This window comes from Humulus lupulus, chromosome 2 (genome assembly GCF_963169125.1).
Source record: "Humulus lupulus chromosome 2, drHumLupu1.1, whole genome shotgun sequence".
NCBI classification, from domain to species: Eukaryota; Viridiplantae; Streptophyta; class Magnoliopsida; order Rosales; family Cannabaceae; genus Humulus; species Humulus lupulus.
In genome coordinates, this window is record NC_084794.1 from 68,151,083 (window position 1) to 68,295,261 (window position 144,179).

Below are 144,179 nucleotides of genomic sequence, written 5' to 3' on the forward strand. Positions count from 1 at the left end.
TATAAAAACGAAATTTCCAGTAATGTTTTGAATTATTTTATTTGGAATTGGTTTTGATATTTTTTAATGTCTTTCATATGTAATAGATGAACAGTTGGTGTACTTAAAGTTTTTAATGTTTTTTTTTTATAATTTAATTTTCTTAAAAAGTATTTGTAATTATTTTAAAACTAATAAAATAACTTTTTTTTATTTTCCACATCATCAATCCTTTAAAATTTCAGACAAATGTGAGAGAAGGACTGATATGTTTTTAACGGTTACCATAGATTGGAGCCAATCAAACTAATTTGGGAGGCAAAAGTTTATAAGTGTCATAGTTCAAAGGAAAAACTATAAGTTGCTCTATGAGTTTATGAGCTAATAATAGTTGCTTCATCAGTTTTATATGGCTAAAATCTCTTGAAAGCAAAGCTAGTAGCATTAGCGTAATGGATCGTGAAAATTTAGATTATATATAAAAGACGTGTGAATCAGTCTCAGTCAAATATATTCCTCTTTTTTTTGTAACAAAGGCCAAAAGGATGGGCATGATCCGATCCTTTTGGCCTTTGGTTACAAAAGATGCTAGGATCTTGTATTAATCAGTCAAAGTGGTTTTAAATAGCTTTAAGTGTGCTTAAAACGTGCAAAAACGTGGTTTAGTACATAAGTGTAAGTCGATATATCACAGCTATAGGGGCGATATATAGCATATGCTGATATGGAAAAACACGTCGATTTTGCATGATCGGAACCAAGGACCCTCAGGAAAATAGGGCATGCAATATATCGCCTATAGTGAGCGATATATTAGCTGTGTGTGCCTTGTTTGAATCTCTGTGAAATCCAAAACTAGAATCAATCCTCAACAACTTGGACTCGTTCTTAAACGATTTTGAGCGAGTTCTAGGCATTTGTTGAGCAGAAAGTGCCATTTTTATTCATTTTAATGGGAGTTAGTTTCACTCCTTGAATCCTATAAATAGGACCCTTGACTCAGTCATTTGCATCATTTTTCAAACCCTTCTCAGAGCCTCCAAGCTGCCATTTTTGTTCTAGAGAGAAACACTAGGATTTTGGGGTTAAAACTTTCAAATCTAAGCTTTTCTAAACACTTGGGAAGTAAGTTATAGTGTGATTTTAGTGATTGTGGTATAAATCGAAGCTCTAGCTATCTAAGGTACTCTTAATCCTCAGATTTAGTTTATTTGTATTCCTCTCCTTTAATCTAAATCCTAACTCATCATAGTGATTTTTGGTTAGGTACTCGATTTCCTTGAAACTTAAGATTTTCGATAAGTCTTTAGTCCGATGGTTTAGATATTATCTTCATCTTCTTTTCTCTAGGAAACTTATGATTTTTAATGTTTGGTTTTAGAAGTTTCCAAAACCCCACACTTGTCTCTAATATCTCGATTTTTGGTAAGGAAAATAAGTTAGATTTTATGTGTTATGTGTTTGTATGTTGTTTTTTATGTCTTTAGTCACTCGTGAAATATGGTTGCTTAGATAGCAAATCCTAAGATTTTTATTGTTATCGTAGACTATAGTTGTGTCTAAACCTACCTCTAAAATAATAGTTAAAATAAGAGGACTGTAGCGATTTTTATCACATACTACGATAATGAGTTAATGGTCATTAATATTGAAGTTTATTTTATGTTTTATTTTTAGTAGTTTTTCCCTACTAGGCATTAGACTCATTCTTTTTTATTTAGATTGTGCAGGAAAATGAATATGAAAGGCGGGACGAATCCGATGCGGCTTTGGCTTGTGTATCGAGCGATGAACTAAAGAAATGAACTGATGGGAACGATCGAGGATGACATTGTTATTTTTAGTTTTTTGAATTATGTCTTTAAAGTTTCCGCACTTAGTACTTTGAAATATTTGAATTTTAAATTAAATAACTTTTTTTCTTTATTATTTTATGTATCAACAATAGGATCCTGTGTTTTCGGATAATCTAATAAGGTTTTATTATTTTATATATATATATGTATACATCCAAAAGATAGTAGTTATGTCTGTTATAAAAATATATGTTGTATCAATGGAAATTGTAAGAATAGTTACAACTCTAGACAAAATAATACAAATAAACAATGATTGATTAAATAAATTACAACTCAATACTCAAAATACAAATAGATATAAAAAAAATAGATGAAGAGAATGATAAAGACTACAACTCTAAAACAAACGATACAAATAAATATGTAAAGATAAAACAGAAGAATAGAAGATAAAAACAATGGTAGAAGAAATAACAAGAACAAAAAGTAAAACACTCTCACTCGCACAACCAAAGTGAAGAGCATTGGAGATCACCAACTTGAACAAGGTTTAAAACATTTGTCGAAAATCTTATTTCCCCTATCTCAAGCACTAAGAGATTCTCTCAATATTGGAAATAGCTCTCTGGAATAATCAAGCATTTTGGTGTATTTCTAGCCAAGTGCTCTAGTGGATAGAAATAGAGTTCTCTTACAAGTGAGTATTATGCTCCTATTTATAGAGTTTAGAGACACCCTTTGAATTTCAAATTCCGCCAACCCCTATGGTTGTAACCAATGATTAATTGGATGTTTATGGAATTAAAAATGAGATTTAGGAGTTTTTTGTGTTTTTGGAGACGTTCAAAAGAGTTGGAAAAAACTGAAAATTTGGTCAGTCAGCATCTGTGGCCGCGGCCAGGAGTATCAGTGGCCACGGCCACTGGCCTCTGTTCCCCAGGCCGCGGCCACCAACATCCCTGGCCGCAGCCACTGACCAATTTTAGCACACATAAATGTGCTATTTTTCCAAACGGTTCCAATCCACTACCAATTGATTTTGTAACCCCCAAAACACATTATTGGGGTTAAAATCATATCTCTAACAACCATTTCACATATGGCTTTAAGAAATTCATCTCAATATTGTGTAACAACAAATCTACACAATAATGGGCAATATTTGAAAGTTACAAACTTGTAATTGAATTTGTAACACCAAATATGTTACATATTTGGATATTCACGTATATTTAAATATTGCAACCCTCTATTATATGTTACAATATGTGACACTCTTTGTTACATTTATTTAATCTAAACATTATATTATAAAATAATATAACATTGCCCCACTAGATTAAATAGTTATCTATTGTAAGAGTTATTTAATCAATCAAACATTATATTAAAATATAATATTCCCCACTTGATTAAATATTCACTCTCTATAGAAATCTTTGCATTGGTGCATAAAGTAAAATATCTTTCGACTTGAATTTTACCTTAGTGTAATTATCACAAAGATTGTTGAAATTTTGGTTTCCGAAGCATTGAACCATTATCCCTTGATAACAAATCGGTGATAACACACACACATTTGCTACGTTCACTTGAGACCTCAATGTCTCGCTTTTGCACCGTTAATGCCCGTATGCACATTCCATTCATAGACTTTTATTGAGAATGACTCACAATTCTCATGAAGGCCGGCACCACCCCTAAGTCTATATAGGTAGAACTCTTACAGTATTTTGTTACCCTAAAATACTTGTCTTTTCAAGACCAAGTTCTATTAAAAATCATTTTGGTTTTAACCCTCATTTTGGTAGCACACTATTACTCATATCTCAGATGAGACAAAATTTGAGTATTACTACTATTCACTTGATTGACTTGTTATTACCTATTGAACCTAATACTAGTTTGGTTATTAGTATTAAGATATGTTACCATCAACCGTGAATCTCTTGAGGGAGTCTAAGTCCCACCCCTTGAGATGTAGAAATGATTCCACTTGAGTCATTTCTTTTCTCACACATGCATACTTAAACACTCTCATTATTTTATTCAAACTTATTTGCTAGCCATAGTTTGATTAAAATAGTTACCCCTTTAAAATAGTGAGTTTTACCATAGTCAACACCCCCACTATTTTATAGTCCAATATCCAAGATAAACATTTGAATATTAATTCTAGAAACCTATTTTTTTTCTAAAATTCTCCTTTATGTTTTAAATTGATTCCTTCTTGAATCAAAATATTACAAAACAATAACTTTAGACACCAAGTATGTCTAGATTTGTCCATTCTATACACATATTGCCAATGTGATTTAGAATGTGGAATTCCAAATCATCTATTTGATAGGATGACCAAATTAATCAATTATTACCAACAAAATAAATTCATTAACTTTGGAGCATCACCCCCACATTTCTCACATAGTAATAATAAAATATCACTTTAAAATATAAATCTCTTCATTTCTATTAAGTCATTTATCCTCCAAAATAAATCTAGACTTATATTTTTCAAAGTCCATCATGAGTCCTCTAAGCCACATGATAAACTCTCAATATATCAAGATAGAAACCTCAAATGTTTATCTTGATTTATTTACTTGCTAAAGCAAGACACACTTTTTTCAAAGCAACTTTCACTTAGTTTATTTCTTTTATGTATTTCACAAAATAAAAATGTGAACACAAATATAATGTGAGAATTTCTCAAACAAATAATCACATAATGGAATAATAGGTCTACACTCCTACCTATTATTTTAACAAGTTCATTTTGAAACTTTGTTAATATCTCACACAAATTTCTCATAGCAAAATAAAGAATTATCATAGAATAATACTTTAATTTTATTGATAGATTTCAAGAGTACAACCTTTATTACATGAAAACAACCAGTTCCCAACAAGGCACATAAACGTGGTAATCATGCTAGGATATCTTCTTCTTTTTCTATAGCATTTACCTCATTCTCATGTGGGTCCTTTCGATACTTAAATACTCTAGCACAGTGCCCGGATTTTCCACAAACAAAGCAATGACCTCTCACTTCTTTGAATTGCCTATGATCTTTCTTTGGACCTAAAGGGTTGCCACTACCCTTTTTGTTGTTGTTGCCCTTGGGATGCTTGTGTGAAATTGCATTGGCCTTGGAAGTCTCATCTTTAGACTCATTCACACCCTTGTCTCTTATTCTCGATTCCTCTTCAATTCTAATGTGTTTTTGGATCTCTTCCAAAGTTTAATCCTCATTCTTATGGAGGATTCTTTTCCTATAACTCCTCCAAGTTGGTGGTAATTTTGTCACTATTGCACCAACTTGAAAGGCCTCGAGAAACTCAATCTTGAGAACTTTAAACTTGTTCACAATCACTTGTAACTCATGAATTTGAGGTAAAAGAGTTTTCCCATCAATGAAAGAAAATTCAAAATATTGAGAAATTAAGAACTTTCGTGTACCTTCTTCCTTGGCCTTGTACTTACTCTCTAAGGCATCACAAATCTCCTTCACGAATTTGATATTGGTATAGAGGTCATATAGCCTATCGGATAGGGCATTAAGGATATGACCCCTACAAAGAAGGTTGTCCTCTTCTCTCTTACTTCTTTTCTTTACCACCTCGGGAGTGTCTTTGTCGAATGGCTCAGCTAGAGGTGCCAAGGATGACTCAAGGATGTAGGCTATCTTGAGTGTTGTCAAAAGGAATTTCACCTTGTCTTGCCACCTAGTGAAATTGGATTCATCAAACCTATCCAACCTCACTAGGTCTTGGTTCATGATCTTGATGGTCTCACCTTCCATTGAAACAAAAAGGGATAAGCTTTTGAACGTTATAAAAATATATGTTGTATCAATGTAAATGGTAAGAATAGTTACAACTCTAGACAAAATAATACAAATAAATAATGATTAATTAAATAAATTACAACTCAATACTCAAAATACAAATAGATATAGAAGAGAACTAGATGAAGAGAATGATAAGGACTACAACTCTAAAATAAAAGATACAAATAAATATGCAAAGATAAAACAAAAGAATAAAAGATAAAAGCAATGGCAGAAGAAATAACAAGAACAAAAAGTACAACACTCTCACTCACACAACCAAAGTGAAGAGCATTGGAGATCACCAACTTGAAGAAGGTGTAAAACTTTTTCCAAAAAGCGTATTTCCCCTATCTCAAGTACTAAGGGATTATCTCAATATTGGAAATAGCTCTCTGGAATAATCAAGCCTTTTGGTGTATTTCTAGCCAAGTGCTCTAGTGGATAAAAATAGAGTTCTCTTACAAGTGAGCATTAGACTCCTATTTATAGAGTTTAGAGACACCCTTTGAATTTCAAATTACACCAACCGCATGGCTGTTACTAATGATTAATTAGATGTTTATGGAATTAAAAATGAGATTTGAGAGTTATTTGTGTTTTTGGAGCCGTTTAAAAGAGTTGGAAAAAACTGAAAATTTGGTCAGTCAGCATCTGTGGTCACGACCAGGAGTATCAGTGGTCGTGGCCACTGGTCTCTGTTCCCTAGGCCGCGACCACCAACATCCATGGTTGTGACCACTGACCAATTTCAGCACACAAAAATGTGCTGTTTTTCCAAACAATTCCAATCCACTCCCAATTGATTTTGTAACCCCCAAAACACATTATTAGGGTTAAAATCATTTCTCTAACAGTCATTTCACATATGGCTTTAAGAAATTCATCTCAATATTGTGTAACAACAAATCTACACAATAATGGGCAATATTTGGAAGTTATAAATTTGTAACTGAATTTGTAACACCAAATATGTTACATATTTGGATATTCACATATATCTAAATATTGTAACTCTCCATTATATGTTATAATATGTGACACTCTTTGTCACATTTATTTAATCTAAACATTATATTATAAAATAATATAACCTCACATTACATTATAAAATAATATAACAATGTCATAGTAGTTTTAAAGGTCCGAGGTCTTTAAACTAGTCGGGTGTTTACATTTGATCCCCATTTTCTTTTCTTCAATTGATTTATTTTGGATATGAACGTTTTTTTTTTTTTTTTTTGGGTAGGAATCATGCTTGAGATTCTCCTACTAAGTTTTGTATAATTCTCTTTATTATTTTTAGTATATTAAAAGAAGAAATGTTAATGGAGGAAAAGATGGGGCAATAAGAAGATATTTATTTTGTTGTGCTCTTATTCGTGAATTCACAAGGAATTGTACTTAGGAGGTTTTTCCGTTTAAAGAATTAAACCTAGTTGAAATGTAAGGACTCAAATTGCATTTGGAATTGCTAAAGGACTATTTTATTTGCACAAGCAATACAATACTCAAAGTATGCACACTGATATAAAGTCTATTTTAGTTTTATTCCAAAAGAATAAAATATGAAAACAACTAGTGACTCATTGTTATTATCATCATGATTACTGTATTGCTCTATATAAAATTGAAACCTTAACACTCTTTTGCTAAAATGATTTAATGTTGTTTATAGAATGGTTTTGTTTTGATGTGAAATGTTTAGTTGAAGTTTTAAGTATTTATGTGAATCGTGTTGTGGGGAAGATTTTGTTAGAAACCAAGAAAATTTTATTTGTTGTTTTTTCTTATTTTTGTTTGTGCTAGTAACATAATATGGGTTTGAAAGAGATGTTTAAATTATTTTTTTTATCTGGTTAGGCTTTCTTCAATATAGTTGATTGATGCTAGGTTGTTGAATAATTTTTCATTTTTATTCTTTCTTCGAAAGAGTTTGTGTTGTACAGTTTGAAAGGAGATAATAATAATTGAAAGGCAATTTTTATTAAATTAATGTTGAATATTGAATATTCTTTTTTTGTTTGTTTGTTTTATTTTTTGGTTTTTGTCCTTAATAATTGACTATATCCATGATGTAAGGGTTGTTTTTGTTTTTCAATTGATGGAAGGAGAGAACAATGTTTTGTTGATTTACCAAGTTATGCATCATATATACGATTAGGGCGTTATTTTGTTTAATTTTACATAATTAGAATGTCTTCAAAGAATGGTAAAGTGCCAACCAAAGTGGACTATGTGCACAAGGACATTTAATGTGTGTTTAGTTAAAACGATTATGATTATTGTCTTCTTTTCTTTGAAATGTTTTTTAGATTGAGAAGCGGGCGTGGATAGTTAAGTGGTTCAACAATGGCCAAGATGATCATATTTATATTAGAAAGAGTAGTAACCTTTTGACTAAAATCTTTATAAAAAAATGAAAAAAAAGCTTTAACAAATATACACAGTAATGATATAGCAGAATAACATCTATAATCAACTAGATCGGGTTCTTATGCACCCGTAATGCAAATAACTCCAATATCGTTAATCATGAATGCATAAAAACCATCACTCGAAAACTCAAAAGTAATGTAAAGCAACGAGATAGGATTGAATGAGGCAAAATGTCGAACACTTAGAAGACACAAACAAAACTAGTTCTGTCAAACTCAGTAAAGCCAAAGTCCACTTCAAGCATTAAAATATGAACAACACAAATGCAAATAAGAGAATAGATAACCAATTCACAATCAATGGTCTCAGTCTTATTCACTCTTTTCAGTGTAGAGGATGAATACATGAAAATGAGTGGATTTAAGGGAGCGAACCTGCATCGACTGATGATAATAGAAACAAAATAATAATAATATAAAAAAAGATAATATTGCTACTTGGTTTATCCAAATACAATGGTTTTCAATTTTCAGGTTATGATCTATAAACTAAAACTTCCACGACTACAGACAGAGTAAGCTTCATGCACCTCATTTCACGTAAATTCCATAAGAAACACTCAATCCTTTCTCCAAGATGCAGTTACAATCCAATTGGCCCCTTCTCAAATAACTAATTCACCTATATTTGAATAATTCCCTACATTATGAGCTTATATCACGTTAGAATAGTTAATAATATATATAACCTACTATAGTTTATTGGTCACCCATTGGCGACTAGAAATTACGACTTACCTTACATTTCCCCCGAAGCACCCATTAGCTCTGCTTTTGCTCTTCCTTCTCTGAGTGTAAAAGTAGGAAGTTCTTCTAAGATATTACTTCGTTCTTCACAAGGTAGTTTTACCAGAGACATTTCAAACGGTGCTCCGGGTCATGGTGTCCATCCTCTACATCTGGTATTTTTTATTTACTGCAGGAGTCCAAGTTTTGGTCACCGACAACCAAAACAAAAGACTATCTACCAAATGAGAATAATCAAAATGAATTAAGAGAATACCCATCGTATTTCAAATCCTTGAATAAGAATCTCAAGCAAAGAAGGCTAATGGAGAGAAAGTACACCAGGCAATTATCCCTAAAGAAAACCCACAGCGTAACATTTCTATACCAATGACATGTACAATGTATTCCATTTAGTGTAGACCGTTCATTACAAGATCAATGGTTAGAAAATCTACTGCACCCGTGCAATCGTTCCGCACGACTGGACAATAGAAATACCCTATGCCTATATTCTTTATTATGCATTGTGTGTATTTCATACAAATTATCGACACAACTCTCGTGTTTAAAAAATAAAGCAAAGTTAAAGATCACAAAGGAAAGAGGCAAACACTAAAGATAGCTCTTGCCAAAATACTATGCATTGAAAGTAGAAATAAATAAAACTATTAGCAACCAAAACATAAATTCACAATGAACAATTCTCAATTTCTTCCCTGAAAAGATAATATAATACGACAAATAGTTACATTTTCATATTTACTAGAAATATATAGTACATGTGTATAAGTACTAATTATAGTAACAACAACCCCATTAATATCGTAACCACCACAACAACCATTTTATAATTAAATGTTTGGCAAATTCAAGAGATCTTCAAGTAGCATAAACAAGGTATTATGATTGAAGTTGTCACACTCAAATCTGCTCCCACCAATGACATCAGGGACGCAAAAAATGGAACAACAAGGGTGACTATCACACTTCTCATTACCAAAGTTGTACCAATTATTATACCAAAGAGTCTCTTGTTTAGGAAATGTAAAATGCCTTATTCTACTATCATTTACAAAATACTACTAATTAATTCTTATTTAGAAAAATACCATAATTATTCAAAAGGTCGAGTGGGCCTTATTAAAACATGAATTATGGTCCATTTGTTTAAATCAAAATACAATGTCTTTTATGCAATTTAAAATAGAAAATAGAAAAGTCTCATCAAAATGTAAATAAACATAATAAAACCCATAAAAATGCCTATTGGCATTTCTAAATCGTTTTTCGTTCATTACACCACACGACATACACACTTTGACTATGGAACTCCCCATATCACCATGCGTGCCAAGCAAAAAACCTATCGTCTACCTGAAAGGGTGAAGTAAGGGGGGTGAGCTAAAAACTCAGTAAGGAAGTACAAACAAGAACGATAATTCAAATAAAAGCAATACAAAGTTATTCTCAACGTACATAACTTAAAATGGCATACCATACACAATTCATAATAACATACACTTTATCTGAATATCATCGTAAACAAATAAAGTAACATTTCTATGAGGTAAACTGTAGAGTCCAAGAACTTTACTTAGCTAATTGTTTAGTAGTATTATAGTATGTTTAGTGTTATCATTGTTACTTTGGATTTTTGGTTCAGACCGGGAGTTATTTGGACACTCATAGTAGTACTTATAGATTTTCTAAGTTTAACCTATAGTTTAAGAATATTAAGTATAACCTAAGGTTTGATTAATGTGTCTGATATTAAGGAATATATTATTATATTATAAGGTTTAGACATCAACCAATAGGATTTTAAGCACATGTTTTGAATGGTAATTAAGGATTTAGTATTTTTGAGGATTAAATTAAATAAGGGTAAAAGTTTGAATGTATAGGGTCAGTCAGCAGCTTTGAGCACGTTGAGGGCTTAGTCAAGGCTGTTTAGTCCATTCAAACTTAGCTAAAAATGTGTAAACTCGTGTTTAAATATTCTGCGTATGCCGATATATCGCAGCTATAGGGGGCGATATGTCGCAGCACGTAGATACGGAAAACACGAATCGATGCACGGTCGCCTCGGGAACAAAGGTCCAGGCGATATATCGCCTATAGGGGGCGATATATCGCCTCCACCAGCATGAATTCAAATACATTTGAATTCTTTTCCCTTCAGCCATTCAAACTCCTTCAACAGTCCAGCATCTTCTGAACGAGTCTTCAGCCTCTGCTGAACGATTATTCAAATGATTTTCACCTAAAAAGCCATTATTTTTATTCAAGTAAAATCAAGATATTTTCATTCCCAAACTCTATAAATAGGACCTAGTACCCAGCCATTATTCACCATTTGCTCTAAGTTCAGAGGCTGCTAGTGTTAAGTGAGTGAGAGAGTGTAAACACTTGGTTTGGGGAAAAACTATAAGCTTAAACATCATAAGCTTATCAAACACTTGGGAAGTAAGTGAGTGCTATAGTATTTCGGTGGATGTTAGATTGATCTTGCAATCTTTGAGGTAAACCCAAAACTCTAGTCCTTTCTGTATTCTATGTTATTTCTTTTCTCAAAACCTTCTACTCAGTCCCCTAACCTTATTCTTATTTTTGGTTAGGGAATCCAAGTTCTTAAGCACTTAAGTGGTGGTAAGCATATTTTCGTTTAATGGTTTAGTCTTCCTATTCTCTTTCATTTCATCTCCTTTCTTTAGACTCACCCTTGTTCATTGTGGTTTTAGGAGTGTTCCAAAAGTCCTAACTCAGTCCATTTTATCCCGGTAACTTTGGTAAGGAAAATAGGCTAGAATTAATATGTTATGTGCTTATGTTATCTATATGTTTATGTTATTAAAAGTGTTATGATATGTGTATGTGTATGTAGGCTTGGGCATATGACCCATATGACTAACAAGACCCCAAATGGGTTATGGGCATATGACCTACTTAGCTAGTAGGACCCCATTAACCCCATGGGCATATGCTTGTTTAGTCTATGGGACCCCAAGTAATAATGGCCATTATAATAAGTGTATGTTATATGTATTATGTTAAGTCTTTTGTTTTCTTATGAAATTGTGTATATGACTATGTGTTAGGTTTTTTTTCCTTGCTGGGCATTAGGCTCACTCCTTTCTGTTTATGTGCAGGAAAATAAGCTTAGAGGCGGTAAGATTCGTGATGCTTGGGAGGATGTGTATCGATGATGAATGGAGTCAAGGGGCCGAGCGTTATCGATTCGAGGATGTAGTCTCCTTTTATGTTTTTTTATGGTTTTACATGTATTTTCCGCATTATTATGTAATGTCTTTTATTTTAAATCTTATTTTGTTTTAAAGACAATGGGATCCCAAAATCCTTCTTAGTATTCTGTTTCTTTGTAAATAACTCTTATTTTCAAGTTACTCAATAAATTATGGTATTTTCGTAAAATGTAAGTTTTTATGTATAGTTTCGATAATGGTCCAATTAGTCTAGATTAGTGGGTCATTACAGTTGGTATCAGAGCAAACGGTTCCTTCGCATGAAGTTCTCCTCGATACACATGCTCAAAGCTCCGAATCGGACCGCCAAGTAAGTGTTTAAGTTACAAGTCACAAGTTACTTTGTCTATGTGTATAGCTAACAACTTTAGTGTTTATGTTTCAGTTAAAAATGAATGGAGCTTTAACCTACCAAGATATCCGAGCCATTAAGGCCTTAAAAAGAATAAGGGAGCCAAGAAACACCGTAGGAGCCTTAGAAAGGATTACACGAAGGTTGCTTTTGTTTCACCAAGCAATAGGTGGCCTTCAAGAGGCTAAACAAATAATGCTAAGATCAACAGAACAATATGTATTAGTGATTAGGTTGTTTAAAGATTTCCATCCTGTAATAGCAGCCTTAGAAGAAATATGGGAAGAAATGAATGATGAGGATGAATCACCATTAGCAATGAGATACTATTTCCTCTTAGTTAGGTTCACCGCAAAATTTGAATTTCAATTCACCAAGGAGCAAAAGAATAGGATTCTCACAAACCTTCCTAGAGGGCATTTTGATGCTCATGATAATGATGACTATGAGGCTATAGATGATGATATGTTAGATGACGGATCAGATGTAGAAGATCCCGATTTTTAGATTAGTAGTTTTTATTTGTTTTATTTACTTTTATGTTATGATTGTAATAAGTGAAATTGTTTTCCAAATGAATAAACATGCTATTTGAATATCATGTGTGAGTTTGAAATTTTTTTCACAATCATAATAAATACTAAATAAAATGAATAATGACTGAGTTCGGTGAGGGTGGATACGAATCAATGAACCTGGTTTCCTTGTTGAGAGTTAGGGGGCCTTAGTAGTGGGAACGATTTTACTGATCCCAGCCCTCCCTCAATATGGTTAACTTTGGAACAAAGATAAGTTTCGAGCCTGAGAATTAAGTCATATAGGATTATTAGAAACACACTTAGAAAATAAAGATGACTTGTTTTTCTAAGTATAGAAACCCACTCTAATAATAAATAAAGACCTATATAATTTTTCATAAAAAGTCATAATAAATAGGTCCGAGATATGTTTGTTTTAGAATAAGTTTTTGCCTTAGAGCCTATTAGGAAAAAGTTCTAACATGTTTCTTTTAACTGTTAGAACTCTGCTACGATGTCTCTCCGAAGATCTGCTCGCACCAACGGGAACGCTTCCAACGATGTTCCAGCGACCAATGCGGTCCCTACCGTTCGCCGAAGGAGAGTACGTGTTACTGCTCGCCGCAACGCACCGGCACAGCCAGCTGACAACACTGCAGAGATTGCCAGACTACGACAGCAAGTCGAGGAACTTCTGCAGCAACAACGCCAACAGGCTCAATCTCAGCCTCAGCCTCCGCCACAGCCGCAGCCGCAGCCACAGCCAATGGCCCCAGCACCCCAACAAGTTGGTCCGTATGGGGGATGGCCTATGACGAACTACGCTCCTTATCCTGTTCAGCACATGGAGCCAGTGTACGAGAGGTTCCGCAAGCAGCACGCTCCGAACTTCGAAGGGACTACGGACCCCTTTGAAGCAGAAGAATGGCTAAGGAATGTGGAGCCGATCCTAGCCCACATGAACCTTAGTAATGCAGACCGCATATCCTGCGTCTCATCTTTGCTCAAGAAAGATGCCAGGATATGGTGGGACTTGGTCCAGCAATCCCACGATGCTGCCACCATGACGTGGACCCGATTTGTGGAGCTCTTCCACAAGAAGTACTACAATTCAGCAGTGCTTGCTACGAGAGTTGAGGAGTTCACCAATCTAAAGCAAGGGAATTTAACAGTGGCGGAATATGCTCGTCAGTTCGATCGCTTAGCGAAGTTCGCAGCAGAGTTGGTTCCAACCGACTATCTAAGGGTGAACAAGTTTGTTAGAGGACTTCGCCCGAAGATCGAGATGGGGGTTAAACTAGCAAACCCGGGAAACACTTCATATGCCGACGTTCTTGAGACGGCAATTGAAGTAGAAAGGTTGCAAGCCAACGTGAGCAAAGAAGAAGCCAGCAAGCCGAAACCTAGGCAGCAGAGCCAACCTCAGGCCAGTCGGAACAACAATCAGTCCAGCAACAGTCAGTCCAACAACAACGGTAACGGACAGAAGAGAAGGCATCCTGACAACAAGCAAGCCGACAACAATAAAAGGGCACGACCAAGTAATGGGGGAAATAGGTCGGGCTACGTGGAATACCCGCCATGTGCCAAATGTCAGAAGAAGCACCCCGGAGAATGTCGTGCCAACACCAAGGAGTGTTTCAACTGTGGTCAAGAAGGGCATCGTAAAAGAGACTGTCCTCAGCAAAAGCCGGAAGGAAAGAAGGACGAAAAGATGGTTCCTGCTCGGGTTTTTGCCTTAACCCAAGGAGAGGCGGATGCTAGCAACAAGGTGGTCACAGGTCAGGTTTCCATCCTCAATAAATTATGTCATGTATTATTTGATTCGGGAGCCACCCATTCGTATATTTCGTTAGGAATGATAGATAAACTAGACAAACCTAGTGAAAGATTTAGAACTAGGTTTGCAACCGAGTTGCCTTCGGGCAAAGTAGTTCTATCATCACGAATTGTACGAGGCGTACCAATCAAGATTGAGGACAAGGAACTAGAAGGAGACCTGATAGAGCTGGTGATCAAAGACTTCGACGTCATACTAGGCATGGATTGGCTAGCACGGCATGGCGCAACGATCGACTGCAGACGCAAGAAGGTGACATTCGATACTCCTGACGGCCAGAAACTGTGCTTCATGGGACAAGCTTCAGGACTACGCACACCGTTAGTATCATCTCTCAAAGCTCAGAGAATGATGGAGAAAGGATGTCAAGCATTCTTAGCCAACATCACGAATGTGGAGAAGGAGACATCACTCAAAGTTGGAGATGTTCGAGTCATACAAGAATTTCCAGAAGTTTTCCCCGATGACTTGCCAGGATTGCCGCCAACTAGAGAAATAGACTTCACGATAGAATTAGTACCGGGCACCGAGCCTATCTCTAAGGCACCATACCGGATGGCACCTACGGAACTCAAGGAGTTAAAGACGCAGCTACAAGAACTCCTAGACTTGGGTTTCATTAGGCCAAGCCATTCACCATGGGGAGCTCCGGTACTATTCGTGAAGAAGAAGGACGGAAGTATGCGCATGTGCATAGACTACCGTGAGCTGAATAAAGTAACAATTAAGAACAAATACCCGCTACCTCGGATTGATGATTTGTTTGATCAACTCCGAGGCGCGACTGTATTCTCTAAGATCGATTTACGGTCCGGGTATCATCAGCTCAAGGTAAAGGGGGAAGATATTCCTAAGACAGCCTTTAGGACTCGTTATGGACATTACGAGTTCTTGGTTATGTCTTTTGGTCTTACTAACGCGCCAGCCGCATTTATGGACTTAATGAATAGGGTCTTCAAGGACTACTTGGATAAATCCGTCGTTGTGTTCATCGACGACATTTTAATTTACTCCAAGGATGAAGTGGAGCATGAGGAACACTTGAGGATAATTTTGACGCGATTGAAGGAGCACCAACTCTACGCGAAGTTCAAGAAATGCGAGTTTTGGCTCTCACAAGTGGCGTTTCTCGGGCACATCATATCGAAAGACGGAGTTGCAGTAGATCCATCGAAGGTAGAGGCCGTGAAAGATTGGCCTAGACCAAAGAACGCGTCGGAAGTAAGAAGCTTCTTAGGGCTAGCAGGTTACTATAGAAAGTTTGTAGAGGGCTTTTCTAAAATAGCCACTCCACTCACCAACCTGACCCGGAAGCAACAAAAGTTTAACTGGAATGATAAGTGTGAGGAAAGCTTCCAGTTGCTTAAGGATAAGCTTTGCTCAACACCAGTACTTAGTGTCCCAACACCCAACGACAAGTTCGTTGTCTACTGTGATGCATCAAAGTTAGGATTGGGATGCGTACTGATGCAAAATGACAAGGTGATAGCCTACGCGTCACGTCAGTTAAAGGAGTATGAACAACGCTATCCAACTCACGATATGGAGTTGGCAGCGGTGGTCTTTGCGTTAAAAATCTGGCGCCATTATCTGTACGGAGAACGGTGCGAGATTTATACGGACCACAAAAGTTTAAAATACTTCTTTACTCAGAAGGAGCTTAACATGAGGCAGCGCCGGTGGTTGGAATTAGTAAAGGATTACGACTGCGAAATCCTATACCACCCGGGGAAGGCAAACGTAGTTGCCGATGCACTTAGCCGAAAAAGTTATGGGAACTTAGCAGCCTTATCCGGAATAGAAAAGCCACTACAGCAGGAGCTTATCAGTGCCGGAATAGAAGTGGTTGTAGGCAAGTTGGCTAACTTGTCTATCCAATCGAATATGCTAGAAGACATACGGAATGGTCAGAGACATGATGATTCACTAGCAACGCACATGGATGCAGTCAGAGAAGGCAAGACTACAGATTTCTCAATATCCAGTCAAGGTTTATTGAGATATAAGGATCGGGTATGCGTGCCAGACGATCAAAGTATTAAGAAGACGATCCTAGAAGAAGCGCACAACACCCCATACTCGGTTCATCCAGGGTCTACCAAGATGACTCATGACATCAAGGCAGTCTATTGGTGGCCAGGGATGAAGAAGGACATAGCGGAATATGTATCTAAGTGTCTGGTATGCCAGCAAGTGAAGGCGGAGCATCAGCGGCCTGCAGGATTATTGCAACCGCTTAGCATACCGGAGTGGAAGTGAGACGATATAGCCATGGACTTCGTGACGGGTCTGCCAAAGACAAATAAGCAGCATGATTCTGCTTGGATAATCATAGATAGACTAACCAAGTCGGCTCATTTTCTGCCTGTTAAGACTTCTTATACGGCAGACCAATATGCAGACATCTACATCCAAGAGATTGTACGATTGCATGGAATCCCCAAGACGATAGTATCAGATAGAGGATCAGTGTTTACGTCAAGATTTTGGAGAAGCTTACAGCAAGCCATGGGTACTAAGTTAAGTCTTAGTACAGCTTTCCATCCTCAGACAGATGGGCAGTCAGAGCGTACGATTCAGATTTTAGAGGATATGCTACGCGCATGTGTACTTGACTTCGGAGGATCGTGGAACAAGTACTTACCGCTGATCGAGTTCTCGTACAACAATAGCTACCAGTCGACGATCGAGATGGCACCTTATGAGTTGCTATATGGAAGAAGGTGCCGATCACCGTTGCACTGGGACGAGGTAGGAGAAAGGCAGCTTCTAGGGCCCGAAGCTGTTAGGCAAGCTCAAGAAGCAGTAACGCTTATTAGACAGCGTATGCTTGCTTCTCAAAGCCGACAGAAAAGCTATGCAGATACCAAGAGACGCGATGTGGAGTTCCAAGTTGGAGATCAAGTCTTCCTGAAGATATCTCCTATGAAGGGTGTCAAGCGGTTCGGGAAGAAAGGCAAGCTCAGTCCCCGATTCTTAGGTCCTTTTGAGATATTGGACAAAGTGGGACCAGTTGCGTATAGACTAGCCCTACCGCCAGCACTAGCCGATAGTCACAACGTCTTCCACATCTCGATGTTACGCAAGTATGTGTCAGACCCATCTCACGTCCTCAAGTACGATACCATAGCACTCCAGAAAGACTTAAGTTACGAGGAACGACCGGTTAGCATCCTAAATAGGGGGATGAAGCAGTTACGGTCCAAGAGCTTTCCTATAGTTAAAGTCCTATGGAGCAATAGTTCTGAACGCGAGGCAACGTGGGAGTTGGAAGAGGACATGCAGAGCCGGTATCCGGAGTTATTTGGTAAGTAAATTTCGAGGACGAAATTCTTTTTAGTAGGGGAGAATTGTAGAGTCCAAGAACTTTACTTAGCTAATTGTTTAGTAGTATTATAGTATGTTTAGTGTTATCATTGTTACTTTGGATTTTTGGTTCAGACCGGGAGTTATTTGGACACTCATAGTAGTACTTATAGATTTTCTAAGTTTAACCTATAGTTTAAGAATATTAAGTATAACCTAAGGTTTGATTAATGTGTCTGATATTAAGGAATATATTATTATATTATAAGGTTTAGACATCAACCAATAGGATTTTAAGCACATGTTTTGAATGGTAATTAAGGATTTAGTATTTTTGAGGATTAAATTAAATAAGGGTAAAAGTTTGAATGTATAGGGTCAGTCAGCAGCTTTGAGCACGTTGAGGGCTTAGTCAAGGCTGTTTAGTCCATTCAAACTTAGCTAAAAATGTGTAAACTCGTGTTTAAATATTCTGCGTATGCCGATATATCGCAGCTATAGGGGGCGATATGTCGCAGCACGTAGATACGGAAAACACGAATCGATGCACGGTCGCCTCGGGAACAAAGGTCCAGGCGATATATCGCCTATAGGGGGCGATATATCGCCTCCACCAGCATGAATTCAAATACATTTGAATTCTTTTCCCTTCAGCCATTCAAACTCCTTCAACAGTCCAGCATCTTCTGAACGAGTCTTCAGCCTCTGCTGAACGATTATTCAAATGATTTTCACCTAAAAAGCCATTATTTTTATTCAAGTAAAATCAAGATATTTTCATTCCCAAACTCTATAAATAGGACCTAGTACCCAGCCATTATTCACCATTTGCTCTAAGTTCAGAGGCTGCTAGTGTTAAGTGAGTGAGAGAGTGTAAACACTTGGTTTGGGGAAAAACTATAAGCTTAAACATCATAAGCTTATCAAACACTTGGGAAGTAAGTGAGTGCTATAGTATTTCGGTGGATGTTAGATTGATCTTGCAATCTTTGAGGTAAACCCAAAACTCTAGTCCTTTCTGTATTCTATGTTATTTCTTTTCTCAAAACCTTCTACTCAGTCCCCTAACCTTATTCTTATTTTTGGTTAGGGAATCCAAGTTCTTAAGCACTTAAGTGGTGGTAAGCATATTTTCGTTTAATGGTTTAGTCTTCCTATTCTCTTTCATTTCATCTCCTTTCTTTAGACTCACCCTTGTTCATTGTGGTTTTAGGAGTGTTCCAAAAGTCCTAACTCAGTCCATTTTATCCCGGTAACTTTGGTAAGGAAAATAGGCTAGAATTAATATGTTATGTGCTTATGTTATCTATATGTTTATGTTATTAAAAGTGTTATGATATGTATATGTGTATGTAGGCTTGGGCATATGACCCATATGACTAACAAGACCCCAAATGGGTTATGGGCATATGACCTACTTAGCTAGTAGGACCCATTAACCCCATGGGCATATGCTTGTTTAGTCTATGGGACCCCAAGTAATAATGGCCATTATAATAAGTGTATGTTATATGTATTATGTTAAGTCTTTATGTTTTCTTATGAAATTGTGTATATGACTATGTGTTAGGTTTTTTTTCCTTGCTGGGCATTAGGCTCACTCCTTTCTGTTTATGTGCAGGAAAATAAGCTTAGAGGCGGTAAGATTCGTGATGCTTGGGAGGATGTGTATCGATGATGAATGGAGTCAAGGGGCCGAGCGTTATCGATTCGAGGATGTAGTCTCCTTTTATGTTTTTTTATGGTTTTACATGTATTTTCCGCATTATTATGTAATGTCTTTTATTTTAAATCTTATTTTGTTTTAAAGACAATGGGATCCCAAAATCCTTCTTAGTATTCTGTTTCTTTGTAAATAACTCTTATTTTCAAGTTACTCAATAAATTATGGTATTTTCGTAAAATGTAAGTTTTTATGTATAGTTTCGATAATGGTCCAATTAGTCTAGATTAGTGGGTCATTACATAAACAGTAAAGCATAACCCGGTAAATCCTCCTCTTGCCCTCGTGGGCCTCTTGGCACGTCCGCCCAATGAGTTACGTCATACCTTAGTAACTCATTTGTTGTGCCAAGTTTCAACACGCTAACAACATTATGCTTTTCATACAATCATACAATACATACATACATAACAACTTATTTCATAACTTGTTTATCATACATTTCAACATGATCGCATAAAAAATCTAACTAACTTCCTTACCTCAAGAACAAGTTATAAAATGCGAGATAGTTTCACAACGAGCCTAAAATAATAAATCAAACACTCGTCTTAATATCAAGTAAAACTAAGCATATCATACAAGCATACTCCTGTGTGCATGGGCCATGCACACGTGACACCTATTTAACACGTGACAACTTAATTCATACAACAAACCACATAAAATCACAAAAGAATAATGTCGTTTTCACCAATTAATTCTCAATGATTTCAAAACATGAACTGCCAATTTAATCAAATAACATATATTTGTATGTAAAAGTAATCTTGCATGTAACATGCGTACGTGAGACTATTCATAAAAACTTGCTCAAAGTTGGTAATATTAACTCTTTTATTTTCTTGTAAATTTCACAAAAATTCAGCCAGCATTTCATATCATAAAATAAATTACCAACTTAGTTACTAAATTTTAGAACAAAAATTTATTTACTCATAAAGATCATAGCTTAATTTGTACAAAATAATAAACTTGTTTATTATTTAACAACTTATCTTGGAAACTCATTTTCAAAATAATATAATTTACTTTATAAAAGCTCATTTTTAATTTGGCAAAATTAGGAAAATACTATTTTTCTTTTAAAAAAAATATTAGGTTATAAAATCACATTATTTATAATTATTTAATTTGGTAAAATGACTCATATTATTTACGTTTTAATAAACCAAATTTAAGCACCTTTAAAAATATATTTTCTTAACTTTTAAATACTAGAATTTCAGCATATGCCATAATTTAAAAATACGAGACACATGTATAAAATTACACTTTTTTCTCATCTTTGTTTTAAAATATGAATTCAAGACATATTTTACTCCCTTTGAAATAATTTACAAATCACCATTTTAGAATTAACAAAATTCAGCAAGCATAATTTCACATAAAATGTTAGCAAATTCTTAAAATCATTTTTACAATATTTCAACAAATCAACCTAACATGTTTCTACACTTTATTTAAAATAAATTAAAATACTACCATGCTTCCTAACTCGCGCATACACCTTAATATAACCATGGCACATAACATTAGAATATAAGTAACACTACACTACAGTATGTCTTTATTATTATTTTAATAAAAATTCTAGCATACTCCTTATTACAATAATATCATACAATGCAATTTAGCCTAGGCCGAAACCTCATAAGCAAGCAAAACAACATTTCATGCTTCAAAAGAGAAACCTTAATAGAACACATCTTAGCATGCCTTATATGCAAACTCACAAACTAAAAATTAGAACATAGATATACCATTTGGCCGAATATACACATAGGATTCAATAGAAAAGTTTACCATCAAAATCTCATCATGCTTCTTTATTCAGTACATGAAGAGAATTAGAGAACATTTTTATACTCCCTAGGATGAAACATACGTTGTACCAATAACAAAATTTATCACAAAAATTATCATGCTTTCTAAGAAAATAATAACATTAAATTTATAACAAGAACATACAACAAGAACATGATTTCTAAGGCATACCCTAGCCGAAACATATATGCTCAAAGCAACAACAAACCTTCCAAGATCCATAAATTTGAATCCTTAGCATGTTTCTATGAATAATAAATAAAATATAATCATGAAGAACAATCAAAACGCATAGAGACAAACTATTCAAACAATCACCAACATATCAAAACCATAAACATGATTAACAATAAACCACAATCATAATAGCAAAAAGAATAAGATTTTTCATTACCTCCTTGGTAGTGGTCAAAGACACACAAGATTTGATCAATCATTTGGCACCGTAAAACCTAGATTCAATCAAAAACCCAAAGAAACAATCTATTGCTTATAACTCATGATGAAGATAGTAGATGAAAAGAAAGAATGAGCATTAGAACACATTACCCTAGGGCTCTCGAAATTCCCTTCTTCTTCTTCTTGGTCTCTTTCTCGATTTTTCTCTTCTTTTTTTCTCTCTTTCACGAGCTCTCTCTCTCTCTCTCTTTCTCTCTTTAAGTGGTCGGCTAGCACTCCAAATGAGCCAAGAGGTTTCCTCTTCTTTCATTTTATCTCCCATAGTCGAACCCTAATAGGGAAATTGCCTGGTGTTGGCCTTGATTTCCTTCCCTTGATTCTCTCTCCCCAAAATCAAGTAATTCACTACAAGAATTGAGGCTATTAGCGGCGGGGTAGTCTGCCGTTAATAAGTGTTCGATCCGCCGCTAATGACCCACCCGAAATTGTTTGTCACTAATAATGAGTATTAGTGGCGGGCTAACACACCCGCCGCTAATACCTGTGTCAGATGCATTATTATTAGCCGCGGGGTCCGCTGCTAATAATGTTTTTATTATATTATTAAAAATAATTTGAAATAAATTAAATTTATTAAATTTAATTATTTTTAAAAATAATTCATAATAAAATTTAACAAAATAACCAATTAATTAATTTAAACATTACTAACATTAAAATTAATGTGAATAGTTTTATTATTTATCAAACTAGCCAATATCGCTATTGTCATTAAAAATAAATACAGTATTAATTTAATAAAAATACATAAACTAATTACTAAATAAAACCATTAAGGTTAATATTGAAATTATCCTCATCTTCAACATTTTGGTGTGGCTGTGAGGGCGACGGCTGTGGCTGTGAGGGCAACGACTGTGGCTGTGGCTGTGGCGGTGAAGGAATATAAGGTTGTTGTGAAGATCGTCCAAGCGTGAGGTCCCCAAACTGATCTCGAGGCTGTGGCTGCGACCCGCCCCCAAACTCACCATATCTCACATATAGCTGTTGCGACGAACCTCCAACCTCCCCATATACCTAACATTAGGTAGCGGATGCTGCATCGATCCTCCTTGAAAATCGGTAAAGCTAAAATATAGTGGAGGAGACTGGGAAGAGCGTCCGAACATATATTGGTTTTGATACTGAGGAGGTTGTTACGATGGCACATGTGGCAGATACGATGGAGAAGGCTGGTAATGCTGCTGTGGCGGTGTATGAAGGTCAGGATGGGTGGTGTTACTCTGAGAAGATGTACCACCTTCAGATTGTGGTGGCAAATACCTCTACAGAAAACTGTCAAACCGTGGGTCATACAGATTACTGGGTTGCTCAGGTACCACCTTCTGAATCGTCTCACGCATTGCCTTCATCATCAGAGCCATAGTAGTCATATCTTCATTAGGCGTAAGAGCAATATTTGCTTGGGACTGACTTTGATCTGTAGAGTTGGAGGTTGTCTTTCTTGCCTTCCCTTTCGCCCTATAACCCACTCCTCTTTGGTAGTCTGATCTTTTCCCGAGTACTTTACTTAGTATCTCGTATTGATCGACCGGAGACGAATCAACGCCAGATACATTAAGAGATCCCTCACTCTGTTGTTGACTCTGCCTCTCAAGCTGTGACCTTTAAACCTCTGCCACCATTTTTTCCTGTATAAAGATAACATTATAAACAAAAATTAGAAATAAGAAAACAATACTATTCACTTACATAATCTTGTTGAGCTGCCTCATTGACAAAAGATTTTGTCGATTTTTTCATATGAGCATCCCTCCAAGTATCAACAACATGCGCATTTGGGTTCTCCTATACAAATGTAAACAAAATGTTTTAGAATGTGTTATTTTATAAAATTAAATTAACATCTTCACTTACATATTCATGACGCTTAGTTGCCAACGACTTTGTGCCTTGTGTTATTACATACTTCATTTGTTTTCCGTTTGCTTGATTTTTAGCGGAACGAGCCAAAAATCTTTCGCTCAAAAACAACTCACAAATATTCTTCCATGTCTCCTTAGTGCAATGGTCAGGTGGCTTAGAGAGGACATTCTCCCAATCTTCTGGTCCAGCATAATGATTTTTGAAGTGTTTATGTCTATTGTTCTTTCTCTCGTGATATCTTTCGCCCATCTCCTTATAGACATTTGCCAGAACAGACTCACGTTGTGGATGACCGTCTATATTATAGTAATACTAGATTAAAAAAATTAGATGACTTTGTAAATAATGGAAATAAATAATGAAAAGTACAAGATTTGTAATTTTTTTACCCTCATACGATCAAGCACTTGATCCTTAAACTATTGAGGTACATCAGCAAAATCCAAGTAATGTCCCGGACACAAAATGGTAACTAGAGTGCCCAACATGCGGATAAAAGCTTGATCCTCCTGCCCAACCACTTTTTTTGCCACAGGATCAAGCTCTAGATCCAATGGTTTCCAGCTTTTTTCCTTCGTTCTTCAAGAACATTATTACTAGCAAGGCCACGACCTTTTCTTCTCGTCGGCAGGGCTTTAAAATTTATTAACAATAACCATTATTAGTATTGTTGTTATATTTCTCTAACAATATAATTTCTAAAAATAATTTTGATATGCATTATTTAACCTGATTCGCAAGATGATGGTACCCTAGAAGGATCTGGCGGGTCTCGACCCCCACCATCTCCGCCGTGATAAGTTTCTATATCAGCTGACATTATACTTCAGTTTAAATTCTATTAGTTAGTAATTAGCATTAAATTAGAAGTATATCAAGTTCAATTCATAATAATAATAATTACAAAAAAAACTTTATTATATTTAAATATATAGTTTTGTTACACAAATAGAAAAACTAAACAGAGTAATCATTATCATTTCCATCAGTAATCGAGACACATTTTCATCTTCACAAAGCTCAACTAACAATTCATCCTCTGCATCTGCGACTTTCTCATGTTCTGACATATCAGCTTCGTCATCACCCTCTTCATCATCCCTAACATATACAGCAGGTTGATCAGATTGCATAATCAACTCTCCGAGGTCCACAGTCAACACAAAATTTGATGAACTTGTTTCATGTACAACATCAATAACATCATTAACCTCATCAGAATTGTCCTTAATGTCCCAAATTTTTCGATGATTCACATCTTCTACAACTTTCCAATCATGACCTCTAAGTAGATCATCGAGATAGAAAACTTGCTTAGCTTGACTAGCAAGTATATACGACTCATCTTTGTACTATTCACCATTGACGTTTATACTGGTGATATTATTTTCAATGATTGTTTTCTTCCTTCTTGGATTTGTATTTAACCATTTGCCCTGAAATAATGCCATTGAATATGCACCAGTGAAAGATAGTGTCACTACTTCTTCAAGCGTACCGTAATAATTAAAACCTTCTGTTCCGGAAACAGACACTCCACTATTCTGTGTAGTGCGCTTTTTATCTCGGTCGTTTGCAATAAATCAAACACCATTGACTATACAACCTTGGTAATAGGTTGCCAAATGATCTAACCCAGATGCTAAAGCTAGCAAATTATCACCATTTTCCAAAGACCCAAGCTTGTGCAAGTCATATATCTAAATACATAAAACGGTATTAGATTCACAAAATATATCATTAATAAAATGAAAGTTCAAAGTTGAAAGCTACATTCTTATGAAACCACGAACGAAATTTTTTCCTATGCAAATGATCATGATTGATCACCATCTGGGTATTTTTGTCTAATCTCTTGTAGGAGTTCACTGTTAATTAGAATAGTGTTACGATTTTTTATAACAAAAAACTTATAATAACCACACATGTTCTAATTTAAAAGGGAATAAACATACTCTAAATAATGCTCAATTTCAGGAGAATTCTCAAGTATGAACCACTTCAACTATTTCACGAGTGTTATGATTGAGAGGCTTCAAAGTTCCCTTTGTGAGTGGACGACATTGAGATTGGAAAACTGTAAGGTTTCGTGGGATATAAGTTGCATCTTCATTTCGATCAAGACGGTTGAATCTTGTTTCAATGTCTTTGAAATACATTGAACAAAAGGTCAAAGCCTCATCTGCAACATAGCCTTCGGCGATCGACCCTTCAGGGCGAGCTTTATTTCCCACGTAATTCTTCAATTTTTTCATGTACCTTTCAAAAGGATACATCCACCTCATAAATACCAGGCCACCCAATATAGCTTCTTTTGACAAATGTAATACCAAATGAATCATTATGTCAAAAAAAGATGGAGGAAAAATCAACTCCATCTTGCACAATATCTTAATAAGATCATTTTATGCTTCTTCCATATCTTTAACATTTAAAGTCCTCGAACATATTTTCCTGAAGAAATTGCACAATTCTATAATAGCAGTCGATATAGATTTGGGAAGAAACTTGCGAACACCGAAAGAAAGTAATCATTGCATTATCACATGACAATCGTGTGACTTCAACCCAAGAATATTTGTATCATTCTCGGACACTTTCTTCTTCAAATTTGAACAAAAGCCATCTGGAAATCTAACTCCTTTTATAAACTGACGAAACTGTTGCCTCTGCGCTGAAGTTAACACATAAGGAGTGTGCGGCTTCATCAACTTCCCGTTCTCATCTTCATAAATCCACAATGATTCTCTCACACCCATCTTTTTCAAATCATGTCTTGCATTAGTGGTGTCCTTAGATTTATCATTGTCTAAGATGGTGCCAAGGAGACTATCACACACATTCTTCTCAACATGCATGACATCTATATTGTGTTTTAATTTGTTTGTACACCAATACTCAAGCTCGTAAATGATACTTTTTTTTCCTCCAATTACCTTCATCTACACCTCTTTTATGTTTCACACCCCCAAACTGGACGTGTTTTCCTGGAACTTGCGCTGCAAGAGCATTAACTTGTTCTATTATATCCTCACAGGTAAACCCTCTCAGAGGACGTCTTGTCTCAAATTCTCCATCGAACTCGGTGTCTCTTCTCATTCGATGAGTACTTGGCAATAATCTTTTGTGACCAACATAAGATGTCTTATCGATCACTCGGATGGAAGCTGTGTCTTCATTACACGTAGGACAAGCTTTGTATCCCTAACCACTCCATCCAGACAAACTACTGCAAGCTTGAAAATTGTTCACTGCCCACAAAAGGGCTGCCCGCATCTTGAACATCCTATTGGTCGTAATATCTCTTGTATCAACTCCGTTAACCCACAGATCCTTCAACTCATCCACCAATGGTCTTAGAAATACATCAATGTCCTTACCTGGTGATTTTGGCCCAGGAATAAGGAGGGTCAACATGAAATAATTGTCTTTCATACACAACAAAGGTGGCAGATTATAGTTTTCCAACACCACAGCCCACATGCTGTATGCAGGGTTCATGTTGCCAAATGGATTAAATCCATCGGAAACTAAGCCCAAACGAACATTTCTGGGATCCCTTGAAAAATCAGGATGCTTGACATCAAAGTCCTTCCATGCAGAGCCGTTCACCGTGTGTCGCATCACCCAATCATCTTTTGATTGCCCGGTGTGATGCCATATCATGTGTTTCGCTGTAATCCTTGAACTTTATAATTTTTTCAACCAATGTGTCAAGGGAAAGTAACGCATCACCTTGTGTGGCACTTTTTTTCCTTTCGTCATTTCGGAAGTAATCCATCTATTCCTTCAGCATACTAGGCATGTCTCTTTAGATGCATGCTCGTTGTAAAATAAGCAACAATCATACTGACACACATGAATGGACTCGTATCCCAACCCTAATTTTTTTCAATCTCTTTTTCGCCTCGTAGTAGGATCCGAGGATTTTGTTTTCCTTAGGAAAGACAAGCTTTAACAACTTCAACAATTCATCGAATATGTTGTTAGACACCTTCCCTCTAACTTTTAGATGCAATAACTTTGCTAAAAAGTTCAGGGATGAAATCTAATCACATCTAGGATACATCTCCGCTGCAATCTCCTCAAATAACTCGTCATAATACTGACTCCCACCGGGATCCCTTTCTACTTCCTCAGTTGTCGGTAAAAGGAAGTCTTCCACAACGTGAATCATCTCATCGTCTTCATTCTCATCAACCACCTCATTAGCAAAAATTTCGTCCACCTCACCATGAAAAATCCACTTATCATAAGCTTGATGAAAACCCCTATCGAATACGTGTGCCCGAACAACATCCAAAGATTCAAATATATTATTATTGCATCTCACACACATGCACCTAATTCTTCCATCAGAATATTTATGTTCCGACGTCATCGTCAAAAAAGCTTGCTGACCATTCCAATATTCTTGACAACCACGATTTCTCAATGTTGTCCAAGTCTTGTCAATCGCCTTGTAAAGTGTTATAAGAGTGTGTGAGTAATAGTAATGTGAATAGGAATGGATAACAAAAGAAATTTGTTATCATTTTTGAAATCTTATGCAATATTATAATATCTTATGCTATTTTATGATATTTTATTAGATAATGTTATTTATAAACAAATTAATATTATTTCCTAAACTAATTTATTATTTCTTCTTAATTTTTTAAACATTTATTAAATATAATTATCAATTTCTATATTCAACTAATTTATAACTATTTAATATTAGATAGTGTTATTCAATAAACAAATTAAATTAAATTATTTAATTAGATAATGTTATATCAAACTTTTATTATTTAATTAATTAAATTAATAAAAAATAATTAAGTAATTAAAAAATAAATTAATATTTATTTAATTCTTTATTCATTATTTTTTAATTTGTAATAATAATAATTTTACAAATTAATTATTATTTAACTTTTAGATTATTTTGTTTAAATAATTAGATAAATTTTATTAATTTTTTTCATTCATTATTTTATTAATAATATTTTAAACTTATCATTCATGTGTCGATATCCTTATAATTGATAGTTGTAGTCAACAACCATCAATCACAAACATACCGAGACAGAGAAAATAAACTAACTACTAATTAATTTTTTTAATAATTTTTAATTAATTATAATAATACTAATTAACTAAATTATATAACTTTCATTACAATTCTCATTATGTTGGCATAACATATAACAAAAAAAAAAACTACATTACTTAATTAATTTTCACAAAAAAATTGATAGCATAACAGTTTAATACAACAATTTCAAAAAATTTAAAATCCTGCATTCAGAAAATCCTACAAAATTTATTATAGGATATATCGTTTTTTTTTTAATTTTGACAACATAACAACTTAAATTATAGAACATATACAAATATATATAACACACATATATATATAATATAGAACATATTTAATATGAATTTAGTAAAATACATATTTAATATGAATTTAGTAAAGTACACATACACAAATAATGTTCAGTAAAGTACATTTCCTATTAAACCAATTCTGAATTTAGAGGTCAGAAAGCTCATCGAAAGAAAACTTTCAAACCAGGGACTTTCGACCACAAAATGTTTTGAGCTAAAAAAAATAATTAAAAAATAAAATAAAAAATGAGTTCATTGAAAATTCCCCTACATATATCCTATGAAAATTCTCATATATCCTAATTGGAAGCTGTATATTTTTTTAATAAAAAAAAATTCCCATCTGTATTCTCTATGTTAATGGTCAATCTGAGCAAAAGTTTCTTATTCTTATTACCAACAAAATGTCTCAAAAATTTTATAGATTTTGCAATCAAACACACATCTACAAACACATATATAAACAATTGATCTAATTGATGCAGAAAAGTGTTCCAGTGATACATTAAGGCAAAAAAAATAAAAATTAGAGAGTGTTACACCCAGATTTTGAGCCATGAGAGTTGTGACCTCGAAAGCTGGATTCATGATGAATGAACTCGTAAAGTCTGGAATATGTCCAAAATCTAAGCATCGAGCCTGCGAAGCAGAGACGACTTCGAAGAGGATAGCCTCGAAATCCTCACAAGCTCGAAAGATAGACCCCGAAGTACATCCGTTCTCGGGATAGCCTCGGATCAGGGCTCCGAGCCTGACGCGCGTATGAGCTCGAAGTCATGCAGCCTCGGGAAGATGCTATAGCTCGAAAGTCAATAAGGAACCTGGGTGAACAGGGCCTTGATGATATAGGAAAATAAATTTGAATATCCTGATGAGTCATCTATAAGAGACGCGGTCTACATTGATTACTATAAATCCCCTATTATCAAGGGATATTATTTGTTCAGTTATACGCCCCCTGATCTTCAGGGGACGTTTCCTTGTATATAGGATTGCTGGCTTTTAATGCCATTTAATTTATTTGCATATATAGAATAACTTCCCGAAATATGTGGGATAGTATTCTGAAATCTTCTCTATAAATAGAGAGGTCATGAACCATTGTAAATGACCGAATTTTTGTGATCTTAAGAGAAAACTCTGGAGAATTCATCATTGAAGAATTTTCAGAGATCATCTTAAGTTTAATAACAAAGACTCGTGGACTAGGCAGATTTAACTGCCCAACCACGTAAAAAACCTTGTTTGTATTTTCATATTTTTATCGGCCATTACTGATTATTGTTTACATGCTCTTCTTTCGCTGTTGACGAAAAACGGCGTCAACAGTTTGGTGCTTTCATTGAGAGCCTTAAGCATTCACCCTGAACAAGTTATGGCCGCTAATAATCAGAACATTCCTAAAGAAGATTATCCAAGACGTCCTGGGAAACAGCCGATGGAAAACCTAGATGTCGAAGAAAGGAGTGGATCCTCCGATTCTCGGGGACCACCTCCTCCACCAAGAGATGAGGATATGTATTACAATCCGGAGCGATATGTTCCCATTGTGGAACTTGAGAACCGGCAGCTGAAACAGCAGTTGGCAGAGGGCAACAAGCGGAATGAGGAGTTAGCTAGGATAGTCGCAGAGGCGCAGGTGGCTCAGCCCCCGCCTCCGCGTGAAAACCAAGCTCCTCCTCCTAGGGATGTGCATGTTCCTCCCCGTAGGCCCCGTGGGCATCCGCGAAAGAATGCTGCCACAAGAAGGCCGGCACAACCTCAGGCACCAGCAGAGCCAACCGCTCCCCCTAGGCCCCAGAGAAGTACTCGAGCTAGGGCCCCGGTTAATCCATCTGTGGAAATACCTGCGGGAACTGAGAACAACCGAGCCCCTGCAGAGGCTCGGACTCAAGTCCCTGAAAGCATACCGAATGCGACCAGTCCAATGGGTTGGTAGTCACCGTCACCCATACGGTTCCCTCCATCACCTATAAGATATCCTTCACCCCCTAGCAGGAATGCTCAACCAGTTCGAGATCAGGATGAAAGGCGTGCGGGGAAGAGGCAGGGAAACAGGGGAGCTTTCCAGGAGTGGAGAGATGCCCTATCAGAGAGAAGTCAAACATCGCGGCCTCGCACAGCAGAAACGGGCGGCACGGAAAAGACCCATCTCGAAATAACCATGCAACGAGTTTACTAGTGACGAATCTGGAGATACCAGATCGGTCAGCATGCATGATCGAGGTCGTAAGAATACTGGAAGCTGCAGAAATCACTCCGACTTGCGAGAACACCTGAATCAAAGTCAGGGTAATGTTGACCCGATAAACCCAGACCTGAGGCGTAAAGATCCCTTACGGAGGCGCGAGCCTGGAATTGTGATCGACGACAACCGATTCCAAATAGTGCCTCTCGCGGACCCAGTCCAAGAAAGAATCGATCAGTTAGAAAAGGCATTTAGGCTTTTGAAAAACAAGCAAGGACACGATCGATATGAAGATTCTGATGAAGAGCTTGAACCGTTTGCTCCCCATATTTCCAACACTCCATTTCCCCAAGGGTTTCAGTTCCCTCACGTCCCAACGTTTGAGGGAAAGACCGACCCATACAGTCATCTGAGTACGTTCAACACCATAATGAGAGCCAGTAACATGGGTTACGAGCTCAGATGCATGTTATTTCCAGCATCATTGACAGGACCAACCAAAAGCTGGTTCGAAAAATATAAGAGACACTCAATAACTTCTTGGGAGCAGCTGTCTAAAGACTTCAAGAAGCAGTTCAAAGCCATGATGGGGGTTCGACCTGAGGCGTCAACCCTAACTAACGTTCGGCAACAACCAGGCGAAACATTAAAAAGTTACCTTACAAGGTTTAATTTGGAAGTTGACCGAGCTCAGAATGTGGATGACAGTGGACACCTAATGGCTGTCCAGGCCGGAAAAATGCCAGGAAGTGCCCTCTGGGACGATATGCAAAGAAAACCGGTGAGGTCCCTAACCGAGTTTAATACACGGGCGCAGAGGTTTGTCAATGTAGAGGAAGCGAGGTCGACACTTAATGTGACTTCCCAGCCCGAAACTACAATGATAAACATCAACTCTGCCTCAACCTCGGCAGACCCAGTAGCTTCAAATCCTGCTGCGGAGAACCCTTCCAAGAGAAAAAAGAACGAAGGGAGTAACCCCGAGGCCGAAGGAGGAAAGAAAAAGAAGGGGGAGAGATATTTCTCCGTGTACAAAGTGTACACCGAGCTCAACAAATCTCGGGAGAACATATACTTGGCTAATGAAAACCAGGTCCCCTTCAGGCGTCCGGACCCAATGAGAAATCAGAAGTCCAAGAGGGACTCCAGCAAGTATTGCCGATTTCACAGAGACACCGGGCACAATACTGATGAATGTCGACAGCTGAAAGACGAGATCGAAGGATTGATCTCGAGAGGTCACTTCAGACAATATGTAAAGAACCAGAGTACTAATCAGGCGACCGCGAACCAGAGAGCAGCCGCGTTGCAGCCCACGCAAAACAATAATTCTCGAGCTCGGGAAGAAGATAGGCCCCCACCGATAGATGGAGAGGATGTAATAACCATCTCGGGAGGGCCTCATCCCACAGGAATGGGCAGAAATGCCCAGAAGAGATACGTTAACGAGCTGAAGACTGGGGACGGGTCTCCCTATGAACCCGAACCTAGAGCTCCAAAAAGTCAGAGGATAGAATCCCAACAATTAACCTTCACTGAGGAAGATGCGTCCCATGTCCAGTTTCCTCACCATGATCCGCTGGTCATCACTCTCCAGCTGGCAAATAAAAGGGTCCACCGAGTTCTCATAGACAATGGGAGCTCAGTTAACATTCTCTATAAAGCAACCCTCGAGAAGATGGGACTCTCCCTTCGCGACCTAAAAGCGTGTGCAACTACTTTATACGGCTTTTCAGGAGAAGGGACCGCCTGCATGGGCTCCATCGAGCTCCCTGTAACCTTGGGAGACTACCCAGTCTCGACAAATAAGTTGATGGAGTTTGTGGTAGTGGATCTACCTTTAGCCTACAATGTGCTGCTCGGGAGACCCGCCCTGGTTGGGCTGGGGGCAGTCTCATCAGTAAGGCATCTGGCCCTTAAGTTCCCGACCCCTAGCGGCGTTGGAACATTAAAGGGAGATCAGTTAGCTGGGAGGGAATGCTACATCATTTCCTTGAGAGGAAAGAAGCAAACGAGCGCACAAGCACTCGTCATTATTCAAAATAAAGACGGGACGATCTTAGAGATTGATGAGGAGATCGATCCAAGGATTGAGGAGAAAGCTGACCTCGAACCCTTAGAAGAGCTCGAAGAAATTCAGCTCGAGGAAACCTATCCCTCGAAAAAGGTGAAGGTTGGAAAACACCTCCAGGAAGAGACAAAATAGCAACTAATTTGCTTTTTAAAGAAAAACCAGGATGTCTTCGCATGGTCACATTCGGACATGGTGGGAATAAGCCCGACTATAGCAAGCCACGCGCTAAATATAGACAAAAGATTCCCTCCGAAGCAACAAAAGCGAAGACAGCTGGACGATGACAGAAATAGGGCATTGAAGGAGGAGGTTCACAGGTTAAAAGCAAACTGATTCATTAGGGATGCCTTTTACCCTGACTGGGTAGCCAATCCAGTGTTGGTCCCGAAGCCTAATGGGACGTGGCGGACCTGTATTGACTATTCAAACCTCAACAAAGCTTGCCCGAAAGACTGTTTCCCATTACCAAGGATTGACCAGCTCGTGGATGCCACGGCAGGGCATGGTCTGATGTCGTTCATGGATGCCTATTCTGGATATAACCAGATTCCCATGCATGCCCCCGACCAAGAACATACGAGCTTCATAACGGATAAGGGGCTATACTGCTATAATGTCATGCCATTCGGGCTCAAGAATGCTGGGGCCACATACCAGCGGCTCGTGAACATGATGTTTTCAGAACAAATAGGGAACAACATGGAAGTTTATGTTGACGACATGCTTGTCAAGTCTCAACTCAACAAGAACCATGTTGATGATCTCGAAGAGTGCTTCAGCGTGCTCCGAAGGTATAACATGAAACTGAATCCTCAGAAGTGCACTTTCGGGGTATCTTCGGGAAAGTTCTTGGGCTTTATCGTGAACGCTCATGGAATAGAAGCCAACCCTGACAAGATCCAGGCCCTGATTGACATGCCCTCACCTCGAAGACACAAGGATGTCCAAAGTTTGACCGGCAGGATGGCGGCCCTAAGTAGGTTCATTTCAAAATCTACGGACCGTTGTCTTCGGTTTTTCAACCTTTTGAGGGGAGGAAAGAAATTTGAATGGACAGAGGAGTGCGAGCTGGCATTCCAGGAGCTTAAAAAGCACCTCGCCGAACCCCCCGTCTTATCAAAACCTGAAATGGGAGAAGTACTGTACCTATACCTTTCCACCACCGAACACGAAATAAGTGCGATGCTCGTTCGAGAAGAAGAAAAGGTACAGAGACCCGTTTATTACATCAGTAAAAGGTTACTGGGGGCAGAATTGAGGTACCCCTTGATGGAGAAGTTGGCCCTCAGCTTAATACATTCATCTCGTAAAATTCGACCCTACTTTCAGGCACATCCCATTCATGTGTTGACTGATCACCCACTTAGGCAAGTCTTGTCTAAACCAGAGGCTTCTGGTCGACTTCTTAAATGGGCAGTTGAACTCGGACAGTTCGAGATCACCTACCACCCGAGGACGACCATTAGGGCTCAGGCTTTGGCTGGCTTTTATAGTGGAATGTACTGGCATGGCCAACGATGAAGTTATAACCCCGGTCCACGAGCTGTGGAAACTTTACGTCGATGGCTCGTCCAATGAAAATGGATCGGGGGCAGGAGTCATTTTGATTACCTCCGCAGGGAGCAGATTTCACTCTGCCTTAAGATTTGGCTTCAAAGCGTCGAATACGAGGCTTTACTGGCGGGACTTCGTATAGCCAAAGAGCTCAAAGCCAAAGCTATACATTTATACAGCGACTCCCAGCTCGTGGTTAATCAAATCTTGGGAGAATACCAGGCTCGTGGCACGAGGATGGCAACTTATTTAGAAAAGGCAAAGTCTGCATTAGAGCATTTCAAATTTTATGCGATCGAGCAGGTTCCCCGAGAGCAGAACTCAAATGCTGACGCCTTAGCTCGGCTCGCCACCTCCACAGAGAACAATGAATTACACGTTGTGCCCATAGAACACCTCTCGGCACCTAGCATTAACAAGCCAGAGGAGGAGGACATGTGTATGATTGAGTCCGAGCCTACATGGATGACCCCGATAGTGGAATATCTCGAGACCGGCGTCCTTCCAAAAGATCAGAACCAGGCTCGAAAATTAATGTATCAACTTCCCTGTTACACCATTCTGGACGGAAAGCTGTACAAAAGGGGGTATTCCATGCCATTACTTCGGTGCGTAACTCCACCCGAAGCTAAGAAGATCATTGAAGAAATTCATGAGGGATTCTGCGGAGACCACACCGGGGGGCATAGCCTATCCAAGAAAATCATACGCCAAGGATATTTCTGGCCTACCATTAAAACAGATTCTTTCGAGTACGTGAAGAAATGTGACAAATGCCAGAGATTCTCCGCGATTCCTCGAGCTCCTCCATCCGAGCTAACCATGTTGACTTCCCCATGGCCATTCGTGGTATGGGGAATCGACCTCATAGGCTATCTCCCAACTGGCAAGGGCGGTGTGAAATATGCTGTCGTCGCTGTGGATTATTTCACAAAGTGGACGGAGGCTTAACCGTTGGCAACAATAACTTTCAAAAAGGTCCTTGACTTCGTGGTAAAAATCATCGTATGCCGATATGGGGTGCCGAGGAAGATTGTATCCGACAACGGAACCCAGTTTGATAACGACTTGTTTACCAACTTTTGTGAAAAGAATGGAATAATAAAGAGTTTTTCGTCAGTAGCTCATCCTCAGGCAAATGGCCAGGTCGAGGCTGTAAACAAAACTCTCAAGAGTTCATTAAAGAAAAAGTTGGAGGAAGCAAAGGGACGCTGGCCCGAAGAATTGCCCCAAGTCCTGTGGGGATATAGGACCACAGCTCAAACATCAACAGGGCATACCCCGTTCTCTCTAGCATACGGATGTGAGGCTATGTTGCCTATCGAGGTCGAAATTCTGACAGTCCGAACTCACATTTACGACCAAAACTCAAACCACACTCAGCTCGAAGAAACCTTAGACTTGATTGAAGAAAAGAGAAACGAGGCTTAGCTGAGGAACGCTGCCTACCAACAACGAGCTACCAGGTATTTCAACAAGAGGGTTCGAGATCGAAAGTTCGGTGTGGGAGATCTGGTGTTGAGACGCGTATTTTTGGCAACACGAGATCCAGCAGCTGGTGTGCTCGGGCCAAATTGGGAAGGACCATACCAGATAGAGTCAATCATCCGGTCCGGTGTTTACAAGCTAGCGAGATTGGATGGGAGCCTGGTACCGCGAGCATGGAATGGCGAACACCTTAGACCTTACTACCAATAGTATAGGAAAAGTGTTGCCTATAACCATGATTTTTTTATCTGTATTAATTTGTCTACTTTTGAATTCCATCAAATAAAGATCTATTTCGTTCAATATGTTATGTCTCTCTTTATTTTTGCAATCTCTCTTAATTTAATAACCTATGGTCAAACTCATAGGATATTAAGGGGGCATCATTGGTATATATACCATCAGCTTAAAAAATAAAATAACATACACGAAATGCACACAAGTGTTTGGATACAACCAGACGCACGAGCTTAGATAGTTCGGATGTAACCGAATTATCAAAAACATACAAGTGTTTGGATATAACCAGACGCGCGAGCTTAGTTATTTTGGACGTAACCAAATTATCAAAAGATAAAAACGTTAGGATATAACCAAATGTGCGAACCAGGATTACAAACCAAACACGAACTTAATAGGTTTGGGGCAAACCAGCTAAAACTAATCGATGATAAGTGGGAACCTAAACCTACTTCGAGATAAGTCGAGATCGAGGCTGAAACATCTTAAAGGAAAATAGTTTCGAACTTATAACCTCGGAGAAATAACCGAGGAAAAGAAAAAGTAACTAAGCAATAAGATGTAATATTCGACCTTATTCGACCTTGATAAATAACGAGATCAGAAGCGGATAATTTGAGCAAACGATGCATTAATGCGTTGAGTCTCGAGCCTAAATCCAAACTATGTTTGTATGAATAAATAAACATAAACAATTCATTAATATAAAATGTGCGAAATATTTCGAACCAAGAAATGTAAAGCATATGTTTTAATATAAAAAGAAATTGTATCAGCCCTATGGACATAGATTAAAACAATTACAAAAATAAGGGGACGCAGCCCCAAGATAAGATTCCTCCGAGATCAGATTCAAGAAGGAGGAGTCTCCTTGGTCTTCTCAGCATCGGCAGTACTGGACCCCTCAGGACGAATAGCATGACTATCCTTCTGAGCACCTCCGGAGGCGGCCTCCCGAGCAGCCTCTTCACCTCAAGCCGAGCATTCCACTTATCCAGAAGTTTCGCCTCATGAGGACCTAAGAAGCTGGTATCCAGGTCTTCGTTGTTGGCCCACATTCTGTACATGGCCAAATCAACCGCCTGGTCCTTCTTCTCCTTGTACTCAGCAAGGAGACGAGCCTTTTCACCCTCAATTATATCAAAGGTGGCGGCCTGATCTTCTTCGAGCTTTTTGTTAGCCTCTTGGAGCCGAGTGTTTTCTTTCTCAAGCTCCGTGAGCCTGGCATTCTCTTTCTCGAGCTCCGCAAGCCTAGCATTCAGCTTCTCAGGCTTGGACGCTTTGGCCTTAAGCTCCTTGGCTCCTGCCTCAAGCTTTTCATTTGCTGCCTTTAGGTCGTCACTCACTCGCCTCTTGAGCATAAGTCTTGCTCGAATGGATCTCGTTGTTCAACCTATAGTTGAGCTGGGCAGTAACGGCAAGAGACTGACAAAAGAAAAAATCGTCATTAAACACCAGGACTGTATAAATATAACTAAGAAGTAGAAGAAAACTTACCGCGGCAGCAAGCTCGATACTCTTCTCATAGAGGGCAGTGCAGTCTCGGGCATTGTTCAAAAATTTCCATTGAGGAGCGTCGAGACTGCTGAAGCTCTGGCTGATTTGGGACATAACATGGGAACCCAGCATAGACCCATGGGGTCCGGCCGCATTGTCAATTACATACTCCTCGACGTGAGTAGAAACTGACAGCTTGTGAGCTCGAGAAGCAGAAGGCTTTCTGGGAGGTGGACCAAGTGATGACTGGACCACTGCAGGAAGTTGGGGCTCGGCCATAATGGAGGTACCGACCTGTGAAGTCAGCGCCACGGTGGGAGCACCGACCTGTGAAGTCAGCGCCACGGTGGAGGCACCGACGGAGCTCGTAACAGGCGGAGCCGGGGGAGGAGGAGTTTTCTCAGACCTCCTGGGGACTTTGGTGGGTCGGTCAACCTTTCGCGACCCCGCCCTGGGACGCTTGCTCCTCTTGGCACCGCCAGTCTCGAGGATGTTGTCAAGGTCGGAATCCATCTTGCCTGCATAATCACGCCACAATGTGAATCATAACAAAAAGAGGGAACAATATATAAAGAGATTCAGCATTGCATAGATATACAAAGTAATGATAGAAGAAACCTAACTGGAACTCTCCCCCGAGATCAAGCTCGGGGACCATGAAATTCCCCCATCTTCAGAAGAGGCGGGGGGAGTACCTTTCCTATAGGTGGATGTCAACCTCGAAAGGTCCCTATAGTCATCAGTCCCATATTGGACAGCTATCCCGTCCCACACCTCGTTCAGGCTGTACATTGTGTCATACTTCCCAAGCCAACGATCAAACTTATGAACTCGGTCGTCTACCCAAGTCCATATATAGAAGTGGTCCCTATCATCTGGGCACAAGACTAACCTATCGGGTTGGTGCTTTAATAAGGTGGGGGACCACATTCTCGAGCTAAGGATGACTTTACCTGATCATCCGAGTCTGGGCTTGAGGCTTCATCGTTAGCCTCGTTCCCCGATGGCGGGCTTCTTCGGCGAGCTGGGGGCGGGGGCCTCGCCTCTCTCCTTGGAGGGAGGATGCCTGTGGGCAAAGGCACATGCTCCTAGCGGTCGTACTTTTTATTGGACCAGTCCGAGGTGGACTGGCCATCTCCCAAAAGCCCGCAAGCTCGGAGCTTATTCTCATGTAAGAGGTATGAGAGAGACCTCTTGCCGTAAGGGAGTTGGAGCAGAGTCTCTCTATGCTCCTTCATTGCGTCGTCGAGAGTAGGACGGTGAAAATTGGCTGGAAAATAAGACACATTGCAACTAAGTACGAACCTACAAATAAAAGCCCGAGCATAGATATAAAGAAGGTTGGAGTACTTACGAATCCGTCTGAATGAGTAGCATCGAGACGGAGACAAGCCATCTGTCCAGAAGAAGGCTTTCTTAAAGTCAGGTGAATGATTAGGAAGGTCCTCAAATACCTTTTTCTCTTTGGGGTAGCTCGAAAGATAGTAAAAGTCGTCTCCTCCCCGAGCTCGGGAGGGATTGCTTTTCAGACAGAAGAGGTATAAAATATCCTGTGGTGAGGGTCCTTCCCACTTCAGCTCGTGGTATAGTGACCTCAGGGCAGATAGAACCCTGTAAGAATTGGTGTTGAGCTGGAATGGAGCCAGCCTAACAAAGTCAGTGAAGTCCTTGAAAAATGATTTCAAAGGCAGTAACGCTCTTGCCTTCATATGCTCTTGGTTCCAGGCCGCATACCTCAGCTTAGGATTTCCATCTCCCGGGGGACGGCAGCTTCGCTCACTGGGGTAGGGGCTCCACACCTTAGGATGCTTGACAGCCTAAGACCATGGGAAGCCAGGATATCAGTTATCTGGCCTAGTGAGGTAACCGAGCTCCAGTAGTGCTCGACCTCAAAGAATTCCCTCCTCGGTTGCGAGGTAGAAGGCTCCCCCATGAGCGAGAATTGGAGCTCTCCCGGACTATACGCAATTGTCACTTTTAATTTAGGGTTCTCCTCTTCCTCTCTATAACCTCGTCAATTTGGCGGTGATAATGAGCTCGAATCTCCTCCTGTTTGCGCGCGAGATCGTACTCGCGAATCAGACGTTGATTCCGAGCAAATAGCGACTCTGGGCTCAGGGTTTTTGGCGAGTAAGGGATTGCCAGCAACGACCCCCACCGTCTTTCCAGATTCTGTGACATCTAGCGAGAAAGAAAAAATGGTGAGGGCCATGCATGCAAGGTTTCAAGAATTACGAGCTTGACAGGATAAGCTCGGAGAATGCTTAAGAATGCAACGAGCTCGAAACTAAGACTCCGATTGAGAGTCAGAACGTGTATTCCACGAGAAAAAGGAGGAGAGTGGACAAATTTTTTTGAAAATCTCGAAATATCAGGGAAAAAGGGTGGCGGTTATTCAGAAATGGTAATCTTGGGTATCGTGCGTTCTTTAAAACCAATATTTTATACCCGATATCTTGGTGTGCAAGATATGTCTTTTTAAATTTTGAAACCCAGAAAAAAGAGACCATGTTCTACACAAAAACTGGATTTAGAACCAGTGAATTAAGCCTAGCGTGAAGACTTAGACGTGAAAGCATATTGGTCAAAAGTCTCCTAGCGTGACAAACTAAGAAGACAAACTAGTGCATTCACAGAAATTGCATTCACATAGATAAAAGAACTACGCAGACAGAAACTGGCATAGAAAAGAAAAAAAAAGGGACAATCGGATACTTACACAATGATGGCGATTGCAGAAAAATTGTCAATTGAAGGAGAGGCTGCAGATATGAGCTCACGGTCTCGAACAAACTGGTGGTCCTCTGTTTCTTCGGTTGAGAAAACATGCACAAGCAAGAAGTTCTCAGGGATAGTTTCTGGTTTTGCTTCTTTTCTTTCTTCTGATGACCGAAAAATAAAAGGAAGATGATGAATGAGGTCTTATATATAGATGGTAAAAGGGGATTAATTTGAGCCATTGAACAAAACCCTTGCAAAATCCAACAGATAGGAATTAATGATATGATGGTACCAGAAAGGTGGCAGACGAACGATCGTGGGCAGATTTCCAAGGTACTCGAGTACCCTGAATGGGCAATACCCAACTGACACGTGTCCATTTTCAAGTATGTGACGGTACGGTTCCCGAAGAAAGTAGTTCAAAAGTTTCCTTCTCATAGGATTCGAACAAATACTTTTGAGGGGGCAAAATGTTACACCCAGATTTCGAGCCATGAGAGTTGTGACCTCGAAAGCTGGATTCATGATGAATGAACTCGTAAAGTCTGGAATATGTCCGAAATCTAAGCATTGAGCCTGCGAAGCAGAGACGACTTCGAAGAGGATAGCCTCGAAATCCTCACAAGCTCGAAAGATAGACCCCGAAGTACATCCGTTCTCGGGATAGCCTCGGATCAGGGCTCCGAGCCTGACGCGCGTATGAGCTCGAAGTCATGCAGCCTCGAGAAGATGCTATAGCTCGAAAGTCAATAAGGAACCTGGGTGAACAGGGCCTTGATGATATAGGAAAATAAATTTGAATATCCTGATGAGTCATCTATAAGAGACGCGGTCTACATTGATTACTATAAATCCCCTATTATCAAGGGATATTATTTGTTCAGTTATACGCCCCCTGATCTTCAGGGGACGTTTCCTTGTATATAGGATTGCTGGCTTTTAATGCCATTTAATTTATTTGCATATATAGAATAACTTCCCGAAATATGTGGGATAGTATTCTGAAATCTTCTCTATAAATAGAGAGGTCATGCACCATTGTAAATGACCGAATTTTTGTGATCTTAAGAGAAAACTCTGGAGAATTCATCCTTGAAGAATTTTCAGAGATCATCTTAAGTTTAATAACAAAGACTCGTGGACTAGGCAGATTTAACTGCTGAACCACGTAAAAAACCTCGTTTGTATTTTCATATTTTTATCGCCCATTACTTATTATTGTTTACGTGCTCTTCTTTCGCTGTTGACAAAAAACGGCGTCAACAGAGAGATTTCTAAAATCATAAAAATCTTTATATAAAAACCAGAATAAACTTGCAACAAAACCCAATCCATGAACTGATTTCTAAAATCAAAGATTTAAAGAAGAGAGAAAGAGCGGACGCTACCTCGCAGTGCTCACACGAACCCAACAGACCAGAACCACGACAAGCACCCACGACCACGAGACGGACAAACCCACGACCACGAGAACAAGGAGGAGGACAGCCAAGACTCACGACGGCAGCTCTGTGTAGAGAGAGATCAGTGAGAGAGTAGGCTATGAGCTGTGAAGAAGTATATAGAATATATTTGGTCACTTTATTATCTACCTTTTGTATAAAATTATTAATTTTAACTATTTATATTACCAAAAAACAAATAAATAGAAAATACAATTTATAACATTTAAAAAAAAATCAAAATACCTGGATAAGCAATAATATATATATATGCTCAGATAGTAAGTTACCTGGTTCGGTGTTTGTTGTGTGCAAATGGAGAAAGAGATGTTTGCCTGGTTCAGTGTTTCTCGGCATTAGAGAGAGCAGATGGAGAAGAGAGAACGAGAGAGGCGAGGAAGAGGGGATGTGATGAAATTTAAAACTGCTCAAGAGCATTAGCGGTGGGTCCTGCCGCTATTATTAGTTCTCGTGGCTAATAATATTATTAGCGGCGGGTAGTCTGCCGCTAGTTGTATTAGCAGCAGATAATCCGCCTCTAATAAAAGTAATTATCCGCCGCTAATAAAACTTAAAAAAAATTCCCGGGCTTTTATTACGTCTATTAGCAGCGGGCCATCCACCGCTAATGGTGGTAAGTCCACCGCTAATAGATATTTTTTTTATTTTAAAAAAATGCTCAAACATTATTAGCGGCGGAAACCCTAGTCCTTCGTTAATAGTCTGTACAATAGAGCCGGACTGAGCCCGCCGCTAATACCCATAATTGTTGTAGTGAACGGCTCAAAGAAAAAAGAAGGTTTTCTCCCTAGTTGAATGACCCCTCCTTATCCTCTCTCTCTTTGTCTATATCTCGGCGACAAAGAGCCAACTCACACCATCAAATCTCATTTCTTACTTACCTAAAAATACCAAGGACAACTAATAAAAATCTATTCCTATTAACACTTACCAATATTTTTATTTTTCTTTTAATTTTCCAATCAAGAAAAGATGTCAAAATTTGAATAAGGAAAGTCTTCATTTCTTTGCTTTCTCGTTCACTCTACACACTACCTTTCTCTTTCTTACATTTGTTTCCAATTCTCACTTGTATGAACATAAGCATTTTAGGGGCTAATTGGTAGTTAATTCAAAATTATAATTTTAAAAAATTATTTTCAAATCAAATGATTTGAAAATATTGAATTTAAAAATAAATTGTAAATTTTTGAGATCTTGAATGGTTGGATGATTTTAAAATTTAAAATTCATAGAATAGAAAGAAAACAATAATTTGTTGTTTTCTCTTTTGCTGAAGGATTTTAACTTAGTTTTCAAAAATGATTTTTTTTATTTTCTAAAACAAGTGTGCCAATCAAATTTTCATTGGAGTTTCCATTTTTTAAATTCTGAAAATGATAAAACTATTTTTGAATCCACTACCAATCACACCCTTAGAATTTCCATTAGATAATTTTCTAAAAATAGGAAAATTATTAGCATTCCCTCTAATTAGTCTACTTTCATGGTACTCTCTTGTATGCTTACTATGCATATGATGTACATGCACACACACACAAGCAACATGCCTATCACTACTAACTATGCACACACATGCACAACAGTTTACAAATTGATTAAATAAATAAATACTACAAATAAAAAAGTTAATATACACAATTAACACTTAAATAAATAAATTAATTAAAATAACTAATCACATAAACATAATTTTTATTATTACGCTACAGAAAACTAGGAAATCTGTTTTTGACAGCATCGATTATAGGTGTCACCATTGGAGCATATATGGCTATTGGATTCACCAATGTTGTGTATATGGCTATCTTTGAGCTGAGTTTCTCAGTTGGAAGATCCAAAGTGATTTGTGATTGTACTCCTGGCCCGAACATTAAGTACCCAACAACAGCTATTGATGCATAGCAAATCGTGCATAAAATAAAACAGATAAGCAAGACCTGGGGAATCATTAGAAAAATAACAACTTTCGTTTAGAATAATCAGTATTGGGTGTAACATGATTTGGAGTCCTCAATTTTGAGTATTTTATAACAGTGTTTAAATTTTCATTGGGTACTTTAGTATGACTATGCTTGGTAGGTGTGGGAAAAAGCCAAGGAAAGAAAAATGTGCAGAAAAGAAAAGAAAAAAACCATTTTTTATTTTAATTTTTATTAAGAAAAGAAAAATGTGTGCAAAAAAAAAAAAGATTTCTTATAAAAATATTTTTTTCATTAATAAAATTAGAAGGAATAAATTTTTAAAATTTTTGGTTGATATCTCTTCTATATAATAAATGTGTAGATAACAGAAATTCTTGGTTTTAACATTTTTTTTTTAATATTAACTTTAACAGAATATTCTTATATTTAATAGAATATTCTTATATTGAAGAATAGTTTATAAACACTTAAACTTAAATAAAATAAAATAAATAATTAAAAAAATAAAATAAGATATTTTTGAGATATTTTATCATGATACTTATTTAAAAATAATAAATAATTAAACAAATTAAAATAGGTTATTTTTGAGATATTTTACAATAATAATTATTTAAAAATAATAAATAATTAAACAAATTAAATATATGATATTTTTGAGTTATTTTACCATTATAATTATTTAAAAATAATAAAATCATACGTTTATAACTTAAATGAAATTTAATTAAACTTAAACTCACTTATTAGAATAATATTATATTAAACATATACTATAATCTACTCTCAATTAACAACAATTTTTTTTTTTTAAATTAGTAAAAAACTTAAATTTAAAATTCACGTATAATATTTAATATTATATTAAACAGTGTTGACGCGGTTCTTCGGCAACAGATAATTAAGAGAAGAAGAGAAAGAGATTAGCACTCAAAGTAGAACCGTCACAGATATGAAATCTTATATAATGAACTAGGTGACTCAAGACACGTTTTTAAGTGGTTCAAAGGTTAAGATCCTTCTACTCCACTAGTCAATATTATTCATCCTCTCTAGGTATTTGGTTTACAAAGTATATAGTTCTTCAAAGACTATTTTTCTCAACCCCTATCAACTCCCAGGGTCTCCATATTTATAGGAGAAGGCACCTGGAAGTTGGTAGGGAGGTCATCCCGTGACCTTACCATTTGTCATATCAACTCTGTGGCATTCATGATTAATTTCTAAACCTGACACATAAGTGTGGTCTAATCAGCATGGAAGGAGATAATGGGCCGCACGGCCCAACCCATCCGTGGGTGTCTGACACGCACGTTCCTACTGCGTGTCCGAGAAGTCAGGGGGATATCAGACACGTGATGTCAGATATATGCACGTTTATCTTGCGTGCGTTGACTTCATAAAGGCTCAGAGCGTCCTGGGCTCCTCGTGACACGAACAGCTCATATTACGAGCTGTTCTCTTGGCGTGGCCTTCTGATGCCCCTCTCGACCTGGGAAGATTCGCCCTGGAAATAGGATCCAAGTCCTGTGGGCACCTCGGACTAAACCTGATTAGTCCGAGGTTCGCCCTGCTAATCAGCCCGTGGGAAAATCAGGGCGTACATCTGCCCCCCAAGCTCCTGCTCGTGGTATATGACGTCATGTATAGGAGACCACAGTAGGGGCTTTTAGACTTCCCCCACAACCATTCGCATTCCATTCTTTTCGCAGGCGTCTGATACGTGGAACGTCGTGGGTGGCGACGGTACACTCTACGAGAACCGCATTAAATGGCCTAGCCTACTGACCAGCCGTCGTTTCACATTTCGAGTGGAGGGTCTTCCAAGAGCCTTTTACACGTGATCATTCCCTTGTATAAAGAGGGGGTGGCCACCCTACGCACGGGCCACCCTATCATTAAAAAATTTCTCAAATTTCCTTCTTCCTTCTCTGACTTTCCGAAGGACGAAACCCTTATCTCTGCTGTTTTCATCTTCTCCGTTCACGAAGCCTAAGCGTACGAGTTTCTTCAAAGCCTTGGAAGCCACTATACCAACGAAGCTCCTACCAGCGCAGCAATCTCGCTCACCATCCAGCCATACACTGTAAGTTTTCTGACCCAGTTTATTTTGAAAGCATGCCACTGTAGCTTAGGTAAAAAATTTCACTGTAGCCACATGCAGGGGTTTTCTGGGTTGTGTGGATATGGAGGATGACGGCCCTTCTTAGATTAGGGCACGCCTGTTGCAGGAAATCGTTTTAGAATATGGGTTTCAAGGTGTTTCTTCAGGGACAATTTCTGGGTAGGACCTTTAGGAATTTTGGGTGCAAAACCGGGTAGCTTAGGGAATACGCCTCAAAAGCGGTTTTGCACGTTTTGCCTATTGAAACTTTCCCCCCAAGGAAAATTTTTACTCTGAGCCCCCTGACACACGAATTCCGAGTAATCTGGGATCTGTTGAGGGCCTAGGTGCGTGTTCATTGAACCGCGTGGTTCCACTCTCCACGGGCTGGGCTTACCCCAGCTCGTGTAATTAACACTTGCTTCATCCTTCTGCTTGGGTCGCCTTTTCTAAAGTGTTTTCTTTTGTTTGATAGGCGACCAGATGGCCCCGAAGAAGAACCTGCCCCAGAAGAACGTGGGAAGGTCGGCCTCCCAACAAGATAAAGGAAAAGCGGTGATGCCCAGCTCGCCGATTCCCCACTTTGGCCCGGCCGTGGAGAAACAGGCCGAAGTGGCCCCTGACGCGTTTTTCGAGGCGGAGAAAATCGTCTCGAAGATAACCGAGCAGGCCAAGATCACCAAACTCTTCATCACCCACAACATTCCCTTGGGGAAAGCCTCAGTGATTGCCTGACCTGCCGCAGAGGGCGAGCGGAGCTGCACGCCGCTCGATGAATCGTTCGCGGCCTGGAGCGGTGAACACTTCAAGGCAGGGGCCTTCCTCCCCCTTGGACCAGTACTTCGCCGACTTCCTGAATTATGTGGGGTTGGCCCCATTTCAGCTCCCTCCCAACTCCTACCGTCTGTTGGCGGGGTTGAGGTATTTATTTCAAAAGCACGAGTGGGAGGTCCCCACTCCTGCTGATATTCTATACTTCTTTTGCCTCAAGGCCAGCCCGGACCAGCGGGGGCGAGGCGACGGGTTCTATTACTTAACCCGTTTCCCTAATACAGCGGCGGTCATCGAGCTGCCGAGCCACCCGAATGACTTCAAGGACCAGTTTTTCATGTCAACTGGGTTCCGCAACTGCGATCATCATTACTTTAATCGCCCTCGTAAGTGACCCTTGACCTTAGCCCGCCTTTTAAGGGTTATCTTATTTTAGCTCCCTCCTTATCCCACTTCTGACTTCAACCAATCTTGCAGCCATCTACGCGAGGACCGAGAAGTCCGTGACCCTCGGGGGTCAATACGACACACTGGCGAGCTTGCCCCCCAGTGAGAAAGACTACCGCGTGCTCGTGACTGACGAGACGATGGTATTCTGCAAGCTGATTTTCCCAAATCAGACTTTGAATTTGAAGAGGCCCCGGGGGCCGCCCCCAGCTCGCGACAACAGACCGATCGTCGCAGAGGAGATCGCAGACGACGAAGGTGAGGAAGAGAGTGACGAAATTCCTCTCGTGAGGAGTAGGAAGAGGACCTTGGAGGTCGCCCAGATGATGGACGAGGAGAGGTCCAATCCGGAGCAACCGCGGGTCCCTCCGGCCAAGGTAATCCTTACTTATTTAAGAATGTAGATAGGGCCACTGCAGACCCCCGGCTGGTTAGGTTCAATCCTAGGCAGCTCGTCCATCGTCACCCGAGGAATCCGGACCTGGATACGCTCTTGCTCCATTGTGTTAACCGGCTCGTGCTGGATCACCAAGAGAGTCGGCCTAGGGGTACCGTATTAGTAGATAACACCCTAGCTTTTAGGTCAATCCTTTTTTAGAAGTATGGGACCAACTTACGCACGTGGCCGGCGCTCCAGAGGGGCATCTATGCTCCGGGGATTAGGCAGTATGTAGAAGAGTCCAGCCCCGAGTCAGAACCGGTCCTAGAACCTGCGCCAGTTCGTGAGATAATCGTCTTAGGCTCTTCCAGCTCGGGGGGTAGGGCTCCCTTAGTATTCGCTTACTCATTGCCTTTAAACCTTTTGCCTCTATTTCTGCATGATTGATACCTTGTAATAACCATGTTTTTTTTTGTTCTTGGCAGAAGAGATGTCTCAGCCCGGAGGTAATCTGCGGGGCGTGGTCTTCGGCGGGAACCCCCCAGCGTGGCCAAGGTTGAAAAGGCTTCGAGAGTCCAAGAGCTCGGCTGGGACCTCCACCAAATCCCCGGCTAAGGAGAAGGAGAAAGCCCCTCCATCCCAGGTCGCGGGGGCGATCCTTCCTGTCGCCAGAACAGGACCCATGCCCCTGCCACCCCAACGATCTCCATTAGCCACGCAGGACGGGGTAATGGAGATCGGGAATCCGGCCGCGGCAGCCCCGGATGTGCGTATCCCGGTCGATCCCCAGGATCTGGAGAAGATGCCAGAAGCATTCCGGGGGACGGTGTATGAGTCGGCGAGCTATGCCGTCAGCCATTTCTACAAGCTCAGGGAGAAGGAGCTCCGGGCCATCGAAACAACGAGCCCGGTCCGAGTTATAGAGTCTTCGATGGACATGACCCTAACGGTAAACTGCCCCATTCTTTTAAAGCTTTAACACTCACACACCGCCTTTTTTCTTCCAATTAATTTATCCTTCCTTTCTTGCAGGGCATTGCTGCTGCATACAGAGGCATCGCTAGGACCAAGGCCCAGCTCGAGGGTATGGAGGCTGAGCGCCAGACCGCCCTTCAGGAGGCTCAGGAGGCGAAAGACGCGCTGGTGGCCTCTAAAGCCGAGCTAGAGAAGATCCGCTCCAAGAACCGAGAGCTTAAAAACTCCCTGGCCGCATCGCGGACAGATCTCGAGGTAGCGAAGACCGAGGCCCAGGCCGCCATGGAAGCCGAGCGGGCCGTCTTGGAGCAGTCCTTGCAAGACCTGTTTTATCACTGCTGGTCCCACAACCCGGATGCGGACTTTTCTTTCATGCCGCCGAACCTCTGGGCGTTTTTGCTGCCGAAGCTCCAAGCCCGCCTAAATAAAGAGGTACCTCCCTCGGAGACTGGAGAGGCCTCTGTCGCGGCGGAGCAGGACGAGACCGCGACCTCCAAAGGGCCAGCTGATGGGGCTTAGGATACTTCTCTTTGGGCATTTTGAACTATTTTATTTTCCATTGTAATTTTTTTTTTATGAGGTGTTTCCACCTTGAGACAATTTTCTCAGCAACTTTAACATATATATATATATATTTTTATGCTTTTGGCTACAATTCATCTCTTTATTTTAATGAACTTAGTTCGGGTTAACCGTTATTTATATCCCGGGATTTTAAAGAAGAGCCGCGATCAAAATTAAAGTTAACCTCTAAGTTTCATGACCTGGTTAAAACCAAGAACTTATCTTGAAAACTTAGTTCGCGTCAACTTTTATCCATATCCCGGGCTCTTTAAAGAAGAACCGCGGTCAATAAATTTTAGTTAACTTCTAAGTTTTATGACCTGGTTAAAACCAGGAACTTATTTTGAAAACTTAGTTCGCGTCAACTTTTATCCATATCCCGGGCTCTTTAAAGAAGAACCGCGGTCAATAAATTTTAGTTAACTTCCAAGTTTTATGACCTGGTTAAAACCAGGAACTTATTTTGAAAACTTAGTTCGCGTCAACTTTTATCCATATCCCAGGCTCTTTAAAGAAGAACCGCAGTCAATAAATTTTAGTTAACTTCTAAGTTTTATGACCTGGTTAAAACCAGCAACTTATTTTGAAAACTTAGTTCGCGTCAACTTTTATCCATATCCCGGGCTCTTTAAAGAAGAACCGCGGTCAATAAATTTTAGTTAACTTCTAAGTTTTATGACCTGGTTAAAACCAGGAACTTATTTTGAAAACTTAGTTCGCGTCAACTTTTATCCATATCCCGGGCTCTTTAAAGAAGAACTGCGGTCAATAAATTTTAGTTAACTTCTAAGTTTTATGACGTGGTTAAAACCAGGAACTTATTTTGAAAACTTAGTTCGCATCAACTTTTATCCATATCCCAGGCTCTTTAAAGAAGAACCGCGGTCAATAAATTTTAGTTAACTTCTAAGTTTTATGACCTGATTAAAACCAGGATAAGATTTAGTTTGTGATAACTCTTATCCATAGATAAAAATTAACACCTAAGTCGTTAAGGAGACCTGGTTATATCCAGGTACCATATGCCCCCCAAGTAACTGGGAAAGGGTCTATCGTGGTTACTTTAAAATCACACTTGCAAATAAAGAGAAACATTTGATTTTTATTTATATATGGAAGGTGACCTCCTAGGCCTTACAAGTGGATCATTGATAGTATTTCTTTAGGTGGATGGCATTCCAAGTCCGCGGGACCGCCCCTCCACCAAGTCGAGCTAACTTATAAGTTCCCTCTTTGATGACTTCGATGACCTGGTATGGTCCTTCCCAGTTTGGTCCCAAAACCCCATCTTTGGGATCTTTCCCGACCAGGAAAACTCTCCTTAGGACCAAATCGCCGACGCTAAAGGCACGTCTTTTGACCTTAGTGTTGAAGTAGCGAGTGATCTTCTGTTGATAATGGGCGAGCTGGAGTTGTGAATCTTCTCGCCTTTCATCCACTAAGTCTAGGGAATGGCATAGGAGCTCGTGGTTCCTGTCTTGGTCGTAGGACTGGACCCTATGTGACAGAACTTTAACCTCCACGGGGAGGACTGCTTCACTCCCAAAGGTTAGGGAGAAAGGCGTGTGACCCGTGGGAGTCTGATGTGAGGTCCGGTATGCCCACAGGACTTGGGGGAGCTGTTCTGGCCAGATCCCCTTTGCCTCATCTAGCCTCTTCTTGAGGCTCGCCTTCAGCGTTTTGTTAACAGCCTCGATCTGGCCGTTCTCCTGAAGATAGGCCACGGACGAGAAGCTTTTCACAATTCCGTGCCTTTCGCAAAATTCGGTGAACAGATCGCTGTCAAATTGAGTGCCGTTATCGAAGACGATCTTATTAGGTAGGCCAAATCGACATATGATGCTTTTAACCACGAAGTCTAGCACCTTTTTCGATGTTATTGTCGCCAACGGCTCTGCTTCGGCCCACTTGGTGAAGTAGTCAATGGCTACTACGACGTAACGGACCCCGCCCTTTCCGGTAGGCAGGGCGCCTACTAGATCTATCCCCCAAACGGCAAATGGCCAGGGAGACGAAATCATTTTTAGCTCGACTGGAGGAGCTTGGGCGACCGCAGCGAATCGCTGACACTTGTCGCACCTTTTTACATATGAGATCGAGTCTTTGGACAAAGTCGGCCAGTAATAACCTTGCCTGAGAACCTTTAAAGCCAGGCTTTGCCCCCCAGTGTGGTCTCCGCAGAATCCTTCATGCACTTCTTGCAGGATGGCCTTCGCTTCACTTGGAAGAACGCACCGAAGGAGAGGTAGGGAATGCCCACGTCGGTACAACACCCCTTCGACTAGCGTATATCTCGGAGCTTGATAAAGGACTCGCCGTGCGTCGTTGCGCCCTTCGGGTAACTTGCCCTCGACGAGATACTCAATGATGGGAGTCATCCAGGTCGGCCTGATGTCAGTCATTTCGATTTCTGCCCGATCCCCGTCTATGCTAGGATTCTCCAAGAACTCAACTGGCACCAACCCCAGGGTTTCTGTCTCTCCCGAGGCGGCGAGCTTGGCGAGAGCATCTGCGTTGGCGTTCTGCTCCCGAGGTATCTGTTCGATTGACCCTCGCCCAAACGCAGACAGTTCGGACTTTACCTTTGCCAAATAGGCGGCCATCTTGGGTCCCCGCGCCTGATATTAGCCTAGAACCTGATTCACCACGAGCTGGGAATTGCTGAAGCATTGGACAGAGCTCGCCTTTAGCTCACTAGCTATCCTAAGTCCAGCCAACAAAGCCTCGTACTCTGCCTCGTTGTTAGACGCCTTGAACCCGAACCTTAGCGCCGAGTGGAATCTATGTCCCTCTGGGGATATCAGAATGATTCCGGCCCCGGAGCCGTTCTCGTTTCTTCTGCAGAAACGTAGTCAGCTCCGCCTTTCTTTTATCGCAGAGGTTCTTTCCGAGCTTAACCGTCCATGATGGGTTTTGTTTATCGATGCTCACCTCCTCGAGCTCCTCAATAGCTTGTAGCTCGGACCTGTCCTCGCCTATACGGGGGTCAATGTCCTCACTTAGGGCGAGCTTTTCGTCTTCGGAAATCTGAGGTTTTTCAATCTCAGGAGCCGCCTTGGGTCCCTGAGATTCCTCTTCATCCTGAATGGCCATCGTCACCTGCCTCGGTTTAGATTTCCCCTTCATGGAAATGCTGTAGCATTCCCTGGCAGCGAGCTGATCGCCCTTGATAGTACAGACCCCTGTTGAAGTAGGGAACTTCATGGCGAGGTGCCGGATGGAAGTGATAGCCTCGAAGGCTATGAGCGTAGGTCGGCCCAAAATGGCATTGTAGGCAGCGGAGCAGTCAATGACCACGAATTCCAGTAGTTTGGACACTGTTCGGGACTCCTCTCCTAGGGTGATCACCAGCTCGATTGTCCCTATCGCTGCTGATCCTTCTCCTGAAAAACCATATAGCATCATCGAGGTTACCTTCAGCTCGGCAACAGTCAGACCCATTTTTTCTAAGGTGGATCGGAACAGGAGGTTCACCGAGCTCCCATTGTCCACCAACACTCTCCTTACTTTCCGGTTGGCGAGCTGGACTGCTACGACCAAGGGATCGTTATGAGGGAATTGGACATGGCCTGCGTCTTCCTCCGTGAAAGTTATCGGTTGTTTCTCTAATCGTTGCTGTTTTGATTGACGCTGTTCCGGGGCGAACTCCGCTCCATTGTGGGTCTTTAATTCATTCACATAGCTCTTCTGGGCGCCCCTACTCGTGCCAGCCATGTGTGGTCCTCCAGAGATAGTGGATATCTCTCCCTCGACCATGGGGGGAAGGATGTCCTGATCTGCCCGACGCCCGGGTTGACTGGCTGGGACCTCCGGAACGGGTCGACTTGCCGGGACCCTATTCCGCGAGTATTGCGCCAATGGACCTGCTCGGATGAGAGTCTCGATTTCATCTTTGAGGTGCCTGCAGTCGTCGGTATTGTGCCCTACGTCGTTATGAAAACGGCAGAATTTGGAAGCGTCTCTCTTTCCCCTGGGGTGCTTCAATGTTTCCGGCCTCTTCCAGGGGACCCGAGTAGCGTTGGCCAGGAAAATATTTTCCCTGGTCTGGGTGAGCTTGGCATAGGTTGTGAACACGGGCTTGAACTTATCCACAGACTTATTCTTCTTCTGGCCGTGCTGGTTGTTTTCACCATGTCCTTTTCTTTTGCTACCACCGGGCTGGTTATTCTGCGCGACGTCGGGAGTCGCCACTACGATCTCCGTCTCCGTCCCAGCGGTCTTCTCGGGGACCTGGCTGGTCCCGGTGGCCGAAGCTTCAGCTTCTTCCAAGTTTATCCACTCTTGGGCTCTGTTAAGGAATTCGCTAACCGAGCCGACTCCCCTCCTTTGAATATCTTTCCACAGGTCTCCGCCGACTAGGATCCCTGTCCTCATGGCCATGAGTTTGGAGCTATCGTCAGCATCCCTTGCTCGAGCAGCGACATTTGCAAATCTGCTCAAGTAGGCTTTCAACGTCTCACCGGGCTGCTGCCTCACGTTAGCTAAAGAATCGACCTGGATTCGGGCGGCCTGAGAAGCGCGGAATGCCCTCTTGAAGTCCGCCGAGAAGGTCTTCCAGGAGCTGATTGACTGCCTTTTACTCTGCTTGAACCACTGCCTGGCAGGTCCACTCAGGGTGGAGGGAAAGATCAAGCAACGCAGCTCCGGGCCGATGTTATGGGCCATTATTAGGGTGTTGAACATCCCTAAGTGGTCAGACGGGTCTCCATCCCCGTTGAACTTTGACAGGTGGGGCATATGAAAACCAGAAGGGTATGCCGTTGCTGCTATATTGGGGGCGAAGAGTTCCATCTCGTCCCCTGAATCATATTCGTCTTTTTCTTTTTCCGATAGGAGCTTCTTCATCAGCTCCTCCATCTGAGTTAGGCGCTCTAGGGTTTTGTCCTGAGATCCTGGGTTATTCCGGGGCTGTTCAACAGCTCCGGTCCCGTTGTACATATTAGGTGGGTTTTTGCCCCTCCTATCTTGAGATAGGTTATTTGGGACATTTCCACCGATACGTACTTCAGATCGGACCCGCACTGAGCGGGCCTGGCTAGCATCCCTAACTCGATCCTCTCTATGAGAATTGAGGCGATTTCGAAGGTCGCCTCCCTGGGTAGTATGGTGACTTTGTGCTGAACTTAGTCGTTGGCGTAGGTCTCCTCCCGAGAGATCACTCCGTCCACTACCGGTCCAGTGACTCCTACTGGACAGGCTCGGGGTGCGTCTTTGGCAGCTACGACCTGATCCTTCCTCCGACACCCTGCCGCGCCAGGAGGGTCCAGCTGGCGGCGGGTCTCTCCTGCTATTTCCGTAGGTCGGGATGTCTCGGACGGGTTGAGGAGACGGATATCTGATGGGAGAAGGAGGATGCCTGACCGGGGAGGCGATCCTAGTGCCGTCCGGACAGACTAAATTTGGTGGGGGCCTCCTGGCCCTGTCAGCTTGCTGGTCCCGCGCTGGGCGAGCTGGACGAGGAACTGGACGTTCTTCGGGGACGGGCTGACGTCTCTGGCCTTCCTCGGCCCTTCTTCGGGAATTTCCTCGATCTCTCTTGGGCGTCCTCGAGGAAGGCTGAGAGCTAGGGGTTGACGTCCTAACCGAACGGCTGTACTGCTGCTGTCCGGTCCGAGGCATTTCCCTGAAGTTTGCCTCCTGATGGTGTGATGAAGGGGTGGAGATGGCTGCAGGAAGTCTATCCGAACGGCTATGCCTGGACCGATTACTCCGGCGAGACTTAGGAGCCTCGCCTTGCCTCTCTCCAACGTTACCGTTGGTTGTGAGAGGGGGTAGTCGGCTCAGAATATCCTGGATTTGCTGACCAGCTGCTGCTAACTGGCTCCTCAGCTGAACATTCTCCATCTCCACCGCAGAATAATAACATGGATTCGGATTAGGCGGCCGGGGCGCTGAACTACCCGTGTCGTCTTGGCCCGCCGGCTGCTTTCCTGGCCTCTGCTGGACCTCAGGAGCTTGCTCATCAGGGATGGCAACCGGGTGGGCCTCCTGCCCATCATGCTGTTCTGTCTCGTTGCCATGCCTGGATCGAGTGGTCACCATAGTTGGATGTCTGCGGTAGTACTAATCGAACTTGCTCTCAATGAAAGCACCAAATTGTTGACGCGGTTCTTCGGCAACAGATAATTAAGAGAAGAAGAGAAAGAGATTAGCACTCAAAGTAGAACCGTCACAGATATGAAATCTTATATAATGAACTAGGTGACTCAAGACACGTTTTTAAGTGGTTCAAAGGTTAAGATCCTTCTACTCCACTAGTCAATATTATTCATCCTCTCTGGGTATTTGGTTTACAAAGTATATAGTTCTTCAAAGACTATTTTTCTCAACCCCTATCAACTCCCAGGGTCTCCATATTTATAGGAGAAGGCACCTGGAAGTTGGTAGGGAGGTCATCCCGTGACCTTACTATTTGTCATATCAACTCTGTGGCATTCATGATTAATTCCTAAACCTGACACATAAGTGTGGTCTAATCAGCATGGAAGGAGATAATGGGCCGCACGGCCCAACCCATCCGTGGGTGTCTGACACGCACGTTCCTACTGCGTGTCCGAGAAGTCAGGGGGATATCAGACACGTGATGTCAGATATATGCACGTTTATCTTGTGTGCGTTGACTTCATAAAGGCTCAGAGCTTCCTGGGCTCCTCGTGACACGAACAGCTCGTATTACGAGCTGTTCTCCTGGCGTGGCCTTCTGATGCCCCTCTCGACCTGGGAAGATCCGCCTTGGAAATAGGATCCAAGTCCTGTGGGCACCTCGGACTAAACCTGATTAGTCCGAGGTTCGCCCTGCTAATCAGCCCGTGGGAAAATCAAGGCGTACAAACAGAAAATATAAAATTTCTTGTTATCACTCTCAAATTCAAAAAGTAGAATAAACATAAACTTAAATAATTTAATTAAAATAAAATATTTATTTAACATTAATATAAATTTAATAAAAATAATTAATGTGCATATTACAGGTTGTTTGTATCTAATATATATATATATGACAATTTTTCTACAAAGGCTTCACTTTAAGTCCTATCGATGTGGTTTTTAGTGTTTTTCAACCGGTGAATAATTTTCGGCGCGATTTTTTTTATGATCGTATTTATTTATTTTTGTTAAAAAATATCTAATATTATAAACACATATATTCTCTCTCTACATAAGTTTTCACTATCAACTCTTACATTTTTCTCCACTTTCACTTTCTCTCTAAACAACTAATGTCTACACCAACTTCTTTTTACTTTCTCTCTAACATCTATATTTTAATACATGTACATGTAGCTTTTATATATATATATATATATATATATATATAGTATTATAACAAATGCATAAAAATGTGTCGAATGCACTAAAAGATATGTTAAATAGGCAAAGTTATGGACTTGATAAAAAAATTGTGAATTTAAATCTCAAGTCCATAACTTTGACCATTTAACTATATTTTATGCATTTAGTACATCTTTTTAATGCATTTGATAATATTGACTACGTCACGTAATCAACTACACTTTATCATTGACCTACATATATTTACATACATACAACATTATAAAATAAATTTTATTTGGTATATATACTATAACCAATGAATTAAATGTGAATATTAAAATTGTTGAGAGAGACCATAGAGAGAGCTTTAATTCTTATTTTTCATAAACTTATTTATTCTCATAAAATAAAATAAAATAAAAATCACTTTTGCTTACCATTTTGCCATCTATAAATTTCCCCCTCACCAACACTTTTTGTTGTAACTCTAAACACAAGAAAAACAAATCCTTACACTTTTTTCTTTTTCCCTACTAAAATACAAGCTCCAAAGATAGCATAAATGTTATTCTCAAATATCATTTTTGATCATTTCATCAAAATCCAATTATTGTTAAACCATTAAAAGTTAAAGGTGGGATTAGGAAATAAGTAGTACCCTACCAAAAATGTGGAAGATATTTTTTACGTCTAAACCGAGTTCTAGAAGATAAGCCATTGTATACTTACATTAGAGAATTGGTGTTTGTTCTTCATGGAAGTGTAGAGAGTAGGGAAAACTGGATGAGCACAATAACAGAAGGCATACAAGCTCATAGCAGTAGGGACTGCATTCCAATTAATGAGAGTTCCCTTTTGACGAAACCCAACTCCATCGAACGCCCCAGTCCACACAATTAGAATAGAATGATAGCAGAGGCTAGCACCCCACTGGCCGAGACATAAGAAAGAAGGCTCAAATTGTCTAACCATACAGAAGGTAAGATAACGAGAGCAACAATTAGTACAAAGCACTGTTTTCCACCAATTAATGTTAGTCCTGCTATTTCAAAACCATCTCCAGAAAAGAGGTTGGACAAGTTATCACCTTCTAGAATCCAGAAGCCTGCTGAGACTAAGTAGAGCTCAGTGTACATAGCAATGGAGACTATCATTCTTCCTTTGTTTCCAAATACTCTCTCCCCAATGTCAGGGTAAGTTCTGATGTTGTAATCAAAATCCATAGAAGAAAGCTGCCGTGGCTATAGTAAAGAATATATAGTATCAAGCTTACCCATCCTCCTGTTGCTAGTGCAAATGGGACTGAGAGTATTCCAACTCCTGAAAACCAAAGACATCAGGGTGACTAGCATCAACAGAAGCTTAATTCGTAACATTGAGGATATAAATTTATGAAATGTGGTTATGAACGAAAGTCAAGAAAGCTAGTCGTGATTGTTTTATTAAATTTATCTGCTCAATGATGGAATGACAAGAAATCAGTTGAATCTTGAAATTGATTACGCTTACTATTGGAAAAAGTAAGGAAAGGCCATAAAGAATAATAAAAAAAAGAAGTAAATCTAGCTAGAAAGTGGAACCTGTTAAAGCATTTAATTAATTTGTAAGAACGTCTTTATCTATTTAATTAGTAAAAACGTCACTCAATTTATATTTATTAGATAAATATCATTTTTTAGAAAAATTTAGTAGATCCTTTTCAAAACAATCAATTCAGATCCAATAATATAAAATAAAAATGTAGTGCCTTTGTGCAATCTTAAAAATAAAATATAAAGTCTCACACTACAAGAAATTATGATTTTTGCGACGATCAATTTTGTTGCAAATACCCCTATAACTCACCGCAAATATTTCATCGTAAATATCATTATTCGCAGTGAAAAAAATGCTCGCCCTCATTATTTGCAGCAAAAAAACCGCTGCAAATTTCAATAAATCTGCTTCAAATAATTTTAGATTTTGTTGTAATTGACATTTATTTGCGGCAAATATTTAAAATAATTCGCCGCAAATAATAATTGATTTATGTTGTCAGACTCTTATTTGCGATGAATAATTCGCCGCAAATGCAATATATTTTTGCCGCAAATAAAAAAAAATCAAATTTCATATATAATCAAATTTAACATCAAAATTGTAGATTACATTAATTGATAAGAAAATAGACCATGCAATCTAATATTAATAATTGTCTTAATAATATTAAAACAAATAAACACCACTATTTATATAACTATATAATCTATCCTGAGTTGATCGCACCATTGTCATCTAGAAACTGAATGACTGGGGACAGTGGAGATCGTGGCAGATGTGCTGATGAAGATGTGCCATTTGTAAATGTAGATTGAGGCGAGATTGGTAGAGGAACATGTGTAGGCGCGTCATCTCTGAATATTTTATTTGTTAATTGTTTATAATTAAATTTTATTGAATATGAATTTTTTTAGTTTTTTACTTATTACTTTTTGTAATGCCCCGAATTCTCCGATGTGTTTTAATGGCGGGAATAGTAGGCCGAGAAGGCCATACTTGTTTAATTATGCCATTAATTGATAGAATGCATGTATATGTGAATTATATTATAATATGATGTTAAATGCATGCATGTAGGTCCACATTTTTAGTTACAGGGGTGTGATGATAATTTGGCCCGTTGAGGGTATAATTGTATGCATGTCGGTGATATGTTGTTGAGACCACATTATAATGTGGGTTTGTTCGAGCTATTCGGCATGAGACGATCTTAGATATTGATTAGCGGTCTAGTCATAGCAGGTTTAAGTTCGGGGTTCGAGATGAGTCTCGGGGTGATTTTAATGATTAGAGCGTTACCAGGAGTTAAAGGGTAAAGAGATATAAATTATTGGTGTTTGAGATTATCGAGAATAGCGGGAATTGGAAAGCGTTAATTATGATTAACGAGATAGGTTGGAAAGGACAATTTTGCCCTTGGGAGCCTTTAGAAACCCTTAATTGACCTAGGGGTATAATGGTATTTTTACCCCTAGGATAGATATAAACTACCTTTTGCTATGAAATAGAGGGAAAACAGAGCAAGTTCTTGAGCTTACCCGTACCTTCTTTCTCCTTCATCTTCTTTGTGATTTTTGAGCACTTTTTTGAGGATTCAAGCTTGGGAAGTAGACCTTGGGAGTTTGGGAGAGTGTTCTACCATTGAAGAGCATCACAACCTGAGTTTGAGGTAAGTTTCCAGCCACTAGTTCCCTGGTTTGCTCTGTTTTGGTTTTTAGTTTCAGCTTGTTATTTTGTTGATGGAAGTTTTGGTTGGGGTTTAACTTGGGTTTTGATTAGGGTGTGATATAGATCAAGTTTAGGGGTTGTATTGGATATTTGGGTGGTGTTTTGGCTTGGTTTGAAAGGTTGGTTCCAAGGAAAATCGCACAGGTGGAAAAACCAGAGAATAGGCTGAACTGTAGGTTGGGCCGCGGCATGGCCAAGGAGGGTCGCGGCCCTTGAGGGGTGCTGAAGGAGATTGCCTTTGTTTGAGGGGCGGGCCGCGGAATGGCCAAGGAGGGTCGCGGCCCTTAGTGGCATTTTGGCAAGAAATGGGTTTTTGGCTCGGGGATGCTAGCCTTAGGCCTCGGGATCGATCCTACTACCCGGTTTAGTAGTGTTCGAAGTCCCGGAGGCTAGGTTTTGGTTTGGGAACCTTTGTTATTCATTTTATTGATGGAATCCCATAATTGGTTATGGCTAGGTAACCGCTAAGGGACCAAAAGGTTGATCGTTCTCAGGGGTCGTTCTTATTATATTTCTCGCTCGAACCTGAGGTAAGAAAACTGTACCCTGTGTATGTATGACATGCGTGATTGTTATTGAGGCATGTTGATTGATAAATGTGGACATAGATTGCATATTAAATGCTAGTGAATGTTTTTTACTTGTATATGGTACTGACTAGTCAGGGACACTGACCTAAGAGTCAGAAACGACATAAGCGTCCTGAACGCAGAGCCGAATGAAGATTAGATCTAATCAATATTAGCGTTGAATGGCTCTAAGGCATTAACGCTGGACCGACCCTAAGTTCGATGAACTTATAAGCGCTTGGATAGTCTAAGACTAGTTACTAGAGCCAGGGCCTAAGGCCCAGGTAATTGTTTCTCATATGGCTAGGGAACAATGTTCCAGGGTTATGACTCTATGGTCATGAGGAGGGTTATGTTGGTGACTAGTCACCATGCACCTATCCTGTTTAGGCTGATAAAAGGTTCACTTATCTGTTAAGCCCCGGTGGCGTTATCGTCACAAGGCTAAAGGGAGCTGTACCCAACTTGGTGACTTTTGCAACTGTCACCTATTTGTTTGGACTAATAGTTCTGAATGATTATTTTGATCATTATTGATATTATATCATGCTTTATTGTGTTTTCTTGCTGGGCCTTGGCTCATGGGTGCTATGTGGTGCAGGTAAGGGAAAATAAAAGCTCACCTAGCCTTGAGTGTAGAGCTTAGGTGGTGATGTGTACATATGCGGCCGCTTGACCACCACGGCCAAGGAGTTCTCAGAGGAACTAGGGGGTTTACCCTATTTTTGCTGCTTAGGTCGGCGGGTTTGTAATTTTGAAACTGTAATGACCTCTTTGAGTTGTAAATAACTTGTAAATGTTTTTATGGGCCCATGAACAATTTTATGTATTTAATAAAATATATCCTTTCCTTTTTATTGATTTTCCACCTTAGCCTGTTAATAACACTTAGAACACGCTTTTAACCAAATGACTCGGGTAGCAGGTCAAATTTCTGGTTCATCGTTCACCGTAACTGTTCTAGGGTAACCAGGGCGTTACATTTTTTAACTTCTATAATTACTAAAATCTAATTTTATTATTTATTTTATTTTTTCACATTTAATTTATTTGTTAATTATTTATAATTAAATTTTATTAAATATTATTTTTTTAGTTTTTTCATTATTTTTATTTTATTTTTTTAAAAGTTAAAATTTAATTTTATTATTGTTGACGCCGTTTTTCGTCAACTTAAAACGTAGAGCAATTAAACAATATGAGCTATGGTGCATATGAATAATATAGTGAAACTGTAAGGTTTTTACGTGGTTCAGCAGTTGAATCTGCCTAGTCCATGAGTCTCTGTCATTAAGACTTGGAGTTTTCTGGAAATCCTTCAGAGAAGAATTTTCCACAGTTTTCTCTCAAGATATCAAAAGATCTGTCCCTTACACGTGTTCATGACCTCTCTGTTTATAGAGAGTTTTCAGAGTTCATTCCCACATATTTCGGAAAGATACTTCTGCCTATTAATTGAAGTAATTATATTAAATGTTGAAACTCCTATTTACAAGGAAACGTCCCCTGAAGACCCGAAAACGGATAACATACTTGTTAATATCCGTTTAATGTTGGAATGTTACAACAATAAATATCTTTAGACGTACAGAATGTGTTACATCAGATGACTCATCAAATCTCCGAAGTCAGCAACCAGCATTGTGTCATACAAGTTACGAACTGGCCGTATTATTACAAGACCTGTTTGGAGCAGATAAATTCTATCGAGGCTATCATGCTTCGAGCCTGCACTTTTTAAGCTCGGACTATTCGATCTGAAGGCACTCGGTAACGGATGTATCCCGATGGTATGCCTTTCGAGCCTGGAAAGAATCTCGAGGTTACATGTCTTCGAGATTGCCATCTTGCCTAGGAGGTTTGACAACTGGACCTTAAACATGTGTTTTATATAACTCAAGATCATACTTGACGAGTCCAGCTTTCGAGGTCATAATTTCTAGTCTCGAAATCTGGGTGTAAGATTTCGCCCCCTCAAAAGTATTTGTTCGAATCCTATGAGAAGGAAACTTTTTAACTACTTCGATTGGGAACCGTACCATCAAATATACACGAGTGTGGACACCCGTCAGCTGGGTATTGATCACTCAAAGTACTTGAGTACCTTGGAAACCTACCCACGCCTATCCTTCTGCCATCCTTTATGGTACCATCGAATCAATTGTCCTTGACTGTTGGATCGGATACGAAATATGGCCAACGACTCAGATCAATTTGGCCTTTGATATTTCCAAAGGCCTATATATACGTCCCCATCGTCTTCCCTACTCTACTTTCATTTGTGTTTTCAAAGAAAAAAGAAGAAAAAACCAGAGTTCGATTTGTCCTGGTTCTTGCATGTTCTTCAAACCAAGAAAACAAAATAACGTTGGCTTGTTCGACTCCATGAGATCGTTCTTGCAACCACTCCTTCGGTCTTCGATTTCTCAATACTCTCCAGCTTCATTGTGTAAGTGATTGTCCTTAACCCCTTATATCCGTGTTCATACTATATCTTTGCATGCACGTTTATGCTTCTGTTGCACCTTGGGCACTAGTTTTAGCACTAGGATATTGTTGGTCCATTCATTAGTTTAATATACTAGAACGTTTTGGCTAATAACCAATAAATTCAGGTTCTAGCATTATCGTTCCCAAACCCAGTTTATGCGCAAAAGATCCAAATATGGCTTTTTCTTTGGGTTTTTGAATTTCGGAGGACATATCTTGCACACCAAGATATTGGGTACAAAATCAGAGTTTTTTTTCTTTCTTTTAAGAATGCACGATTCCCAAAAATATCACTTTTTGAATAACCGCCACCTTTTTCCCCTGATATATCGGGATTTCCAATAACATGTCCGCCTTCTTTTCTTTCGGTGGACTACACACTCTGAGATTGGTCTCATCCTTTGGATCGAGCTTGCCTTGTAGCCTCGATCATTCGAGCTTAGGTCTTCTATTTATCTCATTATTTCCTATTCACTTGGCCCTCACCCTTTTGCTTCCTTGGTAGATGCTACAAAATCCGGGAAAGTGGTGGGGGTCTAAGCTCGCGATTCCTTATTCACCCACAACTCCAAGCCCAGAATCTCCTTTCACCCAGAACCAGCGCTTGATCCGGGAGCACAAATTGAGGTTTGAGCAAGAGGACATCCGGGATCATTTTCGACGTCAAATAGATGAGGTCGAGGAAGGAAAAAGGAAAAAACTAAGGGTCGCCCTCTACCCAGATTCGGACAATGAGCCTAGACCGATTCCTCTCGACCCCACACTTAAAGTGACTGTCGCATTCAAGCCGGGAGATCTTCGATTCTCGCTGATGGGGGAACCTTCTACCTCGCAGCCGAGGAGGGAATTATTCGAGGCCGAGCACTATTAGAGCTCGGTCACATCACTAGGAAAGAAAAATGACATTCTGGCCTTTCACGGCATAGGACTGTCGGGCTCACTGAGGTGCCGAGCTTCGACCTCCCACGAGCGAAGTTGACACGCTCCGGGAGATGGGAATCTTGACAGTAAGCTGAGGTATGCAGCTTGGAGCCAGGATCACATGAAGGCGGGAGCTCTTCTGCCTTTGAAGTCCTTTTTTAAAGGCTTCTTGGATTTTGTTGGGCTAGCTCCCTTCCAGCTCAATACCAATTCTTATAGGGTTCTGTCTGCCCTGATGTCGCTTTACCACGAGCTGAAGTGGGAAGGACCTTCGCCAGAAGAGATCTTATATCTCTTTTGTCTGAAAAGTAATCCCTCCCGAGCTCGGGGAAGGGACGACTTCTATTACCTTTCAAGCTATCCCAAGGAGACGAAGATCTTTGAGGATCTACCCAATCATCCACCAGACTTCTAGAAGGCCTTCTTCTGGACAGATGGCCTGGCTCCATCCCAGTACCATTCGTTCAGTGGAATTCGTAAGTATCCCAAACTTCTTTTCTTTTTTGTGCTCGAATTTTGTTTAGGCTCGTGCTTAGTTAAGATGTGTTTATTCTTCTAGCCAACTTCCATCGTCCTACTCCCACCAAGGATATGAGAGAGCACAAGGAGGCTCTGCTCCAACTCCCTTATGGCAGGAGGTCCCTCTCTTATCTCCTGCATGAAGACAAACTCCGAGCATGCGGCCTCCTGGAGAAGGATCAGTCTACATCTGACTGGTCCAATAAGAAGTATGACCAGTGGGAGCTCGTGCCACTCTCAACCGGCAACCTTCCTCTGAGGAGAAATGCAAAGCCTCCATCTCCAGCTCAGCGTCGTGGGAGTCCGCAATCGGGGAATGAGGCCAATGATGAAGCCTCGAGCTCGAGCTCGGGTGAGAGAGGTATAGTCATCCTTAACTCGGATTTATGGTCTCCCTCGATACTAAAGCATAAACCCGATAGATTAATATGATGTGAGGATGATAGGAACCATTTCTATGTATGCTCTTGGGTAGATGAGAGGGTACATAGGTTCAATAGCTGGCTCGGGAAATATGACACCATGTATAGTCTGAACGAGGTATGGGACGGAATAACAGTTCAATATGGGACTAATGACTATAGGGACCTTTCGAGGTTGACTTCCACCTATAGGGAAGGTACTCCCCTCGCCTCTTCTGAAGATGGGGGAATTACCTGGTTGCCGAGCACAAGCTCGGGGGAGAGTTCCAGTTAGGTTTCTCTCCACTTATCTTTTCATTCCTTGTTTGATTGCATCATGCCAACTTACTTTGTTTTGGGATATCTCATAATGTGATGTGAATGTGCAGGTGATATGGACTCCGACCTTGACAACGTAATGGCCAACGACAGAGCTCAAAGGAGTAAGCACTCAAGGGGGTCGCGGAAAACAGACCGGCCTGCTAAGGTCCTTAAGAGGACCGAGAAGACACCTCCTCCCCCGACTCCAGTTGCCCCGAGCCTGGTTTTCAGTCCACCTGCTCAGGATGAGACATCCTCTTCGACCTTGCCTCCCGCTCCTCCTGCAATCCAGGTTCATCCCACACTTGGCCCACCTCCGAAGAAACCCTCAGCCTCAAGAACATAGCTACTTTCGATTTATACTCATGCCGATTAGTATGTGATCGACAACGCAACTGGACCCCATGGGGCTACACTAGGCTCGGACATTCTGTCTCGAGTGGGTCAGAGTTTTGGGAGCTTCGACGCCCCTCACTGGCAGTTCTTGAACAATGCTCGAGATTGCAACACTCTTTACGAGAAGAGCATCGAGCTTACTGCTGGGGTAACCTTTCTTCTCTCACTTCTAGCTGTATTTATACTTGGTTCATATGCTAATTTGATTTCTTTGTATGCCAGACTCTTGCTGTCTCTGCTCAACTTAATTATAAGTTGAACAGTGAGGTACACTTGAGTATGTCTTTTGCTGAGGAGGTGAAGGATCTCCAACTCAAGCTGAGTGACGAGTTCAAGGCCACAAAGGCAAAGATGGAGGCAGAAGTTGAGCAATTAAAGGACAAGACAGCTGAGCTTGAAAAACTGAATGCCCGGCTCGCGAAGCTTGAGAAGGTGAATGCTCAGGCTGCAGAGCTTGACAAGATCAATGCCAAGCTTGAAGAAGAGAAGGTTGCCACTTTCGAGATCATGGAGAGTGAAAAGGCTCGTCTTCTTGAAGAGTTTAAGGAGAAGAAGGATCAGGCAGTCGACCTGGACATGTATAGAATCTGGGCCAACAATGTCAACCTCGACACCAGCTTCTTAGGCCCTCTAGAAGCAAAGCTCGTGGCTAAATGGCAAGCTTAGCTTGATGAGGAGGAGGAGGCTGCTCGGGATGAGGCAGAAGGAGCCAGGGAGGATGCTGATGCTGAGAAGGCCTAGGAGAATGCTCCTCCTTCTTAAATCTTGCTTCGGGACTGCGTCCCTCTGAATTTCTTGTAATATTCTTTGTGTTTGATTTTTTACTTTTTATGCCCCCGGGGCCAAAAAAATTCTATAGCTCGTGAAAGAGCTTATGATATTTGAGATACCATTTTTGACTTTATTTTAATATATTTGCGTTACATTTCTTGGGTCAAAATATTTCGCGCATTTTATATTAAAGTGTCTTATTTGCCTGTTTATTCATACAAACATATGGTGGATTTAAGCTCGAGGTTCAATGCATTCATGCACAGTTTGCTCGAAATATCCGCATCCGATCTCGTTATTTGTCAAGGTCGGAGATTACTTTTACCATGCACCCGAAAGTACTTTTATGGTGTGTAATGCAAATGGTTTAGTTATATCTTACTTGTTTTAGTTACTTTTTCTCGTCCTCGGGTAGCTCCCTGAGGTTATGAGGTCGAAACTATCATTTTTCAAGATACTCCAGCCTCGATCTCGACTTAACGCGAAGTGGGTTTATGTTCCAACTTTCTGTCGATTAGTTTTAGCTGGTTTGCTCCAAACCTATAAAGGCCGTGTTTGGTTTGTAATTCATACACTTATATTTTTAATCAAGTTCGCATATTTTGTTACATCCAAATATTTTTATAATTTGGTTATGTCCAAACTTTCTTAGTTCGCGCATTTGGTTACGTCCAAACGCTTATATGTTTTTTATAGTTTGGTTATATCCAAACTATCTTAGCTCGCGTATTTGGTTATATCCAAACACTTGTATTTTTTTGATAGTTTGGTTATATCCAAACTATCTTAGCTCGCGCATTTGGTTATATCCAAACACTTGTATGTTTTTCGTATATGCTATTTTATTTTTTCAAGATGATGGTATGTGTACCACTAGTGCCCCCTTAATATCCTATGAGTTTGACCATAGGTTATTTAATTAAGAGAGATTGCAAAAAATACAGCATATTAAAACGAAATCAAACTTCATTTAAGTAACTCAATAATAGGAAAATAGTACAGACAAACAAGCATGGTTATAGGCGACATCAATTCTACAATATTGATAGTAAAGTCATAGGTGTTCGCCATTCCATGCTCATGGTACCAAATTTCCATTCAATCTTGCCAACTTGTATACGCCGGGTCGGATGACTGATTCTATCTGATAAGGTCCTTCCCAATATTGCCCGAGCACGCCAGCTGCTGGATCCCGTGTCGCCAAGAATACGCGCCTCATCACCAAATCTCCTACGCTGAATTTTCTATCTCGAACTCTTTTGTTGAAGTACCAGGTAGCTCGCTGTTGGTATGCAACATTTTTTAGCTGAGCTTCGTTCCTTCTTTCTTCAATCAGGTCCAGACTTTCTTCGAGCTGGGATTGGTTCGAGGCTTGGTCATAAGCGAGGGCTCGAATTGTGGGAATTTTGACCTCGATTGGCAACATAGCCTTGCAACCATATGCCAGAGAAAATGGGGTATGCCCTGTTGAAGTATGGGTCGTGGTTCTATATGCCCATAGAACCTGGGGAAATTCTTCAGGCCATTTTCCTTTAGCTTCTTCCAACTTTTTCTTTAGCGAACCCTTTAGGGTTTTATTTACAGCTTCGATCTGGCCATTCGCATAGATGAGAAGCTCTTTATTATCCCATTTTTTTTTCGCAAAAGTTGGTAAACAGATCGCTGTCGAATTGAGTACCGTTATCAGACGCAATCTTCATTAGCATCCCATATCGGCATATGATGTTCTTCACTACGAAGTCGAGGACATTCTTCGAGGTGATTGTCGCCAAAGGTTTGGCTTCGGTCCACTTCGTGAAGTAATCTACGACGACTACTGCGTATTTCACTCTGCCTTTGCCAGTCGACAATGAGCCTATAAGGTCGATTCCCCAGACCGCAAATGGCCACAAGGAGGTCATCATAGTTAGCTCGGAGGGTGGAGCTCGAGGAATTGTGGAAAACCGTTGGCATTTATCACACTTCTTGACGTATTCGAACGAATATGCTTTGATGGTAGGCCAGAAGTAACCCTGGCGTATGATCTTCTTGGATAGACTATGCCCCCCAGAATGGTCTCCACATAATTCTTCATGAATTTCCTCTAAGATCTTTTTAGCCTCGGGCGGGGTCACACATCGGAGTAGCGACATGGAATATCCTCTTCTATATAGATTTCCATCTATAATGGTATACTTGGGGATCTGATACATCAGTTTTCGAGCCTTGGTCCGTTCTTCTGGGAGAGTGCCAGTCTCAAGGTATTCAACTATCGGAGTCATCCAGGTCGGCTCGGAATTGATCATGCAAACATCTTCCCGCTCAGGCTCGATAATACTGGACGTCGTGAGATGTTCGATTTGCACGACATTTAGTTCGTTAGCCTCGGCAGAGGTAGCAAGCCTGGCTAAGGCATCTGCGTTCGAGTTCTGTTCTCGGGGGACCTATTCTATCGCATAGAACTCGAAATGCTCAAGTGCTGATTTTTCCTTTTCTAAATATGCAGCCATTCTACCACGAGGTTGGTACTCTCCTAAAATTTGATTAACCACCAGCTGGGAGTCACTGTAGCAATGTATTACTTTGGCTTTGAGTTCCTTGGCCATACGAAGCCCTGCCAGTAGGGCCTCGTATTCAACTTCATTATTCGACGCGTCGAAGTCAAATCTCAAGGCAGAGTGAAATCGACTTCCTACTGGGGTGATCAGAATTACACCAGCTCCCGATCCATTCTCATTGGAAGACCCGTCAACGTAAAGTTTCCACAGCTCGCGGGCCGAGGTTATAACATCATCATTGGTCATTCCACTATGAAATTCGCCAGGGCCTGCCCTCTTATGGTCGCCCTCGGATGATAAGTGATCTCGAACTGTCCGAGTTCAACGACCCATTTTAGCAATCTACCTGAGGGAAGCTTTTGTCGATATTCAATGTGTGGCTAGCCACATTCGGACATATCCCTATCATGTCCGAATGTGGTCATGCGAAGTGTTGGGGTTTTATGCCCTAATTAAAACCCAAATTCTTTGTAATCTCATTTTATTATCAATAAAAGAATAGAAATCATTTTTTTACTTGGTCAATCACTTTGCTCACATGTTTTATTTTCATGATTATTTATTTAATATAAACTTCTATTAAATCCCGAGCATATAGCTAATCTTATTTATAGTGACGTAATCACAGTGGAATATAAATATGATTATATGTTCAAAAATAAGTTAGTCCTAAGATTAGTCAGTGCACCGGATTTACACTGACTTGCCAATCTACGATATGATCTACTTACACATTATAGTGTTATGTTCTTTCCAGAACATTGGCAAAGTAGATAAGATCGGATGTATTTGTTACATCGGACAGGACCGATATTGACAGTTGATAAGATAAGTAAATATACCGTTATTATCTATTCTAGTCATATCATATAGTTGACCATAGGTCAATTCAATCTCAATTCTGAGTGGTTAGTATTCTAACTGATTGTATTATTTGAGTTCTTTGACTTGTTCGTTACCAGCTTACCCTACGGACTAGCCCATACTTACATCTTGGGAACTCGGTAGTATAATTGAGTGGGAGTGTTAATCATAGATATGAACATCTATAGCTTCTGATGAAGAAGTGAAACGATGGTTTCCTTTTAGTTTGGTTCAAGGTGTTAAATGATAGAGATCTCATTTCAGTAATTAAATTAGTTTACTGAAATATCATTTACAAGGAACTAAGTGTTTTAAGGATAAAATACAATGAGGGGTAAAACGGTATTTTAGTCCTATCTCATTGTAGACCGTCTATAGAGGATTGAGTGACAATTATGGTTGTAACAATGGATAATTAATAGCGTATCTATATTTTTTATAGAGCGTTCTATGAATTCAAGAGTGCAATTCCAAGTCTATAGTGGAGTCACGAGGAATTAATAAGTTAGTAAATTTATTTGTTAGATTTATGATAACTTATTGGAGCTTGATTTCATAGGCCCATGGTCCCCATTGTACCTTGGATAAAATCATCTAGATAGTCTCAATTAATTGATTTAATCATCAATTAGAATTATCAAAGTTGACCAGGTCAATTTTGGATAGTTTCACAGAGTTGTGTAATTTTGAGAAGAAAAGAGAAATTATGGCAGATTTATTAATTAAGATAAATTGGTATCTAAATTAATAAATAAATTTAAATCAAGGTTCAAATTATAAATAATTAATTTGATAAAGGATTTAAATAATTATTTAATTAATTAAATCAATAGAAAATAATACAAGCCTTGATTTTAAGTCCAATGGGCTTATAATCAAATGGGAAATTTCATGGGCCTATAGCCCATGATAATTTCGACCTAGGGCTTTAAAATGGCTGTTATTTTATTGATTTTTTAATTAAATTAAATGTCTATAAAAGGAGTGCTTATAGAGAAGTCAAAACAAGGGTTTTTGATAAGTCAGATTTTCTGATAGTTTTATATTCTCTCTAAACACAAGTCCTTTTCTAAGCCATTTTGTTGTTTTCTCTTCTTCTCTCTATATCTATCTCATGTGTTGAGAATTTCCCACACTAGTCTAGGTGGTTCTAAGGATACATTGGAAGATCGTGAAGAAAATAGAAAATCGGTTCAATTTCTTGATAATACTCTGCGACAGAAAGGATACAAGAGTTAGAGAAACTGAAGGAAGGACTCTTAATTCCGCTGCGTATACTGTAAGTATTATATTGTTTGTTTCTCTTTGAATTCAATTTAGAAACATGTTTTAGGCTATCTCGTATTAATTTGTTTAATATCAGATATACATGAAAATAAATAAAGATCCTGTATAAGTTTTTCTAACACGAAGACATCCTGGTTCTTTTTTAAAAAAAAAATTAATTGCTATTTCGTTTGTTCGGGAAGGTTTTTCCCTACCTTTACTATTTTCGAGGGTTTGGTTCTTTGAGCCTAACCTCTTCGAGCTCTTCTAACTGTTCGAGGTCAGCTCTTTCCTCTATTCTTGGATCGATTTCTTTGTCTATTTCAAAGACTGTCCCATCCTTATTTTGAACAATGAGGAGCGTTTGAGCATTTTTCTGCTTCTTTCCTTTAATGGAAATGCTATAGCATTCCCTCCCAGCTAGCTGGTCTCCCTTTAGTGTCCCAATACCACTAGAAGTTGGGAACTTGATGGCCAAATGCCTCACAGACGAAATTTCCCCTAGCTCTATTAGGGCGGGTCTCTCGAGCAACACGTTGTAGGCCGATGGCAGGTCCACTACTTCGAATTCCATCATCTTGGTTGTTGAGACTGGGAAATCTCCCAAGGTCACAGGGAGTTCGATGGACCTCATACAGGTAATCCCTTCTCCTGAAAAATCATACAACGTCGGTGCACAGGCCTTTAGGTCACGAAGCGTGAGTCCCATCTTCTCTAAGGTTGCCTTATAGAGAATGTTCACTGAGCTCCCATTATCAATAAGAACTCGGTGAACCCTCTTGTTCGCGAGCTGAAAAGTGATGACCAGTGGGTCGTTGTTACGAAATTGGACATGGGACGCATCATCCTCAGTAAAGGTTATAGGTTGAGATTCAACCCTTTGGTATTTCGGAGCTCTGGGTTCGGGTTCATAAGGGGACCCGTCGCCAGTTTTTAGCTCATTCACGTATCGCTTTTGGGCGTTCTTGCTTGATCCTGCAAAATGAGGCCCGCCCGAGATGGTTACGACATCTTCTCCATCAATCGAAGGGGGTCTCTCATCTTCCCTTGCTCGGGAATTGTTGTTTTGTGCAGGCGGTGGCGCAGCTGTCCTCCGGCTGGTAGAGGCCTGATTATTGTTTTGGTTCCTGACATACTGCCTAAAGTATCCTCTCGAGATCAGACCTTCGATCTCGTCCTTCCGTTGCCTGCACTCATCAGTAGTGTGTCCAGTATCTCTGTGAAATCTGCAGTATTTACTGGAGTCTCTCTAGGATTTTTGGTTTCTCATGGGGTCTGGACGTCTGAAAGGGGCCTGGATTTCATTAGCCAAGTAAATATTCTCCCGAGACTCGTTGAGCTCGGTGTACACTTTGTACACGGAGAAATATCTTTCCCCTTTCTTCTTCTTTCCCCCTTCTGCCTCGGGGTTACTTCCTTCATTCTTTTTTCTTTTGGAAGGGTTTTCTACAGGGGGTTTCGAGGCTGATGGGTCTGCTGAGGTCGAGGAAGAGTTTACATTTGTTGTTGTAGTTATGGGCTGAGAGGTCATATTCAGCATTGACCTCGCCTCTTCTACATTGACAAACCTCTGAGCTCGCCGATTAAACTCGGTTATGGACCTCACAGGCTTCCTCTGCATATCTTCCCGGAGGGGACTTCCCGGAAATACCCCAGCTCGAACGGCCATTAAATGACCGTTGTCTTCTATATCACGAGCTCGGGCGACTTCCAGATTGAATCTTGTAAGGTAGCTCTTCAATGTTTCATTTGGTTGTTGCCGGACATTGTTCAGGGTCGATGCCTTTGGCCTTATTCCAATCATGGCTCTAAATTGCTTCTTGAAATCTCTCGACAACTGATCCCAAGAAGTAATTGAATGCCTCTTATATTTTTCGAACCTGTTTTTTTCTGGTCCTATAAGCGAAGCTGGAAATAGAATGCATTTGAGCTCGTAACCCACATTACTTGCTCTCATTATAGTGTTAAACGTACTTAAGTGACTGTACGGGTCAGATTTCCCTTTAAAAGGTGGGACATGAGGAATCCGAAACCCCTGAGGAAACAGAGTGCTGGAAATGTGGGGAGCAAATGGCTCGAGATCCTCATCAGACTATTCATCTCGATCCCGACCTCGCTCATTCTGTAGGAGTCTAAATGCTCTTTCTAGTTGATCAATTCTCTCTTGGACTGGATCCACGGGGAGTCTCACCTGAAATTGGCTATCGTTGATCACAATTCCAGGCTCGCGCCTTCACATGGGATCCTTGCGCCCATTAAGGAGATCTCTCAGGTCTGCGTTCGAGGGGTTACCGCTACCCCAATTTTGATTCAGGTGTTCCCGTAAGTCAGGGTGGTCCCTTTGGTTCCCAGTCTTTCTGCGTCCTTGATCATACATATTGACTGATCTAGTGTCTCCTGAGCCTTCACTGGCGAGGCTCGTTGTATGGTTGTTTCGAGACGGATTCCTTTCAGGTTGTCTCATCTCTATAGTGTGAGACCGAGATATTTGGCTTCTCGCAGGCCGGGCGCCTCGCCGTTCTCTAGTAGTTTCTCCATTCCTCTGCTTCCGTCCAGCCCGCCCTTCCCTATCACCCTAAGTCGGTTGTGTGTTTCTTTGAGGCAGTGAGGGATATCTTATTGGAGATGGAGGGTGCCATATGGGAGATGGTGGCTGCCACCCATTTCAGGGTCTGGAAGGTCCCGAGTTCGCCTGTGCTGGCTCGGGAACGTTCTGCGCGTTACCAGGATTATGAGTCCAAGCTGCTGCGGAGGCTCGATTATTCCCAGTTTCAGCTGGTAACTCGACAATCGAGTTAATAGGAGCGCTAGCCCGGGTGTTCCTTCAGGGCCTTGTGGGAGCAGGTTGTTCTGCCGGTGGCGGAGGTTGCTCCGTTCTTCTTGTGGCAGCATTTTTGCGAGGTCGCCCACGAGGCCTGCGGGGAAGAACATGAACATCCCGCGGAGGTGGGGCCCAGACCTCAGGCGGAGGTTGGGGCTGAGCCGCCTGCGCCTCCACAGCCAATCTAGCTAGCTCCTCGTTACGCTTCTTGGCCTCCGCCAACTGCTTTCTCAACTGTCAGTTTTCAAGTTCCACAATGGGGACATATCGCTCAAGATTATAGTACATGTCCTCGACGTCCCTGGGGGCCGGTGGTGCAGGAGATCCTCGAGAGTCAGAGGATTCACTTCTCTCCTCTAGGTCTGGATTCATCATCGGCTGTTTCCTAGGGTGTCGCGGATAGCTGACTTCTTCTTCAAGAATATTAGGATCATTTGCGGCCATAGTTGATCAGGGAGGCTTCTTCGAATGACTAGACTCAGATTCGTACTGCTTAATGCTCTCAAAGAAAGCACCAAACTGTTGACGCCGTTTTTCGTCAACTTAAAACGTAGAGCAATTAAACAATATGAGCTATGGTACAGATGAATAATATAGTGGAACAACAAGGTTTTTACGTGGTTCAACAGTTGAATCTGCCTAGTCCACGAGTCTCTGTTATTAAGACTTGGATTTTTCAGAGTTCATTCCCACATATTTCGGGAAGACACTTCTGCCTATTAATTGAAGTAATTATATTAAATGTTGTAACTCCTATTTACAAGGAAATGTCCCCTGAAGACCCGAAAACGGATAACAGACTTGTTAATATCCCTTTAATGTTGGAATGTTACAACAATAAATATCTTTAGATGTACAGAATGCGTTACATGAGATGATTCATCAAATCTCCGAAGTCAACAACCAGCATCGTGTCGGACAAGTTACGAACTGGCCGTCTTATTCCAAGACCTGCTCGGAGCAGATAAATTCTATCGAGGTTGTCATGCTTCGAGCCTGCACTTTTTAAGCTCGGACTATTCGATCTGAAGGCACTCGGTAATGGATGTATCCCGATGCTATGCCTTTCGAGCCTGGAAAGAATCTTGAGGTTACATGTCTTCGAGATTGCCATCTTGCCTCGGAGGTTTGACAACTGGACCTTAAACATGTGTTTTATATATCTCGAGCTCATACTTGACGAGTCCAGCTTTCGAGGTCATAATTTCTGTTCTCGAAATCTGGGTGTAACAATTATAAAAGTGTAATTTTAATAAATTATATAATAAAGTTAGCCTTACACTAATCTAAACTTTTATTTTATTATAATTATTTGGGAATTTTATTATTAAAAAGTTAAATTATTCTATAATTTAATTAATTGAAAATTTATCTAAATATCGATAGCATAACATCTATATTTCTAACTATCCCCAAAATCTACACCCTGCACAAATTACTTAAATCCAGTCCCAAAACATACAACATATTCAATGCAATAAATTAGTAAAATAATTAAAACCAACATTATAATTTTACAAACATATTGCTAACATCAAACTTTTAAGTAAAATTAACATCAAACTTTAATCCTAAAAACACAAACTTATAAATTGAACACCATAAAACATTCAATATAAATTTTAACTGATTAAATAAAATATAATTTAATATAAAATCAATAATCCAAACAACATATCTTTTTTATAATTAATAACTTAATGATTTTTTGTAAAAAATATCAACTTAACAAAAAAAAAAAGATATATAAATATAAATGTATATATATATCTCGGCTGGGCTGTATATGCAGCGATGGGGTGGTGGTGGCACTGCTCCGGTGGTGGCGTGGTGGTGGCAACAACGAAACAAAAATAGGTTATAAAATATATAAAAATAATTAAATATATAAAAAAAAATGAGGAAGTGAATATACCTAAGTTTATAGACATGGTGGAGCAAAGAGCCATGAGTGAAAGTCGATGGGTCAGAAGTGGCAGTGGGATATTTTAGAAAATGGGTTTTTAAGATTCTTTTAGAGAGATACAGAGAAAATGGGGGTGGGGTTGGAATGGGGTTGTTGGGTAGCGTGGGGTCAGAGAATTCGTAGCTGGGGGTCCGAAGGCCAAAGTTGCAAAGAACCAAAGCAGAGAGAGAGAGAGAGAGGCACGGAAATGAGGAAGGAGAAAGTGTTAGGAACAAGTTTCATAATGCGCAGCAGAATGGTGGTGGAGTTGGCCAAGTGTACAACAAAAATTTTGTATTATATTTAAACTACCTTTAAATATGCGGATCCATTAATTTACATACATTAATCATAAGCAAGATAAGGATAGAAATCATACCTCTTGAAGTCTATCAAGTATCTTTGCTATCTTTTCGTAATTAGAACGATCTTCCTATCCAAACTGCTCCCAGGTACTCACACCAAGATCTTCCATAGCGTTCTCTACACCTCAAGAAGTGTGTGGGCATTTAGAGAATAAATGATGGTTAATTTTTATTCTACTTGATGTACTCAACACATGAGATCAAGGGAATAGGCCTAAGATTGGTTCTTTATCTTTTTCAGGGATAGATAGAAAAGTAACGTTCTATTCTTTTTTAGAGCAAATGACTTCTCCTCTATTTTCTTATAAGTCTGACTTAAATAGAAAATATTTAAATTTAAAAAATAAATCTGTAACCAATTTACAATTTATTGTTTAATTAATTAATTATCTCATTAATGAAAATATCCAAAAAGTAATTTTTGAATCTTCCATTAATTAATTAATTAATTAAATAAAATTGAAAAATCTATCCCTGAAAATCATGCAGTACACGCCACTGTGTGTGGTTGTGTACCACCCTATATTTTAGGGATATTTGATTTTTCTATTTTTATTTAATTATTTATTCAAACTACCTTGTTAGAAAAAATCGTACAACCTGATAACTAATTCAAATTTAAATTAAATATATTTTTAACTAATTATCAAATATAATTAATTATTTGAATAAATATATATCTTATAAATTCAAATCAAATTTGAACTCATCAGATTATTATCTCCCACTCAAATAAATATATTTAATTAATTCTACCAATTAATTAAAACCAATATTTTCAAAAATTAAATATTTAATTAATTATAATTTTGAAAATTATAATTAATTAATTTTTGAAAATTAATTTAATTATTAAACATAATTGTTGACACGGTTTTTCGACAACAGTGTATGAAGAGATTATGAGGTTGATTAGTGCTTAAGAATAAACCATAAATGAAAAATGATCAAAATGAACTCACAAGAACACAGATTTTTACGTGGTTCAGTGGTTAAAATCCACTTAATCTACGAGTCACTATTATTACTATTTCACTCTTTATTTTGACAGAGTTTCGGTATTACAAAATAATGGGGGTCCCTCTTCCTGTCCAATATTCCTAGTATTTATAGGGGAATTTCCTGGACAAGTTTGGATAACCGCGTGAATAAATATGGCATACATTTAATATTGATTATTCCCATTTACATTGGGATATGATTTGGTCACAAACTCAATGTACTCCTAATATTTGTGATATTAATTGTGACAGCTTGGTCATAAATATGCATATAAAGGGATCCCAAGTCTCTGGGGATTCGAGTATGCAATATGCTAAGGTAACCCCGAGCTGAATACTTTCTCCCTAGGTCGTGTTTGGACTACTACCTCGATGTTTTGAGCTCGTGCTTAACAGGGAGCCTTCGAGTTGCCCTTGTGGGTAGCATTCAGAAATCCTTTCCTCGATTATCTCCCATATGCCTATTCGCCAGCTGTACCCTGAGCTCAATGGAATGAACTCGGGCTAGAATCAAGGTACAACACTAATTTTGAAAATTATATAATAATTATATATTAATTAATTTTGTTAATTAAAAGTAATTTGTAATTAATTAATTAATCACTATTATCATATAATTGCATATTTGGTCCGAAGAAAAAATTTCTTCTTAAATATGTCTTTCAACCATATATCATTTATATCAACTTTTACCTTGAATAGTGTTGATAGAGCCGTTGTGGGGACTTATGGACCTATAATTCCAAGCTCCAATAAATTTATGATTATTAATTAAACTCTTTAATTAAATAATCTTAATTTTATTAATCTCATGATTATTCCACTATAAATATGAGACTACACTCTTGTAATTATAGACATTTCATTTACTGAGTAGTTTATAACAATAAAGCATCCATTGATATAATCATTACATATAAATTAACCCTCTAATAATAGTTCATAATTAATCAGGAACAAAATTACCATTTTACCCTTTTAATTATCTCTTGTTTTCTTAAGTACCATTGACTTTACTAGTGAAGGTTAATTCATAACTAAATTATGAATTTGAGCTCAATAACCTTTCAGTCCCAAAAATCAACCCTTAAGAGAACCATTATTCAATCTCTTACGAGAATGTATATATTCCATATATGTATACTATGTTCCCAGCCATTTACATTAATGAGTTCCCAAAACAAAAGTTTCTAGCCTGATCATTCTGACAAACCTTAACGAGTGAATCAAAGAACTCAAATAACATAAACAGGAGTTCATAGTAACTTCAGGATTAATATCTATTTGTATATGATCATCAGTTGATATATTTAATTAATACTTCGAAATAGTAATTAACTAAGTATTAATAAACATATCTGGTCCAGTTCTATATATTCTCTAATATATAAAGTACCTCCACTAAAGTGTCCTACTACACTAGTGATCCAGATCTAGATCACATGTATTCATAATACTAGTGGAGCGTACTTGCAGTAATTAATCTAAAGATTCCATAACATTATTTTACTGCGAACTATTCAAGTTCATTTATCTCTAACACAATCGTCCCGTACCAATATGTGGTTGAGATCACATATATGAACTTAGGAATTTTTATGATATTTACTTAATATTATCACAGAATAATATAGTCCATTAAAATATATGCATAACAAATTCAATTTATTTATTTCTCAAAACAATGTCTACTACATATGCTTTCAGGGCACAATTCCCAATAATCTCCCAGTTTCCCTAAAGAAAATGAGGCATCTCTCTCATTCTCATGTTTCTTACATGCTCCTTAAAAGATTTTATGGATAAAGTCTTTGTGAACGGATCTGCAAGATTATGCTCTGAAGCTATCTTCATAACTGCAACATCTCCTCGATGAACTATCTCTCTTACCAAGTGATACTTCCTCTCGATGTGCTTTCCCCTCTTGTGACTCTGTGGTTCCTTTGAGTTAGCTACTACCCCACTGTTGTCACAGTAAAGGACTAGGGGCTTATCCACATCTGGCACTACTTCCTGATCGGAATAGAACTTCTTGAGCCACACAGCCTCCTTAGCTACTTCACAAGCTGCTATATACTCAGCTTCCATGGTGGAGTCTGCAATACAGGTTTGTTTAATACTTCGCCAGACTACTGCTCCTCCTCAAAGAGTAAACACTGATCCAGAAGTCAATTTCCGACTATCTCTGTCTGATTGAAAATTAGAATCAGTGTGACCAGTGGGGTTCAGGTCTCCACCTGAATATACAAGCATATAATCTCTAGTATTTCTAAGATACTTGAGAATATTCTTTACTGCAATCCAATGACTCAATCCAAGATTGGATTGATAACGACTTACTATCCCTACTGCATAACAAATTTCAGGTCTTGTACACAACATGGCGTACATTAGACTACCTACCGCTGAGGCATAGGGATAATGTCTTATATCTTCCTCTTCCTAAGGTGTTTTGAGACACTGCTCCTTGGAAATGAATACTCCATAATGGGTTGGCATATCACCCTTTTTGGAGTTTTGCATATTAAAGCGTTCTAGCACCTTATCAATATAAGTTGCTTGAAACAGTGCCGAAGTTTTGTTCTGTCTATCTCTAAGAATTTTAATGCCCAGAACATACTTGGCTTCTCCCAAGTCTTTCCTTTGGAATTGTTCAACTAACCAGTTCTTTACCTTTGATAATGATGTTACGTCATTTCCAATCAGCAATATATCATCAATGTAAAGAATAAGGAATACTACTACACCATCTTTGATTTGTTTATAGACACAAGGTTCGTCAACATTTTGTTCAAAACCAAACATTTTAATTGTGTCATCAAATCTAAGATTCCAAGATCTAGAAGCATGTTTGAGTCCATAGATGGACCTAAGAAGCTTGCAAACTTTTTTCTCTTGACCTTTTACTTCGAACCCTTCTGGTTGAGACATGTAAATGGTTTCGTCAAGGTAGCAATTCAAAAGGATGTTTTGACATCCATTTGCCAAATCTCATAATCCATGTACGCAGCAATGGACAAGAGTATAAAAATGGATTTTAGAATGGCTACTGGAGAAAATGTTTCTTCATAGTCAACCCCTTCTTTCTGTGTATAGCCTTTAGCTACAAGCCTTGCTTTGAAAGTCTATACTTTCCCATCCACTCCTCTTTTCTTCTTGAATATCAACTTGCAACCAATAGGCTTGATATTCTCAGGTGGATCTTCAATAACCTAGACAGAATTGGATTACATTGATTCCATTTCTTGGTTCATGGCGTCTTGCCATTTGTCTTTGTTAGAATCATTCATTGCATCTTTAAATATCAATAGATCATCTTTGTTTGTGTCAGACACAAGCATTTTAATTTCGTGTTCATAACGAGTGGGTTGCTTACTAACCCTCCCACTACAACGAGGCTCTCTACTATTCTGACTAGAACTAGCAGTTTCCTCTTGCCGTTTTTCATTGGTTGTTGCTGGCGACTTTGCAACTACATTCGAGACCATCTCCTCCAGTACAACCTTACTGCGAGGTTTGTGGTTATTAACATAGTCATGTTCAAGAAAAGTTGCATTTGTCGATACAAATGATTTATTTTCTTTTGGACTATAGAAAATTCCACCTATAGTCTCTTTGGAATATCCCATAAACATGCACACTTCAGAGCGTGATTCCAACTTCCCGGTCTTTCCTTTAAGCACATGTCCAGGACACCCCCCCAAATTCAATAATGGTGTAAACTAGGTTTGCAACCATTCCATAATTCTATGGGTGTCTTTTGGATAGACTTAGATGGAACAACATTCAATATGTATAGAGCACATTGAATAACATAGCCCCAGAATGACAGTGGTAATGATGAGAAGCTCATCATTGATCTAACCATATATAGTAACGTTCTGTTCAGTCTTTCTGAAACACCATTTTGTTGTGGCATTCAAGGTGCAGTGAGTTGGGATTGAATACCATGCTCACGCAGATGGTCCTCGAATTCAAAATCCAAGTACTCTCCTCCTCGATCAAATTGAAGAATTTTCAGTGATTTACCTAATTGCTTTTCAGCTTCTGCTTGAAATTCTTTGAACTTTCCAAAAGTTTCAGATTTTCTTTGCATTAAATATAGGTAACCATATCTTGAATAATCATCAATGAAAGTGACAAAGTATTCATAACCTCCTCTTGCTTGTACATTAAGTGGACCGCAAACATCCGTATGTACTAGCTGAAGTGGTTCTGTAGCTCTTAAACCTTTAGTAGAGAAAGGTTTCTTGGTCATTTTGCCTTCTAGACAAGATTCTCAAACAAGGAGAGATCCAACAGATAGTTCTCTTAAAGGACCATACTTTACAAGCCTATTAATTCTGTCTAGACCAATATGGCTCAATCTCAAGTGCCACAGATATGTTTCAGTATTGGAATCATTCTTTTGTCGTTTAATAGATCTAGGATTAATTGTTTTAAATAATTCGGAATTATAAGAAGATTTCTCTTTAGCTTGCAATTTATAAAGCCCATCATTATATTTTGCAGAACATATCTTAAAACCATATCTTGAAATAACAATCGAATTATTATCAAAAGAAATTTTAAAACCTTGTTCATGCAACATAGAAACAGAAATTAAGTTTCCAAAAAATCCAGGAATATAATAAACGTTCTCTAAAACAAGAAATTTATTCTTTTCAAATTCCAAACAGGTTGTTCCAACCACTGCTGTAGAGACAATCTGACCACTGTCTACCCTTATAGCCACCTCTCCATCAGCAAGCTTCCTCTTTGAACTAAGAATCTGTAGAGAAAAGCAAACATGATTAGTGGCTCCTGAATCTACTATCATAGATGAGGAATTGTCTTCCACTAAACAAGCTTCTAGTACAAGTAAATCAAATTTACCTTTCTTTTTCTCTTTCAGGTCTGCCAGATACTTTGGACAGTTTCTCTTCCAGTGACCATCTACTCCACAATGAAAGCGAGTCCCTTTAGGGGTCTTCTTTTTGGAGTTTTTAGTGTTCTTGTTCTCTTTGCCTTTGGATGAATTTTTAGGCTTCTTTCTCCTTGTCCTTGCCATTTCCATTTTTCCTATTGTTGGTTTTAGCCTTTGAAGAGGATGGGTTAGAATCTGCAACATTTGCTTCTCCTTCTTTCTCAAAATCTTTGTTAAGAGATTCATACTTTTGCAATTCATTCAACAGTTGTGTCATGTTATATGATAATTTGTTCATGACATATTTGTTTGTGAAACCTTTAAAAGCTGGAGAAAGCGATTCGAGTATAATGCTTACTTGAGTCCTTTCATCAATGATTGCCCCATTAATTATGGCATCGTTCATTTTATTGTTCATGTCAAATACATGTTCTTTGACAGAAACTCCTTTCTTAATTTTCTTGGTAATGTAGGGTCTGGTGGCCTCATGCATGCACTGATCTGACTGCTGCCCACACATATCTTGAAGGGTATCCCAGATCTCATAAGCATTATCAGTGTTCTCATACTTCTTTCTAAGCACATCGCTCATACTCGCAAGCATATAACACTTTGCTTTGTTGTATGATAAGATCTAATTATCAAAGTTTTCCCTTGCAGTTTTGGCAGCAGTAGCGAGAGGGAGGGACTTCAGGACATTCCTCAGTTAAGACAAATTTTTGGTTCTCACATATCAATACAATGTTCAAGTTTGATTTCCATTTCATGTAGTTTTCACTAGTTAACTTTTCATTAGCAAGTAAAGAAGATACATGATTTGAGCTAGACATGATTGCTGAAAATAAATAAATAAACAAAGATGAATTTATGCATATAATAAATATCAGTAATTTTCATAATAGTAAACTGGATACATAAAAAACTAATTACTTACTAATTCCACAATTAATTAATTTGAACATTAATGGACCGGCTTTAGGGTAGGTCAGACTAATTCTAAATTAATTTTGAGACAACCTCTCAAATGTATTAGTGAAAACTTAAATCAACATTTCTCTTTTGACTTATAAACAACCGCTTGTTTGGTCAATAATACACTAGTCCGCTCGAAAGCCTAATGTACCTTGTGAATGTAATCCATTATTTTAGATCAAAGACTTAACACAAGAGTGTGCCTTAGGGTCAGTCAAACTTGAAATACATCATTAAATATTCTTGAAAAGGAAGTTTTCCTTGAGAATAACACAGTCAGAAGCCTTCCTTAGGGGGACACAAGCAATGGTGCCACGAGAACTTCTCCATGTCACCTCGGTGCCAACTAATAATGGAGACCATGAAAATTATTGTCATAACTCCCTCTCCCACTCACTATTTTAAAATATGTGTTTTCTCAAAACATCCCATGCTTTTTAATTAGTTTGTAAAAATAAAGTGATATATTTTTACCAAATGATATTCTAATAATTACTAATCTAATTAACCAAATTTAAAAATGTAAAACTATGACCTAACTAATTCAATTTTAATTTGCTATCATTACTAGGAATATCATTAATTATTTAATAAAACAATTTTATTAAATACTAGAAATTAAACAACTTTTAAAATCTATTTTCGCTCTTGAACTAGTTAAAACTAGATTTATTATTATATGGTCCATCACATAAAGCATATAATCACATAGGACAATCCTAAGACATGTTTCTAATCATATGAGATGCATGCACAATTTTTAAATACTGTGTGAGTAATATGTATGGCATGTCAAAAATGCATGATAAAGTATTAAAAAATTTAATCACATTCAAATATTTGAATAAATAAATGCGGGTCGAGTGTCTTGGGTATTTCTAGAAAAATTACAACATTTGCAAAAATATACACAAAAATGTAAGAAACTAAATAAGACCTAAAGAGATCTCTATCTTCAACTTTTGGGCCTTCACAAGTAGTCTTCATCTATTAAGCCACTTATCCATTTAATTTTGAATTAAAATAACTTTTAATTATCTTAAACAAATTTTAAGAATAATTAACTTGGGCTTTAATGCCCGACAAGTTATTAGGCCCAGTTTTGAATTTGAGCTCATGCAATTAATTCAAAATAAAACAATTTTAATTATGGGCTAAAATTAATTAGGCCCATAATTTAAATGAATAACATTGATGCAAGCCCTAGGGTTTAGAAACCCTAGGGACCCTAGGGGCAGCTGCAAGTGGTGGCTCGGCAGGGGCACGACAACTGCTGGAAGGTGCGGCTGGGGCGCAGGCGCAAGGGCGTGCGGGCGAGGCGCGTTGGGTGCGCGGCTGGGCGTGATGCGCAGGGGCGCAGGGACGCGGTAGCTGGGTGAGGCTCGGGCTTCGGGGCACGGAACCTGGGGCTCGGCCATTACATAATTTTTTCAAATAATTTAATGCAAAAAACTTAAATTACAAAAATTCCTATGCCCCAAAATGGCTTATACTTTTCATCTAGAAATTTAAGAACAATTCCTAAACCCAAAACACCATATGATTAACGACCCTTAAGAATAAACTTTAATCATACATACATGCATCCATTCACATATATTACAATAACATAAGAATGCATATTATGCCCACACTGTAATTAATGTATGCAGAGATTAGTGACCGCTTTGGTACCAATTGTTAGGAACAAGTTTCTTAATGTGCAACAGAATGGTGGTGGGGTTGGTCCAGTGTACAACAAAAATTTTGTAACATATTTAAACCACCTTTAAATATGTGAATCAATTAATTTACATACATTAATCATAAGCAAGATAAGGATAAAAATCATACCTCTTGAAGCCTATCAAGTGTCATTGCTATCTTTCGTAATTAGAGTGATCTTCTTATCCAAGCTGCTCCTAGGTACTCACACCAAGATCTTTCACATCGTTCTCTACACCTCAAGAAGTGTGTGGGCACTTACAGAATAAAAGATGGTTAATTTTTTATTCTACTTGATGTACTCAACTCATGAGATCAAGAGAATAGGCCTGAGATTGATTTTTTTATCTTTTTCAGGAAGAGATAGAAAAGTAATGTTCTATTCTTTTTCAAAGCGAATGACGTCTCCCCTATTTTCCGATAAGTCTGACTTAAATAGAAAATATTTAAATTTAAAAAATAAATCTGTAACCAATTTACAATTTATCTTTTAATTAATTAATTATCTCATTAATGAAAATATCCAAAAACTAATTTTTGAATCTTCCATTAATTAATTAATTAAATAAATGAAATTGAAAAATCTATCCCTAAAAATCATGCAGTACACGCCTCGTGTACCACCCTATTATTTAGGGATATTTGATTTTTCTATTTTTATTTAATTATTTATTCAAACTACCTTGTTAGAAAAAATATAACAACATGATAACTAATTCAAATTTGAATTCAAATTTAAATTAAGTATCTTTTTAACTAATTATCAAATATAATTAATTATTTGAATAAATATCTATCTTTTATGTTCAAATCAAATTTGAACTCATCAGATTATTATCTCCCACTCAAATAAAGATAATTAGTTAATTATACCAATTAATTAATACTAATATTTTCAAAAATTAAATATTTAATTAATTATAATTTCAAAAATTATAATTAATAAATTTTTAAAAATCAATTTAATTATTAAACATAATTTTGAAAATACATAATAATTAAATATTAATTAATTTTGTTAATTACAACTAATTTGTAATTAATTAATTAATCACTATTATCATATAATTACATATTTGGCCCGAATAACAAATTTCTTCATAAATATGTCTTTCAACCATATATCATTTATATCAACTCTTACCTTGAATAGTGTTAATAGAGCCACCGTGGGGACCTATGGACATATAATTCAAAGCTCCAATAAATTTATTAATCTCATGATTATTCCACTATACATATGAGACTGCACTCTTGTATACCAATACGTGGTTGAGATCACATATATGAACTTAGGAATTTTTCTGATATTTACTTAATATTATCACAGAATAATATAGTCCATAAAAATATATGCATAACAAATTCAATTTATTTATTTATTTCTCAAAACAATGTCTACTACATATGCTTTAAGGGCACAATTCCGAATAGAAAGGGCTCTAGAGGATATATCGAGATACTTATTTGCAGCGAAATGTTTTGGCCTCAAATACCCTGCCACTTCGCCGCAAATAAGGGACTTTGATAAGTAATTGGGAAAATGGTATCGTTCCACTAAATCCTTAATATATATCATTATTTGCGGCGAAATTTTTTGTCGCCAATACCCAAAAAATTTGCTGCTAGTATTAAGCGAAATAATGCCTGCAAACTTTACCCACCAATTTTTTTGTTAAATTTAATTGTAGAACTATTTGCATCGAAAGTTTCACCGCAAATACTCTCACAATCGCCGCAAAAACCCTTGCAAAAAATGTTGACTTTAGTGTACAAAATGCACAAATCGATTTCGATCATCGTCGGTCACCCATATGTGGTATTCTAAGGCATCATTGAATGATTATAGACTAATCCGGGCCTAGTTAACAGTCGGATTGCTATTTGGGGTGTTCTAAGCATAATAATTGCCATAACATCCTCCTAATCCTGGACCGTTACACTGTGTACTTTAAATAGTGTCAAACTTTTCATTTGGTTATAAATGTGTAACTAAGGTTAATGTCAAGGGTTGGGGTTAAAAATTTTGGTCAAAGAAACTGTTGACTTTTAATTTAAAAGTTTTATACATACATGGGATCCCAAAATATTACAAACAATCGTTTAAAAGAGTGTATATACATCAAAAGTTACAATTGGCCGACCTAAGTCGCGAAATAAGGGATACAGTTCTAGTTCCTCTGAGATACCCTCGGTCGTGGTGGACGAGCAGTCTCATATGTACACGTCGCCACAAAAGCTCTTCAACTCATGACTAGTCAAGCTTTCCTTTCCCATATTTGCACCGCATAGCACCCATGAGCATGAATAGTAAATACATGTTCTAAATACATATCTAGCATGCCCAGCAGTAATAACCTACTCATGCATGCATATAATTTTAAATAAATGATCATTGGATCATTCTGGGGCCCGTTGCCTTGAATAGTTGACCATAGAGTCAACCCCGGGCCCTATGCCCTAGCTATGTGACCATAGAGTCACCTGGGGCCTTCGCCCTTAGCTCTGAGTAACTAGCCATAGAGCTGGCCAAACGCTTTGTTTTCCAACGACCATAGGGTTGGCCAAGTTAATAGTACGTTCCTGATTGGGCCTAAGCCTTCCGACCAACACGCAATGCGCTATTGCCGCCCTTGACTAATAAGTCAAGCCTTGAGCCAGGTATTCAGATACAGATAAGAATACTTCAGACAATACAAGTATGCATACATAGTAATCATATAATACCATCAATTAAATGAAAACATAGTAATAACCATGTTCCTTAACGGGGTCGATCCCTAGCTACACAAACCATGCAAGCAATCATATAACACTTTCCAAGAAATAGAATATTCAAGTATGTTTAATCAACAAGCGCAAACATAACTCAATCACGTCATTCATAGGGGTCCGAGCCCTATTCATAGTTATAATCAACAAACGGGCCAAGCCATAATCACATATATCACATATTGGGTGCATTTTTCTTACCTCAAATCTGAGTATAACATAATAATAAGAACGACCCTCGAGCACGATCCCTGTTTCGAGCCCCTGGTGATAACCTAGTCACAACCATAATATAGGATCCCATCAATAACGGATAAATAAAGGCTTTCAGACTGAGTTCTAGCCTCTGGGACGTCGAATTCTACTAAACTGGGTAGTAGGATCGATCCCGAGCCCTTAGAGTCGAGTTTCCGCACTCAAACCCCTCTTAGAGCTCAAAACCCCTTAAGCGTCGCAACCCCAAGCATCTGAGTCACGGCCCACCAAGGTTAGAGGCCCCAGTGTCCCTTCTCACTGAATACGCACTATGGCACGACCTCGCATCAGATGCTTCCCCTGGCCTCTGAGTTCAAGAGGGTCGCGGCACCCCAAGAATAGGGATGCAACCCGACTTTATGAACCAGAATCCTCTGGTTTTTCTTCAATCAAACTGAACCACAAAACACCCTAAATGAATCTAGAACCACAATTCAATCCTCATAACACATTTAACATAATACCAGCAACAAAACCCCAGCTCGACACATTCTAAACTCCACCCAAAACTCAAGTTCACAACCTTGAGCCACAAGACTCAAGAACAGTCAAACCAACACAGAAATTTAGTGGAAAATAGAGTCTAAAGCCTACCTTAGTTATGTTTTAAGTCCTCTAGCTATAGCTAATACAATTCTAGAGCAAAGCCTTTAATTTCCCAAGCTCCAACCAACAATCTTCTTAGTTTCCTCAAGTAACTCACTTACAAAGTTGAGAGAGAATGAGGGAGAGGGAGTCGGTTGGTGTTTTGCAAGAGAGAGTATTTTTTTGTGTTTTATTTTTTTTCTTGAGGCTTAAGTAACTTAAGCTAATCCCAAGGCTCAGGGTACCAAAAACGTCCCTGAGGGAAAAATGGTCAAAATCTCTGATATCCCCTCTTAATCTTACTAACTCCAAATATATCCTCAACTATTCATTCATGTTACCCGATAACCCGATACTGAGCTTGATACCCAAAATACCCCTTGACTCGCCCTGAGTCGGGTATTGGGTCCCCTTGTGACTTTCCCACTAACTTGGTCCCTAGGACCATCTCATGCTGAGTATCCCAAATAAACCCACATAATAATGTGATCTCTTACATATATCAAATATATGCACATATATACAATTATGCTCATAACGGGCCAAATTACAAAAAATTACCATTCTAATAAGAAGCGGGCCCACATGCGTATTTAATACTCCTAAACATGCATATCTAGTCATATTATCATATAAATCACATAATCACATACTTACACACAAGTATATCTCATATAAACGTATTGTTGACCCTCGAATTGGCCAACGACACGGAGTTAAATAAACGATAAAATGAGATGAAATCAAGACCGAAAGATAATGACACAAACATATTTATAGTGGTTCGGCCCTAATAAAATGGTAATGACCTACGTCCACTTAGTGCTCTTATTGATGTAGAATTCCAAGAACTATGATCAATGAACTAGGGTTCACGAGTTTCACCAATTCTCAGATTTAGTACAATTGTGATGGATAACAACACTATTCTTTTATCTTAAAATTCCGAACCCTAGAAAGTTTAGAGAGAAATTAGAAGCTGGGGAAAAAAGATCTGATCCCCTCTCTTGAGCCTTTTCATTCCTATTTATAGGCTCAAGGAGGTTTACATTGGCCAATGGGCCTTAATTACAATTAATACATGTGTATCTAAATAATAATGAAAATTACAATTAATACGTAATTACAAGATTGCATATCTAAAGGAAATAAAATGAGTGTATGCGACCAGGTTGGTCGCCCATATTTTGATACTTGATAAGTCAATGATCTTCTGGTCGATAGCCGAGCAGGATATGCTCTCTTAAAACTATCACGTGCATCTCACGTGTAGATCAATCTTGCCACATCATCATGTAGTACGTTTTTGGGTAAACATTCCCCCCCCCCCCAAGTTTATTTTATTGCGACCAACATAAAGTAAACTTAAATGATCGACCTTTCGCGTGACCTGTCAAAGCCGTCAATGCCTTTTCGAAAAAGGTAACCAATCATGTCATTGCAGTTTCCCAAAAAGCAAATTCACGGTTCACACATTTTTCCACGCCTCGAAAAATCATCCCCCATAATTACCTTATTAACCATGCCCCGATTAATATAAATAACCCTCCAATTTCACTTTTTACTCTCCATTTTTTCCTCAAGAACACTGAAGAACGAAGCACGAAGAACCCAGAAAACTCGGACAACTTCGGTGGCCCGTGGACTATCTGTCCAGCCACTCAAATCAACGCTCGTGAATTCGCATAAATTTTTACCCAAGTAAGTTTTTTGAGCTTTTGTGTCTTTGAGATGCCATACAATAGTTATCCTCTGAGTTTTCTGATTCGTTGGTATTTGAGTTTCTGATTGTTCTTGAAAAAATGATTTGGGGTAATCGGGTTTGTAGGTAGTAGCATGATAAGATAAGGAAAAAACACTAAAAATGGCTTAGGAATTGGCATGGGAAGTAGGATTATTGATTTAGGGCATAAAATCGAAGTAAATATTTGATTTTTAGGCATTCGGAAAAACTGGGTTTTTCCCGCCCTTTTTTCAGAGTCGAAAAGTTTTTTTGAAAAAACTTTTCACTTCTCCTTTTTAATCCATTTTCCAAACTGTTCGCATATTTTTAGTGTTTATGTTAGAAAGCTGCTGGTCGTATAAAAACTTGACTTTTATATACAAGCAACGTTATCCCAACATATCCACTCTTCTTTCTTATTGGTCGTAGATTCTTATCTCCCCTTCTCTGTTTGTAGGTTTTCATGCACGACCCGTGGGGAGGTTTGAGGCCGATCGAGGAAGACCTGCTCGCACTATTGTTTGAAGATCAAGAACAGCTACCACCGCAATTCTCAAAAATTCCTTTTTCTCAACACAACCCTACAAACAAACCTCTTACTAGCCCAACAAATATGGGTCGTGTAAAATCCATTGCCCAAAAGAAAAAGAAAACAACTAACCATTCTAATCTGCCTTCCCCTCGACCTGAAGACCCTTCCACAAATCCCTGACCTGTAAATATTGTGCCTCCAAAGATCCAACGTAAAGCCCGATCTCGCGACGGCCTTAGGCCAGAGGTCAAGTGGTATGTAGCCCCTCCTAGCACCATTTCAACTAGGATGGTAAATAGCTATATCAGGAAGTATGGTCTTCCTGGCATATCCTTAACCAAACCTTCACCCGACCAAAGGGAAAATGTGCCTAGAGGTGCCTTCAACGCCTAGTCGAGATACCATTTTTGAGGCAAGGGCTACCTTGCCTCTACACGAGTTCTTCCAAGGGGTGACCAATTATTTCGACGTCGCCCCTTTCCAAATCACTCCCAACGGGTTTAGAGTGCTATTCGCACTCTATATCCTTTACAACCATAAGAAGGGCCCACATCTATGCCACATGAGATCAACTACTTGTTCGATCTTAAGTCAAACCCCAACCACAACAACGCGGGGTTCTTTCATTTCTACCACCAGCAATCTGCTCGCACTTTCCTGAGCGACATCACCCACAAGTCCAATGTGGGGAAGTACTTCCAGGAGTACTTTCTTACTACAAACTTGGTTGATGATAACCTGGCCTTCACTCAAGGAGGTAAATCTTCAAACTACAGGTTGTTTAATTTCCTCTTAAATTTTATACATCGTCCTTAGAACTTTGGCGTTGTGTAGGTCCATGGTACCAACCAGACCCTACTACAGAGATGGAGATTTGAGCGCGGATGCCTTGGCCAGCATGACAAACATCGATAAGAGTGTCAAGGAGTTGGTCACTGAAAGTAATTTAAGGCTGGTCGGCCTTTTGGCCCCTCACCAGGACATGAGGGAGTCTACTGCTGGAAGTGCTACGGGAGAAGAAAATCCCGAACAGCACCAAGATGTGTCACAACCCCCGCAATGACGAGCAACAAGGGTGACCATCAGGGAACCCACCGGCATTCCCCAAGCTGCTGCGGTTGCCCCGACCCAATGCGGGAAAGGCAAGCAGAAACTTCTCGAGTACACGGAAGCTGTACTCAAGTCCTCCGACGAGAACGGTATAGATTTCTCAATTTTAGACAGTTTTCCCATTCCCTGTCATTTATTTGACGAGGACGGTAACTTTAAATACACGACTAGTTTAAATTCATACTTCTTCACGGCAAAGAGTGAATGTAGCAGTAGTACAATAGATAATGTATCGACCAGTAGTTGTAGCTTGGGTATTTTACTTATAATTTCTTTTCTCTTATTTCCTTGTCTTTTTTGCATGACAACTTCTTCTAACTGATCGTATGTTTCTTTTCTGTAGACATGCCTGCCGAAGAAGCATTTGATCTATACACCAACCCTGTTGCCGCAAACCCTGCGACCAAGAGAAAATCAAGAAGACATCAACACAGAGAAGGTTGTAGTGACCCTTCTTCTAAAAGCACTCGGACGGAGGATCCTCCTACACCAACTCCTTCCAAAGATACAACTCCTCCGCCAAAACCTGTCAACCAGGATCCTCCAGCTCCTTTCGACCAGAATCCTCCATCCCCTACTAACCCGAGTTCTCCAGCTAGGTAGATAAAACTCTGGTCGAGGCCATGCTGAGCTCCGCCTGCACCTCTGCCAGCGATAGGCTGAAGAAGATATCCAGACACCAACACAGTCTGGAATCCTTCAGAAGTGCTCCCAACATGCCAGTAGACCAGATGCTTAGCCGCGCGCTAAATGAGTTAGTCACTGTAAGTCGTCGCATTCACTGTGGTTTGATTGTTTATCTCTTTGATTTATACTAACAACTTTTTTTTTCTGATAGCAGGGGATTCTGACTGTGAGTACCAGTTGGCGCCGCTCGGAGGAGATGACCACCAAGCATGCCGAAGAGCTCAAGGCGGTCGAAGGGCAGCTCGTCGAGCTTGCCGAGCAGCACAAGGTGGCCGAGGCCAAGCATGCTGAGGAGATACGAGCAATAGAGGTTAAGATCGCCGAGCTCGAGGAGGAGCTGAAGAGGAAGGAGGTGTCCATGTAGCATCTCAGAATTTTTCTTAGCTAGCTAGATAGTAGTAGTAGTTGTAGTAGTTTAGATATCATGGATTTTGGTTCAAACCGGGACTTAGTTGGACACTCGTAGCAATAGTTATAGATTTTATAAGTTTAACCTATAGTTTAGAAATATTAATTATAACATAAGGTTTGATTAATATTATTGGACATAGAAATATTATTTATTATAACCTAAGGTTTAGATAGAATTTTAAGAGCATGACACTTGTCACAATCTTGTTTATTTGAGGATTTAAGCATTTTAAATAGATGATTTAATAATAGAAGAATCTAGAAGCTCTAGAACCTTCCAGAACTTGCTAGAATCACGTATTACTCAGTCAAAGTTGTTTAATCAACTCTAATTATCGTAAATTATTGCAAAAACGCGTTTAAAATATCTACGTATGCTGACATATCGCAGCTTTAGAGGCGATATATCGCCTACGGGAGATACGGAAAACACGATGACTTCGCACGAACTAAACCGCGAACACTAAGGGCATAGGGACAGGCGATATATCGCCAAGGGTGGGCAATATATCGGCCCCATGAGTGTATTTTCAAACTTCGAGGAAACCGAGCTTAATTCATTCCTTAACCTCTTGACTTGCTTCTGAACGTTTTTGACTGAGTTCTGAGCACTTGTTGAACGAATATTCAAATAATTTCATTTAACATTAATTATTTTATTCAAGCTAAAAGGAGATATGTTCACTACTTGAACTCTATAAATAGGACCTAGTACTCATCTATTTTCTTCATTCTTCAAGCTATGTTTAGAGCCTTCAAGCTGCTAGGGTTTTTATAGATAGATGCACTTGGGTTTTGGGTTAAAAGCTTTATCATCTCAAGCTTTATAAACACTTGGGAAGTGAGGTATAGTGTGATTTCGATATCGAGGTGTAGATCGGTTCTAGCTCATCCAAGGTAACACTATTCATAAGTTCTATTCTGTATGATACTTTAGTTTTCTTTAAGATCCTAACTCCTGTTTATGGTTTCGTGGTTATGTGTTTATGTTCTTAAATATTAAGGTTCTTCTTAGTAAGTTTCTTCTTTGATGGTTTAGTTTCCTTTCATCTTCTTTTCTATAGATACTCATATGTTTTTATGCTGGTTTTAGGAGTGTTCCAAACCCCGTTCGTGACTCCATATCCCGATTTTGGTAAGGAAAATGGGATATATGTGTGTGTTTATATGTTTATGTGTTATGATATGTTATGATAATATGTTATAGTATATAATATGAATATATGATTTATTTTTATGTCGTTTGGGGCTTATAGTTGCTTAGATAGCAAACCCCAAGAATTTTATCATTATTGTGGCTTATAGATGTGATCTAACCTACCTCGATTAGTAGACTGAGGACCTAGATGGTTTTATTGCATACCACCTTATTGAGTTAATGGCCATTAATATTGTAGTCCTATATGATATATATATATAGTCATATGTTTTATAGTATATGCTTATGATATAGTCTTATGTGTATGTTTATCATTTATGTTGTTAGTAGATTTTCCTTGATGAGCATTAGGCTCATTCCTTTATTTTAGATGGTGCAGGGAGATGACTATGGAAGGCGGGAAGGATTCATGGCAGCTTGGCATGTGTATTGAGGATGAATGGACTGCTGGAAGATCGAGGATGACGTTTTTATTTATGTTTATGTATTTCCGTATTTAGTTTTGTAAACAAATGATTTAGTTTGAAGTTATTTTTTTGTTTTAAACAATGGGTACCCATACTCCATACTGCACATTTATGTATTTCATAATTTATTTGGGTTTTTAATAAAGTCATGTTATTTTTCCATGTATTTTTCCCAAAATTAGTAGCTATGTTTAGTAGTTTTTAATGGTCCAAGTCTTAGAATTAGTGTGGTCGTTACAGTCCATTGCCAAAATCACAGCCTCTAAGGAGCAACATAGGGAGTCATTGATGATAAATTATCGAGAAGCCCACAAACTTCAAAGAGACCTAGAGATCAGTCGTAAAGAGACTGCTAACCTCGAGGAGGCCAACGCCCACAATTTAGAGAAGTGCAAGGGAGTGGTGTTCCAATGCTTTTATATGTTCTGGAGAAACAATCCCAAGGTGGACTTTACCTATCTACTAGAAAATATAAGGCAGCTGAGTTGGCAAAGTACACTGCTCTCCTGGAGGAGGAGGAAAAGGCTCTTGGATCCCCTGAGATACCCTTGGCCACAGGCATTGAGAGCATTAATGATGATGCTGGGGCCACAGTTGACCAGCAGCCGCAACAGCCTCAGCAAGACCCTCCTGCTGCTTCATAATTTTATGTCTTTAATTTTTTTTTTGTAATTAAGACACACGAACCACGGTTCATGATGTCAAGACAATCTTTTGCTGCGTCGGGTAGCTTTTCCTTTTAATTGACAATTACATCCGAGCAGAAACTGCTCGCGGTGTAAAACATTTTACCCTTGATATTATAATATTTGCAATTTATTATAACATCTGTTTTCATTACCAAACTTAGCATAACACTTTGTTTTGATCTAACAAAATTGAAACAAAATTTTGAAAAATACATTAAGTATCGTAGCATGCTTTCTCTTATTTTGCTCGTGTGTTTACATATACATATTGATATTCTTTGCTTACTTAGTACCTTATATGCCCTCAAGTTATTGACGAGCTTAAGGTCCTCAGTCACTTGCCAAAACCAGGACATGTTCGAACATTACTGCTCGTAATAAAAACTTGTAACAATATAGCAAAACAACACACGTAATGAACAAATACTTGCAGTAACTACAATAATTAGCAAGAATAATTGGTTGCGCACAGTTCCTTTTATTTCTCATAATAAATGGACAATCGTGTCTGTACGAATGATCAAAAATTGATCTTACACTTATAAGCGATTAATCATATAATTGACTAACCCTTATTCACAAATTTGTAAAAAGTGAAATTAATACAAGCCAATTCTTTAAGAAGAATTGTTTTATTGATAATACTTGCGGAGGTGTTGTCCATTCCAATAACGAGGAATGAGATCTCCGTTCAAGCGAACAATTTTATAAGTGCCTAGTTTGAGGACTTCTTCAATTTGGTATGGACCTTCCTAGTTAGGTCCCAGCACTCCAGCAGCTTGATCGCGGGTATTAGGAAGCAATCTTTTAAGTACCAAGTCTCCCACATCAAATTCTCTCTCGCATACTTTAGAGTTGAAATACCAGGTGACCTTTTACTGGTAAGCTGCTACTCGAAGTTGAGCTTGTTCACGCCTTTCATCGATCAGATCGATAGATTCCATCAATAATTGATCGTTAGTTCTCTGATTGTATACCACCCGTCTATGCGATGGTGGATCTAATTCAACGAGAAATATGGCTTCATATCCATACGCCAAAGAAAATGGAGTATGGTCGGTTGTTGTTCGATGGAATGTTCTATACGACCAAAGGACTTCACGTAACTGTTCTGGCCATGCCCACTTTGCTTCTTCGAGTCTTTTCTTTAGGGTATCCTTCAGTGTCTTGTTGACAGCTTCAACCTGCCCGTTTTCCTATGGGTGAGCTACTAAATAAAAACTCTTGATAATCCCGTATCTGTTGCAAAATCAATGAATAGATCGCTGTCAAACTATGTGCCATTATCTGAGACAATCTTCCTTGGCAACCCATAGCGACATATGATGTTTTTGACTACAAAGTCTAACACCTTCTTATTCATTATTGTTGCAAGTGGCTCAAACTCGACCTACTTTGTGAAGTAGTCAATAGCTACCACAACATACTTGACATTTCCCTTTCCTATGGGTAAAGACCCGATCAAGTCTATCCCCCAAACTGGGAATGGCCACGGGCTTTGCATCTATTTTAGCTCATTTGGGGCTGCTCGTGGTATCTTGGAGAATCTTTGGCACTTGTCACATTTTCGAACAAAATCCATAGAGTCTTCATTCATCGTTGACCAGAAGTATCCTTGCCTTAGGATCTTTTTGGACAAACTCTACCCCCTAGCGTGATCCCCGCAGAAGCCTTCATGGACTTCTCGCTTTAATTCTTTGGCCTTTTCTTTTGATACACACCTTAGGAGTGGCATTGAGTACCCTCTTCTGTACAAAGCCCCGTCGACCAGGATGAATCGAGCTGACTATCTCTGAAGGGTTTTTTCTTTGTTTTTGTCCGTCGGCAATACTCCATGTTCTAAGTATTCAATGAAAGGTGTCATCCATGTGTTTACTGCTTGGATTACCAGGGAGGCTTCTTCTGTTTGGATGCTTGGTGCAGATAAACGTTCAACATGCACTATATTCAAGGTGTCAGCATCCTTTGCACTTGCTAACTTGGCCAAAGCATTAACGTTTGAATTCTGGTCGTGAGGTACTTATTGGAGAGTATAATTTTTTAGTTGTGCCAATAAGTCATTTTCCTTTTTCAAATAAGCAACCATCTTCAGACCCTAGGCTTGATATTCTCCAATGATTTGATTAACCACTAACTGGGAGTCACTATAGATCTCCAGTGACTTTATGTTCATATCCTTGGCTAATCTTAATCTTGTGAGCAAAGCTTCGTATTCGGCTTCGTTATTGGATGTTGTGAAGTTGAATTTGATTGCACAGTGGAATCGATGTCCTTCAGGCATGACTAAAATCACACCTACTCCAGCGTTGTGTTCGTTGGAAGAGCCATCTACGAACAACTTCCAAGAGGGAGTTTGGCTTTGAGGTTCAGGCTCTTCTATCGGCTCAATGTTCTAGAGCCTAGTAAGCTCTACGACAAAGTCTGCCAGAGCTTGTCCCTTCACTGCTGCTCGTGGCAAGTAAGAAATATCGAATTGTCCGAGTTCAACTGCCCATTTCAATAATCAACCAGCGGCTTCTGGTTTCTACAGGACTTGTCGTAGTGGCTGGTCAGTGAGTACTGGAATGGGGTGAGCTTGGAAGTATGTTCATAGCTTTCTGGAGGCTAAGATCAAGCAATAAGCTAATTTTTCAATGGGCGGATACCGAAGCTCTGCTCATATTAGCCTCTTGCTTATATAATACACAGCTTTCTGCACCTGTTCCTCTTCTCTAATCAGGACAGCGCTAGCAGCATACTCTATGATCGCCAAATAGATGAACAAAGTTTCCTTATCAATCAGCTTGGATAAAATCAGTGGCTGCGATATATGAGGCTTTAGAGCCTGGAAAGCCTGCTCACACTCCTCCTTCCATTCGAATTTTTTATTGCCCTTAAGTTGATTAAAAAATGGAACGCATTTATCCGTTGACTTGGAAATAAATCTACTTAAAGCGGCGATCCTCCTAGTTAAACTTTGAACATCTTTTATTTTTGTTGGCGACTTCATCTCGATCAGGGCCTTGATATTTTCAGGATTGGATTCAATGCCTCGTAAGTTTACTATAAATCCCAAAATTTCCCTGATCCGACACCGAAGGAACATTTGAGGGGATTCAACTTCATCTGATATTTATTTAAGACGTTGAAGCACTCTTGCAGGTCCCCTATGTGTTCTTCTACTTTCTTCGACTTTAACAGCATGTCATCAACATATATCTCCATGTTTACATTGATCAGTTCTTTAAACATGTGATTGATTAGTCGCTGGTAGGTCGCACCAGCGTTTTTCAAACCGAAAGACATTACTTTGTAACAGTAAATCCCTGTATTGGTTCGAAAGCTAGTGTGATCCTCATCAGGGGTTGCATACTGATCTGATTATATCTAGAGTATGCATCCATAAATGATAGGATCTCATGCCCTGAGGTGGCATCGACCAGCTGATCGATCCTTGGGAGTGGGAAACATTCCTTTGGGCAGGATTTATTAAGGTCTGTGAAATCCACGCATGTTCTCCACTTGCCATTTCTCTTGGGAACCAACACGGGATTAGAGACCCACGACGGATAAAATGCTAACCTGATGAATCTGTTCTCCTTTAGCTTCTCGACTTCTTCTTTTCAAGCTTTCGATCTATCTTTGTCGAACAACCTCATTTTCTGTTGTACTGGTGGAAAACTTTTATCTATGTTCAAGACATGGATGATAACTGCTAGGTCAATCCCAACCATATCTTTATGCGTCCAGGCAAAGACCTCCTGGTTCTTCTTCAAAAATTCCACCAGTTTTGTTTTGTTGTTGTCTCTAAGTTTTTAATGACTTTCATAACCCTGGTTGGATCTGCCTCATCAAGTTGGAACTCCTCGAGGTCTTTGACTGGTCCTACATCTTCCTCAAAATCCCCAAAGTGAGGATCTAAGTCCCTATCCTCACTTTGGGCAACACCCTATTTGGCGACATGCTCGCCTGATTGGGTTTGTATCTCATTGGCCAATTGCAACCCCTTTTTGGCTCCTTCCCTCGATCCATACCTTTTTGCCTTAGTAATCGAGAAATTGTAGCATTCCCTTTCTTCTCGCTGGTTTCCCAACACACATCCTATCCCTGCGTCAGTTGGAAACTTCATGGCAAGGTGCCAAACCGAGGTTACGGCTCGCACGTCGACTAGAATAGGCCTTCTAATCACAGCATTATAATGCATAAGGAAAATATACTACTATAAAAGTAATGAGTAATGTCCTATTCGTAGGTGTAGTTCCTGCTGTGACTGGAAGCCTGATCGACCCTGTCGGCGCGAGCCCTTCGCCAGAAAAGCCATAAATAGTTTGGTTTCATGGTTCCACATCCTTCACTGACAACTTCATCCTTTCCAGCGAATACTTGTGCAAAATATTTACTGAGCTCCCTGTGTCCACTAATACCTCCTTAACCATCATATTGGCGATTTGGACGTCCATGACCAGAGGATATGAATGAGGAAACCGGACATGCTGAGCGTCAAGCTCAGAGAAAGTTATCAGTTCTTCCTCTGTTCGAGCTTTCTTGAAAATTCACTCCTCTACATTCATCATTTCGATGTCTTGTTCGTAGCATAAGGTTCAGGCGTATCGTTCCCTTGCCTTCCCACTATCCCCTGCTAGGTGTGGGCCGCCACAAATGGTCAGGAATGTACCTGCCACTGGAGCTGGCTGTAAAGGGGGCGAGTGTTGGCCTACAGGTGCCTGCTGAGAACCTCTAGTGGCTCGTCCATATCTCCTCAGGTGTCCTTGTCTAATAAGGAATTCAATTTCATCCTTCAGCTGGTTACACTCATTGGTGTCATGACCATAGTCGTTGTGAAAATGACAAAACTTTGTTGTTTCTCTTTTCGAGATATCTTTTCTTATTAGCGTTGGTCGCTTGTAAGGGACACTGGTGCTGGTCGCCTGGTACACTTCTGCTTTGTTGTTGACTAGGGCGATGTAATTGGTGAACCTTGACTCGTATTTGTTACTCTTAGGGCGTTTATTCTCAGTCGTCGATGGTTCGTTGTTTGCCCTTTTCCTACCATTTTCCCGTTGTTTTTTTCGTTGCCCTTGGGTTTATCTGACCCGTTGGCGGCTTTGGCGGGATCTTCCTTTGGTCCCTTGTCTCCTGCAGGGGACTTCCCTTCGTTAGCAATCGCCTCTTCGAGCTTGATGTACTAGTCTGCTCTGTCTAGAAATTTTTGGGTACTTTTCACCCCATTCTTCCTTAAACTGTTCCAAAGAGGTGAGTGGCGCCGCACTCCAGTAGTAAGTGCCATCATTTTTCCCTTATCACCAACTGCCTTAGCACCAGTTTCCGCTCGCATAAAATGATACACATATTCCTTTAAGGACTCTCCCTCCTTCTGGCGTATCTCGACCAGTTGGTCGACTTCAGTCGGATGTACTCGACCAGTGTAGAATTTCCCATAGAACTCCTTTACGAATATCTCCCATGACACTATGCTGGCAGGAGGGAATTTGAAAAACCATTCCTGAGCAGTATCGGATAAGGTGACTGAAAAGATTCTGTAGTGAGCATCATCTGACACCTTCTGGATGTCCAACTGTATCTCGAATTTATTCACATGAGATACGGGATCCCCATACCCATCGAAGTTGGGCAATACTGGCATATTAAATTTGCTTGGGGTTTTCGCCATTTCTACTCTTTGTATGAATGGAGTGCCTCTTCTCCGATCATACTTAATGTGGGATGTTTGACTCCACACCAACTGTTGGACGGCCTGATACAGCGCATCAATCTGGGCCTGCACAGCATTTGGCACCGTCTGGGCGATCGGTGTTGCCTCTCTCTCCTATCATTGAGCACATCCCTCAAGTCATCATCTTTACGCCTTTGCTCGCTAGCGCCCAATCGATTAAAGACGTTAGGTTTCCTAGGCTGCCCCCCAGCTTTCTGGCTCGCAGGCCTATTTTCTCTTGGTGGGGGGTTCCTTTCTCCACCTCTCTCTCCTTGTCTTCGACTAGCGTTTACCCTACCAGAATCGACCTCATTATAGTCATGGCCATCCCTAAAGTATGACCGACTATTGCACGACCTGCTGATCACGCTATTTCCTCCTCTTTCTGGTATGTCTCGTTCGGCAGGGGGAGGCCTGCGTTGATCAGTAGGTCCTCGGGAATTATTATGTCGTGTGGGGCCCCTAACCGTAGAGCCTGACTTGGCCTGCCTTCTGGTAGCAAAAAGATGTTGTCCCCTGCTTGGTGGATTTGGTTCCTCAGCAGTCTGGCGTCTAGGGCTTCAGGGAGACTGCCCGGCCATATTTGGCCTTTGCTGCTGGGGATTATTATGACCAGAGTGAGAAGGAGGTTGCTACTCAAGATATCAAGACAGAATATCCTGTTGAGCGGCATGAAATTTCTTTGACTTATGAGGGCTTATCGGTTAAGGCGGAGGGTGGTGATGCTAGGGATGATTTGAATGCGAATCTTGTTGTGGCGGTACACTGGGTGGCTAATCTGGTTGAGAGGTTGGCACCGGTTGTCCCCAGGCCAACTGACTTGTTGCCTCGAAGGCGACCATAGCTTCTCTCTGCCGGCAGTGCATGTCGGCCTGCCGTTCATTCAGTTCTTGGAGTTGCCTATCAATTCCCCTTTGTTGCAACGCCATCGTCTTAGCCACATTCTCCTTATTAGCCCTCAAATTGGCTAACTCCTCCTGTAACACAATCAGTGTGGTCCTCAAGGTCTCCGAATCCATTTCCTCCTCTTCAAATTCCAATTGTGGCTCAGCTTCAGCCACATTTTGTGGAGGAGGATTGGTTGGTGCGGCACCAGATGTTTGCCCAGTCTTTCTGGATGTTTTCGCCATTTTTTCCTATTAGAAGTCTTGAGTTGATCTCTCAACGAAAGCACCAAAATGTTGACCCTCAAATTGTCCAATGACACGAAGTCAAATAAACGATAAAATGAGATGAAATCAAGACTGAAAGATAATGCCACAAACAGATTTATAGTGGTTCGGTCCCAGTAAAATGGTAATGACCTACGTCCACTTAGTGTTCTTATTGATGTAGAATTCCAAGAACTATGATCAATGAACTAGGGTTCACCATTTTCACCAATTCTCAGATTTAGTACAATTGTGATGGATGACAACACTATTCTTTTCTCTTAAAATTTCGAACCCTAGAAAGTTTAGAGAGAAATTAGAAGCTGGGGAAAAAAGATCCAATCCCCTCTCTTGAGCCTTTTCATTCCTATTTATAGGCACAAGGAGGTTTACACAGGCCAATGGGCCTTAATTACAATTAATACATGCATATCTAAATAATAATGAAAATTACAATTAATACGTAATTACAATATTGCATATCTGAAGGAAATAAATGAGTGCATGCGACTAGGATAATCGCCCATATTATGATACTTGATAAGCCAATGATCTTCTGGTCGATAGCCGAGCAGGATATGCTCACTTAAAATTGTCACGTATAGATCAATCCTGCTACGCCATCAAGTAGTCCGTGTTTGGGTAAACACGTAAAATTCCATAAATTGTCATCCTAGCCCCCTAATAAAGGCCCTAAGCCTTATTATATAATTTGGGACGTTACAATCACACTAATCAAGAGTGTTCTTGTTGACTTTCGTGTTCAAAATGCACAGATCGGTCTCGATCTCCATCGATCTCACATATATGCTGTATTCTAAGGCATCCTTGAGTGATTATAGACTATTTTGAACCAAATCAGCGGTCAGATTGCTATTCAGGGTGTTCTAAGTATAATAATCACAATAATTAAGAGTGTTCTTGTTGACTTTAGTGTTCAAAATGCACAGATCGGTCTCGATCACCGCCGATCTCACCGATATGTGGTATTCTAAGGCATCCCTTAGTGATTATGGACTATTCCGAACCTAATCAACGGCTAGCTCGCTATTTGGAGTGATCTAACAATAATAATCGCACTAATCAAGAGTGTTCTTGTTGACTTTAGATTTCAAAATGCATAGAATGGTCTTAATCGCTGTCAATATCACCTATATGTGGTATTCTAAGGCATCCTTGAGTGATTATGGACTATTCCAAACCTAATAAATGGTTAGAACGCTATTCGAGGTGTTCTATGAATAATAATCACACTAATCAAGAGTGTTTTTGTTAACTTTAGTGTTCAAAATCCAGAGAGCGTTCTCGATCATCATCGATCTCAGCCATATGTGGTAGTCTAAGGCATCCTTGAGTGATTATGGACTATTCCGGGCCTAATCAACGGTTAGATCGCTATTTGGGGTGATTTGAGAATAATAATCACACTAATCAAGAGTGTTTTTGTTGACTTTAGTGTTCAAAATGCACAGATCGGTCCCAATCGCCATCTATCTCACCTATATATGGTATTCTAAGGCATCCTTGAGTGATTATGGAAAATTATGGACGTAATCAATGGTCGGTTCGCTATTCGATGTGTTCGAAGAATAATAATCGCACTAATCAAGAGTGTTCTTTGACTTTAGTGTTCAAAATGCACATATTAGTCTCGATCGCGTTCGAAATCCCTTATATGTGGTATTATAAGGCATCCTTGAGTTATTATGAACTATTCCAGACCTAATCAATGGCTAGATCGCTATTCGGGGTTTAATAAGAATAATAATTATACTAATCAATAGTGTTCTTGTTGACTTTAGTGTTCAAAATGCACAGATCATCTCGATCGCCATCGATCTCACCCATATGTGGTAGTCTAAGGCATCCTTGAGTGACTACGGACTATTCTGAACCTAATCAACAGTCGGATCACTACTCGGGGTGTTCTAAGAATAATAATTATACTAATTAAGAGTGTTCTTGTTGACTTTAGTGTTGAAAATGCACAAATCAGTCTCGATCGTCGTGGATCTCACTCATATGTCGTAGTCTAAAAGAGTAAAACAAAAGTTATATTTTTATTTTAAATTATTAACTTCTTGAAACAAATAAATTTAATTAATTTTATTTTTAAGTTAAATAATGGAAAAATTAAAAATTATTAAAAAAGTTTAAAAATGATTAAAAATTCAAAAGTATTTGCAGCGAACATGTCGCCGCAAATACTTATGATTTCGTCGCGAATAACCTCATGAAAATAACCGCGAACATTTCCCTCCAAAATGGTTGACCAATTTTTTGCCCTCATTAGCAGCAACCTGATTCGCAAATAACCCTAAATTTCACTGCAAATAATTCTATTTCCCTACAAATAGTACCATAAATCTATAAAAATATTTTCGAAGATTACTAGCGGCGAAATTCCTATTTCGCTGCAAATAATGGCATTATTTGTGGCGAAAAAATGTCACTGCAAAAGACATTTTTTCTTGTAGTGATTGCAGCGTAATAAAAACATTAATCATAACATAAAAGTTCATAAACATTCTTGGCATTTATCTAGATCGTTTTATCGTTCATGGATGTCCCACAACATACATGCTTAGACGTTGGAACTCCCCACATCACAGCGCGTGCCAAGAAGAAACCCTATTGTCTACGTGAAAGGGGGCAAGTAAGGGGGTGAGCTAAAAGCCAGTAAGGAAGTACAAATAAAATACAACAATTTACAAAGAACAGAAGCAGTCTACGTTCATATCATAAGCTCATAACATATCATAACAAATCATAATCATAACATAAACATAAGATTACATAAAACATAAGCATAATCATACATCATGTGATCATGGTACCCCTATTGTACATATCACAACATACAATTCTATGAGGTAACTAGTAAAGCATAAACTGGCAAATCCTCCTCTATAAGGTAAATAGGAACTCTAGTCCTCGAATAACCTCAGCGTGTCTGCCCTATGAGTAACGTCATATCCTTAGTAACTTTTTTGTTGTGTCGCGTACAACACCCTAACAACCTACTGCTTTTTATACAACATACAAGCATACATACAAACAAATCATTTCATAACATAATAGCTCTTTCATCTCATAACATAATCACCCATACTTTTCATAAGGTAATATCTTATAATGGCTCATACTTTTCATAACTTAATAGATCATCCAACATAATAGCTCATACCTTTCATAATATAATTCATAGAAATTCTAGCTAACTTTCTTACCTCAAGTCTAAGAAAAAGCAAAATAAATAGCGATGTGCTTCACAACAAGCCTAGAATTACAATCAAACATTCGTCTCAATATCAAGTAAGATTACGCATGTCCAACAAACATACCTCACGTGTGCATGGGCCATGCACACGTGGCACATGTTACATCACAAAATCATACATAAAGTCATAGAAGAATGATGCCAACTCTACAAAATAATTCTTCATTGTTACAAGACAGGAAATCACACGTTTGATTAATTGACGTGCATTTGAATGTAAAAATAAAGTTGCATGTAACATGCATACGTGAGAGTGTTCTTAAAATTAGCGTTGAATTTGGTAAATTCTACTTGTTCATTTTATTGCCACTTTCTTAAAAAAAAATTCAGCAAGAATTAGTTTACCAATTTTGTTAACATTATCATATTACCTCCTTAGGTCATAGGGTTTTATTCTAGATTTTATTTCACAAAATTATTTATATAATTAGCCCTTAAGTCACATTTATTTTTAAAATAATAAAATCTCAATTATCGTTTTAAATGAAGATAAAATATGACAACTTTTCTATTTCTCACAAAATAGTTAATTAATTTAACATACTTAATCAATTCAAAGAAAATATGCTCACCCTCTTTATCATAATTACTAAAGTGATAAATAAAATAAATAAATATTTTAACTTTCAACAATTTAAGTTCTCAAAGTCACCACATTTTACATCCAAGTCATAAATTTTAAAATAAGTTGGAAACACCAAACTACACTCTCATTTATTTAAATATATTTCTTTCGTTTCGTCTTCCTCTTGCCCAACCCTCTCTCTCTCTACTATTGTGCAGTCGGCTAGCACTCCCAAAATGGGGTTCTCTATTCTCTCTTTCCCTTATAAAACCCTAAGACTCTATCAAAATAAAAAGGAAAAAGAAAAGAGGAAAGGGAAATTACTAGCATCTTAATTTCCCAATCCTTTGCATTGATTGAAAAAAGATAAGTGTAATGTCCCAAATTACCTAATAAGGCTTAGGGCCTTGATTAGGGGGTCGGGATGGGGAACTATGGAAAATTATGTGTTTATGTGATATATATGTATATCATTATATGATTATGTGAGTTATAATATAATATGACTTAATATGGATGTTTAGGTGTATTAAATATGCATGTGGACCCATTTCTTATCATAACGGTAATTTTCATAATTTGGCCAATTATGGGTATATTTGGCATATATGTGATATATGTGTGGGACAACATTATTATGTGGATATAATTGGGTTACTCAGCACAAGGTGATCCAAAGGAGCAAGCTAGCGGGAAAATCACAATGGGACCAATACTTGACTCGGGGTGAGTCAAGGGGTATTTTGGGTATTTAGTAAATTACTGGGATATCGGGTAATGGGAATGAATATTTGAAGATGTATTTGGAGTTAGTGAGATTAGGAGGGAATTCTGGGGATTTTGACCATTTTACCCCCGAGAACGTTTCTAGTACTCCGAGCCTTGGGATTTACTTAAGATTACTTGAGCCCTAAGTAACCTGTCATAAATAGAAGTCACGTTCAACACTCTCGTTCTCTCATTTGACGCCCGTTAGTATTTTCGAAGGAAACTCAAGTTTTAGGGCTCATATTCAAGCAAGGTTAGAGTCATAATGATTCTAGGGAAGATTAAAAGCTTGATAGCCGAAGGATTTAGCTGAAAATCTACTTAATCGGAGGTAATTTCAGCTTTGAATTTATGAGTTTATGTTTCCTTAAGTTTTGATTTGGATTTTATGGTTCGGTGAGTTTTTGATCCATTTGAAAAGCGGGTTTTGTTGCCTGGAACGTTCTAGGGATGTTTTGAGATTGAATTGTGGGTTTGGTATGGTTTTGGGGTGACTTTTGGGAGGATTTGGATTAAAGAAAATCGGGTTCACAGGGACGCCCCGCGGCCCTGTTCTTGGGGCGTCGCGACCCTTATGAACTCAGGAGCCTGGGCGATTCCCTACTGCAGGGTCGCGCCGTAGCACCTACTGGCTACGGCCCTTGTTCAGTGAAAGGAGAGGTTGGTCTCTTTGGCTTGGGGCAGGCCGCGACTCAAATGTTTGGGTCGTGGCACTTAAGGGGTTTTTGGGCCCTAAAGAGGTTTTGAGTACGGGAACTCAAACCTAAGGGCTCAGGATCGATTCTACTACCAAGTTTAGTAGAATTCGACGTCCCGGAGGTTAGGACTCGGCCTGAAAGCCTTTATTTGCTCTTTATTGACAGTATTTTATACTTGGTTGTGATTAGGTTATCGCTAGGGGCTCGGGATCATGATCGTGCTCGAGGGTCGTTCTTATTTTACATTACACTCATACCTGAGGTAATAAAATTGCACCGAGTATGTGATGTAGATAATTAGGATTTGTCCTGAATGTTGAATATAGATTTGATTAGGGCTTGGGCCCCTGTAAATATGCATGATTATGATTATGCCTCTGATTAATTGATTAAGCATGTTCAATGCTCTGTTTATGGATATTTTTTATATAATGAATGCATGTTAGCACTATCTAATTGAGAAAGGCTTGACTTATGAGTCAAGGACGGTAATAGCGCTGAGCGCTAGTCGAAAAGCATTGACTTATGAGTCAAGGATGGATTTAGCATTGAGGGCTGGTAAAAAAGCATTGACTTATAAGTCAAGGGCGGCAATAGCGCGCTGAGCGCTGGTCAATATGGTTAGACATAATCAAGAGCGTTTTATACGCTTGTTCGACCAAATGGTCGTGGAAAATTAAGCGCCAAGTACTTTGGGCCAGATCCAAGGCTAGTTATACAAAAGATAGGGTAATGGGCCCCGGGGTGACTTATTAGTCCCATATCCTAGGGCACTAAGCCCCAGTATAATATATTTAATCATGCATTTTGGGCAACGGGCCCCGATATGGTTCATTAATAATTTAATTAGGGCAACTGGCCCCCATATGACGTTGTAGTCATTTATATGAATGGTATGCATGCATGAGTAGGGTTATTACTGCTAGGCATGCTTATAATGATTTGGTGACATATTATTAACTGCTTATGAGCATGTTTAAGTTTTCTTACTGAGCCTTGGCTCACGGGTGTTATGTGGTGCAGGTAAGGGGAAAGGGAAGTTGGACCAGCCATGAGTTGGAGAGCTTCAGTGGCAATGAATACATATGCAGTTGCTTGACTGCCACAACCAAGGTTTCTCAGAGGAACTAGGGTTAAACCCTAACTTTGCCGCTTAGGTCGACTTGCTGCAATTTTTGAGTAATAATAAACCTTTTGAAATTGTGAACAACTTTGTAAACGTTTATTATGGAATCTCATGTACAAATTAACTTTTTAATGAAATAACTATTCCTTATGACTGAATTTTTAACCCTGTACCGCTAATCACATTTAGTTGCACGTTTATGGACAAATGACTCGTTTAGCGAGTTTAGCACTATTTAAAATACACAGTGTAACTGTCTTGGCTAAGCAGGGCTTTATAACTTGGTATCAGAGCATGCCAAGGTTAAGGGTTCCTAAAGACAGGTTGTGCATGTACACTCGCCACTAAAGACAAGCTCGACTCACGATTTGGTAACTATTTATGTGGTTATTTGTTTAACTGCTTAAATAGGATATAAATGCCTCATCTGCCTGCTTTATTAGGTAGCATGAGATATATACTGATAGGGCCTAGCCCTTGACTGCTGCATGATTTAAAAGGACATGCTTATCAACACTGACATTGCTTGTCAATGCAAAGGAAATGCTTATTAGCATTATTATATGGACATGTAGGTCAAGACACACTCATTAGCATTGTCGTAGATACATGTATGCCATAAAATATTTATTAACATTGTTATTTGGTTATAAATGCTTAAAAGCACCGTTAAATGTTAAAGAAATGCTTATTAGCATCGCTATTGGCTATGAATGTCAAAAAGTTCTTATTAGCACCATACTTGGATATGAATATGAATCAACAAGCTTATTAGCATGGCTATTGAATGTGAATGATTATTTGTTTTGTCTTGGACCGTGAGGCGACAATAGGTTTAGTTATTACTACCTAACTGGCCGAATCGATTATTGCAACAAGGTATAAGCTTGGAAGTATGCTTCCAAGGGAGATAGAGTCATCAGCTGGCCAGGAAGATCAGGGCCAGAATGAAAGACAAGGTCAAAATGACAATCAAGGTCAGACCCTCCACCAGCTCCTGAGAAATGGAGCAAGTGCTTGCTGATTTGTAAGCCAGGCTATTGAAGCAGGAAGAAAAGATCCACCTCCTGAGGCAACAACAAGTTTCTGCAGGGAACATTTTTCCAGAGACACCACCTGTGATGGTGCCAATAGCTGAATAGTCGCCAGAGGCTGGGACCAGATGGGAACCTCTTTATGAAAGGTTCATGAAACAACACCCTCCAGATTTTTAGGGAAGAACAGATCCGACTAAGTCCGAACAATGGGTGAGCATGGTTACCACCATCCTAGATTTTATGAGGGTGGTGGGTAATGAGAGGGTGGCCTATGCCACATAGATGTTTCGAGAGGAATCTCGAATTTGGTGGGAGGTGATATCCTAGGATATAAACGTTAATACCCTTGATTGGGAAGAGTTTAGAACTCTGTTTAATGAAAAGTATTACAATGATGACATTAGGGCTACAAAAGTTGAAGAGTTCAGTAGGTTGCTTCAAGGAAACACATCATTTCATCATCATCTTCCTCATCTGAGCTTTCTATTTTCTCTTTGGAAGATTTCAAGGAAATCGATTTCTCCTTCACAGCAATTGGTTTCTCTTGTTGGTAGATCTTTTGACTAAGTTCAAAAGTTCGAAGAGATCCCATCAATTCCTCAACTTTCAAGGTGTCAAGGTACTTTACCTCCTCAATGGCTGTGATCATGGATTGAAACCTTTCAGGAAGAGATCTAACAATTTTCCTAACCAAAACAAAGGCAGACAACTTTTCTCCTAAAGCAAAGTATTCATTGGCAATGTCAGACAATTCTTCATAAAACTCAGTGAGTGTTTATTTTTCAAACATATGAAGATTTTCAAACCTTGTTGTCAACATTACTAGCCTAGATCGTTTAACATCAGTAGTTCCTTCAAATTGAGTTTGAAGGATTTCTTAAGCATCTTTGGCGGACTCACAAAATGAAATTAATTTTATATAACCCTCACCAAAGCCATTAAAAATTTCATGTAAAACTTTATTATTAAAATTGACAATTTATCTTCTTCATTAGACCACTCAAGTTCAGATTTTATCTGCGTCTTACCAGATTTTGAATCTTTCTCGACAAGTGGTGTCCAACCTATCAATATTGATCTCCAAGCCTTTTCATCAAGGGATTTGATAAAAGCTTTCATCCTTACTTTCCAATATGGATAGTTTTTATCATTCAGCAATGGAAGGCGAGTTATAGATTCACCTTCTGCAAAGAAAGACATTTCACAAGAAACAAAGCAAATGGAAAACCACAAAATCTCACTAAGAGTTTAGTGACCTGCTCTGATACCAATTGAAATTCCATATTTTAATGTTTACCAAGTGATTAAATTAAACATATTAATAGATCGCGGAATAGTGATAAAGTTGTTTTGACAGAATCAAAATTTGATCTAACGACTAAGCCAGGTTTCTGAACATATTATTATAGAAATAAAAAATGAGTATAAGAAAATAACAACACCAGAGATTATTTACGTGGTTCAGAAAACCTAGTCCATGGGGAAACACTCAAAGATGAAATTGATTAATAAGGTATCACAAGGTACAAAATCTCAATTGACTTATACATAGATAAACTCCCTCTATACTTATGCCGCAAGCTTATGTACACCCTTCAAAAATCTAGTTTCTTGATGAGATACCAACGCTCTTAAACTCCCTTCAAAGGTTTATGAATGCTTTCTTCCTCCCGAAGAAAATCTTAGCAAAATCTTCTCACGAAGATTGTTGAACTCGTTATCAATGGATGACACCTGTTTCTATATGAAATAGATGAATACTGTTGACGCGGTTCTTCGCCAACAGGTAATTAATAGAATAAGAGAATGGGATTAGTGCTAAGTAATGAACCGTAATAGATGAATGATCTTAAAATAAAATGGTGATACGAATACTTTTTTAGGTGGTTCAAAGGTTAAAATCCTTCTACTCCACCAGCCAATATTATTGCTAGTTTCCTGGTATTCTTTACAGGGTATTTCTTTACACAATAGAATCCAACCCTTTGCAACTCCCAGAGTCTCCATATTTATAGGAAAGGGCACCTGGGGGTTGGCAAAGGGGGGTCATCCCATGACCTCCATACCCATCATGTCACTTCTGTGACATTCATGATTAATTCCTAAAACCTGACAAATGAAGTGTGGTCTAATCAATAGGTAAGGGAGATAATGGGCCGCACGGCCCAACCCAGTCGTGGGTGCCTGAACACGCATGTTTATCCTGCGTGTCCGAGAATTCAGGGATATATCAGACACGTGATATATGATATATGCACGTTTACATTGCGTGATTGACTTTATAAAGGGTCACGGCTTCCAACTCAAGCACGTGCCTCGAGCTGGATGTCTTCATAGCCTCTGGTGTCTATACTTCTGACCCGACTCCTTAGTAACCTTAGTAAGCCTTTGGTTATCTCGAGCTAAAGAGGTGGGACCTGGTAACAACAGCTCCGGGTATGTGGCATCCATGTGGCTGATATGATTATGCCGTACCCCCAGCTCGCTAATAGCCCGTGGAGAATTAGGGCGTACAAATACAAAGGAAGCTACACAACTCCTAGATACTAGATTAAGGTATTCACTCTTAATCTCACAAAAAGAACTCTCTCAAAAATACAAAAGATATTAAAAAATGAGAAGTGAAAGAGCTAAGGATTTGTGGCTGCTTGGTCCTTTATTTATAGATGAAATATGGTCTTTCAAAGTAGTCCACGAAATTTGCAAAAATCAATTAAAGAATCATAAAAATTATATAAATAGAAAATTCTGCTTGTCTGCCAGATTTTGTCATGGTAGATTAGGAAACTTTCATGACAACTTGAATGTTCTTGGACAATTAAAACGACTAGATTCATTGTGGGACAAGGAACTTTCCCAAAATAAATCAAATTATGTATTATTCGTTCAGAGATGTACAAAATAAAATATCTCAGAAATATTATTTTATTTCACCAAAAAGTCTTCTTTTCCAAACAAGGAAAGATATATTTTATTTAAATAAAATATTTCTATAAATAAAAATAATCTTTTCAGCTGCAAAGATCCTTGTATGATTGAATTGCCAAAGGAAAGAATCACAAGCAAATTTCACAATTTAATTCTTGAAAAAAAATATTTTCTTTATTACACAAAGTTTCCTTCATCAAACAAGGAAACTACATTTTTTGAATCTTTCTTTTCAAAGCCATGCATTACAACAAAATTTATCAATAAAAAGTATCACAAAATATTCTTTAATCAGTTGACAAAAAGTCTCAAAGTCTAAAAAAGAACAAGTATATTTTATTTAAAGAAAAATCTTCTTATAAATAAAATAATCTTTCATCAGTGAATATCAATATATATGGACAAAATATCAACATATATGGATGAAATTTCAAGTCAAAATTTTTTCATAAACAGATATGACGATTTTCTAGAGAATTAAGACTTAAGAAAACAAATCTGGAAAAAACAAGTTGTCGCAACAGATCATAAACCTGTCGGGACAACTCCTTCAAACTTGTGAAAAAATACTTTTGAGTTATAAAATATATTGTCTATTTAATATAGAAAATTTAGGGTTCTAAAATCTCCCCATTTGGCATCTTTTTAGACAAAAATATCTTATTTTATCCTCACTCAAAAGTATGTGCAAAGCATACATTAGTTGAAGCATAGAGTTTACTCAAAACTCCCCCTATGCAAGATATAACAAAAAAACAGGGCACGAAATAAAAAAATACGTTCCAAACCCGAACAATTAGCTCAAGAACAAGGAACTTTTTACACTCCCTAAATAATTCTTATCCCATTTTTTGTCTATCAAAAGAGACAAAGGAACATCATCAGGGGCCAAACACACTTCCATCATAGTTCATCACCATGATTGTTTGCACACATGTTAAATGAAAAAAGAAACAAAGAAAGAAGAAGTGGAAGAAAAAAAATGGGTACCAACCAAAACACCACAAAAATTGGGAAAACGAAAACTTTTTCTTGTCTAAGAATATGACTTTCAATACACAAAAGAAATTGTCAATATTTTTACTATTCCCACAAACGATCAACCTTTTCTTATTTATTTTTTTATAATAACACAAAGGCATATATATAAATATAAAAATTACAAAATATCCTTTTGTGCCCAAAATATCTTTCATGACCTGTCTATTGAGAAAAAAACAAACATTAGTACATTTTAACAAAATTTACTATAATATTTAGTAAATCTATTTAACATATCATGCTTTTATTTGTCTCAAGAAAAATAGTTAGTCACATCCCATGAAATATTTAAAGTGAATCAAATGGTGTATATGCATTTTAATATATTTGTTTTACCACTAAAATCAGTCTCAAGCATTTGTGTGTGCATGTGAAAGCATGAGACTTGCCCTTTGGTGGAAAATTTTAGCATTTTTCGCAAGTTGCACGAAGTACTCATCTTAGATGCTTTCAGACTACACCAATGGTAGCCTTTTTCATATGGTAGAGTATCTTGTATATAATTTTAGTTACATAGTTCCAACTTACTCATGAATGGTTTTCACACACCAATGCAGAAGATGGAGCCTGAGACAAGATAAAAAATGTTATATACTCACATACCACATACGCATATTGATTCATAAAAATATTAAATGGATACACCTATCTATTTTTCGAGACCACTAAGCATGATATATTAACTAGAAAAACTAACGAAGTAGCAAAATAATGTTAAAAACTAATTTTCTCAATTTTGGACAAGAACAATACAAGTTTTGAGCAACACAATGTCAAGGATATGAAAAAAAAAAACTATAATAATAATAAATTAATTAGTACAAAATCCCTAGGATTTCTTGAGGAAATCAAACTTGATCGCATCTAGTGATTTTGTGAAAATATTTACAATTTTTTTGGAAATCTCAACATATTCTAAAACGAAAGTTTTATTTTCAACAAGTTCCCTTGTGCGTTGTGACACATCATCAACACAAAAAACAATTCATGGAAAATTTTCAAATGTTTTCCCAATTGACATGGTTCACATTTACCAAAAGAATATTTACTTAAATTCGGTAAATCATGAACATGACACACACTTCAAATTTTTCTCAAATTTTCAGAATCCACATGACCATGTTTTTCATGACATAAATCAGTTTCACTCCTTGTGTTTGTGTGACAACTGTGTGATTGAGATAATTTCTAACAATTATCAACGGATTTATAACCCTTCAAAACATAATTTCCATCTTGGTCAAGCACAAAACAATCATCATGAGAATTTTTTTGAAATAAGTCTTGGTCAAAAATTTGACTTATACTAATTAGATTAGTTTTAAGTCCATCAACCAAAAGTACATTTTGCAACTTTGGTAGTCCTTCAGAATTTAGAGTGTCACTACCAAGTACCTTACATGACTTACCATCTCCAAATGTGACTTCCCCGTTTTTCAAAATCTTGAAGTCAGTGAGTATGCTTTTGTTACCTGTCATATGCCTAGAACAACCACTATAAAAAAAACCAAGAGTTAGAAGCACATGTTCTATGACAAGTAAAGGCAACAAGACATTTGAATTTATTTTTCAGCACCCAAACTTTCTTAGGTGGAATCTTTTTCTTCAAGGGAATTTGTCTCAAATTACCATGATGATTAAAGTAATTTTTTAAAGAAAATTCATCAAGGTAAAACATTTAGGTCGAATATGACCCTTCACTCCACAGAAACTTGCAGAAGGATCATTCTTTGAAACAACAAGAAGATTTCTAGAAATAAAAAATGTTTTTCCTTTAGGTTTAGATCCATTTTATTCTAAACTAAAAAAATCACAAGCTTTTTGACCTACAAGCAGAACATCATCCAAAACCATAGATCTAGGATTAAGCATTTTGACACATTTCATAATTTGATCAACCTCATTAGACAAACGTTTGATTTCAGAATCTTTAGCAACAATATCAATTTCATATTTTTTTAACAAGAGCGTCAACTTCTTCATTTCTCTGCTTGAGAACTTTGTTTTTGTTTGTCATCAAACGATTATCTGAACACACTTTCAACCATTGATCATATAGGTTTTTGTATGATTCTTTTAAGGAATCCTCATCCAAATCATATTCATCTGAATCAGTGAATTGGTTTAACAGAGAAGGTTCTCATTCACCTGCACAAAGAAGGGTAAGTTAGAAACAACAGAAGTTAATGCAATATTATAATTTTCTTCCTCATCACTACTTTCGGAGTTCTGGTCACTCCAAGTGGCTGCCATGACCTTCTTATATTTCTTCAAGGTATTGGCACATTCGAATTGAATATGTCCAAAACCTTCACACTCCCTGCATTGAATACCTTTTTTATTAGTAGATTCAAGAGGTTTGGAAAAATTATTACCTTTGGAGGATTTAGACATGTTTTTCTAGTTACCAATCTTTTTCATAAACTTTGTAAAGTTTTTTTGATAACAAGATCATTTCATCATCATCTTCCTCATTTGAGCTTTCCATTTTCTCTTTGGAAGATTTCAAGGCAATCAATTTCTCCTTCGTAGCAATTGGTTTCTCTTGTTGGCGGATCTTTTGATTAAGTTCAAAAGTTCGAAGAGAACCCACCAATTCCTCAACTTTCAAGGTGTCACAGTACTTTACCTCCTCAATGACTGTGATCTTGGATTGAAACCTTTCAGGAAGAGATCTAACAATTTTCCTAACCAAAATAGAGTCAGAAAACTTTTCTCCTAAACCAAAATATTCATTGGCAATGTCAGACAATTCTTCATAAAACTCTTTGAGGGTTTCTTTTTCAGACATATGAATATTTTCAAACCTTTTTGTCAACATTACTAGCTGTTGACGGTAAGAACTCGTCAACGATTTAAGGTTAGAAAACTTAGACTATTCTACTAAAGATAGCTAAGAATAAGATGGAAATAACTTTAATCAACAGAGAAATCATAACTACAATGATCATATATTTCTTAAACGTCTCCTCGTACAATCAGTTTGCCAACCCCTTAACCCGAGGGGTCAAAACCTATTTATAGGTGGGCTCTATTTGCCCCTGATACAAGTAGGTCCCAAGGGACATGGACGTATGTAGGTTTAGGGTCAGGGTAGTGGCTCAGGAGATAGTGGTGTCTACCCTGACAATGCCCAAGTAGTGGTGCAGGACATCGTACTGTGGACTCTGGAATATTTTTGGGGGTGCTCAGGTAGTGCCTCCACTCTCTGTACAAGTTCGTACCATCACTACTCGTCAGACGCGGATGACAGGGCCACGCCTCTGACCACTTCATGATCGTACATCCTATATCAGTGTACGTACCTTGTACCGAGTCGTCCTCATCAATTCATGTTTGGCGCCTAATGATTATTTGACATCCCCGTTTGGTGTTTCCAAGCGTTCCTCATACATATATCGAGGAGGCTCCAAACTATAAATGTCATGAGAAACCAAGGTGCGGGGGGTGTTTGTGGCGGGACAAGATGTACACATGAGATGTAGCAAGGCTGGCCAATGGTGCGGACGCATGCGTCTATAGGCTCGAGACCCGTGAAAAGCAAGGAGGCTGAACCCTCGCATGGCGAGGCTGGCCTAGGTGGATCACATAGTGGCTGGGTGCGATGCTTCGTGTAGACGCGGCACGCGGGAGGCTGGCCTTGAACCTCGCATAGCGAGGGTGGTGCCTCGGGGTACCCATGTTCGGGTACTAGGGTGCACGTGGGAGGCTGGCCTTGAACCTTGCATAGCGAGTGTGATGCCTCGGGGTACCCATGTTCTGGTACTAGGGTGCGCGTGGGAGCCTCACACAGTGCGGCACAAGGCAGTCTCGCATAGTGAGACATTGGGTAGCCTTCCATGGCGGATTCCTCACATGACAGCCCTTGAAGACTTATATTTGGATGCATGTGTTTATGCATCTCGACACTTGAGCGTATCACCCTAGCGTGGTCACATCAGACCTTGGAAAGCCTTCAAGAATGAACACTGTTTCAAATATTTCTTAGGATATTACTCAACATTTACACTTGCCCCCAAGTCTATAAGTACACTTTCAAGTGTGCTTGTAGACTTTTTCTTCTTCTCTTGATTGATGTGTACGGCCAATTTTGGTGGACTCAACCTTGGAGCGCTATCCAATGTTGCTTGAAGAAACACAAAGTGAGTTTTGAAGTTGTGTTTCTTTATAGTGTCTAAAGAAACACAAAAACCATCTAACTTTTGGGCTAAGATTGCATAAGGGCCTATCATTCTCAATTGCGGATCCCAAGGCTACCCATACTCTTGATCCCCACCATTCACATGGACTTGAATCCAATGGCTAGGGGGCCTTGACTTTCCTTATAAATACCCCAAGGCTTGGAGTCATTTCTCCACACCAAAACTTGCCTAGCCTAGTGGTATTCCCTCCAAACCACTTTCAAGAGCTCAAAGGTTCCATCCACCACAAAATCATTCTTGAGGTAATTTTCCTTCCATTTCATTTATTCATCTTCCTTCCTTCCCTTTTTTATTTATTATTTTTCCTGATTCTTTTGCTTTTTTTGGGGGGGCTAGCATTGCGGTGACGCTAGGCATTCTCTTGCTCCTACAGTCTTGCCTTTGCTTATCGCTCAACTGGCCTTACACCTCCACAAGTCTATCCTTGCACACCTTCGGATTCATACATATACCTCCAGGTATGCCTCCTTCCTCCAATGATGCACATGCACATGCCCCTTCCTCTTTTTTCTTTTTTTTATATTGATTATGCGGGGGTAGAATTACTGGTTTTACGACACTCATTCTTCAGAGTTTGTCATTCTTTTCACATGGACTTTCAAGTACATATGCATAGGCCCTGTTCTTATACCCCTCACACTCATGTTGTAGATATAGGGTTACCCTTACGCATATATGTCCTCAAGTCTTAGCTGGTCCATGGCGTCTAGGTGATGTCCCGAAGGCCCATCCAACGTTGAATTCATTGATCTGTCATCCTCTGACTCGGAGGCCGACGTTCGTAGACCCTCTAACCGTGGGGGTGTGCGAACGCTCTACCTTCAGAGACTGTCCTACCTCAGACAGAAAGCGTGCAATCTGGAGAAGGAGCTAGAATCCAATACCAGGGACGAGGGTTTAGGTTTCTCCCCCCAACATGCGACATACATTTCCCAGCTACAATATTATCAATCCTTCAGGATTGCCTTTCTGAAATTTCTTACCTAGAAGAAAACTTGCCCCCTGAGCCTTTTTCCTTTTGTGGTGACGAGTCTCCCGGTCATAGGGGTCCCTTCTTCGAAGGCGGTAGACGTGAATCTGTTGAACCGAAGTTCCTTTCTATGATCCCACCCACGCTTCCTCCCCTGCCCCCGGTCTTACGCCCTAGGGTCAAGCAAAGTGCTCGTAGATATAGGACACGTGGGGGGTCTTCCAGGATCCTTAGAAATTCTATGGCTCATAAACTGCCTATCTCTGCCCAGGTACCTGAGATGCCGAAGAGAACCTGTAACACTTCCGAAGAAATGGGCAAGTCCAGCCTTACCACCACTAAACTGACCAACATGCTAAATGCTCATCAGTTAGCATCAAATCTCAAGTTCATCATCCCAAATCGTAATGAACGCGCATCTGAGCCGCCGGAAGGGTTAGTGGCCTTCAGCGATGCCATAATCCAATCTGGTGAGGCTCTGCTGCTTCACCCCTTTTTCATCCAAGTGTTTAACTATTTTGAACTGGCACCTCTACAATTGTCCCCCAACTCTTGGGTGATGCTTAGCAGCCTATATGTGTTGTACCATCAGGTGCATTCCTGAGGGCCTTCCATGAGCGAGGTTCATTACTTCTATACCCTTAGGGTGAATACATCTGCCCCCAGGTTCTACCAGCTCTAGAAAGCCGCAGCCCATAAAGGGAATTCCCTCGTGGAGGGCTCCATTTTGAATAGGGGCTCGTGGAAGACAGACTACTTCTTCACTTATAGTGGGCACACCCGACACACTAGCTTCAACACCCCAAGTAAGATGATTCTCACTTTGATTTCATACATGAGAGGTTTCTCTTTTTACTCGGCTTTTCTTCTATGGTTTTTCTAACTGTAGTTTTTTTTTCTTTTGATGGCAGGTCTCTTAGGGATTGTTGGCTCCACCTTGAAACCGTCGGCCCGCGACCGAGTGATGAAAATCCTGGCCTTTCGTATCGCCACTACTCGTCAGACGCAGATGACAAGGCCACGCCTCTGACCTCTTCATGATCGTACATCCTATATCACTGTACGTACCTTGTACCCAGTCGTCCTCATCAATTCATGTTTGGCACCTAATGATTATTTGACATACCCATTTGGTGTTTCCAAGCGTTCCTCGTGCATATATCAAGGAGGCTCCAAACTATACATATCATGAGAAACCAAGGTGTGGGGGGTGTTTGTGGCAGGACAAGGTGTACACATGAGATGTAGCGAGGCTGGCCTAGGCGGATCACACGGCAGCCGGATGCGATGCTTCATGTAGATGCGGCGCACGAGAGGCTGGGCTTGAACCTCGCATAGTGAGGGTGGTGCCTCGGGGTACCCATGTTCGGGTACTAGGGTGTGCATGGGAGGCTGGCCTTGAACCTCGCATAGCGAGGGTGGTGCCTCGGGGTACCCATGTTCGTGTATTAGGGTGCGCGTGGGAGCCTCACACGGCGCGGCACAAGGCAGTCTCGCATAACGAGACATTGGGTAGCCTTGCATGGCGGGTTCTTCACATGACAACCCTTGAAGACTTATATTTGGATGCATGTGTCTATGCATCTCGACACTTGAGCTTATCATCTTAGCGTGGGTACATCGGACCTTGGAAAGCCTTCAAGAATGAACATCGTTTCAAATATTTCTTAGGATATTACTCAACATTTACACTAGCCTAGATCATTTAACATCAGCGGTTCCTTCAAATTGAGTTTGAAGGATTTCCCAAACATCTTTGGCAGACTCACAAGATAAAATCAATTTTATATAACTCTCACCAACGCCATTAAAAATTGCACGTAAAGCTTTATTATTAAAAAATGACAATTTATCTTCTGAATTAGACCATTCAAGTTCAGATCTTACCTGTGTCTTACCAGATTTCAAATCTGTCTTGACAGGTGGTGTCCAACATGTCAATATTGATCCCCAAGACTTTTCATCAAGGGAGTTGATAAAAGCTTTCATCCTTACTTATCAATATGAATAGTTTGTATCATTCAGCAATGGAGGGCGAGTTATAGATCCACCTTCTGCAAAGAAAGACATTTCACAAGAAACAAAACAAACGGAAAACCACAAATCTCACTAAGAGTTTAGTGACTTGCTCTGATACCAATTGAAATTCCATATTTTAATGTTTACCATGTGATTAAATCAGACAACTTAATAGATTGCGGAATAGTGATTAAGTTGTTTTGATAGAATCAGAATCTGATTTAACGACTAAATCAGTTGTCTGAACATATTATTATATAAATAAAAAATGAGTATATAGAAACAACACCAAAGATTTTTTACGTAAGGTATCACAAGGTAACAAAATCAAAATTGACTTATACGTAGATAGACTCCCTCTATACTTATGCCGCAATCTTTTGTACACCCTTCAAAAATCTAGTTTCTTGATGAGACACCAATGCTCTTAAACTCATTCTGAAGGTTGATGAATACTTTCTTCCTCTCGAAGAAAGGCTTAGCAAAATCTTCTTCTGAAGATTGTTGAACTCGTTATCAATGGATGACACCTGTTTTTACACGAAATAGATGAATACAAAAGGAAGCTACACAACTCCTAGACACTAGATTAAGGTATCAACTCTTAATCTCACAAAAAAAAAACTCTCTCAAAAATACAAATGATATTAAAAAATGAGAAGTGAAAGAGCTAAGGATTTGTGGCTTTTTGGTCCTTTATTTATAGCTGAAATATGGTCTTTCAAAGAAGACCACGAAATCTGCAAAAATCAATTAAAGAATCATACAAATTCTTTAAATAGAAAATTCTGTCTGTCTGCTAGATTCTGTCTCGACAGATTAGGAAACTTTCATGATAACTTGAATGTATTTGGACAATTAAAACGACCAGATTCATTGTGGGACAAGGAACTTTCCCAAAATAAATCAAATTATGTATTATTCGTTCAGAGATGCACAAAATAAAATATCTCAGAAATATTATTTATTTCACCAAAAAGTCTTCTTTTCCAAACAAGGAAAGATATATATTATTTAAATAAAATATTTTTATAAATAAAAATAATCTTTTCTCCGTGTATATCAACATATATAGATGAAATTTCAAGTAAAAAAATTATCATAAACAGATATGACGATTTCTAAAGAATTAAGACTTAAGAAAATAAATCTGGAAAAAAACTAATTGTCGCAACAGATTATAAACCTATCATGACAACTGCTTCAAATTTATCAAAAAATATTTTTGAGTTATAAAATATATTATCTATTTAAGATAACTAATTTAGGATTTTACCGGTATGACTCAACTTCTTCTAGCTTGCTACTAAGTCCATTATTATTCCCATGAGAGAGTGGTAAGAGAGAGAGAGAGAGAGAGAGAGAGAGAGAAGTTGCAAGTGTTCAAAGTACAAAACTGAGAGAAGAGAGGCTAGAATTGTAAAGGGATATCCTCTGGTATCTACTTGACAGAGAGGAGACACGACATAATAATAATAATAATATAGTATTTGTTAGAAAACACAATTTCGAAAGAAAAGAGTTCATACTCAAAGTTGCAAAACATGTCTGCCAGTAAAGTATGGACAAATACACTTAACAACTCTCATCTCAAACTATACTTCTGGAGTCTAAGCGCCACATATTAAAAAATCATATGTCAAAAAATGTTCTTGCCTATACTTTTGGAGTTTTAGCTATCATTGTTGTGGGAGTAATTTATTTAGGAATTTTTTTTTGTAGTCCTCTCACTACAGCTTCACTTCTTGTGTATTCGGCACTTAATTGCATAATTATAATTCTAATTTTTTTATAAGACATAACACATTATAGTTACAAAAGATATTCCACTAATTTTTTTAAAAAAATTGAATAATTTATTGTGCCAAAAATATGAGGTATGTTGTAGCTCACCAATTTTTTTTTTATTATTTTAATTATTTGTTTATAGAGAACCCCACTTTCGGAGTGCTAACCGACTACACAAGAGAGAGAGAGAGCTCAGCAAGAAGGAGAGAAAGAGAGAAAGAAAGAGATGGTTCGTGGGAGAGAAGGAGAAGAGAAAAGGCTCGAAAATTCTAGGAATGTCTCAAATGAGAAGTTCAAAAGTTTCTCTCCCTAAAAGCTCGAGCATATACTTTTTAGGGGGAAAATATTATACCCAAAATTTTGAGACGAGTTTGGTCATCTCGAAATATAAGCTCGCAAAGGTAAAGTTCGAAGGAAACATTTAAATGAATGTATATATATATATATATATTGATGTCACGTCATCTGCATGGCTCGTAATAAAGGGTAAGCTCTAGAGGAACGGACCAGTTCAAGAGATTGAATTCGAAGGCTCGAAAGACGGTGACGTGGATAGCACTGCAACTGTTAGCTCGCACCGTGGTGCAGGCTCAAAAGCGTGTATTTCGTTGAACGATAAGCACTTGCATTTAATTAATAAAAGGTTATATTCATGGGCTTAGTTATGTATTTGTTTAATCAACCATATTCTCACAGGATCTTTTGTATTTCAAATTCAAATTGCATATTGTTGTAACTTCCCTAAAAATGTGACTCATGGACTAGGTAGATTTAACTACTAAACCACGTAAATAATCTATGTTCTTTTCTTTTCTTCCTAACTCTTTGAAAAAGCTTAATTTCTCTAATTTATTTTTTGGTTAACGAAAAACGTCGCCAAACAAATAAAACTCAAATTCACTTAAATTCTAATAAAATAGAGAAAATAATTCTAAAAAATTATAGGATGTCGCATCACCTCTTCAAAGTTTTCATAAATTCAAAATTCTAATAAAATAGAGAAAATAGTTCTAAAAAGTTATAGGATGCCACATTACATTTTCAAAGCTTTCCTTTATATAAATATATAGTTTCAACAATATTGTATGGACAAACTATATTTTCTTATATATAAATAAGGAAAAATAGTATGTAGCTTTTGTTTGAACAATCTCTTTATATTATATTAGTAATATATTATAATATAAATTTTATAATATATTTATAAGTATAATAAAATTCTAATATTATATAGATGTAATTATATATCATATATATATAAATAATTATATCATGGAACTAAACACTACTACAAAAAATGAGCCAACCCTAAAAAAGTTTTTAGGACTTGTAATATATGTTTTTCATGGAAAGGCAATGTTGTAATTTCTCCACTGTGTGCATCTTTGTCATTTTTCTTTTTTTGATAGAATATTAGATATGTACGATTTCCAATAGAAATAAAATTCATGGTTTCTCGTGTTTGAGTTTTTGTGGAATCACAACATAAGAATATTGTCAAGTGAATAAATAACTGTCCGGGTTAAGATGTTATTTATTAAATTAAAAATTATTATTATTATGAGCATAATAATAATAATAATAATAATTATTATTATTATTATTATATTCTTGAAATTATTTTATCATATTATGTGTAATTTTTGGTTTGCCATAATATTAACGAATTCAATTTGCGAAAAGAGCATAATACCTTCAAGTTTGGGAATTGTTCAAGGGGCATTTTAGAGACTTTATTTATTCTGATTTAACATGATTAAATATTCATAAAATTGGTCAAATTTTTGAAATTTAACTGATGATATCAGTTGTGGACCTTTAGTTTATTATTTTTTAAAAAAATATAAAGAATTCCTTGAAAAGAGGATCTTACCACTTCAAACGCTAACTTCTTTTCTAAACCTTTTTAAAACGTATTTACCATGATAATCTGAAGGAAATAAATTGTGAAAATAGAGAGGGAAGCAAAGGGTAGAAGAGAGAGAAGGTAGTTATCGTTTTTTTTTTAAAAAGAGAAGAAATTTTTTAGTTCTTGCACTTGGGAAAATCTAGGCGGTATTGGACATTCTAGAATCATTCTAGGGGAGGAAATAAACATTGTGAGTGTGGGAAAAAAATTATAGGATCCCAGATTGTGATTCACCATTTTTATCCAAGAAAATGCATATTCTTGGATAATTTCGGACTTAAGGGTGTTTAAGAGTGTATGGTGTGCGTGGTTGGTGACAAGCAAGCTTAGGGGACTCCCAAAATCGGTTTGAATGTGAAGAAACATGATGAAATGGTCCAGAGCAAGAAAAACCAATTTTGAGCTCCATTGTTGGCGGTACACCGACGTTGGAGAAGAAGACTGCAACCAAGGTGGTTGTGGCGTGATTCTTTGGTGTCTTGGGGTCGATTTGGACTGCTGGAACACGTGTGAGAATTTTCCAAGTGGTTTGGAATGTTGGGGTAGCCGGAAATGAAAGAAACAACATCGTCGGCGCCGAAGAAGACAACAACTCTCGCGATAGCTCTGGCTAACCCGATCTGGGTGTTTCCTGAGGTGTTTTTTTGGTTTTTCAATATTAAAAATTAGTAAATTTTCTGATTTTCTGATTTTCTTTTAATTATTATGATTTATTGAAGTTTAAATAAAGATTAACTATGAAAAATATTTTTATTGTTAAAAAAAAATATGAGTTTATGTTTGAATGATGTATGTATGATTTAGAATGGCTTTGTATATTTAGATTTAATGTTTGATCGTATTTGATAATTTTCTTCAATTATTTTCTTTTAAATATGTGATTTAAGGAAGTAACTGTGGAAACATTATTTAAATTATTCTAAAAATTCTGAGAATTTTTGTATATATTTAAAATGAGATTCTAAGGCTCTTTGTAATTTTATTTCAAATTTTTATCATTTATATAATTTCCATGATTTATTTGACTTATTCTATATTTTAAATATGAAAAATATTAATGCTACTGTTCTGAACCCTAGGTAATTTTTGTGTGTTACTATGGTGTAGATACTGATCTATATAGTTAGATTCTAATTTTAATCATTTATGAGTTTTTCTTGAATTAATTAGTTTTTCTATTAAATTAATTAAGAAAAATAATTATTTTGCCCAGAAAATGCGAAAATAATTTTTATAAGTTTATTTTGGATTTTTGAACAGTTTTGTATGTTAGTTTGATTTTTGGGCTTGTTGTATATTTATTTTGATTATTTGAGTTTTATTTGGGAAATTGAGGAAAAATTATTTATAAATATTAAAAATTATTTTTCTGGTCTTATATGAGTATTTACTTATTATTTAGGGTTTTGGAAAGTTGGTTGTTAAATTGTGTTGTCATATGATAATCTTTAGAAATTTATTGAGTCTTTTATGTAATTATGATACTAAAGGACATTTTAATAATTTTCACATAAAAAGTATTTATATGAATTCATGTGATACGTTAAAAACATCATTATTTGTGCATGTGACATGATGGTTTAAACCTTTGTGAAAAATAATTTTAACTTACGTGCCATGCACGTTAAAATTTCACAGTTAAATTATTTCGATAATTACGATCTTAAAATAAAACCCTAACGCATATTTTTATTTTTCCTGAATTTTCGTTGTGTAATTGGACGTCAGCGGACAACGCACTGCTTAAGGTAAGAAGAGTGGACATTTGCGCACAGGGTGTACGTTATGTGTACGACCTTGTTTTCTTATTTATTAGTTATGTAATTATATTTGTGACCTGAATTGTTGCATTAGATTGAGTAGCATGTGGATAATGCTAGGGATTTTATTTAATAAAGATGCTTAGTTTATAGAGTAGACGTGCTACCAAATTCTAGCTTCTTGTGTAAGTATAGCACTTGCAGGAGTGATCTTGGGTGTGTATAACTCAAGATAATCGGATCCCACCACGGAACTACTAAGTATGAGTACAGCGCAGGCTAGACTAGGTGCCACCATGGGAATGCCGAGTGTGAGTACAACGCAGGCAAGGCAGATTACATTTCATGTCCGATCAACATGACTTGTTAGTATTTATGTGTGTGAGTATAACACACAATATGTTAGTGTGATATTGTGTTTATATATCACACGATGATTATTATATTTATAATGTTTATTTTTGTTTTCTAGTTTGGGGAGTTATATCCTACATTGCTCTTCTTACTGGGTGTTAGCTCACAGGTACTTTGTGTGCAGGTAAAGGCAAAGCAAAGCAGTGAGTGGTGTGGGCTCGAGGCATAGAAGGAACATGTTAGAGGCTGGGCTCCAGTTATTTTATGTTTTAGAAATAAATGTTATGTTTTTAATTTTTCAGACTTGAATGGTTATTTTCTTTATGTTGTTGTTATTAAACCTAGAGTCCAACATTTTTATTTTTAAATAATGAGATTTCATTGTCTATTTAAATTTTAAATAAATATTTTCTTTCAGTGTCTTAAAGTATTATTGTTTATTATTTTTAAACAGACTCCCTAAGTAACCTCTCGGGAAATCGGGGCGTTACAGTATGGTATCAGAGAAAAGTGGTCCTAAAGAATTTGTGGTAAGCCCTAACATGAAAAGTACATCGCCAAGGACGAGCTCAACTCACTGTACTGTAAGCAGTTAAAGATTACTCATGAATTTTTGCTTTTTGATAATGCACATTTACGTTCTTAGCATTCTCTTATAATGATCTCTTTACTGCAACAATTCCTTTTTCATTATAAGTTATTTAGGTGTGTGGTTCAGGAAATTGAGAATGCGCCCTCGTAGATTAGTCAGAGTAGGACATGGTCGAGGTAGGGGAAGAGCAACAGTGAATGCAGGACAACCCAAACCGCCACAAGGATGGGAGGAACGTTTTCCGAGAATGGAAGAGACCATTCAAAGACAGAACACAAAGATCAATCAATTGAGGAAACAAGTTGGGCCACCTGTAAGGTATGAAGCACCAATGGTTAGGCAGCCACCTGCCATTGTAGGGATACCAGTTGTAGAGAATCGTATGGAGCATCGATCCGGACCAGGCAGAGGAGTGGATTAGTGGGATAGAGAGGATCATGAACATGATGGGAGTTCAAGGCAATGAACGAGTGGTGTGCGCATCTTTCATGATGAGAAAAGATGCTCGGATTTGGTGGGAGGTAGTGGAGCAATCACAGGATGTTAACACTATGGATTGGGACGGATTCAAACAAGTGTTTAATGATAAATACTACAACTCTGTAGTGTTAGCAGCAAAAATGGATGAATTTACCAGGCTGACTCAAGGTAATCTCTCGGTGACAGAATATGCATAGAAGTTCGATTGGTTGGTGAAGTTTGCCAAGGATCTTGTACCCTCTGACATGGTACGAGCAAACCGGTTTGTGAGAGGTCTGAAACCAATGATAGCTTGGGATGTGGAGATTTTTTGTAGAGGTGTTTTCACCTATGCTGAAGTGGGGGAAATGGCTCTTACTGCTGAAAGAAGCGAAGAGAGAATCTGGAAAGATAATACTGCTAGAAGGGATGCCAAGAAGAGTGGGGCAGCCACCTCTAATGACAATAGGAAAAGGGGACAGAAGCAGCCAAGCCAAGCCAGAAATGATAAACAGCCTAAGCCCAACAATGACAACCGTTCTGGTGGAAATGGTGGCAGAAACATTCCACCTTTCCCTAAGTGCACAAAACACCATTCTAGTGAGTGCAGAGCTGGAGTTTGCTACAAATGTGGGAATGAAGGTCACATGAAGCGCAATTGTCCAACATGGGAACAATCTGACAAAAAGAAATAACAGAAGAAGAATGACAAGTACGTCCCAACCAGAGTCTTCGCCATCACCCAAGCTGAAGTTGAGGTAAGTCTTTCTGTCATAACAGGTCAGATCCCTATGGCCAATACCACATGTAAAGTTTTATTTGATTCTGGTGCATCACACTCTTTTATTTCTAGTAGAACTGTAAATATTGGAAATGCACTTAGTGAGTTATTTAATGTGGGGTCTGGGACTATGTTACCTTCCGGGGATATTGTAATATCTAAAAATTGGGTTAAAACTATACCTTTATGGATAGATGGAAGGGAATTGTATGTAAACCTGATTGTATTAGATTTGTTTGATTTTGATGTAATTCTGGGGATGAATTTTCTTTCCAAATACGGAGCATCTATCGACTGCAAACGCAAGAAAGTGGTATTTGCACTGGAAGGCGGAGATTCATTTGAGTTCAAAGGCATAAGGAAGAAACCCAGAACTCCTATCATATCAAAGATGAAAGCCAGAGAAATGTTGCAACTCGGATGTTTGGGGTATCTCGTGAATATGGTCAATGAAGCTGAAGAGACAGAAAGAAGACCTGAAGAGACAAAAGTTGTAGTTGAGGTCCTCGATGTCTTTCCAGAAGAACTGCCATGTTTACCTCCGCACAGGGAGATAGAATTTGTAATCAATTTGATGCCTGGGACAATGCCAGTATCATGAGCACCATACAGAATGGCACCAGCAGAATTGAAAGAGCTCAAAACTCAATTGGAGGAATTACTTAAGCTGAGGTTCATCAGACCGAGCTATTCTCCTTGGGGTGCACCAGTTCTTTTTGTCAAGAAGAAAGACAGGTCTATGAGAATGTGTATTGATTATCGAGAGCTTAATAAGGTCATAATAAATAACATATATCCTTTGTCAAGAATCGATGATCTGTTCGACCAGCTTCAGGGGACCAAGGTGTTTTTCGAAAATCGATCTTTGGTCGAGATACCATCAGTTAAGGATCAAGAATGATGATTTACCGATGACAACCTTCAGAACCAGGTACGAGCAATACGAATTTCTGGTGATGTCGCTTGGAATCGCAAATGACCCAACAACTTTTATGGACCTCATGAACAAGGTTTTCAAGGAGTACTTGGATTAGTTTGTCATTCTGTTCATAAATGATATATTGGTCTACTCCAAGACAAAAGAAGAACATGAGGATCATTTATGTCTGACCTTGCAACAATTGAGAGAGCATCAGCTGTATGCCAATACAAGAAGTGTGAGTTCTGGTTATCTGAGGTTGGTTTTTTGGTTCATATTGTCACCGATGGAGGAGTGAAAGTAGATCCTGCAATGATTGTTGCAGTGAAATAATGGACAAGACCAAATAATGCCTTAGAAGTTTTCTGGGTTTGGAGGGCTATTACAAGAGGTTTTTCGAAGGGTTTTCGAAGATAGCCGCACAGATGAAAGAATTGACAAGAAAGAATCTGAAGTTCACCTGGTCAGATAAATGCGAGCAGAGCTTACAGGAATTGAAGAGTCGGCTTATATCAGCACCTGTACTCAGCTTACCTTCAGAGGAAGGGTAGTTTGTGTTTTACTGTGATGCGTCAAAACAGGAGTTGGGATGTGTATTGATGCAGTCTGGTAAGGTGATAGCCTATGCCTCTAGGCAACTGAAAAATTATGAACAGATGTATTCGACACATGACCTGGAATTAGTAGCGGTTGTCTTTGCACTGAAGATTTAGCGTCACTATCTCTATGGGGTGAAATGTGAGATTTACACCGATCACAAGAGCCTCAAATACTTCTTCACCAAGAATGAGTTAAATATGAGGCATAAGAGGTGGCTGGAGTTAGTCAAGGATTATGACTGCGACATACTATACCACTCCAGTAAAGCCAATGTTGGGCAGATGCACTTAGCCGCAGAGGGTCATGAATGGTATCTTCTTTACAAGGAGTATCAAGGAAGATCCTGGAAGACATGGAATGATCTAGTATAGAACTGACCACAGGAAATCTTGCAAAGGTTGCACTTCATTCCACCTTGTTAGAAAGGATCAGGGAAGGGCATAATGCAGACAAGAAGTTGAGTGACCTAAAGCAAGAGATGCAGAATGGGAATGCCAAGGATTTCTCTATGTCAGATACCAGACTAATCAAATTCAAGGGGCGGATTTGTGTGTCAGACAGTGATGAGCTGAGGAAAGAGATTGTAATGCTCTGGATAACCAAGACCGTTACACTGTGTGTTTATAAAGGTGCAAGACTTGCTAATCAAGTCATTTAGATAAAAATGTGTCACTGAAACCATAATCAAACTAGGGTTAAAAGATTTTGGTCATAAAAGATACACTTTATTTAAATAAACATTCCGTACATGGGATCCCAAAAGAAATAGAGTTTTAAGGACAGTTTACAAAATTTCAGGGTTATATACAACTGCAAGCCACTCTAAGGGAAAAATAGACATTTATGGTTCTCCTGTCCCTGTCCAACCCTGGATCGTGGTGGCCGAGCAGCTGACTATGTACATTCTTCCTCTAGAGCTCTCCAAATCAGGGTTGATCCAGCTTACCCTTGCCTTTACCTGCACCACGTAGCCGTGAGCCAAGGCCCAGCAAGAAAACCAATACACAAAACATAACCAATAATAATAACCAACCAATTCATAAATCATCAATCAAATACTCAGCATATCACATCATTCATATAATCAATGATATCAATCGACAATCTATCATCCAAATAATTAACATGTCACATTTATCAGATTAACGACATTAAACATGTCATACAATATCCAAGGTCGACGCCCTTAGGTCGCACCCTCTGTTTATCCCACTGACTCCGGTCCACTTAAACCGAGCTCAGTGAATATTAAGTTGTCCTCAGCTACCAGTGGCTGAGCCACGTCTTGTGCGCCAATATTAATTCTGGCACTCTTAGGCCGTTTATTTCATGTTTACATGGCATAATACCATCATACAATATCGCATACAAGTATAGGGAACTCTTAGTCCCGACATAGCCACATAACTGGGTGCAGTTTTCTTACCTTTAATTCCGAGTGCTTTGATTACGAAAAATGACCCTCGAGCATGATCCCTTTTCTGAGCCCTAGCGCACACCTAGTCACAACCATGATAAAGGATTCCACCAATAATAAGTGAATAAGGGTTTCCAGACTAAGTTCTAGCCTTCAGAAGATCGAATTCCCCCAAACATGGTAATGGAATCGATCCTGAGCACCTAAATTTAGGTTCTCGGACTCAAAATATTCTCAAGGCCAAAAATGCCCTTAAGAGCTTCGGCCCTATGCTCCCATGTCGCAGCCCGCCTCCAACCAGAGGCCCAGCCTCCCCAAGCAACAGACACGCGCTGCGGCCCTAAGCCCCCCATGTCGCGGCCCGCCCTCCTTCTTGACTCCCATCTGTTCTAGAGGGCCACGACACACCAAGAACAGAGCCACGGCCCGACCCTTTCGATCCCAGAAAAATCCCATTTCCAACAACCAAATTAACCCAAAATCATCCCAAAGACATAAATTAACTATCACAGTAGTTCTAATATGTTCCCAACAATAAAACCTAATATAAAGCTAGCTTAAAACCTCCTCTAAACTCCAATTTAACCTTTAACTTCAAAGACCAAAGAACACCCAAAATCCAGCCAAGAACCACATAATTTAATGGCTAAAGTCATAATTCAAAGCTTACCTCAAATTCTATTTGAATCCACCAATTAGTAATGAGCTAATCTTCAAGTCTAGAACTCCAATTTGTGACTTCTAGCCCAACAATCCACTTAGCTTCAAGGCTTCTCCTTGGAGAAGTGTCTAGAGGAAATAAGAGTGTGTGAGAGAAAAAAAGGGTCGATTTAGGCAGCCTCTATCTATTTCTTTTTGTCTTTTGTTTCTAACTTAAGTCACTTAGGGGGCATTTGGTATGGGGTAATCTTAAGGTGGGAATGGGAAAGTGGAGACAAACCCATGTTTGGTATGTCATTTTTGACATTTTTAGCTGTGGGTTTTACTTTCCCGTGGGATTCACATGACCTTATTTGGGGGTAATATCATTACTTAAAAATACTTGAGTTTTATTTTACTGCAATCTCAACCTCTTCTCTTCTTCATTTCGTGAAGCCCCTTCTTCTTCATTTCGTGAAGCCCTAGAGCTGCCTCTTCTCTTCATCTCCTTCACTGAACCAAGTATGTAATCTCTCTCTCTCTCTGATTTTGATTTTTTTGTCTATGATCTGTACTAGCTGAACTTTGTGTTTTCTTGGTCTGTTTTCAATGGGAAGTTATTGATGATGGTAGAGTTGAAATCTAGAGATGGGTTTAGGTTTTTAAGGTCAGATGGTAAGAATGATATGGAGGCTCTGTTTGGCTTTTTTGTTTATGTGTCTTTTTCCTTTAATGATCTTGATATTTTTTTTCTACGTAATAAGAAGATCATGAACTGTGTTCCTCCATCTACCATGTGATTTTTTTTTCTTCCTTCAAAAACACTTTTACTTAAAAATTTCAAACCGTCTAGGATAGGATAGGATAAATATATATATATTTATATATATATAACTAGGAAAAATACTCTCTTTCAAAATCCTAAAGAAATCTCCAAAAGCTTAAACTTCAAAGCCTCATCAATTCCGAGCAGTCTGTGACCATAGAGTCTCGCACAAGCACAACCACCTCGAGCTTGGATACCGAAGAGGTCATTGAGGAGGGCTGCAACGAAAGCTCCATGAAGAGGCTTATCTCTATTGTTGCCAGTCTCTCCCCACATGAAAAGCCCTTCTTCTCTGCCCTCTCTACTGTCATTTCTACATCCATTTTTAAGGTCTGTTGGTGAGCAAGAAATTGTTGTGGAATAAATGAGGAACGACAATATGGCTTGTCGTTTGTCACTTGTATTTCCTAAAACATGTATGTTTTTATTTGGGAGAGCCTCTTTAGTGCTTTTTCTGCATAGATATGCTCATATCTTTCAATCACACTTCTTGTAGTAATATTACTTTAATTAGTTACTTTTATTTGACATAGCTTGTAGCAAGAAAAAAAACGCTAAATATCACAAGTAAAAGTAATGATGATTACTGGGTTTTCAACATATTAAATATTTGATTTGATAGATGTCATGAAAGTGTAGTTTCTAATATAAATTTTCTGATTTGATATAGAAAAAGGAATTAACATATATATACATAATGATAAAATAAAGATTAGTACCTTCTGGTGAACCCAATATGGCGAGCCTTACAAGAACTTTGTTTGGAGAGACACAAAAGAAATATGAAAAAAATAAGAGATAATCAACATGGTAGTGAAGTGTATGTAGATTATAACTTGTTCAAGCTGAGAGTTTATATAACTCTTGCTCTGTTTGTAGTAAGATTATTAAGTAATAAATATAAGAGCAGGTTAGTAATAAGGAGAAATATATATATGACAGAGCTTCATATATAAAAGAAAAAAGAGGGTGTTCAGAAGAAAATTTAAGGGGAGTGATTGACAAATTAAGAAGGAAAACGATAAGACAGTGGTAGCCAGCTGCCTCACTTGTCTACTATATATAATTAAGTGAATAAGGTCCATATAGCTAGGAGAATATATAGTATATTTATATATATATATGTATAATGCTTTTGTGTGGACTCTGTAGAACACGATTCTAGGCTTTGATTAGTCAAACGTTCTTAAGTCATTATTAATTAATTAATTAATTAACCTAGAGTTGATCATATGCAACTAATTATTTCAATTTCATGCAGATATGACTCGTCTTCCATTGGTTGCAAAGAAAAAAAGAATTGTAGCAATTTTGCTTCAGTATATGGAGATATTAAATGATATGATACTTTTGTTCATACTCAAAATAATTTTCGTTATTTGTAAGAGGTGTATAAGTACAAATAGGTTTCTTGAAAGTTCCTTTCGTAGACACAAAATACGTCAACTAAATAGTTTTAGAATGATACATGCTAGTGACTTAGCATGTGTAGAAAATACTCGCATGGATAGGAGAACATTTGCCATTTTTTGTCACCACCTTAGAACTATTGGGGGTTTGAAAGGAACCAAAAATATGGATGTTGAAGAAATGGTTGCTATGTTTTTACATATTGTATCTCATGACATTAAGAATAGAATTATGAGACGACAATTTGCACATTCGGGTGAAACAGTTAGTAGACAATTTAATGCGGTTTTAAATGCTGTGTTGCGCCTTCATGAGTTATTGTTAAAAAAACATGAACCAATTCTTGGTAGTTCAACTGATGAGAGATGGAAGTGGTTTAAGAATTGTTTGGGAGCACTAGATGGTACATACATTAAAGTCAATGTTTCCGCCTTAGAGAGGCCTAGGTACCGAACTAGAAAGAGCGAAATTGCTACTAATGTATTAGGTGTAGTCTCACAAGATATGCAATTTATTTATGTCTTACCTGGATGGGAAGGATCAGCTGCCGACTCTAGAGTGTTACGAGATGCCATATCTAGGACAAATGGGTTGAAATTTCCACAAGGTATATATTTCTCTCATATGTAGTATCATACATATACAAGTTAATTTCATAATAGGTTCACAATATTGTTAATTAATTTACAAGACATTACTACTTATGTGATGCTGGATATCCCAATGGTGAAGGCTTCTTAGCACCATATAGAGGACAACGATATCACTTGAATGATTGGGATATCCCACCTAATACACCTGTTGAATTTTTCAATATGAAACATTCTTCAGCTCGAAATGTAGTAGAGAGAGCATTTGGACTATTGAAGGGGCGATGGGCAATTCTTAGAGGTAGATCATACTATCCTGTCAAAATTCAATGTCAAATTATTTTGGCATGCTGCCTTCTTCACAACTTGATTAGAAGAGAAATTCCTATCGATCCTCTAGAACAAGCAATAGGGGAAAGTGTGGAGGACAATTGTGATGAAGATGAAAGTGTAGGCAATGATCATTATACACATATTAAAATATCTAATGCTTGGACTTCTTGGAGAGACAACTTAGCTAGAGAGATGTTTGACCAATGGCGCAACAGGAGGCATACATAAATTGTATTTCTTTGCATTATTTGTGTTTGATTTTGTTTGAAACAATTTTATCATTATGTGTTGGATGTCTCCAAATAATATGGATTTTATTTTATTTGGTTTGTAAATGCTTGGCATTTTTATGGAAATTTATAACGTTGGCAATTTATGCTATCAATTTTATATCCATGGCAATGCTATCATATTATATCGATGTTCTTAGTTCAATTTTATATGCTAATATATTATTGCTATACTTTTTTTATAAGTAGATGTGAGATACATGAATGCTTACAAAGATGGATGCTCTGGAGCAATCAACATCAATTCCTGGAAAAAAACATCAGTGGACTTCAATTGAGGATTCAAAGTTGGTTGAGCGTTTGTTGGAGTTGGTAAATAGTGGAAAATGGAAAGCAGACAATGGGACCTTCAAACTTGGCTATTTACAGCAATTGGAAAAATGGATATGTGAGAAAATTCCTCATTGTGGATTGACAGCACCACCCCACATTGATTCTCGTATCAAGATACTAAAGAAACAATTGCATGCAATTTCTGAAATATTGGGACCTTCAACAAGTGGTTTTGGTTGGAATGAGGAACTAAAATGTGTTGTTGCCGAAAAACGTGTGTTTGATAAATGGATTAAAGTAACTGTCACCTTATTGTTGAATTTAATTTAGAACTTAATCACATATTAATTCTTTCTCTATTACTTTTGACTATTACAGAGCCATCTAAATGCAAAAGGCTTAAGGAATAGACCATTTCCTCATTATGAAGACTTAGTTACTATATATGGGAAGTGTAGAGTCCAAAGAACTTTACTTAGCTAAGTTAGATAGTAGTATAATAGTAATAATAGTATTATCTTTATGACTGTGGATTTTTGGTTCAGACCGTGATTTATTTGGACACTCATAAGTAGTACTTGTAGATTTTCTAAGTTTAACCTATAGTTTAAGAATATTAATTTTAACCTAAGGTTTGATTAATATGATTGATATTGAGGGTAATATTTATTATATTATAAGGTTTAGATAAGAACCAATAAGATAATAGCACATGTTATGTATAGGCTTATTAATGATTAAGTATTTTGAGAATTAAATCTATTAAGGTTAAAATTTGAATACCCTAGGGTCAGTCAGCAGCTTTGAAAACATTAGAAGGCTTAGTTAAGGTTGTTTACTCAATTTAAATTAACCTAAAAATGTGTAATTTCGTGTTTAAATATTCAGCGTATGCCGATATATCGCAGCTATAGGGGGCGATATATCGCAGCACGAAGATATGAAAAACACGAAATGTTGCACGATTGCCTCGGGCATACTGGCCCAAGTGATATATCGCCTACAGGGGGCGATATATCGCCTCTCTCAGCATATTTTGAAAGTTTTCAAAAACGTTCTCCATTAAACCTTCAACCTCTTGATAAGTCCAGCATCTTTTTGAACGAGTCTTCAGCCTCTGCTGAACGATAATTCAAATTATTTTCACTTAAAAAGCCATTATTTTTATTCAAGTTAAATGAAGATCTTTTCATTCCTAAACTCTATAAATAGGACCTAGTACCCAGTCATTTATTCATCTATTACTCTAAGTTCAAAGGCTGCAAGTTGCTAGGTGAGTGTGAGAGTGTAAACACTTGGGTTGGGAATTATAAGCTTAATCACTATAAGCTTATCAAACACTTGGGGAAGTAAGGTTTATTCACATTTCGGTTCAAGGTTTAGATTGATCATAGAAGTACTCAAGGTATCCCAAAATCTAGTCCATTTCTGTATTATGTTCTTTAAAATTCTCATAGTCTTCTACTCATTCTAACCTTATTCTTATTCTTGGTTAGGAAATCCAAGTTCTTAAGCACAAGGTTTTTGGTAAGTATATTTTGATAGCATAGTTCCTTCTTCACTTTCATCCATTTTCTTCAATATACTCACCATATTATAAATGGTTTTTAGGAGTGTTCCAAAGTCCCAAATCAGCTCTCATATCCTGGTTATTTTGGTAAGGAAAATAGGATAGGATTTATGTGCTATATGATTTTTATATGTTATCTTATGAATATGTGTTATGAAAAAAATGCTATGTTAAGTATGTTTGTAGACTTGGGCATATGACCTATACAACTAACAAGCCCCAAATAGATTATGGGCATATGACTTGCTTAGCTAGCCCCCACTAATCTAATGGGCATATGACTTGTTTAGTTTATGGGACCCCAAGTAATAATGGCCATTATAGTATGTATGTGACATAAGTGTTATAGTATGTTTTTATGTTGCATTATGAATTTTTATGTATATGGCTATATGTTAGATTTTCCTTGCTGAGCATTAGGCTCATTCCTTTTATGTTTATATGTGCAGGAAAATAGCTATAGTGGCGGGAAAGGTTCGTGGATGCTTGGGGAATGTGTATTGAGGCGAAATGGATTCAAGGAGTCGAGAGTTTCGATTTTCGAGGATGAAGTCTTTGTTTTATGGTTTATGTGTATTTTTCCGCACCTATTTATGTAATCTCCTTTTTATTACAATTAAGTTATGTTTTTACTTTTTAAAACAATGGGATCCCATATCCTGCTTTGAGTTTATGTAAGTTTAACATTTGTTTTTTACAAGTTTTTAATAAAGTATGATTATTTCACTTGTAAGTATTATTACGGATTAGTGTCTATGCTTAAGTTTTCATTAATGGTCCATAGTCTAGAGTAGTTGGGTCATTACAGGAAGGATCGTGCAAATGGGCAAGGAGCAATGGGATTTTTTGAAACGGCTGATGAGATTGATAAAGAGGTAGACAATGATGCAAATTCTGAGTTTGATCCTTTATCTCCAATAGATGATCTTATTGGTAATGCAACTTGTTGACCGCGTTTTTGGCCAACGACATGAGAACGTTAAAAACGATAAAACCTTCAAGAGAAATAAACGACACAGACGATTTTGAAAATAAAGTAAATAACACACGTAATTTTTATAGTGGTTCAGCCCCAATACGTTGGTAATAGCCTAATCCACTTAGAGTTATGATTATAGATCTGCACTCAAGATCAGATGAACCTCAGTCAACTGAGTTTCTTCAGTGTAGATTACAAAAATACAAGAATTCTCCCAAATGCAAGTACTTTCTCTCTCTAGAAAATTCAGATCAAAAGCCCCAAAAATCCCAAAAGTCCCAAAAAACCATAATCCCCTCTATGATGCCATAAGCCTTGTATTTATAGGCTTAGGATCGTACAGATGATATCCCCCCATAGTCGGGATATTTTATTATTCTCATTATATTTAAATTACAACAATATTCAAAATGTAACAGTACACCAAATTTGTGGGATAAATGAGAGATTCCCGCGTGTGCCAAGACCGATTCTTGTTGAAGCCGTTTCTGGGATTCTTAACGTAGTCCTCCTCTATCTGCTTGAACACACCTTCACTGGGCAATCACGCACTTGGCTGGGCAGTCATGCACTTGACTGGGCAGTCATGCACTTAACTGGGCAGACATGCACTTAGCTAGGCAGACATGCACTTAGCTGGTCGGACATGGTCATGACCGATCGGCCAAGTTCATGCCTGGTCGGACAAAGTCATGCTTGGGCAGGCAAGGTCATGCCTGGACAGACAAGGTCATTCCTGGGCAGACAGGGTCATTCCTGGGCAGAGAACCATATGACTGGTCAAACAAGGTCATGCCTGGTCGGTCATGACAGTTACTGGCCAGTCAAAATTCTTCATTGGTCTACCGGGCCACTCCTAAGCCAGATCACTTTATCACAACTTTGAGGAGCCAATATATATTAAACGACTATTAATGTGTCGTTTACGGACCATGTACTGCCACTTGTCTCCTCTTTTGCCACGTCATCAATCTCCAATTTTTGGGGATAATGTTTGCCCCCCAAGTTTATTATACGATTTTCTCGTATGATAAACTTTTGTTCTAGAAAAATGTTCTTGAGGTCGTTCAAAATCTCCCATCTGGTTGATAACTTTTACGTAAACTCCCACGACTGATAACTTTTACGTAAACTCCCACGACTGAACTTGTCTTGTGATTTCTTCAAATTCTATTTTTGATCTTGGTCTTGTTGTAGTATATGTTTTGGATGAGAAATGGTGTTTGTGCTAGATGGAATTTAGGGCTTTGCTTTTTGGAATGGGTTTATGGTATGTTGGGGTATGGCCGATTGGCCATTGTTCTTGGAATTGTTTGGAAATTCTAGTCCGATCGGATGGGACTTAGTCCGAGTGGTTGTGGTAAGGTCCGATCGGACTCTTGGCTTCGGACTAGGGCCAAGGTCTCATGCTCGAACACACACATCCGACCGGATGCACCTTCCCCTTGGCTCCTTGGACATAATGTCCACTCGGACACACACATCTCTTCGGTCATCATGGATCATCGGATAGAAGTGTGGCAGCTGCTCGGATGCAACTCCTTCAGCCGTTTGGATGCATCTCCTCCAGCCGCTCAGATGCATCTCCAGCTGGTCGGACAGCCCACACACCGCTCGGACACCAGCTTTCGGATGCGCGCACACAACCATGGCCGCTCGGACATGGAGCTCCTCGGATGCGCGTGTACCAACAGCTCCTCGGCGTGTTTGTCGAGCCATTCGGTCATGCAGCTTTGGACATGTGCCACAACCACTCGGGCATATGGCATAGCTACTTTAAGCATGCCTTATCCCTCCAAAAACCATTAAAACACCTTGTCAGAGTGTTGAGAGATTGATTTCTCTCAATTAATCTTGGGAAAAATTGACTTCTCTTCTCAAAGAAATTTTTTCTCTGTGTAGTAAATATGTTTACTTTGCATTCATTTGCTTGTGTTTGTTTGATTCACTCTAGAGACTCATCGATGTTAGTCATGCTCAATAATAGAGTTTTCTACTCGACTAGTGATACATGCTCAGCTGACCAGGGAAGTTGTATCTCTCCCGACCAGGAAAACATTGCACCTGATCAGCTAAACCAAGTACCTTGCCAGTAGTTTACTCTTTTTTGTTGTGAAGACAATTGTTGCTTAGCAGCTTTGATATTTTTCTCGTACGACCGAGCTGTTGGCATTTATACTTTACTTTTCTTTGTTAACTTAAAACATTCTAAGTCTCTTTTAGACTTAAAAAGTTATAAGTTTTTGGTGAATAGTAAAGTCACTCTGGTGTATGCCTTATATTTTCGCATGAGTACTTAGTTTTCTAACTTAGAAAGTTTAGACATTTCATAAGTCCATACTAAGTATACTTTCTCACACTCTTATTGCTCTAATATTTTATGAGCATGCTTATTGTCACACGAATATCTGTCCCTAACTTGAAATTTTAAAAAAATTCCAAGTTACTTAAGCTTTGTCAAACAAGTTAGCTTAATGGCCTTTTTGGACTTCAAAAATTTACAAGTCAGCCTAAAAACAGATATATTAACTCGTGCTCTTATTGCCTGTGTTAAATTATATACCAGTATACCCCATGTGCCCCCCAGGTGATCGAGGGTTGAAAGATCCTTAGTCACTTGCTACTTGACCGAATCTGTTCGAGAAGTTAGTTACTCGTGAAACACATAGAATATATGGAAAATATTCAAGCCGTTGAACACTGCTTTAACATATCGACCAGTTGAACACTGTCCAATTTTACTGACCAGTTGAACACTACTCAGATAACTAACACACATGCATATTTGTAGCAAGAATCGACCACGCTGCGTGTAGTCTCTTTTATTACTCGTAAATTAAAAAGGACAAAATATGTCTAATAACCAGTCTTAAACAACCAAAATTGTTCAAAAATAAAATGACTGGTTAGCAAATAACCAGTTCATAAACCAAACTTAAATAACAAGTCTAACAACTCAAAATCAAGCTACCACTCTGAAAGCAGTATTTAGAAATAATATATCCTTCGGTGCTCACCACTCCAGTGGTTTCTGATCCTAGCACTTCCGCTCAGCATACTTCTCCTTTGCTTCGTTTCTTTCCTCAGCCAAGTGTGGACCTCCACATATAGTGTCTAAGGTAAAGTCCACAGGTCCGGGCAGCAAGGGTGGAGATCTTTGTCGCTTGAAACCAGAGTTGCTGCTACCTCCTTCTCCTTGGGGTGTCTCTGCCCAGTACTTCCTCAACTTGCCCGACCGGAGAAGAAATTCTATCTCGTCCTTGAGGTGATTGCATTCATTCGTGTCATGACCATAATCTCCATGGAACCGACAAAACTTATTCATATCTATCTTCCTCATCTCTTTCCTGATGGGTGGAGGCTTCTTGTAAGGAACCTCTTCATGACTAGCAAGATATATCTCTGCTCGGCTGGTCGAGAGGGTGGTGTAGTTAGTGATTTGAGGCTCATACTTGGTTGGCTTTTCATTTGAACTCAACTTTACTTTCTTTTCCACATGGTGGTCAGATCCGTTATTTCCATGTTTCTTTCCACCATCCTTAGGAGAGTCCGTTGATCCGCCCGGATTGTTTATGCCATTCTCCTCTTTCTCGATAGCATCATCCAATTTCATATACTTGTCTGCTCGGTCAAGAAACTGTTGAAGTGTTGAAATTGAATTTCTATGTATACTGTCCCACAGAGGACTCCGATAAGTTATCCCAGCGGATATGGTTACCATCTTCCCCTCGTCTCCTACACCAGTTGCTCTATTGGCTTCTCTCATGAATCTCTGTATATAATTCTTTAGAGACTCATCTTTTCCTTGTTTGATATCAGCCAAGTGGTTTGCATAAACTGGTGGAGTCCGGATAGTGTTGAATTGTCTACAAAACTCCTTCCTGAATGCTTCCCAAGAGGTAATGGAGTTCGGCTTAAATTTCCAATACCATTCCTGGGCAGTATCCGATAATGTAGTCGGGAAAACTCAACACCGATAATCGTCACTTACTCCGAGCAATTCCATCTAGTCCTCGAACTTCCCAATATGTCTGATGGGATCTGCCTTTTCTGTATATACTGGCAGAACTGGTGCTTTATATTTTTTTGGAGGCTGAGCTGCTCTAATCCGGGCACAAAATGGGCTGCCACTCTGGTGGTCTATCGCGTCTATCTCGGAAGGTCATTTTGACAAACCTTGCACTACAGTTGTTAGCATGTCAAGCTGGGCTTGGATGGCTGGTGCAACTGATGAGGTTCCAAGGTCTTGACCGCCTGTTCGGGCATTACCATTTGGCGCGTCATCGTCAAGTATTTCTACTGGACTGGCAGGGCGGTCCAGATTTTGCCCTTCGACCAGGACAGTCCTCCTCTTGTTGGTGATAACATCCCTTAGATCCTTTCGGGAAGCATGCTCTCCTGCTCGATCGACCACCGTACTCTTCGATTTCCCAGAGGGCTTACAACGCGGGACTTGCTCTCTCCCACGACGTTGCTGGCCGAGGTGCAGTGGAGGCCTTTCGGTATGCCCCGGGCAGTCTTTTCCTCCTTGTTGGTCATTTCCCTCCTTTTCCTTTGACTGGTCGGTGTGATGAATATCAGCCTCATCATGACCATGCCCATCTTTGAATTGTGAAGTCCTCTTCTCTCGAGGAGTCTTGGTCTGATCCTGCCTGGGTGGAGTCTTCTAACTGCCTGATCTGTGACTTCCTGACCTCAAAGTTTCTGATCGGTGGCTCCTGGAGGGGGTTCTAGAGTGCTCCCTTTGCGTCGAGGCAGTTCTGGATCAGTCCCCATCATCTTCCCTACCAGGGGGGTTACTCCTGCTTCTGCCCAGTCCTCGAGAATCGGCTCTGTCAGTGGTCCTCTGACCAGCGTTATTATTTCTTGCTCCCTGGGTGGCTGCTTGTGTGTGGCTTGAGCATTGGCTTGGGCCAATTGGGTAGCTACTTCTAGAGCAAGTGCTACTTCACGATGTCTCCAGTTGACCTCCTCTTGTTGTTGTCTGAGCTCTTCGCTCCTGGCCTCCATATCGCACATTTGCTGCTCTAACGCAGCTCTTTACCTAGCCATCTCTTCAGCGAACGCCTCCTGTCTGGCGTGGAATTGTGCCATCTCCTCCTGGAAGACCCCCATGGCTTCTTGGAGTTCTTCAACTTCTGGAGTCACATCCTCGAGCACAACTCTAGGCTCAGTCTCACGGTCTTGTGGGCTAGGACCTTCTGATCTAGCAGGCTCTTTAGAGGAGCCTGTTTTCTTGGAGGCTGCATTGGTGCTCTTAGGTGCCATAATACTTCAGGGACCGTCTATCTTTCTCTTCAGGCTCTCAATGAAAGCACCAAAATGTTGACCGCGTTTTTGGCCAACGACGTGAGAACGTTAAAAACGATAAAACCTTCAAGAGAAATAAACGACACAGACGATTTTGAAAATAAAGTAAATAACACACGTAATTTTTATAGTGGTTTAGCCCCAATACGTTGGTAATAGCCTAATCCACTTAGAGTTGTGATTATAGATCTTCACTCAAGATCAGATGAACCTTAGTCAACTGAGTTTCTTCAGTGCAGATTACAAAAATACAAGAATTCTCCCAAATGCAAGTACTTTCTCTCTCTAGAAAATTCAGATCAAAAGCCCCAAAAATCCCAAAAGTCTCAAAAAACCATAATCCCCTCTATGATGCCATAAGCCTTGTATTTATAGGCTTAGGATCGTACAGATGATATCACCCCATAGTCGGGATATTTTATTATTCTCATTATATTTAAATTACAACAATATTCAAAATGTAACAGTACACCAAATTTGTGGGATAAATGAGAGATTCCCGCGTGT

The 144,179-nt window shown here is 38.9% G+C and overlaps 1 protein-coding gene, 1 long non-coding RNA gene and 1 pseudogene across 2 annotated transcripts; 1 reads left to right on the top strand and 2 right to left on the bottom strand.

Moving 5' to 3' along the window:
- Nucleotides 1-8,535: 8,535 nt before the first annotated feature.
- LOC133816085 (uncharacterized) lies at nucleotides 8,536-9,431 on the bottom strand. The gene is made up of 2 exons (XR_009885005.1): nucleotides 8,785-9,431; nucleotides 8,536-8,686 (listed from the first exon to the last, which is right to left on the bottom strand). It is a non-coding gene; the product is annotated as an uncharacterized LOC133816085 (long non-coding RNA).
- Nucleotides 9,432-9,643: 212 nt separating this feature from the next.
- LOC133816086 (amino acid transporter AVT1I-like) lies at nucleotides 9,644-58,208 on the bottom strand (annotated as a pseudogene).
- Nucleotides 58,209-134,420: 76,212 nt separating this feature from the next.
- On the top strand, nucleotides 134,421-135,478 carry LOC133814369 (uncharacterized). The gene is made up of 2 exons (XM_062247337.1): nucleotides 134,421-134,934; nucleotides 135,060-135,478. The coding sequence occupies exons 1-2, from the start codon at nucleotides 134,421-134,423 to the stop codon at nucleotides 135,476-135,478; spliced, it is 933 nt and encodes a 310-aa protein (XP_062103321.1).
- Nucleotides 135,479-144,179: the final 8,701 nt, after the last annotated feature.

What these genes read in the sequence shown, in the direction of transcription:
- LOC133814369 (XM_062247337.1), top strand. Translation starts at nt 134,421, where the DNA reads ATGGATAGGAGAACATTTGCCATTTTTTGTCACCACCTTAGAACTATT. An exon ending in TGGGTTGAAATTTCCACAAG is followed by an intron (nt 134,935 to 135,059) that starts GTATATATTTCT and finishes CCAATGGTGAAG; the next exon opens with GCTTCTTAGCACCATATAGA.